The 141,974-nt window shown below is 50.2% G+C and overlaps 3 protein-coding genes across 8 annotated transcripts; 2 read left to right on the forward strand and 1 right to left on the reverse strand.

Moving 5' to 3' along the window:
- Window positions 1-6,204: 6,204 nt before the first annotated feature.
- PSMC1 (proteasome 26S subunit, ATPase 1) lies at window positions 6,205-22,072 on the forward strand. Its single transcript, XM_045822141.1, has 11 exons — window positions 6,205-6,275; window positions 13,830-13,883; window positions 14,472-14,568; window positions 16,330-16,454; window positions 16,665-16,850; window positions 17,009-17,137; window positions 18,215-18,311; window positions 19,434-19,623; window positions 20,069-20,220; window positions 20,836-20,990; window positions 21,741-22,072. Exons 1-11 carry the CDS (start codon window positions 6,273-6,275, stop codon window positions 21,873-21,875), a joined length of 1,323 nt encoding a protein of 440 aa, XP_045678097.1. The 5' UTR covers window positions 6,205-6,272; the 3' UTR covers window positions 21,876-22,072.
- Window positions 17,147-58,398, reverse strand: NRDE2 (NRDE-2, necessary for RNA interference, domain containing). 6 transcript variants are annotated; one of them, XR_006783740.1, is made up of 16 exons: window positions 58,262-58,398; window positions 53,355-53,463; window positions 51,701-51,937; window positions 48,933-49,082; window positions 42,495-42,945; window positions 41,250-41,655; window positions 39,486-39,619; window positions 36,906-37,026; window positions 33,470-33,645; window positions 31,295-31,681; window positions 29,631-30,565; window positions 28,869-29,007; window positions 24,225-24,296; window positions 23,520-23,712; window positions 21,453-21,600; window positions 17,147-18,080 (listed from the first exon to the last, which is right to left on the reverse strand). XR_006783740.1 is itself a non-coding variant. In XM_045822139.1 (14 exons), the coding sequence occupies exons 1-14, from the start codon at window positions 58,323-58,325 to the stop codon at window positions 23,587-23,589; spliced, it is 3,507 nt and encodes a 1,168-aa protein (XP_045678095.1). In that variant the 5' UTR covers window positions 58,326-58,398; the 3' UTR covers window positions 22,206-23,586. The 6 variants fall into 6 exon arrangements, 2 of the variants coding, with proteins under 2 accessions (XP_045678095.1, XP_045678096.1); XR_006783741.1 differs by lacking the exon at window positions 21,453-21,600; XR_006783739.1 differs by lacking the exon at window positions 17,147-18,080 and having other exon boundaries at window positions 20,997-21,600.
- Window positions 58,399-100,816: 42,418 nt separating this feature from the next.
- Window positions 100,817-108,863, forward strand: CALM1 (calmodulin 1). Its single transcript, XM_045822176.1, has 6 exons — window positions 100,817-101,134; window positions 103,902-103,932; window positions 104,864-105,007; window positions 107,123-107,229; window positions 107,631-107,766; window positions 107,931-108,863. The coding sequence occupies exons 1-6, from the start codon at window positions 101,132-101,134 to the stop codon at window positions 107,957-107,959; spliced, it is 450 nt and encodes a 149-aa protein (XP_045678132.1). The 5' UTR covers window positions 100,817-101,131; the 3' UTR covers window positions 107,960-108,863.
- Window positions 108,864-141,974: the final 33,111 nt, after the last annotated feature.

Below are 141,974 nucleotides of genomic sequence, written 5' to 3' on the forward strand. Positions count from 1 at the left end.
GAGTTGCTCATCACCAGGGCTCTGGAATCCCAGGGGCTCTGCCTCCCTGCTGTGCAGCCTTGGGCAACTTACTTAACCTCTCTGGGTTAGTTTCCTAAAGCTGTTGGAACAAATTGCCACAAAACGAGTGTCTTTTTAAAAATATATATATTTTATTGATTATGCTATTACAGTTGTCCCATTCTCCCCCTTTATTCCCCTCCGCCCTGCACCCCCTCCCACCTGTGTCCCCCCTCCCCCCAGTTCATGTCCATGGGTCACAAATATAAGTTCCTTGGCTTCTACATTTCCCACTCTGTTCTTAACCTCCCCCTTCTATTTTGAGCCTACTATTTATGCTTCTTACTCCCTGTACCTTCCCCCCATTCTCTGCCTCCCCCTCCTTGCTGATAACCCTCCATGTGATCTCCATTTCTGTGATTCTGTTCCTGTTCTAGTTGTTAGCTTAGTTTGTTTTCGTTTTTTAGGTTCGGTTGTTGATGGTTGTGAGTATTTTGTTATTTTACTGTTCATAGTTTTTGATCTCCTTTTCCTTAGGTAAGTCCCTTTAACTGAGTGCCTTGCAACAACAGAAATTTATTCTCCCACAGTTCTGGGGGCTAGAACTGCTGTTTTTATTACGATGCCAGTCATCCTGGATTAAGGGCCCATCCTGTTCACACATTAGTTCCAGTATTGACCCACCCAACGTAACCAATCACATCTGCAATGACCCCGCTTTTAAATCCCTAAATAAGGTCACAGTCTGAGGTGCTGGGAGGGACATGAATTGGGGGAGGGGGATTCTGTGCAAACACCAGTACACTCTCTACCCCGTGTTTTTCTCTCTCATCTGTAAGACGGTGTCAGTGGCAGCTTCTGTATTTTGAGCTGTTAGGAGGATTGGATACGACCAGTGGCTGGAAAGCGCTGGGGAGAGCGCCTGGCACACCAGAAGTGCTTAGCAAACACATCAGGCCCCCAAATAACGTCACTTTGTTCAACGTCGTTCCGTTATAACGCTGACAAGAAAAAAAAAGATTCCGGGGGTGGGGGCCACGGTCAGCGTGGCTGCGCACTGTCCCCAAGTCCACGTGCGTTCTCTCTGCAGCCTCCCGTGTCCTCCCACAGGCCGCAGGTGTGCCCGGAGGTGAACGCGCGCATCTGCTGTGCCCGCCTGCACGGGCGAGGGAGTGTGCGCGTGCACAGGCCTGCGCACATCCTGCGGGGCGGGGCGGGGCGGGGCGTCCTGTCCCGGGTGCGTAAGGTCCGGCGCCCTGAGCTTCCAGGACGGGCTCCGACCCCTCACGACCCTGAGCTAAAGCGAGGCTGGAAAACCATTATCTTATTTGTGTGTACTCATCTTTCTGAAATGTACATGGATCTTACATTTATTTCAGTGTCTAATATGAAAAGGGTTTGGGGTCTTTATTTCGAAGTTTGGGTGATGTTTGGTGACCAGAAATATGTCACAAGAATTTGACCCTCACTCATATCCACTAGCCAATGGTGAAGTCCGTGTTGTTTTGCGGCATTTTGCTTAACGTCACGGTTTCCGAGAACCTGTCGACAACATTAAATGAGGACTTACTGTAGAAACTGTCACTGCTGTCACCATCACTGTCCCCATACCACAGTTGAAGAAATGAGACAAAATTGGTTGTCACCCTATACATGGCAGAGCCAGGTTCTCTAGTTCCTGAGCCCATGTGCATGCATACAGCAGGTGCTCAATAAGTGCTCCAGGACAACACCCTGAAACCCAGTGGGCCTACCCCCAGCCACACAGCCCCGAACCCCTCAGCTGGGCGGAGAAGGAGCCCGAGTCCTGTGACCGGCAGGACCTTGCTCACCGCCCCCCGGCAAGCCGGCTCTCTGTCTCTCAGCCATCTCACACCAGCAACGACCCCCCGCTCAGGGCTGACACACCTGGGGAATGATGCTCACTATTAATACTGGAACTGGGTCCCCATCAATTAGCCCATTGCTGCTGGCGGCTGCTTGGCTGGGATCTTGCTGGCAGCTGGCTTTTCAGCTGCGCCAAGGCCACGGGGACTTGCTGCCTGCTGCGTCTCCCCAGGGAGCTCGCTCTGCAGAGCAGGCTTTGCAGAGACAGAGAAAACCGTGTTTTGACATTTGGTGAACGCTCCTGTTAACAAATTGCAGGTAATCTTACCTCTGCGAGGGCTTCCCCGGGCACACGGCTGATTCCTCCTGGGAGCTGCGAGAAGCCCATGGGTTGAACGAGCCTGCACTCACTGCTGGGTGGCTGCGCTGGCCTGATGTTCAAGTTCAGGCAGACCGTGATGGCTTCTCAGATGCTGAGCTGCTTGCACCTGTCCCTCCAAGATCTCGGTTCCATTTTCTAGGAAGTCCCTTACATTTCCCCCATACACAACCCATTGAACCAGTCACAGGGCCCAGGACAGATACAAAACAGATACGGCTGCTACTCTAAAAGCTTCCAAGCCCAAAAAGAGGATGAGAGATACACAATCTCCCTAACTGAGTCAGCGGATGAACCGGCCTTACTAAGAACGGAGGGCAGGAGCATGGCCCTTAGGGGGATCGGGAAAAGCTTTGTTGACAGGAGGCATTTGGGTGGGTTTTGGAGGTTAAGTAGGAGTTCGGTGACTAGTGGCAGAGTGAGAAGTATGAGTAAGGGCCGGGAGGTGGGAACCCCAGGGCGTGGACAAGAACCCAGAGCAAGCGCAGTCTGGCTAAAGGCCGGGTGTTATGGGAGAAGCGGCTGGAGAGATGATAAGTAACAATAATTCCCTCTGAGGAGTGGGGCAAAAGTAGTTTATAGTTGAGTATATGAAACACAGAGTTTATTCTTGTATTATTGTTTATTAATTATTGCATTATTTTCCATATGCACAACCGTACACCTACTTCTGCCCCGCCCTGTATACAGGTCCTGGAGAGCCTGCCAGCAAGCTCCTGGGAGTCCCGGCTCTACAACCCGACAGACGACTCAGAAGCCTGGTGTGGGCTAGTATGCATGTTCTCATTTAAAACCTAACCTTACAGGAAGGAAACTGAGGCTCAGAGAGGTCAAGTGATTTGCTCAAGGTCACGCAACTACCACTACTCTTAATAAGTCCCAGAGAGAAGGATGAGGAGACACGGCCATGGCCAGGATCAGGTGGGAGGGTCAGGGAGCAGGCGTCCTGGGTGGACGGTGTTGTGGGAGAGGGAAAACCTTTCTTCTACCCTCTTAGGTGCGCTGACTGGGGACATGAGATTTAAGCTGACAAGTGACATGTTAACAGGAGAAAAAGGGGTTTTTTTTTAATATGCATGTGGAGTTTACAAAAGAAACCGGTAGTTCCATAAATGGCTCAGGTTAGAGGGGTTTTTTTTTTAATACACCTAACTTATCAGGGAAACAGGAGCGGGAGAAAAGACTTCTTAGGGAAGAACTAATTGGTGGTGACAGAAAAGACAAACAGATTTTTAGCCCCAGCGGAAGGAAGGTAAGACAGTTTGTGATGTTTGTCTAGGCAGCTCGAGCAGGCTGTCCATGTCCTTCAGAGCCATAGCCCCCCCACCCCGCCCCGAGAGGGAGCTGCGGGTCTGCTCCCCGCCAGCCTCTCTGGCGGGATGCCGCCCAGCGAGGGATTCACGGCATCCCTGTGTCCCAGAGGCTGCTGCTAAGTCAGAGAAGAGGAGCTCCCAGGAGGACTCTTTCTGCATCTGTTGAACCTCAAATGCTTTCAGCTTAAAATAACCTTCTTACCAACCCCAGGGTTCTGAGCGAGTCTCTACAGTGTTTAAGTGGAGGAAGCCACCCAGAGATGTCTCCAAGTGGAGGTCACGGGGTCCCCAGGAGCTGGCCGGGTCACTGAACACCGGGGTGGGAAGTTGCAGAAGGTAAACACCAGGGTGCCTCCCAGCGCTAGACCCCTGTGGACTTTTTTGAGACAAAAGGGCAGTGAAAATAGAGGCTGGGAACCAGAGTGTGTCAGACACGAGTGCCTCTCAGGTGTGTGCTCTCAGGCAGGTCGTTGAACGTCTCTGGGCCCCAATTTCTCGTCTTCAAAACGAGGGCAACACAGTAAACTCGACGCACTGTTGTGGGCCCTCCGAGCCCGTGTCTGCGGAGTTAGTGGGCACTCAGCGGGTGGAGTGGGATCGAAGTTTCTAGCTGTAGTTGTCTTTGAGGATCGCGTGCGAGCAGAAACGAGGCGGGGAGGGATCCCCGGTGACTAGGGATCCCAGGGCAGTGGGGTGCTCCGGTTCCAGCCCCGACAGGGCCTCTGACAGGGCCAGTGTCTCTCCTGAGCGGGTGGGCTGGCCAGGTGCAGCCCGGACAGGGTGGGTGGCCACAGAGATGCCAGTAAGTAGATTCCACCAGGCTTCCCAGGTGAAGGGCTCAAGGGCCGCAGTAAGAAAGAAGGGAGTGTCAAAGCTTTTTGGGAGCCAAGGAGCAGGGACCGCTCCACAAGGAACTTCTGAGTGGGTCACCGCGCAGTATTTGGGTGTGTGGCTCCCTCTGCTGGTAAGTGTCTGAACTGCATGCACCTACCAATCCCACGGAGCTAAAGCTGGGGATTACTTCTGGTGGCAGATGTTCCAACTTCAAGTCGTTTTACGGGAATGCTTCATTTAAAAAATTAGTTAACAAACTTGTGTCGTGCTTATGACATGCCAGGCACTGCTGTAACTTCTTTACAACTATTATAGTTCCGTGAGTGGGGTCTCTCAGTACACCCGATTTGCAGAGGGGGAAACTGATGCCTGGGGCCACACACCGACTACTACATTTCCACTACAAGGTGCCCGGCAGGAAGACACTTGAAAATCCTACCGAATGCGGATGTTTCATTGTGTGGGGCCATCGGGCTCACAGGTGTCCTCATCCATCCTACGCCCAAATGCCCGTCACATCCCTCATGTCATGACGACCCAAAGCTGCCCCTCCCCTTTCCTCAGGGTCCCATCAGGGTTGGCACCACCCCTGGGACACCGGCTCCACCCCTCTTTTCTAAGGCAGAAAGATTGGGTCCATGACTCTGTCAGTTCCTGTGCCCCTCTGGTTAGGGAAATCCAAGAAACTGGCTAAATGTAGGTAAAACATAGGAGAGCGGGGAAGTTAAGTCTATTTACACAATGAATCGCTAAGAGAAAGCAGGGAGGCAGGCAGAACAACGGTTTGGGCATGTGGCACTTGGGGAGGTTGAAAGTTGCAAGAGGGAACTTGCACATGCAGCTGTCAGCTGGGGATCGAGCACTGAGAAAGTCAGCCGTCGGGAGAAGAAACGTGCACATTTCGCTCTGTATTAAGAAAGCACCTCTTCGTGCACATCCTTCAGAACGCAAATCTTCTTAAGTTTCAATGGCTAGGCTGTGTTTCTTTGAATGTGACGCCTAGACATAGCCTTCACCTTTCTTGGGCGTCGTCTTGCCCCTCACCCGCATCAGGTCAAGTGTCCTGCAGGTGCCAAATCTGTTAGCGAAGGTCAGAGGTGCCAAGGCTTTCTATTACAGTATTTTGCTGATGGCGTCTTTTGTACCTGGTGTGTGTCTATGAGTAAAATATTTTTAGTGAACTAGATGCAACAACTAAAATGCCTACATTAATCTGGAACAGAAAAAAAAATCCATCTCTGCAGTTCAGCAAGATGCAGTATTTTGTGCACCCGCTATGGAAGTTTCCAGAGGCCAAAGGGATGCTTCCTATCTTCCCGAAGTCCTGGTGGGTGTGGCAAATGAGGAACGGTACCAACTAGATGCAAGATGAGGACTTAAGACATTTGGCATCATCATAAGCCACAAGTCATCGGGAAGAAAAAAAAACAGATTTGGGTAACTCGTTAGACAAAGGAATACTCTCAGGTGAGCTGGTTAATGCCAGCGATCAAATAATAACTTAAATGTTGATGCAGAAGTATAAGTCAACCGCACAGTTCCGAATGTCATTTCAGTTCTTGGAGCAATAAATAAGGAAAACTCTTCCCAGTTATGGTTTTTGCATGCTAAAGTATTCTATATCTTCACAATTACCCTCATTCTCTGACAGTTGAGGTTATTGTCTTAAGTCGTTGACGGCAGTCTAGTTGCCGCGGTTTAGAAAATTTTTCTCAAGTAAAATATTTACAAAGTTCACATATTAATCAGATACCATTGAGCCAACGCGCCCCACGCCCGCAGGAAGCGCGGGAGCGCGCGCCGTCCGTGCAGGGTTTGGCTCCTCCCGGCCTCCGTAGCGGCCCTCGGCGGTTTCCGCTCCTGATAGGTGGCTGTGCGAATGCACTTCCGGCAGCGGCGGCTACAGCAGCCGAGTCAAAATGGTGAGTGACTAAGGGCTTTGGCTGGTGGTCGGGGTGTGACGGGGTTCGAGCGCCCCGAAACGGGGGGACGAGGTGGCTGCCCGAGGCACTCGGCCCACCCGCTTCCCCGCCGGCCGGGTCTCCTCGGGGAACGGAGGCCCCAGGAGACGGCGTTCAGGTGTACTGCGGGCCGTGGCCGACCGGAGGGCCTTGTTCGGGGGGGCCCGGGGCCGGGGCCGGGGCCGGCGCAGAGGCTGCCCCGAGCGGACCCGTGGGGCCTCGGGGCGAGTCAGGTCGTCTGGCTTTGCGCCTCCGCCGACCGGGGCTCTGCTGAGTCCCCGGCGCGGGTTGTTTTAGCGGGAGCCGCCTCACCTGGGACCAACTCTTTTCTGTCTGAGCCGCAGGTGGAGGAATGTGCGACCCGCGGGAGGGATTCGTTCGAGCTGAGCCGGGGGGAGCGGGACATTTGAAGGAGGCCTTGGAGACTGACGCTTTTAGAACCGGTGCAAGTCCGAGAGGAAGATCCGGTGGTGCATTAGTAATAATAAAAACGGCTGGCGTTTATTCTTTAATTCACTAAGCAGGGGTTTCTTGAGCACCTGCCTTTTGGAGGATGGGGGCAGCAGACTCTGTTGTAGGCACTGAGGGTGTAGGCGTTGAGCATGATCCAGGGTGTCTGCCTTAGTGGAGCTTAGGTTCTAGATGAGGCAGCCAAAAATAGAGAAAGAATGTGATGTCGGAGTGAGAGAGATGGAGTGGCTTTGGCTATATGGCTGTTGTGTAGAAAAGCATGGCATGCACAGCGATCAGACAAGAAAAAGAAATAAAAGCTATCCAAATCGGAAAGGAGGAAACAAAACTGTCACTGTTTGCAGATGACATGATAGTGTACATAGAAAATCCTATGGACTCCACCAAAAAACTGCTTGACCTAATAAATGAATTTGGCAAAACAGCGGGATACAAAGTCAATATCCAGAAATCAAAGGCATTTCTGTACACCAACAGCAGAAGCAGAAATTAAGGGAAAAAATCCCATTTGAAATAGCAAAAAGAAAAATGAAATACCTAGGAATAAACCTAACCGAAGAGGTAAAAGACCTGTATTCAGAAAACTACATAACACTCAGAAAAGAAATCAAGGAAGACACAAACAAATGGAAACATATACCGTGTTCATGGATTGGAAGAATTAATATCATCAAAATGTCCATACTACTCAAAGCAATTTACACATTCAATGCAATTCCTATTAAAGTACCAATGGTTTATTTCACAGACATAGAACAAACACTTCAAAAATTTAAATGGAACCATAAATGACCCCAAATAGCTGCTGCAATTTTGAGAAAGAAGAGTAAAGTAGGAGGGATCACAATACCTGATACTATTCTGCATTACAAGGCCACTGTAATCAAAACAGCCTGGTACTGGCATAAAAACAGGCACATGGACCAATGGAACAGAACAGAGAGCCCAGAAATAGACCCAAGTCTCTACGGTCAATTAATATTTGACAAAGGAGGCAGCAACATAAAATGGAGTAAAAATAGCCTCTTCAACAAATGGTGTTGGGAGAACTGGACAGCTACGTGCAAAAAAATGATACTTGAGCACCAAGTTACACCTTATACAAAAATAAATCCAAGGTGGATAAAAGACTTAAATATACAATGATTAAAAAATAATAATAATAAAAAGACTTAAATATAAACCATGACACCATTAAAGTCCTAGAGGAGAACGTAGGTAGGAAAATCTCAGGTATTTCACACAAACTTTTTTACTGACATGTCCCCTAGAGCAAGGGACATAAAGGAAAGAATAAACAAATGAGACCTCATCAAAATAAAAAGCTTCTGCATAGCTGAAGAAAACAGTATCAAAATAAAAAGAGAACCAACTGTATGGGAAAACATATTTGCCAATGATACCTCGGACAAGGGTTTAATCTCCAAAATACATAAAGAACTTACACAACTCCACTCTAAGAAGACAAGCAACCCAATTAAAAAATGGGCAAAGGACTTGAACAGACACTTCTCCAAGGAGGACATACAGAAGATCCAAAGACACATGAAACGATGTTCGATATCGCTAGCTATCAGAGAGATGCAAATTAAAACCACAATGAGATACCGCTGCACACCGGTCAGAATGGCCATCATAAACAAAGCAACAAACAACAAGTGCTGGAGAGGTTGTGGAGAAAAGGGGACCCTAGTGCACTGCTGGTGGGAATGCAGACTGGTGCAGCCACTATGGAAAGCAGTATGGAATTTTCTCAGAAAACTCAAAATGGATCTGCCTTTTGACCCAGCAATTCCACTGCTGGGATTATACCCTAAGAACCCTGAAACATCAATCCAAAAGAACCTATGCATCCCAATGTTCACAGCAGCACAATTTACAATAGTTAGATGCTGGAAGCAACCAAGATGCCCATCAGTAAATGAATGGATCAAAAAACTATGGTACGTTTACACAATGGAATTCTATGCAGCAGAAAGAAAAAAGGAGCTCCTACCCTTTGCGACAGCATGGATGGAGCTGGAAAGCATTATGCTGAGTGAAATAAGCCAGGCAGTGAAAGACAAATACCGTATGATCTCACCTTTAACAGGAACCTAAACAACAAAACAAGCAAAATATAACCAAAGACACAGAAATAGAGGACAGGCTGACAGTGACCAGAGGAGAGAGGGAAGGGAATTTCAGGGGAGAATGGGAAGGGTTTACAGGAACAGATTTAAAGGACACATGGACAAAAGCTAGGGGGAGGGTGGTAATGGGAGGGAAGTGGGGAGGGTTGGGTGGGTGGGCTGGAATGGGAGTAAAAGGGAGAAAACTGTACTTGAACAATGATTAAAAAATAAAATTTTTTAAAAAGCGTGGCATGGGGAGGGTGGCTCGGTGGAGGGGAGGTTTGAACGCAGCTGAATACAGTGAGACAGTAGCCCGTGCCCGTATCTCCCGTATCTGAAGGAGAGGGGACTGCTTGGCCCGTGTGGTCCATGGCAAGGCCTGGCAACGTAGCCTCATAGGTGATGTAAGGACTTTGGTTGGGGGGATATGCTAAGCACATGCCAGGCACTTTTTCCAGCATTTTATCATTATTCCTCACAGCAGTCCCTTGAGGTCATTTTGATCCTGACTTGGTCAAGGAGGAAACGGAGACACCGCGGGCGGCTGTGTCAGAACACAAGCCCTGTCGGTCTTTCCTAGAGCCTTTGCTGTGCTGGACTTGGAGGGCCACGTCCTGGAGAGACACACAGATACTGGTGGCCAGTGGACATGCATGTGATTCCTGGCTACGTCTCTGACACACTTTGTGACAATGTGCATTCCTCCTCTGGGCCTTAAGTGTTCTGTGTAAATTAGAGGTGACGATTGTGCCAACCTTACAGTGCCTGTAAGACTGAAGATGTTACCCTGAGAACGTTCAGCACATTGCTTGGCATGTAGTCTGGGCTCAGTAATGGGTATATTTGTTCAGTGAGCTGAGAAACGTCATGTAAGGTGCCCCAGACCTAAAGAAGTTTGGGATCTGTTCAGGAAAACACCCTCGGGTGGGGTGAGCGAGACTGAAAGGCTCACGAGAAAGTTCATCTGAAAAGGAGATGAGCCTGCAGCCGGTTGGCAAGGGCCGGGACGCTGAGCTAAAGTGATTGGACGTCACACCGTTAATGCTAGGGCGCAGGTGAAGGTTTTTAAGGAGAATTAAAGGATCGGCTGTTTGTTTCAGAAGGAGGTAGTTGCACTGGTGGGGGGAGAAACTGGACGTGGGAATCTCACTTGGGAGGCTGAGTCCAAATGAGATACGGTGGCCTGGACGGAAACAGAGGTCAGGGACAGACGAGAGAGGGAGTGCGCGCGCACGGGTATGTGCTGGAGCAGAGTGGGCTTGTTTCGGCGGCCAGATTTGTGACCAGACCGACAAAATCCTGGGGCTGGCACTTCTTACTCACCGACAGCACTCTCTCGGCGAGCAGTTACCGTGAGTCGTGTGTAAGTGCTGAGTGGTTTCTGTGTGTTACTTCATTTCCGGCAGCAGATAGGAGCTAGTGTCATCCGTGCTCTCCAGTTAAGGACACCAAGGCTCAGGCAGGTGACCCCACTTACCGAGGCCGCCTAGCCTGTTAGTGGTGGGACCGGAATTCAAACCTGGATGCAGCTAAGGCCATACATAGGCTTGTAGCTCCTCACCTAGCAAGTGGGAGTAATGAGCTGGACCTTGAAGGACTGTGTGGAGTCGGTGATGGTGCAGGAGCGAGTCTAGTACCGACTCGGGCACAAAGTGAGCACCCCGCAAGCAGAGCTGCCCCAGCCAACAGCAGGTTTCCTAGGAGTTGTAAGTAATTGTTAAAGACCTATAATTTGGACAGCCTGTTGCTGTCTGGTTCCCAAAATTTCTCAGAGCCCTTAGTTACCTGCAGGATAAATCAGTTTTAAGAAGCCAGCATGTGGGGACGTGCATGTGACTTTGACTCTTGTAGGAGACCATGACGTGGTAGTTCTGTCTTGCTAGAGGGGCCTGTGTAGGGGTGGTTTGAGGGGTCAGAGAAGGCTCCCAGCCAGGTGAGTTCACTGTTACTTGTTTAAACTGCTGTCATTTCTGAGATATTGCTCAGTGGTAAGCTTTGCCCTGTAGCCAAAAGGTTTTTTAAAATCAGAAATCCCACTGAGGCTTATTATTGATGCACTTAAGTTATTTTTCAGTACATTTTATCGATTATGCTATTACAGTTTTTCCAATTTCCCCCCATTTATTCCCTCTGTCCTGCACCCCCCAACCCTCCAGCCTCTCCCGCCCTTAGTTCATGTCTATGGGTCATACATGTAAGTTCTTTGACTTCCCTGTTTCCTATACCATTCTAAACCTCTCCCTATTTTATGCCTACCAATTATACTTCTACCCCCCATTCTCCCCCCCGCCCCAAACCCTCCATGTGATTTCCATTTCTCTAGTTCTGTTCCTGTTCTAGTTGTTTGCTTAGGGTTTTTTTTTTTCTTTTCTTTTCTTTCTAAGTTCAGTTGTTGATAGTTGTCAGTTTGTTGTCATTTTACTGTTTTTAGTTTTTGATCTTCTTTTTCTTAGATAAGTCCCTTTAACATTTCATATAATAAGGGCTCGGTGATGATGAATTCCTTTAACTTGACCTTATCTGGGAAGCACTTTATCTGCCCTCCCATTCTAAATGATAGCTTTGCTGGATAGAGTAATCTTGGATGTAGGTCCTTGCCTTTCATGACTTGGAATACTTCTTTCCAGCCCTTTCTTGCCTGTAAGGTTTCTTTTGAGAAATTAGCTGATAGTCTTATGGCAACTCCTTTGTAGGTAACTCACTCCTTTTCTCTTGATTTTAAGATTCCTTATTTGTAATCTTGGGTGATTTAATTATGATGTGTCTTGGTGTGTGCTTCTTTGGGACTCTCTGGGCTGCCTGGACTTTCTGGATTTGCCAGATTGGGGGAATTCTCCTTCATTATGTTTTCAAATAAGTTTTCAGTTTCTTGCTGTTGTACTTCTTCTGGCACCCCTATGATTTGGATATTGGAATGTTTAAAGTTGTCCCAAGGTTCCTAAGCCTCTCCTCTTTTTTTTTTTTTTTTTTTTGAATTCCTGTTTCTTCATTCTGTTCTGGTTGGATGTTTATTTCTTCCTTTTGCTCCAGATCGTTGATTTGAGTCCTAGTTTCCTTCCCTTCACTGTTGGTTCCCTGTATATTTTGCTTTATTTCACTTTGGGTAGCCTTCATTGTTACTTCATTTTGCGATGGAGCTCAGTCAGTTCTGTGAGCATCCTGATTACTAGTTTTGAACTCTGCATCTGATAGGATGGCTCTCTCCTCATCACTTAGCTCTTTTGCTGGCGTTTTGATCTGTTCTTTCATTTGGGCCATATTTCTTTGTCTTGGTGTGCCTGTTATGTTGGGGAGGGGGGCTTAGGTATTCACCAGGGAGAGGCAACCCTCTTTGCTGCTTCGTTGTGCTGTCGGTCTGGGGAATGCTTCTTTTAACTCCTTGGCTGTTGGAGTTCCTTGCGGTTTGATTTTCTGGCACTTCTGGTGGTTTATTGTTTTTAGATTGGTAGTCATCTTCCTTTTGGTTGTGCGAGGAAGCGAAGAGTTTCTGCCTCCATCCTGACTGGAACTCCAATGCACTTAAGTTCTTGATACCGTAAGGTGACTTGGCTTTTCGGGTGAGGAGAGGGGAGAAGACCTACCCGAGAGCCCCAGGCTTTACGGATGGTAGTGAAGCGATCACCTGCTGGTAGTGACCGCGGAACGCTGTGATGGCTCGTCAACACGTGAGAAAAACATACACAGAGACAACCAAGTCCTGTGGGGAAGTAGGAACAGAATGGCCACTCTCTCTGATGAAGAGAGTGCCACCTTCCCCCTCCAGAGAGGCTTTTTATTGGTTTTGTTTGCATAGGGATTCAGGTAAAAGCTCATTAAACATTGCTGGGAAGTAAGGATCAAACAATAGATAACAAAGAAGACTGAGGGCCTATTCTGAGTCAGGATCAAAGAGCTGTAAAACTTTGAGGAACAAACTTACTTCTTCCTTGGACCCTTCTCATTCAACTGAGAGCATTCTAAACAAAGCAGGTTTCACAGGAGTATACATATTCTTTCTTAGGCCTGATCACCCAGGAAACCCGCCCTTTCCAGCACAGGGCTGCACCACCCTCTGTCATTGTTTCAGGCTTAGGTGGAGTAAGGAAAGTAAGGCAGCCAAGGGATAAGGAGACTTTCTCCCAGACAATGAGGACTCAGGCTATATCACAGCAGAGGAGCCAGGGTCCATCACCCCCTTTTGCTGTAGCTCCCAAAGTCCTTTCTTGGGGGCCTCCCATGTGATCGTGCCTGTCTTAGGTCGTTCCCCCCTTGGGGAATCTTACCCATCATTGGCTAACTAATCAAGCTTTGGGGTTCAGTTATGAATGAAGCAGCAGAGGCAGTGCTCCTGTCAGGGAGATAAACTTTTGTCTCCTTGCTGGCTTACGGTCCAGGGCCACTCCCTCAGCCTTAGCCTAGGCAGGGGTTATAGCTTCTGATACCAGGCAGAGCAGTTCCCAACATGGTAGGTGTGTAACTAGCTGTTGAAAGGAGTCTCCGGGATCCTAGTAAGGAGTAAATAATTGAATAAGTCATTGTTGAAAAGGGAAAATGATTTGGCTTTCATGGCCTAATTTCACAAATACACTCTTGGTGGCCTCAGGTAGTTTTAGATGAAAGAACGCCAAACTCTGTAACTTCCCTTCAAGAAGTGGGGAGGGTTTAGAATCTTCGCCTCATTATGATACATTAATCATTTCTGTTTGTTGATGGAGTTGTCCTTGGTTTAAGATGCAGTCAGTTACAAGGTGTGCCATTGAGCACTAACAGCTTTTCAGGGAAAAAAAATTCTGCCAGGCTAAATGTGTTCGTGGACTCCAAGTACATCTTGGGCTCAGAAACGTTCCAGTGAGGGGGACATTCTAGTGTCTTGGAATCTCAGGAAAATAAGGGCGATATTCAAGTGATCAATTCTGGACTTACACCTCTTCCCACCTGCCCCCACCCCCAGGGTCAAAGTCAGAGTGGCGGTCACGGTCCTGGAGGCGGCAAGAAGGATGACAAGGTAAATCAAGAGCCAGAGGTATTCCTGATGTGAGCGAATGTGGTGGATGTCACAGATCTCAGCTGGGTTCTCTGGGACTCGTGAATCTTAAAATGCAAAATAAATGATGCTGTAGTTATTTAACCAGCCTGGCCACAGAGATAGTCAGTACCTTTTACATGGTTTTAAAAAAATTATTGACCTGTCAAATAGGTATTTTTTAATTCATTATTTTAAATGAGTAAAAGTAATTTAGACATTCAGAAGTGTTGAAATAAACTGCTTGCAACTTTAGTGTTTAATATCCTGAGATGTGAAAAATTGTCTCAAATTATAGCAGCACACACTTTTGGCATTTAAGTCTGAATCTAACCTCTCTATTCTTTATTAAAAAATTTATCATTGTATATTATAAAAAGAAAAATTAATTACATTCACATTAAAACTGCAGGAGTGTAAAACTTAGTTTTTTTAAGACAGTTTTTAATAGCATCCTAAAAGATAAGGAAGGCTGTCTCATCTGGAAATGGACAGCAGTCCTGCAGAAGTAAGCCTGTGTTTTAATGTGACTCTGCGCCTGTTTTCCCCCTGCTGTTCTGAAAACTCAAGGACAAGAAAAAGAAGTATGAACCTCCCGTACCAACCAGAGTGGGGAAGAAGAAGAAGAAAACCAAGGGGCCCGATGCTGCCAGCAAACTGCCACTGGGTAACGACATGGCTCTCCCTTGCTGTCTCTGACCCCCAGGGGAAGCAGCTGTGCGCTGCAGTTAGAGGTCCAGGTGCAGGCCGAAACGGGGGGTGTGGCGGAAGCTCTAGCTCCGTGACTGTGCTCTGTCTGACTCTCAGTGCAGCGTTCCTCTAGGTGGGAATCAAAGCTATACTTTGGTTTTAACAGTCGCACTTTAAGAAGCTTTAACCAGTTCATCTAATGTATTAAAAGTACAGTTTTAGATTAGAAAACTCAGGCTGAGCTTGAGTAACTTAGAAATGTATTTATTTCACATCATGTGGTATTGGAATTCACATCATGTGGTGCCTGGACATAAAATTTTTCATCAGCTTCCTATTGAACGTAGAATAAAACTCAAACCAGGTGAGCCGGCCCAGCCCACATGGCCATCCTCAGCCCCACCACGCCCTCTGCTGGTTATTCACATGGCCCTGTGCTCTTCGCCTCTTCCGCACGGTGGGCCTTGCGCTGTGCTTCCAAATACTCTTCCCGTCCTCCCCATTCCGCCTGCCTGCTTCCCACCCCTTGGGCTTCAGCTCAAGTACCTCGCCCGCCACTATCTAAACAAGTCCCTTCCTGCATAGATGAAATAATTTTTTACATACTGCTTGGTTAAGAAAGGAGTCAGACAGTAAAAAATGTGCCATCAATCTACTGTAATGAATCAGTGTGGTATTAAAAAGAATAAATCAGGTCACTGGAAGTCCAAAAACAAAGTCAAGTTACACCGATAATTAATATATGGTAAAGCTGATGTTTTAGTTCTGTGGAAAGAGGATGGGTTATTTAATATAAATGGCTGGCATCCTTTATTTACTACGGAAAGAAAATGAAAATAGATCCTTTGCTTTTTACCAGGTGGATTATAGCTATACATCTGAAAATAAGTAATGAAAATTCAGGAATAAATTCATCAACCTTAGGGGAGGAGAGACCTTTTGAAGAAGTCAAGAAACCCAACACCATAAAAGAAAAGATTGACATGGTTATGTATATAAATTTTAAAATTCCACCCTGGCTGGTGTGGCTCAGTGGATTGAGCGGCTGGCCTGTGAACCAATGGGTCGCCGGTTCAATTCCCAGTCAGAGCACATGCCTGGGTTGTGGGCCAGGTCCCCAATAGGGGGTGTGTGAGAGGCAACTGCACATTGGCGTTTCTCTCCCTCCCTTTCTTCCTCTCTTCCCCTCTCTCTAAAAATAAGTAAATCTTTTTTTTAAAAAAGTTAAAATTCCTGTAGAGTGCAAGAAGTCAAGTCAAAAGAAACAGCCCAAGAGTGTGGGAAAAAATGTTTGCTGCATGTTAATATCCCTAACATTTCATAGTCCTATAGATGGAATGTGTGTTACAGCTAGTGTGCAACAAGGTGTACTGGCCAAACAGCATGTGTACACATTTTTATTAGCACTGTGGGAAATAAGCCAAAACAAATTATTTTTTGGGTCTATGATTTTTTTATTATATGTACACACACACTACTCAGTATATTCATTACATGTTAGTTGTTTGGTCACAGACCTCATCCCCATTTCTATAGGCTGGCTTGTAACTGCTGAAATCCTGACCCTTCTGCATTTAGGCACCTGCTTAATTAGTGTCACCAAACTGAACTGTTCAGAGTCTGTCCAACTAAGCTTATTTTGTCTTAACTTCTTTTTCTTAAGAACAAACTGAATTAATTGCCGACTTCGAGCTTCAAGGATAATAAAACTTCAGGTGTTTTTTTTTTTTAATTACAGTGACACCTCACACTCAGTGCCGGTTAAAATTACTGAAGCTAGAGAGAATTAAAGACTATCTTCTCATGGAGGAAGAATTCATTAGAAATCAGGAACAAATGAAGCCTTTAGAAGAAAAGCAAGAGGTAAACTGAGAAATTACTGTAACTTCCCTTTTTACAAACTGAATTCTACTTAACCCTAAACTGTCTGTGAGTGAGTGATACTCAGCAGGTGAACCTTTCAGACTTTAGTGAATCATGATTTGAACTGCCTTTTAAAAGCACCAGCTCCACTGTAAATCCGGTGAACTCCCCACATCACCTGCTTTTCCTTCTCGGCACCTTCTTCCGCAGGAGGAGAGGTCGAAGGTGGACGACCTGAGGGGGACCCCAATGTCGGTGGGAACCTTGGAAGAGATCATCGATGACAATCACGCCATCGTGTCTACATCCGTGGGCTCAGAACACTACGTCAGCATCCTTTCCTTTGTGGACAAAGACCTGCTGGAGCCAGGCTGCTCCGTCCTGCTCAACCACAAGGTGAGATGAGGCTCGGAGAAAGCTGGCTTTCCTTAGACCCGTTGCCTGTCCTGTGGAAGGAGAGCTTCCCCAAACAAACTCTGTGATCAGCGTTGCTTTGTTGTAACGAACCGTGTGACCCGCACCTCCCTACAGCAAAGCGTAATGTTCCCTGTTAGGTGCATGCCGTGATAGGGGTGCTGATGGACGACACGGACCCGCTGGTCACGGTGATGAAGGTGGAAAAGGCCCCGCAGGAGACATACGCCGACATCGGGGGGCTGGACAACCAGATCCAGGAAATTAAGGTATTTCTGGGAACCGGTGCTGGGTTTAGACTGCGGGTTTCTTGCTGCTGTCCCCCTTAAAGCAGCTCTTTGGAGCTCTTCCGCGTGTTTTGTTTTCTTTACTGATCAGACCAGTAACTCGGAGCCTGCCAGCCATGGTGTCTCCTGTCTGTGAGCCCTGAGTTAGGTCGTAGAATAGCAGTACGTTCTGTGTTGCAGTGGAACCTCGGTTCTCAAACTTAATTTGTTCCACAAACTGTTGGGGAAGCAATTTGTTCGAAAACCCAGTCTCCTTTGTCTCCCGAGAGACACATGACTGATCGTACAGGTGTCAGCGCGGCCTGGAGTCTGCTAAGACGACCAGGACGTTTTTTCTGTGAGCAGCTTGGCCAAGAACGGAGTTGTTCGAGAGCCAAGACATGTGAGGACCGAGGTGCAGTTCTCGAAGCAGCTACAGCGCAGTGCTGCTCACGGGGAACGTTTGGTGGTTCCCGAGTGGATGCGTGGTGTTCCCGTCGCACTGACCCAGCAGTGACATGTGGGGGGAGGGGAGTGGCTCACGTTGACACAGTGGTGGGGTCTGGAACCTACTCCTGGCCCCGGGGACGTGACCATTCAGGGTGGCCATGGGCCAGTCCTTTGCAGGTTCTTTCATCTGTAGAGAAGGCAGAGCTGTCACAGATCTGCCCTGGTGACCTCTCAACAGCTGGGCAGTGGCCTGGGTGGTGACAACCACCAGAGAATCTTGCCAGCTCCTGTCTGTAGATCAGTCTGGAAAGGGTGAATTTTAGCTTTTCTAAGATCCATTTGCTGAAGAAGTGCTTGAAGGCTGTTTAAGGCCGACTTCTAACAGAGGGCGCGGGAAATGGGGTGCTGTTAAGGAGAGGGGGTGGGTGTGGGGCGCTCCAGCAAGACAGGTCCTCTTCAGATGTCCTTGCTGCTGGTGACGTCAAGCACATCGTCTCTGAGGAGAGTGAGTGAAGTTTTTGTTTATTTCTTTTGCAAGTAAGGCATACTCATGATGCCAGCCCGTGGACCTGGCGGTGATTTCAGTAAGCAAGCAAGCCTTCCGTGTTTACTTGGTGTTTGTTTCTGTAGGAATCTGTGGAACTTCCTCTCACGCATCCTGAATATTACGAAGAGATGGGTATAAAGCCCCCTAAGGGGGTCATTCTCTACGGCCCCCCTGGCACAGGTATGTGTGCTGCGCATTTGACGCTTCCCAGGCCCTCGGCCCATCTCTTGAACGGCAGCGTTAGAGTTACAGTCACCTGTTGAGTGAGGGTGCCACCCGTCCTCGGTTTACAGCAGGGTGCTCTGAGGAGCATTTTGGGGTTTTTGAGTAAGCATCTTCTCTGGAAACACCTATTACATAAAAATGTATCTGTGTAAGAGATGGACTAGGAGGCCCTGACTGGCTTGCTCAGTCGCTTAGAGCATCGTTTGGATATGCCAGGGTTGTGGGTTCAAGCCCAGGTCAGGGCATATGAAAGAAACAACCAATGAGTGTATAAATGAGTGGGACACAAAGCAGTGTTTCTCTCTCTCAAAAAAAAAAAAAAAAATGCACCATGAAACTTAAACTTGAAATTGTAGATTGTACAGGGTTAATGTGGTGAAAACGGTCGTGTGGATTGCAGCAAACACAGGTGGGCTTTCCTCCCAAAATACCTACCTGCTCCGTGCAAAACATTTACGATTCCCAACACCTCTTATACGCCAGCATACTAGATGTCTGTTATAAAACATAACACCTTCAAATATATGAGTAATATGAGTCTGTTAAAAATAGTTTATAAGAAAAAATAAAACTTTGGCACGTGGGAATCACCTTGGGAGCTTTAAAACATAACAGTGGCTGGCCCGTCCCTGAGATTATCTGGAGTCTCTGCGCACCAAAGCCATGGTGCAGAACCACGGTTTAAAGATGCCCCGTGCTGTTCAGCTGAGGTTTCTGCTCCTGGTCTGTTGGTACTAAGTACAATACTGGACACACAAATGCATGAGGGTAAAGATAGATAGATAGATACTGGGTTCACAGTGCCATAAACTCACCTGTGTGAGTGTGTGTCCAGGACTCAGCAGCTCGTTGGTGTGTAAACTAGAGGTCACTTGATTGATTTGAACCCAGGTACCCACAGGGGTCTGTGCTGGGGGTCACCCGCACCGGAGGGCGGGAGGGCCTGGGAGGGCAGCATGTGAAGGCGCCTGAGTGTATCTGCCCATTTTTAATGTCCATTTACGGGGTAATGACAGTGTGTAAGTTAAAACACCACTTGAAGTTTTTTGCCCCTTTGTCTTTCTCCATCTGAAATAGGTAAAACCTTACTAGCCAAAGCAGTAGCAAACCAGACCTCGGCCACTTTCCTGAGAGTGGTGGGCTCCGAACTTATCCAGAAGTACCTAGGCGACGGGCCCAAGCTGGTCCGGGAGCTGTTTCGCGTTGCTGAAGAACACGCACCGTCCATCGTGTTCATCGATGAAATCGATGCCATCGGGACTAAGAGGTAGACTTTGTTTTACCGGCGTTGTCCCGCAGAGGCGAAACCGTGCCGCTCCTCCCGGACAGCGAGTGGCCGCCGGGCAGTCCCTACCAGACGGGGCTCCCTGCGGACGCGCCGCTCTGCTCTCCCCAGTGCGGGGTGGCTGTGCGTCTGGAGGTCGGTCACTCGGTGACCGTTCCTGGAGCCCCGCTCTGAGCCAGCACCATCTAGACCCTGCGGACGTAGTACCCGTGGGGAGCTCAGGTTGGGTGGCACCACACTCGAGTCAGAGGGAGTGATGCAACTCTGGGCGTGGAGACTGCCACCGAGAAAAGGACGAGCCGCGTGACCCGGCTGTTGAGGAGGACAGGACAGGCGGGCTGAGACGGGGGTGTTGGGGTGTTTGATTGCAGTTCCTTTCAGCAGGAGATCAGTTGCACCTTCGTTCCTTCTCTTTTCTTTTCCAAAGATACGACTCAAATTCCGGAGGTGAGAGAGAGATTCAGCGAACGATGCTGGAACTGTTGAACCAGTTGGATGGATTTGACTCACGAGGGGACGTGAAAGTTATCATGGCCACAAACCGAATAGAAACTCTGGATCCGGCACTTATCAGACCAGGTCAGGTTTGCTTTTGTTTCATCATGGAGAGTCAGAGAGTGTGTGTGTGTGTGTGCGTGCGTGCACGCGCACAGGTTTCTTAAGTGTGCTCTGGGGGATTATAAAATGATACACGTGAAGGCAAACACTGCACTGAAATTTAGAATAACTTAAAACCGTGTCCTCTTAAGAGTGTAGGTAAGAGCATGGTATCGTCTGCCCAGCGTGGCTCTTTAAATTCCCATCTATCACGATGTTTTCTTTTCCACATACTCCCTTTTACGCCTCAAGAACTTTCTTCCTGAAGAAATAATTCATACGATAGTTTTTTCATTTTTATAGTCATTTAGCCCCAAAGCAGCAGCAGCTAGTTTGTTTGCTCTCTTCCATCCTCATGCACTAAACACACCGTTCAGGAACCGCTCCTCACACTCATTTCTGAAGGTGGGAGCGAGGATTTCTTTTAAACAGATGAATTCAAACACAGAAACTTGCCAGCTACAGAGATGAGTGCACTTTGTAAGGTTTGGACCTCCTTCCCGGAGGACAGTGAGGCTGTGTGCGCGCGGCCCAGGCCCCAGGCCCCTCCCTGAGCGGGCAGAGCCGGGGCTGCCCCTGAACGCTTTGCACCCGCAGGCCGCATTGACCGGAAGATCGAGTTCCCCCTGCCCGACGAGAAGACCAAGAAGCGCATCTTTCAGATCCACACGAGCAGGATGACGCTGGCTGACGACGTGACGCTGGATGACCTGATCATGGCGAAAGATGACCTCTCTGGGGCCGACATCAAGGTGAGAGCCTGGCCCACGGCACCTGCACTGACCCGAGTGTCCTTGGTGTCCATTGAGCTAAATAAGTGTCTCCTCTTCTTAAAACAATTTAATTTTGCACCTACTTTTTTTACTTTGAAAATTAAAATTCTTAAGCCTTCAGAAAAGTTGCGACAATTGTAAACAGCTATACACTCATCATTTCAATTTATGAAATGTTAGCATTTTACCCATTTGCTTTGTTTTTCTTTTTCGCTGAACCATTCGACATGGCCTATGGCCACAACCAAATAGATCCTTCAGTGCCAGGACTGGGTATTTATCACATCATGTTGCATGGGTTCTGTTTTGTTTTACTTTTTGGCAAGTAATTATGGAAAAGATACATATAATAAACAATAGTATACTGAGACTTACAGTATTTAACCAGAATACATATTCTCTTATAACTGTAGGTAAATGAAGTGGACATAATACTGTTACCTCTAAATTCCTGGGCATAGTTTCATCTGTTTCTCAGAAACATCGCCCCCGGAAGTGGAGCTGCCAGGCCACATGGCTGGCTGGCCCCTGGGCCCTACTGCCCGGCCGGTCCTCTTCTTTAACCACCTGGTCGGAGCCACCTCAGACCCTTTGAGAAAATAATGAGGGTGCTAACACATTATTTAAAATCTGGAGAGTCATACCTTATTACAAAATAGCTCTCTCTGAATTGTCAGAAGAAAAATTAAAAAGTATTTCACTTTCTGAACATGCTGTTCTTTCTTATAGGCAATCTGTACAGAAGCTGGTCTCATGGCCTTGAGGGAACGCAGAATGAAAGTGACGAATGAAGACTTCAAAAAATCTAAAGAAAATGTTCTCTATAAAAAACAGGAAGGCACCCCTGAGGGGCTCTATCTCTAGCAAACTACAGTTACCCTCAAGACGATGGTTGGCAGTGCCAAGCCCTCGGAGGGAGGCGGCCGGGGAGGGTGCCCAGGGGCACCCACTCCAACTGATGTCCTAGCAACACGTCCTGTACACTGTGCGCACCTCCCGGAGCACCTGTGTCGGGGCCTGTGGTCCAGTGCCCCCTTCCCAATAAAGCGAGCTCTTTCTCATCCTGCGTCTGGGGCCTCACTCAGCAGCACCCGTAGGTGGCTTGGGTGATCACAGGAGTGCAGACTTAAAAGCCTGCTGCCCCCACGTCATGCCCCCAGAGCTGGGTGGTGCCGTCCATCAGCAGCTGATGGGCAACAAGTGGTCATAGCCGCTCACCAGCCATCTCTGGTAACACTTAAGCAACAGAGGCTGCGTTCACGAAGCTGTGAACTGCGGAGGGAATGGAGCTTTCCTTTCTGGAAGGTCTGTGGGTTCCTGGGGCAGGAAAGTAGTAGTGGTAAGAAACGGGGATTTCCTAAAAGAAATCTCAAAAGGTCAGGGGTGAACAATCTCTTATCAGTCCTGCCTTTGTCCCCACTGGGTTCAGAAACCTCACCCTTAAGATCCTCTGAAAGTGCCAGAGCTTCTCCCTCTTTTCTCTCGATTCTTGCACTTCCCCTTCCGAGCAGTTCAGGCTTGAAGCCATTAAGTGGGCAGCGGGTGTCTGCGAGGCTGGCCAGCTTCCTGTGGGCTGCCTCCCCCCCAGCCTCACAGCCGTCTGCCTCTAGCCGAAACCCTGCTCCGCGGCACTGGCTTTTCTCGATGAGTTTTGCCAAGAAATTTTTCTTCCAGTCTAGAGATCGTGATTTTTAAAGACCGGCAAGAAGCTGGACAGCCCTCAAAAATCCAAACAAGGACGTGGCCAGCTGGGGCCTGTGCCTCAAGCAGTGCTGGCGCCCAGCACAGGACAGCCTGCTGTCGGTGCGCCCCCGGGCAGGGGCGGGTCTGGGGGAAGGCACCGGCAGCGCAGCTCAGGGCTGCTCGTTTCTGCAGGCAGGGCGCTCCGCACTGCCAGGCCCACCAGGGCCGGGGTCCTGCCCGAACGCCGACTCTGACTCTGCAGAGCTGGCTGAGCCCGTGTATGGACAGGCTCCCGGGTGAGGCCGCTGGTCCACAGGTGGGGGCATCGCCGAGTCAGACTCGGGGAGCAACACGGAACTGTAGATACACTCGTTGCAGGCCAGGTTTTACCGACTCCCCAGGGCTCTAGTCTGAAAGGGCGGGCAGAGTCTGCTCCTGCTAACCAGCCCCGGGGGAGAAGGTCCTGGCGTTGAGTAACCGGGCCTTATCAGGACTGCAAAACCCGGAAGACTAGGCAAGGACCACCACGGGGGCCAAGTGAGCGGGTCCCCCTCCCTGCGGGGGGCTGGCGCTGGCCAGGTACAGGACGAGCAGAACAAAGGACACGCACCAAGCACAATAGGTTTAGTTCATCGAGCGACCCGATTCTCGTCTGTGCACATCCATACGCAAGTTCACATATACAATATGTAACAGGAGAGCTCTGTGTCACTTGCACACGTAAAAACTGTGCGACAGGTGAGACCGACCACCCAGACACAGACCCAGAAAGAGACCTGAACGAGATCCACTGACACGCAGGTGTCCCCATCACCTCGGGCTCACCCTGGCTCCCTCGGGCAGGCGACGTGGCCTGGGACGTGTGGCCCCCGCCCCCGGGGTGGGGGGGTCTCTAGTCCTCCAGCAGGAGCTCCAGCTCCTCCAGCGGCAGGCGCACCCGGAGCTCCTTCTCCGTCATCAGGTCCAGGACCTCCTGCATCTCGTCGGGGAAGTACTCCACGGCGTCCATGTACAGCACCTAGGGCCGGGGGAGCCGCCGCCTGGTCAGCCAGCCACTTGCCGTCCTGGCAAGCCTGGCCCCCGCTGTCCCTCCACAGCGCGCGTGCCCCTCCGCTGTCCGGACCCGCCCGGCAGCCCCTGGGCACCCTTCAGGGAGGGCTGCGCTCAAGGGCACAGGGAAGGGAGTCGACGCGGAGCGGGACCAGAGGTTGCTGGCAGGCACTGCGGTCCCCTCCAGCCTGGTTTCTGAAGACCTGACCTGGGCTCTGCAGGGCCGACTCGGGACACTGGGCCCAGTGCTCGCGGCCTCTGGGTGGGACTCTGGGCGAGGGCCGGGAAGCCCGCGGCCCGCAGCACCAGTCCCCAGAAACACGCCCGTCAGCACAGGCTCCGCAGGGCGCAGTGCCACGAGAGAGGCCCGGGGGGCGCCCCGTCTGCGCCAACACGGGTGCAGGCCAGGCACACTGGGTGCGCCGACCCTTGGAGGGGAGGTCCTTGGGGACTGGGGATGGCGGGATCTTTAGAACTTACCTTCGCCCAAGGACAGTTCTGGAGCGCCTTGTAGAAGACACCTTTGCTCCTTTCCTTGTTTCCCAAGGACACCTGAGGGGAGGGGGGTGAAGATGACTGAAACAGGCAGGCTCAGGCTAGAGACGGCCCCGCACGGCCCCACACAGGGCTCCTTGGACGCAGACAGCCGGCCTGGGGGCGTCCTCACAGTGGCCGCTGGGCGTCTGCGCACCACGTGACACCACCGGGGCCACTGCCGTGGGGGGTCGGCGCCCTCCACCGAAAGGACCAGGGAGCTGACCGTCAGCACTGCCGACTGGCCTCCCTCCCTCCTCCTGCGCCCCTCGCGCCTCTCAGTGCTGACAGTGCCCGGAAGGGGGCCGCGTGCGGGCGCGTGTGAGAGCTGAGGCTGGTGACAACTCTGCACAGAGAAAGCGTCTGTTCCAACACCTGCCGTTTTCCGAAAACTAGCAGAGTTTTCAGTGAACTCTAAGGACTGCCGAATTCGTACACTGAGGGCAGCTCTCCGTCAGGAAGCTCCGTGTGACCGTGTGCAAAGATACTCGGCAGATTCTCTCTGGGGGTGAAAAAAATCCTGGGCCTCAACCCACAGACACCCACCCTCCTTCGACACCCACTGTGGGAGCCGGAGCTGCATGCGGCACCCCCGCGGGGGCCTCTCCCATGTCCCAGGGAGGGCTGCGTCCCTCGGCGGTCCGCCAGGCGCTCGGCCCACCTGGGCAGCCCCCCCGCCCCGGCGGGCGGTGTCTGCGGCTGTCAGTGGGCACAAGGCAAGCTCACGGAGCCGAGTTCCATTCAAGGACTCTGCACGCGCCCGTCCTCTAGCCTCCCCGCTCCCCCAGGAGAACCTTCGAGGGGACACGGGTCTCTCGCTGCCAGGTGGCTGGTGCTCGGCGCCCAGCGTGGCGCCACGGAGGGCTGCTGACCGCCCTCCCAGAAACCCCGGCGACAGCACGTACAGACGCCGCCTATGCCTCAGGAGCTCTGCCTACCCAGGCCAGCCTTCCTTCTCCTTCCCCAGGTTAACTCCCACGGCCCCACAGCCCCCAGCACCTTCACTCTGGGCCGTGACCAGCCCCTCTGACCAGCCTACTTCAGGCAAGGCTCCGCCGTCCCCGCCTCCTCCAAGTGCCCCTGACACAGAGCCGGCCTCGGGGCCGGGGGACTGCTGTCCCCACGCCCTGCATGAGCCTTGGCCGCACAGAGGCCGGACCTCCGAATTCCCACCCCGGGAGCCAGGGCGCTGTCCTCCCTTCGCACGACAACATACTTCACTGTCCTCGCCTAAACACGGACCAGACTGAAGACTTTCTCCCCGTTTCCGGACGAAGAAAGGAGGGCGGCGCTGCCGTGCACCCCCCACCACTGTGTCGTGCAGAGGACCCCGGAACCAGGGTGAGGCTGCCCTCCGCGACGACCGGGGGGCGGCCAGGAGACACCGTGCCGGCGCAGGAAGGAGGGTTCCAGGCCGGTGCCAGCCCGCCGGTCTTCTCCATTCAGACTCCGCACCTGAGTCACGGCCTGGGCGTCTCTTCCCTCTCAGTACGGCAGGGCCCCGAACGAGAAGTTCACGAGCTCCACCCCGGCCCTCTCTGGCCCCCTTCCACCCCTTCCAAGTTCTGTCGTCTTAGCAAACCCCCACTCTCCGAAAAACCCTAAGTTGGGGCTAAAATCTAACAGTGGGCGACTCCCCTGCGCCTGGGGACCCCTTGGGGTCGGGACTGGGTAAGAACGTGTCTCCCCAGGCAGACCAGGACGTCTCGGGGCACCGACGGGGACCAGGCACAGAACTGGAGTCACAGCTGCCCAACGGGCAGAGCTGCTGGTTCCGGTCCCCGCCCACAGAAGCCTCCAGCGCCGCCAACGACGGTCTCCAGGACTAAGCCTCGCACACACCACACGAAGGACTCGGCCAACGAGACCCCCCACCCAGGACCGACGACACGAGTGCACGGCACAAGCAGTGAGTGAGCCAGCTGCCCAGACCTGAGCCGGGCTGCAACCCCCTCCCATCGCGGGCGGGTGGGTGGGGGCCGGGCGGGGCCTGGGGCGAGGGACGAGGCAGGTGCAGCGGGAGCTGCCCGCCCGCCCACCCCCGACGTCAGCATGCGTGTCGCAGTGCTCGGCTCCGAGAAGCTGTCGGGGGCTGCGGATCAGGGGCCGCGGCACTTCTGCTCCTCCTCATCTGTGCGCTGCCTCCGCACGGGGGGGGGCTGCTGGTTCCCCCAGCTGGTGCCGACTGTGGCTCTCTTCATCAGGCGTAAACAAGTCTGAGTGACTGTCAGCCTATACAGTTCTCTTAAAAAGTCATGTGACAAAGCTGGTATCAAACTCTCCCCAAACGATGCATTTCTAGAACACTTTACCGGAGTACCCCTCAGGGCAGGCTGACCCTCTCCACTGAAAAGGGACACTGAAGAGGGCTCTTCCCCTCCCGCCGGCTCTTGTACGTGGTGGCCTTTCAATACATTCTCCCTGCTGCCAGCAGCCAACCAAGAGGGAAGAAATCACACCAGAGAAAATAAAACCTAGTGACTCCGAGTTAGGAAGGCCTCCGTCCCCTTCCCATGTATTAAGACTTCTCTCATCAGGCCCATGGAATCAGCTAACTGGTTTATACACTTGTGTTTACCTCCTTATTGTGTAGGCAGATGACCAAACTGAAGAGCTCTAATTATCTTGAAAATAACTGTAATTTTAGCCAAAACAACAAAAATAGTTTGCCTGCAACTGTTAGTGAGTATGGAGAAAGTCCCCCTCAGGAAAAAAAAAAGGCTTTAAACTAAGTTCCAACCTTAGTGGAAAATTTTAACTGTCCAAGTCCTTTTCTCCCCCACACTCTCCACGACCGACAGCAAGTTTTAATTGCTTCGCTTTTGCTGGGGGGTGAAAAACATGCAGATGTGCCTGCACATGCGTGAACAGGCAGGGAAGCGTGCACGTATGCACGCCGGAAGGCACGGACGCGTGAGCACACACACCGGGGACCCCCTCCCCGGGCCTCGCCCGTTCTCGAGGCCGCACGGCTCTCTGCTTCCCCCTCCCGGCGCTCACAGCCAACACCTTGCGTTTCGGCCCGATTTGGTTTTCTCTCCGTGTTTATCAAAGATTCAGGAACTCGCCGAGATGCCTTGGGGGCTGCCGGGGAAGTCACAGCTCTGATTAACCTTTGCTCCACTGCCAAACTTCCCCGCGTGCCCAGTCTTTTCTTCCAAGTCCACAAGCACTTTGCTGTCTACGATCCAACCACACCTGGCTGGGCAGGTTCTCAGTAAAAACACTGCAAGTGTGCGCCTCACCTGGTCTGTCTCTGCTTACGTGAGATGGAGAAATGAAACCGGAGAAGTCTCATGCTCTCCCCTTTCCAACCTGAAGGTCTTTTATCTGCTTAGAAAGACGCACAGAACATCAGCGCTGGAAATGTTAGAGAGCATCTAATCTCCCCTTCACTGGGAGGCCCAGTGACGGGAGCAGAGATTCAACGGGAACCCCATCCCCCGATGGCCGCCCGTGCCGCCACCTCCGACCGACAGGCCACGAGTGCGCCACGAGCACCACGCCAGCACGTGGACTTCTGGAGGCTCCCATTTCACACAAGGGAGTCAAGACAAAAAGTCTGAGCTTTAGGGTCTAAAGAATAAATGTTCAAAACACACAGACTGTCGCAGTAATCCGTCCTGATGCCAGCGTCTGCCCCGGCCGTGCCATCTGTCCTGGGGGTGCCGACGAGCTGCTGGCCCGAGACCGGGCGTCCCCGCCCTGCGCCCGGGCCTGTCAGAGGTCAGGGGTCTAAGAAGCAGGGGAGGCCCGCCCCCGTCCTCGCCCCCAACTTTCTCTTCTACATCTCTTCACACCTGCTGGGCCACGTCCACTGGGAGTGTTCCGATACTTGACTGACTTGTGAGAATTTATCCCGTGGAAGTACTCGGAGCTGTCCGCGAGGTTTATGCGTGAGGCAGACCGCCACTGACTTCTGAAGGGATGACACTGACTGGTGGTCTCTCAGACATGACAATGAGCAGCCTTCAGCCAACACGACACTCGAGTGGCCCAGGCGGCTGTTCCTAAGGAAGCACGCAGTGCGGCTGTGGCCGAGGTGTCACAGCCAACGAGGCCCCTCCCACCGCCCGGCCTCTCACAGAGGCGGAGCCTTCAGCCTGCACACGCACGTGAGCAGAACCAAATGGTGTCTCACCCACCGCATGCAGCCACCGTGTCCTTTTAAGCGAAAACAAAGTTGCTTTGGAAATGCCTAATTTAAAAACCACGATCTAGACAGATCTTGTCTTTGAATAACAGATCAGGGCCTGGGAACTCATGAGCAGAATGGCCAAGAATTGAAGTCTCTTTCAAACGAAAGCTCTTAGACCATTTCCAAGTTGTCAGCTCAACGAAGTCAACTCAGACACACCCACGTCGACACCGAGCCGCCCAGCAACTACCCCTCCCCGTCATCCCACCCAGTCCCTGCCCCTTTCCAAGTCCCAGGAGACCTGACGTCACCCGTCACCCACCCCGGAAAAGGTGTGAGGGTGCAGGAAGCGCCCCCACCCCCGCCAGCTTGCCCGCGCAGTGGCTGCTGGACACCCGCACTTCCTCACTCAGGGTTCTGCACACGCACAACAACTCTACATATTTTCTTACCAAAAAATTCAAATACATCCTCCACAGCAAGGGGCACTGGCTGCCGTGGTCACTCCGGGTCGCGTTCTCAAACAGGGCTCTGATCCGGTGCGTCAGGCCGGTCTCGGGAATTGTGGCATGCACCTCTCTGCCATCTACCCTGCAAGACAAAGGCTCATGTGACTCCGAGGCAAGTCTGCCACGCCAGCGTCGCAGGGGCAGACGTGCGTGAGTGGTAGCGGGCGTCAGTCTCAGCTGGCTCAGAGCACGTCGGGCAGGGCTGTCCCTCGGGTCCGCGGGTGCTGGGGGTGCAGAGCGAGGACACCGTGTGGCTCCTCCGAAGCCGGTGAGTCTGCCTGCGAGTCACACGCCAAGCCCCTGCTTCCCGGGCGCCTGTCAGAGAGGTAAAGTGCCTTGTCCGAGGTCACAGGGCCAGTAAACGGAAGAGCTGGGGTTGAGCCCAGAGTCCAGCTCCAGAGCCTGTGCTCCTACGCATTATGCTTCCACTACGGCATCTGAGACTCCTGAAGGCCCGAGGGTCGCCACCCACGCACTGTAAGCAACACTCGGACCCCGCAGGCACAGCCCTGGAGGACAGCCACAGAGCCTCCAGCACGAGCCGCGCTACGCGCAGGTCCTGCATTCCTCTCCCGACGCGCCCCTCTGCCAAACCCGGAACACCCACACGGGTGTGGGTGTGCCAGGCACGGGCCCATGTGCACTCCCGTGCTCCTGAGGCTTCCCAGAGGCTGCGGACATGCGAACGAGGCGATCTGTGATTACCTCTGAACCGTCTCCACCAGCCTTTTCCTCATTTTCTCAGCTTCAATTGCAAACAGCCACGGCTCCAAGGGTTCTGCACTCCTGGCGACTGCGTCGAAGAACCTTCTGGTCCTACTGGCATTGTGGGACTGGCTCTGAATCTGCACATACGACCTCCAGAGCACCTGGTTGCCAGGATACAACTTCAGGGCCTCCGAGAGCGCCTGCCGCAGGGGCGCCAGCGGGTAGACGCTGACTCTCATGTGGAACCGGAGCAGGCTCGTGTGCATCAGCGTGGCGGCCTCGAGGGCACTGCTCACGCTCCCAGCGCCGGCGCCGGCCTCCGGGCCTGGGCCTTCCGGGGAAACGGAGCCCTTCAGCTTTGCAAACACCTGCTCGTATATCCGCACAGCGGCGTCGATCCCCACAGTCAAATACTGGAAGAGCATGAAGCACTTAACCACACTGACGAGGCGGTTAAGGGAATCGGGGGCAGGTGGGTCGGACACGCCGTCCTCACCCCAACAGTCCTGCAGCGCCCGTTCGTAGGCCTTCCGAGCTTTCAGAACGTGAATGGCTGGGACCTGCCCGGCGTAGGGCCCATAGGGACTGCTCTCGGCCAGCCTGGTCAGTATGTGAAGAGCCCGGGCCGTGGCGGCCCCTCTCAGGTCCGCTGCCAGCTCCAGCTCCAGCTCCAGCTCGGCGTAGAGCAGACTGAGCTCACAGACCTCGCGGTCCCTCAGCTCTCCGCTCCCTGCTATGCTCAGTGCCGTATCAAACACTTTCCTGGCGTCCTCTGTGTTGCCCAGCAACCACTCCAGATGTGCATACTGCTTCCAGAGGCAAAAGTTGTTGCGGTTTTCTGGCTCCTTCAGGAGATTCTTGGCTAGTTTTTTGCAGTTCTTTCCTTGTGACTTCAATCTCTTCTTGTTTTTAGTGTGAAGACACCAAACGACCTGGAGATAAAGAAAAGAATGACTCCACGTGCCCTGTGTATTGAAAGCAGCCCCGCTGAGCTGAGAAAGCCGCACAATGCCTCCTTCCCTTGTCACGTGTTTGGTTAAGCACTGGGGCTCTCTGAGCCGGGAGACAAATCAGGGTTTTACCGAGGCCACGGGAACCCCAAAATGAACCCCGGTTTTCATCCGAAACCTCTACAAACAAGGCTTCAATACTCTAAATGTTCTCGAAGAAGAAAACCACCCAGTTACATCAGACACCACCATTTTAATAACACAACCTGGGGTAAGGAATCTGGAGTGCAAGTGTCAGAACTCTGGGTGCTAAGATTAAATTCCACCTGTGGCCAGCAGAGGGCAGAAGAGTCCATCCTCGGCAAATTTCTAGCAGACTTACAGATAGAAAGAGCAGGGTACCAGCTTATTCTATTTTAATAAGCCCCTAAATCCTCTACCCTTGCTTAAGCTTGGCTCTTAACACTAGCAGTTCATGTAATCACAGGAATCTGGTAACACAAGAGCCAACACAAGAAACAGCTTGTGTTCCTCCTCAGTGCCTGTGGCTCCTCAGAAGGGGCTGCCACACGCCAGGTGCCTCTGGGGTCCCTGAGGAAGGAGGTGCCGTGGCCCAGGACCCCGGAGAACACCAAGCGCCGGCGACTCCGTTCGTGCACACGGACACGAGAGGGAGTCCGCACACGGGCAGGAGGCAGCTGGAGTTATTACCTTTGCGATCTCGTACCGTAACCAGGAGAAGCAGAGCCGAGACCGCTCCCCGCCGGAGAACAGCGGCAGCACCAGGTGGAAGATGTTGCGGATGAACTCCTCGCCCTCTCGGTCGTGGCCTCTGGTCCAGCGCCGGCAGCCCAACCGGTCCGTGCGGCCGACACAGCTCACGCCGGAAAATGAAAGGTTGAGAAAAGTCAGTGGCTTTTCGTCATGAAGTCCGTGATCGAAGATGCTGTTCTCGTCCATGGCCAGGTAAAGGCAGGAGGCAGGAGGGGTGAAGCCAGAAGGCACGCCCAGGAACTGCAGAAAGGCCTCGATCAGCTGGAACCGCAGATCTTGGCTGCAGAGTCGGATCAGAGACTGTCCGATATCGTCAAACAACACCTGCAAGGAAGACGAGATGACGTGACCTGTTCGGAGCTGCTTATTTTATTTATTTACTGAAGCAAACAAACAAAAATGCCTTCACGATTTTCTCCATAATTATTTTTATATGAATGTATGACTCAACATTATCCAATTTTAAACAGACAGGAGCTAGGTTTTCTGCAAGATGCAGAAAAGCCAGGCCTGGCCAGGCAGCTCCGGGGGCTGCAGGGCGAGTGTGGGGAACCCCGAGACGCCGTCAGCACGCTCACACTGCTGGGGGTCCTCGGAAGGAGGGGGCCGGTGAGCTGGCTGAAGCCAACAATTTTCAAAGTGTCCCGCAGAACTCACAGGAAGTCCAGAATCATACTCACTTCTGAGAGCACACGCAATTGCTTTGTAGTTACAAGTGCAAATTTTTTTAACATAGAGACAAGAACTTTATTATGTTGTGCTCTCTTTGCACAAAATTGCTCCAGGAAATGAAAAATATGCCCAGAAACAGAGAAGTAGCAGCAAGGTGAGAAGGAACTACAGGAGCAAGGGACCGTGTTAAAAGCACTTCTAAGCGCCTAACACTAACTGTGGGCACTCGCAGCGCTTTCGGGTAATGACTTTAAAATGTAAGTCATGGAAGCTACCCTTTGTCTCAGAGTCTGCTCATCTGATTGGTCTTTGTGGCTCCCAGCAAAGAGGGACTACCTGGGAGTCAACTAATCAAAACCATCAATTAACCAGAAACCTTCTCCAGGCTCTGAGTAGAGAAAAAGCTAAGTGACAGGACACTGCTCGCGGCAGCCGTCTGCTCCAGAAATGCGCTCCAGGGAACCGCCAAGACTCTGAGCCTTGGGAATGGACTGCTGGAAGGGTGGCGGACTCTGAAACCCCTGGGTGCTGCAGCAAGACCCCAGTCCTCCCTGAGCACTCCAGCTTCAGGCAGGAAGGGGAGCTTCCACCAGACTCGCCTCCTCCCTCCCAGCACCGGTGACTCAGCAGGGGAACACAGGCAGCCGTCTCCACCCTGGAGGCACGGAGCACGCGGGGAGGCTCACAGACGACAAACCGGGCAGAGCCGACAAGCCTGGCGGCAGTGAGCCCCCTAGGCCCATACCCACACCACACTGCATGCCAGGCGACACAATCCTTATCTTGTGAAACTAACTGGGTCAACTCCAGGCATCAAAACAGAACCTTTTCACTTATTTTAATGAAAACGTCCAGAGCTGCTGCACTAGCGTAGCAGGGACTGAGTCACACAGCGACAGTAAGACAAGCCATGGAAGTGAAAGGCCCAGTGCCACGGGCTGCAAGTGCTCGTCCCTTCTCCAGGAGACGGGCTGTCCACGCGCTGTCCCCGGGCGGCCTCCACACCCAGCCCCTCCCGTCTTCCGGAGCCAAACCTGTCTGCCCCACTTCTGGAGCTGCGAGAGCGGGGAGGGGAAGGTGGACACGGCTGAAGAGTGCAGGACGGCAACTCTGCCTTCAGACCCGAGCCCTCCAGCTTCCGTGTGAAGAGTAACTGAACAGCCTGAAGTCAATCACCACAGGGGTGACCCTGAGTGTCCCCCCAGAAGCCAGGAGCAGGAACTGTATCTGGTCGAGCGCCTCCACGCTCCCACGCACCGGCAGCCAATCAAACTCTCCCCTGGTTCCCAGTGAAAGGGACGCTCCCACAGGCAGGCAGGAGCCAGGCCAGCATCGCCCAGGCCAGGCAGGTGCCCAGAGAGCCCAGCGGCCTCCTTCTGGGCACGGAGCCCCCGTGGGGGTGGGGCTGCACGGCTGGCGCCCCTCCCAGGGCGCACTTGCCTGTCTCTCTGGGTCCTCGCAGTCGTCCTCGGTTTGCTTCTTGGTCTTGTCCGGGCGCCACGGCCGCCAGTGCCTCCGGTCGCGGGCCCGCTCCGCCGCCAGCCAGATCTGCCACCTGGGCAGAGTCCTATCTCCGATTTCCTGGTCGTCCTCTTCCGGGTCGTCGTCGTCCTCGTCTAGACAAGAACAAAACCTCCAGCTCGCCATCGACGCCCCCCCAACCTGGAGTCCCCCGACTGGCGGTGGGACAGCGAACACACCGCCGGGGCAGGGACCCGCACGGAGGCTCCTCCGAGAAAGGAGCGTAGAGCCACCGTGATCCACAGCGCCCCCTCTGGTCCGCACCCCGAGGTGTGAACGCAGGCGCTCGTTCCACCACGTTCGCAGCCGCCGGGCGGTGAGGCGGCCCGGTGTCGCCGACCGGTGACTGGACACACACCACGGGACACCCACCGACAGTGCACCACTATCCAGCCTTCAACAGGAAGGAGACGCTGGCGCCAGCACACACTGGGTGACCCTGGAAGTGAAATAAGCCCGCTGAAAACCAACGGGTACCTGCAACTCCCCTTCCACGGGTGGGACAAAACCACGCAGCGTCAGACGCCGCGGAGGGCGTGCGGGACCCGCGAGGTCGGAGCAACCTCGGCAGGCTGCCCCAGTGCCGTCCCTGGCCAGACCCTGCGCCGCGGTGCTGCCTCGGGGGGAGGAGGGGGGACCCTGTGTACCTCCTTCCAACTTCTTGTCAATCTGTAAGCATTTCAAAGTAAACCACTAACAAAACATCCACAGAGTTTAAATAAGTGATAGGTGTACTAGCATTTTTAACCCACTGTTCTATCTTAACACTCCTCTGAATTTCTCAAAGAAAACTGAAGTTTAATTATCACCTTCCTCTAGTAATCTACATTTAAAGTAATCTTTAATCACGCTGAAAAATTCTTAGCGTTAGAGAAGTTACTCCAGTGCGTCCTGTGTCGGACCTAGACCCCTGAGTGTATCACACTAGAAATTTAAAAGACTGCGTGGTGTGAAACCGACACGCGTACAATTACAGACTAACGGGAAGTGACCCGGTACGAGAAGAAACAAGCTGCAACGTTAACGAGAAACACCCGGAATCCATGATAAGCCCCAGCTCTCTAAGTGCCACCCTCGTGAGGAAGGACATGAGAACTCACAAACGAAAGCGGCAACCAACCAGTTCTCTGGACACAAGGAACTGGCAACTTCCTTCAGATCCTGGCGTTCTGGAGGCCCCCCACCACGTCCGGTGCAAAGACACACAGCACATTCAGGAGGCTCTGTGATGGGAACGTCTGGGAAGCCGGCAGGGGCTACACGCAGCATCACACGTCCCTAACGTGACACTGAACACCAAGGCTGCGGTCCCCGCGTCGCCTCGCTGCGAAAGCCAACCCCGCCCCCACGAGGAGCGCCCGCCCGTGGGACCTCTGCGCCCTCGTCAGAGATGCTGTGCTGACTCAGCCTCTGGGCGCCGCCGAGGGCACTCCACACACCCACAGGAAGGTCCAACGTGGGGCCTGCAGGACGTGAGCACCGTGCACTCTGAGAGCCTCACTCACTCACAAACACGAAGACCCTGAAGACAGACAGCCACGCGGAGTCGGCCACGCCGGGACAGCAGAGGCACTACCACGAAGACCCGCTCGTCCTGGGCCTTTCGTGCGGCGAGCAGACGCAGCAGCCGAAGTGCCACGCTCCCCACTCTGCCCGCAGGTGCGGGCCCCCGACACGTGGACCCGCCGGGGAGCCCAAACCGCAGCTCCGGGTCCTGGAGGCGGAGCTCCCTCACAGCCCACGGAGGCCCGGCCATCCCTGGACAGCGCCGCCCAGAGTGCGGTCCCCGACACCGCAAGGGCCCAGGCCAAGCGGTGACAGACGTGCCACCAGCCCAGAGCTGCGCACGGCCACACGGACCACAGCCGCCCCAGTTGCCACGTCTCGGATGAAGGAGTGAGGCCTGGCAAGGTGACAGCCCTGGGGCGAGAGCCTGGGTGAGGGGCCAGTCTCCCGAGTGCCCACCCCCACCCCACCCCCGCACTGTCGATGAAACCGGGCGAGGGCCGCAATTCAGACTAGCACAGTTGCGCTGGCCGACGCGCAGCCCTGAGCCTGTGGCCCTGGGGCCCTGGAAGGCGGCAAGGCCGGTCTGAACTCAAGACGTGCTACTCATGCAAAATACACACCAAATTCCAAAGAGTTCATGTGAAAAAAAAAGCAAAATACCTCATGCCCTGGCTGGTGTAGCTCCGTGGGATTGAGCTCGGGCTGCGAACCAAAGTGTCGCAGGTTCGAGTCCCAGTCAGGGCACATGCCTGGGTTGCAGGCCATGACCCCCAGCAACCGCACATTGATGTTTCTCTCTCTCTCTCTCCCTCCCTTCCCTCTCTAAAAAAATAAATAAATAAAATCTTAAAAAAAAAAAGAAGTGCCCATTGCCTTCATTAAAAAAAAAAAGCAAGCCCTGGCTGGCGTAGCTCAGTGGATTGAGCGCGGGCTGGGAACCAAAGTATCCCATGTTCGATTCCCACCACGGTACATTCCTGGGTTGCAGGCCATGACCCCCAGCAACCGCACACTGATGTTTCTCTCTCTCTCTCTCTCCCTCTCCCCCTCCCTCCCTTCCCTCTCTAAAAATAAATAAATAAAAATCTTTAAAAAAAAGCGCAAAATACCTCATTAGTTCAATACTGATTAGATGCTGAAATACTGTTTTGATATGCTAGATCAAACAAAATAATTATCAAAATTAACTTCACCTGTTTTCTTTCTGCTTGTTTAATGTGGCTACTAGAAAGTGTGAGGGCACCCATGTGCCTGAATTATCTCTCTCTCAGGCAGTGCTGATGGAAAAGGGTAAATGCTGGCTAATCATTATTCTATAGTAGTCCTTAAAAAGCAACTGTTTTTCAAAGGATCTGGACGTTGCCGACAAAAGTAAACGGGGATGGGGTGGGAGGGTTAGTGACAAGATCAGTTCTTCAGGATCAGCCTATACGAGGAAAAATAAAATGTTTCTTCCGGGAAAAACTCAAACCCCCAAAGCATCACGCACTGAGAATGGGGGGTGGGCTGCTTCCAAGGTTCTCGCAGGGGCGTCCAGCCTTGTGGCGTCTCTGGGCCACACTGGAAGAAGAGTTGTCGTCTTGGGCCACACTGTGACATGTAATCACAAGAAAACCTTATGCTGTTTTGAGCTGGGCTGCACGCACAGCATCCTGGGCCGCAGGGGGCCCCTAAAGGGAAGGGAGCGGTTTGTTTTCCCGGGACACCCACTCAGCGCGCCTTCAGCATTTCAACGTCTGTGCGGTATCCTCCAGCTGCCGATAAAGGGCTCACGTGCACGAACAGAAACTCACGAGAACGTAAAGACAAACCCCGGAAGAACGCACAGGCACGCGAGGCGCCTTACCTGGGGAGATGACCACCCAGCCGCCCCGCTCCTGCTGGTGCATCCAGGCTCTCCAGCCACGGGCGCCCTTCTCCCCGGCCCGGGGCTCTCCACTGTCCCAGAAGGGCTCGAAGAATTCTACCTGTTCGGATTTAAAACGCAAAGGTCACCCTCCTCGCACAAAACCGTGAGTCACCGGGCAAAGCGCTGACCGGCAGAGGCGGGGCTCATTCCGGAAACCTCGCCTGTCATCGGTCCCTGCGGTTGATCCACACACAACACACACCCCAAAGAGGAAAATGTAATTCCTCGTGTGGGGGGCAGCCTCCACGGCAGCCCCCGTCCCTCTCCTCCTGCCTCGGGGGACTCCCACCCGTGAGTGTGGGCTGGACCTAGACTAAGTCCAAGGAGTGACAGGATGACACTCCGGGCCTGGGTCACCAAGCCTGGCCCGGGTCAGGGAGAAGGGCAGGAGGAGGGTGGCTCCCTCTGCAGGCCCGGCAGGCCAGCCTCACAGGGAGCAGGGGCACAGCCAGGCCCCCGCTCCTGAAGGCCTGTGGCTGTCAAGACCTTTTCAGGGGGAGGGGCCGAAGGTTTCAACAGGACAGACCCTGAGGCCTTGAGGACACGGCCACATCTCAGCTAACTGTCCCCGACACCGGGCACGGTGCCCTGCACCTGGCAGGGACACTGTAAGTGCCTGCTGGCACAGCACTACAGACGGCCGGCACCCCGCGAACAAAGAGGCCTGCGTGGGAGAGCCTGGCCTCCCTCGCTCACCGGCACGCCCCCAGCTCTGCGGTCTGCGGTCCCGTGCCGTGGCAACAAACAATCCCACATGGAACAGAAGGTGAACAGGGCAAGGAACAGGAAAGGGATCACGTTATCAGCCAACAATGGGGACTTTAAAGGAGAGCCAATAACTTGCTCAATGAGCGCTTTTGTAAGCAGCCTCTCGAGAGGATGAGCAGGCTTCCGGCGGGCACACCAAGGGCAAGGGCCGCAGGATTACCCAGCCCGGGCCCCGGGGAGAGCTACGCACGCCAGGGGCAAGACAGCGCCTGGGAGAAGCTTGGAGGGCGGCGCCAGCATCCCGGCCTGGGCCCTGGCTGCTGAGCGCTCGGCAGCCTCCTCGGGGAGGGAGGGGGCCTGGGGAGACCACACTCCCTCTTTACGGGGTTTGCTCTCCCAAGAGGGACAGAAGAAAGCACACTCAAGAAAAAGGTGAGTGTGTTTTAAAAAAGTGTGACATACGGTTAAAACCAATTTACTCCACAGACCAGCAATACCAGACTGTCTGCTTGTGGTAACAACGTCTCTTAGTCACGAAGATACAAAAAGTCCTTAGAAATAGACAACTATTTCTGAGTTGTCATGTAAATACTTTGCAATTGCATGTGCTGCTAGTATTTCAAACCTCAAGAACGGGGATCAGCCCTCCTGACCTGTCAGAGGCGTGGTTCTCCATGCTCCCCAGTCCTGGGCCGTGCCCTCCGCCCGCCTCCGAGAGCAACTGCTCTCATCACAGACAACGAACGTCAGCAGAGCCGAGCACATTCACATTGACCCTGACCCTGACCCAGACCCCCAACCACACACCGCGTGCTCTGCAGAGCTGGCTGAGGGTCACTTCTGTAGCACAGTGTACTCTTAAGGTAGTAAAATATGTCTTAAAATAACTGCTATCTGGCTTGTCACACTAATCATCAGCTACACTGATAGTCTTTAACACAATTTTGTCTGGGAAAAAATAAAAATGATGATAAAGTCATAACAGGCAGTGCACAAAAATTATACAATATGGAGACCTTAGCCTCTCAAGACGGCCTTCAAAAGATCTCCATGAATTCAGACATCCTGTCCATCTCCCACCAGACCCTCTGTGCAGGACAGGAAATGGAGTTTTGTTAGGTGGGAAAAGGGTAAAGAAGGCTTTCTTATGTGAACAGCTCTATGGGAAGGTTTATCTCCACTGCTTCACATCCCAAGTATTGGCAATGTTCACTTGTCATGGGAATGGTTGGCCCCACCCCCCGTCAGGGCCGGTGTGGACAAAGTGCCAGCGTGGAGTTCCATCTGCCCCCCAGCAGAGCCCCGAGGCAGCAGGAGGGTTCATGGGGGAGTGGCACAAGACCCACATTAGGAAGGGGGGCAGGGTACCACAGGGGTTAAAAGGCGTGGCCAGGGTTTCCCTGACCAGTGGGCATAGCCGGCATTTTAACAAGGGCCATAAGGAAGGAGAAGAGGGGGCGTGAGTGAGTCTCTCTGTTTGCGGGGAGGGTCTTCTTTCACCTCCCCACGTTTCACTCCTTTCGTTGTGGGGTTTTCCTTGCATTGCTAGAATCCTTCTGAGAAACAGCCCTCAGCAGGTCTGATACAAAGGAAAACATGCTGTTTTAAAAACACTACCACCACCTCCCATGAGCCTTACCTCCCCACAAAAGAGAGAGAAGCAGGGAGGGGGGAGAGGAAGGGAGGAGGGGGGAGGGGAGGGGGAGGAGGAGGAGGGGGAGAAGGATGGGGGGAGGAAGAGGAGGAGGGGGAGAGGAGGGGGAGGGGAGGCGGAGGAGGGACGGCAAGGGGAGGAGAGCAGAGCCGCACCTGTCCTTTGGTGGGCAGGCCTTTCACGCTGTCGGGCTTGAAGAAGGTGAAGTCGACCATGGCCTGGAACAGAGAGACGGCCTTCTCGGCGTGGCCGGCCTGGCGCAGGAAGTGGCACTGCTGCAGGAAGAGCGCTGGAGGCAGGCAGACACGGGGACTCGGGTTAGTGCCCGGCGGGGAAGGACGGCACTGCGAAGACGCAGCAGAACAGAACACCTCCCTGAAGTGAGCTACTGTCCCACCTTCACAGCTGTAACTCCCACACGGCCTGGTTTACGAGGACCCACAACAGCACTGTGGTCACAGTGCACTTAACCTAAGTTTTATATGAAACCATCACAGAACACAAATAGGAACAATAAAAACTTAAAAACTATACATACATAAACATAAGGCAAGAGGTTGGTCTAAATATTCATCACCAAAAACTCAAGGCTTTCTTGTATCATCACAAGAAAAATTCTAGGAAAAGGACGGCGCCGGCAGATTTTTTTAAATCAGAAAGCCAAGATCGGTATTCTGTTGACCACTAGACGGCGCTGTTCGCCAGCCACCTCCATCCTGTGCTCAGAGCTGGCCGTACGCCCGTGCGGGTTCCGTATTTGGAAACCCCAGTTTGCCTGAACTGTGGAACAGCTCCAGCCGCCACAGAACGAACAGCTTCGTGCCGTGTGCCCCAGAAATAACACGGAGCTGTCATGTATCTCACATGACACCAAATACAAGGCTCTTTATGTCGGGGGGGTGGGGGGAGAACTCGCGTTACTTCCAGAGCAAGGTGTTCTCATCTCTAGAAGTTCGCTGTGACGGCAGGGCTTCCACCAAAGGCCCGCCGACGCTGAGCTCGGCCGCCTTGCATCCCCTCAGGCGACGTGCGCGAAGCGCTGTGACACGGTGTCGCACTGCGGGCATCGAGGGAGGAACTGGGGCTCACACGAGAGACGGAACCGCCCAAGGGTGTGCCAAAACCAAGGAGGGCGAGCCCGGGGTTCAAGCCCAGGGTGGTGCTCTCCAGCTCCTGCACCACGTGCTGCCTCCGGTATCTCACGACTGCACAGAGTCAGCGCTCTAGGCTCCTCCGGGACGCACCAGAAATGCTAACAGTACAGTGTCGACGGCCGACATGTCTACGCAGCCATTTCTAGTCAGTCAGGGCGCCCCACGAGCATCACTGCCTGAACCCCGAGAAGTGGACAAGGGCAGCAGCACAGGCATCGCCATGGACAAGGCCATCGGCAGCCCGAGGTCCAGAGCCGACTGTGCCGCCCTGGTCAGCGAGGAGACAAGCGGGCACTTCTCGGCAGTGGTACCGCCCCCACTCGAGGCCCCCAGTGCCCCCGCCAGCACCCCTGAGGGGTCTGGAGCCGGAGGATCTGCTATGGCCAAGAGGAGTCGCAATAGCTTTTTTCTTGATTAACCCATTTTATCAACTTGTTGATCAGGTTTATCAACTTAAGAGTTTTCTAAAATAAGCCAAAATAAATGTTCATTTTCAGCTACAGTCAAAAGTATAATTCCTGCTCTGGCTGGTGTGGCTCAGTGGACTGAGCACCGGCCAGCGAATCCAAAGGTTGCTGGTCTGATTCCCAGCCAGGGCACATGCCTGGGTTGAGTCCCCATTAGGGGGCGCGTGAGAGGTAACCACACATTGATGTTTCTCTCCCTCTCTTTCTCCCTCCCTTCCCCTCTAAGAATAGATAAAATCTTAAAAACAAAAATGTGAATTTCCTCCCACATACATGGATCTGGTCGCCGTCTCCTTACCAAACATGGCCTCCTCGGTGCCAGGCAGCTCCGGGTGAGACAAGATGCTGCCGTCCTTGACGGCCGACAAAGTGCTCAGGCATTTTCCATACAGACTGTGAATTTTTGAGACCGAAAAGGTGCTGAACTGGCTCTGGCAGAACAGAAGGTATCTCTGCCAAAGGGCGGTGTTGTTGGGGTGCAGAAAGATCAGCTTCTGCCACTCCTTGACCAGCGTGGGGGGCTCCCAGAACTCGGCGCAGAGCTTCAGCTTGGCCAGCTTCAGGTCCACGCTGCTCTGGTTGCTCTCGATGGCTCGCTCCAGAATGGCCAGCTTCTTCTCCAGAATGAGCTTCAGGGACCTCTTCCGCTTCTCCTGCCCCCCTTCCTCCAGGGCATACAGGCCAGGGCTCTTCATGACCTCGTCCTCAACGAGAAAGAGAGCCACTGAGAAATGCAAAGGGAACGGGGCATCCTCTGATTCTGCCCCATCAAGTACCGACAGGCCCCGAAGGGCATCTCGCCTCTCCAAATGAACTGCTTTCAGACTTTCGTGAAGGTCTTGTTTGTCTCAGTTTCTTCTAACGGAAACTCAGTTCCTCGAGTGCCTGCGTCACTGAGCAAACTGGACCTTGTGTTTACCTGCCTGTCCGCTCTCTGTCATTTAGCACTTAGACTTATGGATCAACAACTAGCATGCAACGCCTCCAAACACTTTCCTGCAGAGTCAACTTTACCATTAAAACAGTCAAATGTGGGCACATTTATATAGTTGTGTGAGTGGCTCAAAACACTAAGTGGAACTCGGGGAATGCATACATCTTGGAAAGGGAGCTCACAGCTGTAACTAGGAAACTCGGCGAGCAGTGCCCACCCCCCCCACTGCCCCATGCACTCCGAGTGCTGGGGCTGCACCCCGAATGCCTCCCCCTGCACAGGGACCACCTGCTCTCCTTTCCAGATTCCGCCCAACTGTCCCCTTCGCCCGGAAGCCCTCCCCTGCTACTCTCTACGGCAAGTCACCCCCGTCCATGCCCAGATTATGCACTAAAGCCTCTACCACCCCGGACCGCACACGCTCCTCACACGTCAGTCCTCCCAGCACTCTGGGGAAGCCCAGGGCAGGGGCTATGCTCTAGTAACTTCTACGTGCCCAGTGCCTGGGTTCCTCGCAGGGAGGAGCGCGAAAAGACCAGCACAGTGTATCGCTTCGCCCACAGTGAGGACTGCCACGCTAAGTGAGAGAAGTGCGACAGGGACACTTACCTGAAAAGCAACGAATGCCATCCACAGCTGAACGTCCCGAGGATTCTCCCGCACCCTCCTGTTAAACTCCTCCACCTTGGCCTTGAGAAGCGCGTCCTCGCGGTCTGGCTCTACGCCTGGCTGCTTTGACTCCTGCTCTGAGGGACCCTGTCCTTGCAGCCACTGCGTGGTGGACTGATCGTAAATCCCCAGAGGGTTCAGCCAGGTTGCCACGGGAGGGGCCACGTCGTCCGAGCCCTGCACCGGGATGAAGGGCGCTGGCTCGGACGCGAGAGGCTGGCTCTGGCTGCTGACGGCAACTCCGTCGGCGTTCAGCAGCGCCACGCTCTTCCTCGTGAAGTAGCGCTCGACACGCCTGTGTGCGTGCTTCTTGGCCGCGGGGGCCCCCTCCCAGGATATGCGCTGCTTCTTCGGGTTGATGCCCAGGCAGGAGTCTCCTTTCCTCTTGTACCTGGGGTTTGGGGAAGAGAAAAAAACCACTGAGGGAATCTGCACACTGGCTCCGAACGAGGGAAAGCTCATCAGACTCAAAGGCTCGTCGCACAAGGTAACGGCATGTCTTCGAATTCGCCGCGCCTTCAAACTGTTTCTGTTCAGAGAAACGTGAGGATTGGCAGCTAACTCTTTCTGCCCCTTTGACTTACTCTTCTAACACTTACAGGCCTCGTTAGCCCCTCATGAATTTAAGGTCATGCCTGGCGTCTAGATCTTGGTGATTTATATTTTCCTGGCGCTTCAGAGTTCAAGTACTGTCACCTGCGTGACGTCATCTGACCATCACAATCGCACGTGACGGGCAAGGCGGATGTCACCGTCCCCCTTCACGCTGCGCCTGAAGCAGGGCGCCGAGGCCGCGGGCGACACCGGGTCGGCCGTGTCCCCGGCACTGTCCTGTGTCCCCACTTACAACAGAGATAACATGTAGGTCTGAGGTTCTTTTTTTAATCCTGAAACAAAGTGTGTCAAACAAAATTACATCCGGCTATTTTCTGCTCCAGGGGAAAGAGGCTGGGTTCTAGATGCTTTTATGGAACGTGTAGGCGTCCCCGGAGCTACAAACACATGACTGCTGGGTATCTGCACAAAAGCTCGGGAAAACTGTGCTCTCTTCCGTATGTATGTTATATAAACAACCCAATTTAAAACTGGGCAGAAGATCTGAGCAGAACTCACAAAAGAAGACATGAATGGCCAACAAACACAGGAAGAAGTGTCCAACATCATCAGTCATCAAGGAAATGCGAATTAAAGCCACAAAGAGACACCACACACCCACCCAAACAGCCAGAATTAAAAGGCCGACGCCGCCACATGTTGGTGAGCGATCTGTGGCGTCACCGGGACTCCCATCTGCTGCCGACGGGAAGATAAACTGGCACAGTCACTTTGGGGAAAGGTCTGGCAGTTTCTTTTAAAAATAAACTTATTCTCGGCCGGTGTGGCTCAGGGGTTTGGGTTTGCCCCGCAGAGTGAAAGGCCGCTGGTCTGACTCCAGGTCGGGGCACGTGTCTGGGCCGCAGGCCGGGTCTCCGCTCTCCGGTCGGGGGCTCCGGTTGGCAGCGTGTGAGAGGCAACTGACCCATGCTCTCCCGCGCATCACTGCTTCTCTCCCTCCCTTGCTCCCTCCCTTCCCCAGTCTCTAAAATAAATAAATAAAACTTTAAAAAGAAATTATAACTAAACGCAGACCTAGCCTGTGGCCCATAGAATTCCTGTGGCCCAGCAATTCTAAGCCTTAGGTATGCACCCAGGAAAAAGGGAACCAGGTGCCCACACGCAGACCCGGCACAAAGGTTCTCCGTGGCTGCGCTCCGCACAGCCCAGCACGACCAACCGGACAGGGCCCGGGCGCCCACCCGCCGGCAGAGGGTGGGAAACAGGCAGCGCGAGCACCGCGGCACGGAGGAAGCTCGGACGCGTCGCGCTGAGTGCAGGGAGCCAGACACAGAGCGTCCCCACTGTGTGATCCTGTCTCTGCGACGTTCCAGAACAGACAAAACCGACGGACAGTGGGAAAGGTGGGGTGTGGGCTGGCAGGAAAGGAGGAGGAAACTTTCGGGGTCACATTTCGGGGTCCAACATTTTCACAGAAGTCGGGGTTACCCGGGTGTATGCCTGTCAAAACTCAGCGAACAAAGATTTGCATACTACAATATATGTAAATTTTAAATCAAAAGAAAAAATGAAACGAATCTTGCACTCTAGTTAATGATATCCATGTTAAAGTATTTAGGGGGTAGTTTATTGATGTCAGCAATTTACTCTGAAATACATAAAAAAGTAAGATGGGTTTCCCTGGCCGGGTAGCTCAGTTGGTTAGAGCATTGCCCCATACACCAAGGTTGCTGGTTTGATCCCTGGTCAGGGCACGCACAAGAATCAACCAGCAAATGCATACATAGGTGGAACAACAAATCAATGTTTCTCTCTCCCCCCCCCGCCTCTCTCTCTCTCTAAAATCAATAAATAAAAATTTTTAAAAATAAAGGTCGATGAACGAACAGACGCATGATAAGGCAAGTACAGTAAAATGGCAGAATGCAGGGGGTGGCGCATCAGTGCTCCCTGTGAAAGTCTCTCAGCTTAGGCTGCGTTTCTTAAAATTCTCGTCATAAAGTGCCGTGGGGAGGAAAGGGAGGCAGAGACCTGCTGCCTCCTTCAGCCACTCCCAGGGAACTCTGCCTCCACCCCCAGCGGCCCACCCACCCCCACCCCGGGAATGAGCCCACACCTCCTCTGCTTCCCCACCTCCGACAGGACAGGCACCTGGGAAGCTCTCTGCCCGCTGTGCCTCCCCTCCGCCCCTCCGCCCCTGTGCATGCAGTGGGCTCCACCTCGGGGGACAGGGTCCCACGCACCCACGAGCTGTCCCTCACACCCTCTCTCTCCACCCTCTCCTCCAGGCCGTTGATGCGTCAGACACAGGGTAACCGAGGGGAGGAGACACACTGGTGCTGCAACAGCTCCAAATACGCCTCCCGTTCCCTGCGGAGCCAATTTTAAGTAAGAAAACTAGTTTTGCTCTCCTTAATTACTATTTTATTTTCACTAAAAATGAACGGTATTTTAGATATTCATATAATCTCTAAAAAAATATTTACTGAGTTTTCTGAATTTAAAACTGCATTTTGTAGAACTGATTTTAACAGCTTCATTCCATAACAAATTAGATGAAAATGATAAAGGAGAAGAAAGAATATTACTGATCCATATTATTATCTACCTTCGGAGATAATGTGTATGTATAGATTTATACAAATATACACACGTTCTATATTAAAACAGCTGATACACAGCTTCAGGCTCTCCTCCCTATACTTAGGCATTTCCCCACACCATTAGTCTTCAAAAATGTAATATTCATTGGCTTCGAACTGGTCCACTGGAGTGGTGTGCCACAACGTATTTGACAACTTCCCTGTTGCTGTTGGACACGTAGATCGTGGCCAGTTCATCATTTATCATAGAGTCTCAGGAACTGGACAGGACCTAAGGTAAAATTTAATTCAATATTCCCCAAAATGGAGGCACTTCTGTAAAATCCTTGTCCAGTATAATCAGCTAATCTTCACTTGAATGATGCCAGAGGGAGGAACCCCCACTCTGGAGGTTGAATAAATGACATCACATGGATATTTAATTTAAATAAATTCAGCTATAGGCACTTGGCCACCAAAAAAAAAAAAAAAAGAAAAGAAGGAAGGAAGTGGGGGGCAGGAGGGAAGAGAAGAGAAAAATCAAGGAAGGAAAAGAAAAGAAAACAAAGAAGAAAGAGAGTAGAGAGGAAGAGGGCACAGGAGAGGTCACATTCAAGCCCAGCACTCACACACACAGCACTGCCCTGAGCCGGCCCAGTGGTCCTGACCCCACAGGGAGCCTGTCCCAACCCCACAGTGGGCAGGGCGGGCACCGACGTGCCTCCCCCTCAGTGACAGCGATGTCAACACGCACACGCCCCTCACAGAGACAGACTGCCTGGGCCCAAATCCAACGCCAACAATGACTCGCTGGGCGACCTCGATCCAGTTATTTAAAACACACACACACACACACACACACACACATCTGTGCCTCGGTCTCCTCGTCTGCAAAATGGGGATGATAAATGGTTCCTGGGTCACAGACTTGCTGGGATGATCAAAAAAGTTCATATACGTGAAGTCCTTCTCCATACAGTAAGAGGCAGGTAAGTTTAAACTATTACTGTTTTACAAAACCTGGCTCCTAAACGTAAGCCAAGCATTCCATCGGGTGGACAGGCAAAGACACCGCAATCCATGACCTTCGCTGGCAGTGCACCCGTCCTGAAGAACTTTCCAAAGGCGATTCTGACTCTCTCCGTCAGGGACTTCAGAACCCACGCTCTGTTTTCCACGGCATCCAGCCCAGCCGCACCGCTGCTGGGACGCCCGCACTGTCGGCCCTGCTTCTGCACCAGGCCACGCCGGACCTCCCGGCACTCCGCCCTGGCCGTGCCTTCCCGCCACACGGAACACTGCCCGCGCGGCCCAGCTCCCGGCACAACGGCCCGGTCCGCACGCGCCGGGGCCGGCCGAGTCGTCCACCCACGCCCCTCTCAGTGCTCTCGGTCTGTCCGTGTCCCTCTCGGGGTGTAGAAACTCGGTGCCTGGCACAACACTCCCACCGTCTGCTGACCAGCTCGAGTGCCGTGGGAGCCCCGCCTCCCCAGCCCTGGGCACTGACAGCTGCCCGGCTGCGAGTCCAGGCAAGACTCCCCTCCGGAGCACTTCCCTAAGTCACCGAGAAACCGCACCAACGCCCTCAGCCCCCGGCAGACGGGGGTATCTCCGCAGTTCAGATGCATGGAGGTGTCGCTAACCACTCTCCTCCTGCGGTCTGGGCCACTCGCGAGCAGAGGCTCAGGAGGCACTGACTGTCAGGATGTTTTCCTTTGTCCAACTATTTCTAAATCATAACCCTCCATATCTGCACACTAATTTCTAACTCCACGTCAAATGTTTCTGACATTTGAGTGTCAGGCACAGCCAGAGTTACAATCCCCAATTTACACACGAAGAAACAGGGGTTCAGACGGCTTTTACGTGACTTGCCTTGGATTATGTTACTGGTAAATGGCGAAGTCAGAATGAGAGCCAGTCCTCGGTTTCCCAGTCTAGAAAACGCCCAGCCATATAACCTGCCTCGTCTGTGGACGGCGGAAGAACAGGAGAAGGCAGAGGAACACAGGTTCAAATCTCAACTCTGCTGCTGACCGGTGCCTGGCCTTGAGAGGTCACTGACCCTCCCTGAGGTTCCTTCCCCACACCCCTGACATGAGAGTGCTCTCCGCCCCACGGAGAGCCAGGAGGAGGAGGCAGGCCGCCGTGAGAGAGAGTTCGGGACCGAGGCGCACCCCCTGTGCCGCACACACTCTGTGCCCCACCCGCGTCTGCTGGCCTCCCCAGTGTTCCTGGGTTCCCGCCACATCTGTGGCATTATCACGTAGTGGCGTGGAAAACCAAACAAGGTTTTAGAGAGTACTAAAATAATTTTTAAATATAAAATGCATGTTAAATATGGTCATCATTTACTCTCAGCCATGAGGTTTGTTAGGGAGGATACAGATACATGAAAAATAACTAAGATAAACTCACCATGAAGACATTTTTAGCTGGAACTGCTTACGTGGTGAGATGTCGTGAGCAGAACCTGCCTCAAGTCTGACGCTGCAGCAAAGCGGAGGAACTGAAAGTTGTTTGGGAAGGGACTTAGCCTGCAAAGAACGACGTGGCTCTGCCGGCCCCCCCCCCCGCCGACCCTGCGGGCCATGATTCCCAGCCCTCACCGCTGACCGCTGGTGTGAGCCGTCCGGGGTGGAGACCACGCGCTGCTGGTCTCACGCCCCCGGCAGTGTCGGTCTCGCCAGCGGTGAGTGCCTGGCAGGGCTGAGGGGGTGTTCGAACACTCTGACTGGCAGAGCAGAGGAGAAAAGCTTACACTCGTTACCGAAGCAAACACCCTCACCTACTCTTCTGACTATCTGGTGATGCACGCTGAAAATGCGGTGAAAACGTCATTACCGTTTAATGTCATGATTCAAATGGCACACGTGCGGGGGGCGGACAAATAAAAGGCTTTTGCAACTTTTTAAAATGGCACCTAGATTAGATCAGACGGTTTTCAGATAGTCTGCCACAATCACTGGAAGATATTCTTAGGTTGGCTCATTCAGCAAGTACTTGCTGAACACCTACTGCACCAGGCACTCTTCCAAGCACCACGGATACACACAATTCATCCGGCCTGGACCCTGATCTCAAGGGTTAAATTTTCCCGTTAGGATGTGAAATGGATAAAAGCCCAACAGAATCCACGGGGGTGGGCGTGGCCAGGAGCAGGAGGCCGCGCTGAGGGTGCTCAGGAGAAGGAAGTCACGTCCCAGCAGCGGGAAGCCGGGGAAGGTGTCGGGACGGATACCTTGCTATGTCTCCTCGGTACAGGGATTTATATTCCCAGTTCGCAGGGTCTGGCTTCTTGTCTGTTCTGAAGGTGTCTTCCGTCAGGGCCTGGATGTCCTCAAGCCAGACGCAGCGATGTCCGGGGTCCGCGGCAGCACTGGTTTCCTGACTGCGGGGCAAGAGAGGGTGAGGAGGAGGGAGGAGGGAGAGGCACGTACAGACCTTCCGGTCACACGGCCCACGAGGGCCGAGACGCGGAGGTCGGGCGTTTCACACTCCGCGCAGCAAGAAGGGAGCCGAGGACAGCAGCGCGTGCGTGCCCCACGGAGGGGAGGACGCCTGCTCCAAAAACACCCTTAAAATACAACGCAGAGACCATGGCCACCAAGCGGCACCTTACCAAAAACAAAGTCGTCTCAGAAATTAACCTGAGGAATACACAGGTGCTCCTTTTCAAGTATTCCATTTAAATTCTTGTAATCTGAATTTCAAACATATTTGTACAGCTTTTTTTTTAATTTACAAAAGAAAGGAAAAGGGCTGCTCTCCCTTCACCTCGTTTGAAAAGTGCTCAGGGTACTGATTCCAACTGAAAACTCAACAATGGCAGCAGCAAAGCCACAGCTGTGACCAGTTCAACCTCAGATGCCACTCGGGCCCGGTCTAAGCCTCGTTCTTCTAGTCTGGGCGTGCCGGCCTCCTGCATAAAGGGCAGAGAGAGGCCGCCGCGAGACCAGGCCCTGGTCTGCTCCTCTGAGCCAGCCTGTGAGTTGGCAGACTCTCAGCTCAGACACAAGTGGAACCACGTCCCTCGGAGCCACAGGAGAGGGGGGAAGGATTTCTAGGTACGGGACACCGTCCCTCCTCCAGGGAAAATCACTTCACAATGCTGCTGACACAGACACTGCCCGAGGGGTCACAGCAGTCATTATCTGTTGTTCCTGCTGCCTTTTACTTCTGCCCAGGCAGAAATAAAGATTCTGGAAGCCTCTAAGTCATTCTTGGCTGGGAATATAAGAGAACGGTATTTCAGGGACACCAAGTAGCAATTCAGTAACTATCTGAGTGCCACATCTCAGGTTAAAAATGTGTGGTGATGTTAACACATTCCCCTCCAGAACAAATGTGGAGGAGTTTCTGTCGATGAAAACTATCGGGGCGATGAAGGCGGGAGAGAGAGTGACGCATTCCAGAAAGCCAACTGAGGGTGGGAAAAAAAAAAGGAAGGGCCAGCTGCAGACCACCCCCGGGGCGTCAACAGGCCCTCCTCCCGCCCCTGTGGAGTGCTGAGGTCAGGACGCAGCACGTGGCGGGGCTGTGCACAGGGAGGGGCCTGCCCCTGAGGGTGAGGAAGAAGTCATCCCAGGACACAAAGGTGGATGGGAAGCTATAGCCTCTGGGGACATTTCACCGAAAATGTCACATGGAGAGCTTGAGTGTGATATTGTTTTGTTAAGGAATTATATGCTTATGATTTTGTAATTAAAAACAGGGGCATTCCTGTGCCAGACATGTATTCATTCATTCACATAACGGAAATGTATTCAGGACGTGTTACTATGCGTCAGCCCTGTGCCAAGGCTGGGGCATGCCATGGCCGGTAAGGGGGCGTGGTCCCTGCCCACATAAATTCAGTTAAATTTAGACCTTTCGCTTGGCCGCTTTATTCTTCCTCTAGAGCAAGTCTGGGTTACAGCTGTGGCACCTGAGACGCACAGAGGGCTAAACAAGCCTGGACCCCCAGAGGCTGGCAGTGTCCTCCCACATGGGGCAGACAACGGCAGGACCCTGGGAGACTGCGGTGTTGCCTTCTCTCGTGGAGACTCCCCGGGCCAAGCTCCAAAGGTGCTCCCACACACAGCATCCCTGCCATCAGCGGGGCATCCAAGCACCCAAAAGCAAATCATCCCTCAAGAATCGAGAAAATCTTAATAACACTAACTTTCTCAGTATGCTTTGGACAGGTGCTAAACTATTCTCTCTTCTAGACTGTATGAGCAAAGAAAAAAAGTTACGTGAGGAATAGTTCAAGTATTCTCACCACATACGGACTGTCCCAGCCCGGGGCAAAGTGCCTCCCTGAGCAGGAGGGTGTCAGCCTAGGCAGAGAGGGGGCGCTGTCACCGAGCACCTACGCTGTGGCCGTTCTGCAGAACGACCTGAACAGTGTGCTCAAGGTAGACACACCTGTGCAACAAATGGAGAAATGAAGGCCCCAAGGAAGGGAGAAACTGTGGTCCCGAGCTATTTTATACCTTCAACACAGCGTCCAAACAAACGTGAAGGAAGAAAAGGACAAAAGCAACGACTATGGTAAGGGCTACAGTTAACCTTCCCCAGGGAGTGGGGGAGGGGAGGGCTGGTAATGGGAATGACTGAAAGGAAGACACTTCACTGTAAAGAGAAGACATTTCTCCTCCTTATAAGCGTGGAAGCCAAGGGCCCCTCCCAGCAAACTAGCCCCTACACCCAAGGGCGGCACGTCTGCCACCTTTCGAAACTCCCGAAGACTTTCCGTCCAAATCAGACTTCAACACATTCACTGCTGTGCCCAGTTAACATTTCTCAAACAAAATCATGGCCCCGATTTGTTGAAGTTCTTTTTTTTCAGGCTGACCAAGTGACAGAGCTCCACTTTTCCCCAGCTGTACTGAGGTACTTACTGACTCCGTTTTGACTGAGTTACACAATCACGTGAGTGTGTAACTTGCGGCAGTAAGTTTGGGGGGGGGGGGGACTGAAGACCCACTGTAAAGCACCACGGGCACCAGGGGGCGGAGAACGTACCTCGGCTTCTCTGATGCTTTCCTGCCGTCTCCGGTGCCCCTGGAAGGCCTGTCCCGGACAGAGCCAGCGTCCGACTCAGACGCACTGCTGCTGCCCGACTGCCCACGTCTTCCCCTGCTTTTCCCGCGGTGCTGATGCTTCCTCTTCTTCTTCTTCTCTTTCTTCTTCTTTCTGCTGGTTTGTCTGCGCTTTTTGTTCGCGTCACTTTCGTCTGAAGGGTCTGATTTCAGAGGACTCCTGTTTGAAAAAATCACATTAGAATTGGGGAAAATGTTATGGAAATAAGTAATCAAACAAATACACGAGAATACAAAAGGAAATTCTAAAAATGCTCACACAGACTTTAGCTTCTAAACCTAGACTTTCATATACATACATTTTTAAATCAAAGTAATCTACAGTTACTTTATCAACGATAGTATTTTTTAAAACAACATTATAAAAGGTTTATTTTCAGTCCTACATATTACACCAGCATGTTCTTAATGCTTAAAAAAAAAAAAAGCTTTAATTCCAGTCCTTGCTTTTACCGGCTACATGAGCTCGTCATCATTACTGAAATGCCCACAGACCACTCCCTCCCACGCATTAACTGTTCCCGACTTCCGAAGGCTCCTTCTGCTCTGAGAGTCCCTGGCTTCCTGGGGCCCGTTCATCACGGTAACAGACCATCTAGTCCGTAGTGGCGGCGAGAGAGCACACTTCTCAGTTCAAGGGTCTACAGCAAAGTTCTTTCAGAGCTGGGTGGAAGTGTGTCCCGTTCTGCTTCTCCCCAAGTTTTCGTGAGATTTTATCACGTGTTACAGGTCGGGGTCCAGAACGAGCCACCCCGAGGTGTGTCTCAGGGGTACGCAGGTTACTTGGAGCTAAAGGCAATTCTAGCTTCTGCTCAAGAGAAAGTTCTCCCCTCTCCCTAAACTGCCTAGAAGAATCTGAATGAGAGGCCGCGCCCATGAGAGATGATCACAGATAACGTCTTCTGACACATCTGTAGGGCGGGGCAAACTTGTGTTTACGAACTGTTTGCCCCTCCAGTCACCTGCAGTGGCCTTCCGAAGCCCCCAAGGGGCCTCACCTGCCCCCTCACTCAGGACAGCCTCTATGCCTCCATCCCTCCTCCCCCCTCTGAACCGCTCACATACGCGGGGTCTCCAGATCCTTCCCATATGCGGGGTTCCCATGCACACGATATTAAATTTGATTTCCTCTTATCAATCTGTCTCCTACTGATTTATTATTTGGCCAGCCAGAAAGAACCAGAGGCGGGAAAGGGGAATGTTTCCCTTCCCCACATTATATTACACAAGCTCCTCCTATTTTTACGAATGTGTTGGAACTATCTGAATTCCATGTTTATCAATACTCTAGAGGTTACTAATGAGGCCAGTAAAGTTACTTAAGAACCACAACAACGCCATTTCCCTGACGGCCTAATTACCGGCAGTAAGTGTGTCACGCAGCTGCCGTTGCAATGCAAAGGGGACGAAAGACTGATTGGTAAGGGTGATGTAAGGGAAAAGAGGCAAAGGTCACCTCATTACTTTAAGAGTTTACTGAGCTCATTTGTCACGGGATTTTCTGAGAAGCACCGTTCGAGCTGAGCCACAGACGGTGCACTGACAAAGGGGAAAGCCCCCTCTATCAAAAACACTACCTGGTCCGCGGCGCCCCTTCAGAAACAAGCACTGTGGCCTCTTCAGTTTGTCGACTCAGAGTCGTCACGGTCCCGACACAAAAGCTTGGGTTGCTCAGCCAGTCTAATTCTGCACGTGCAAAAGAGAGAGAAGATCAATGAAGTAAGCTCAAAACGGCTTCTGAAGCAGGAAATCCATCTTAGCGGCTGGCATCCTAACTCGCAGCCAATGTCAGCCAAACGTTCACGACGGCCCACAGGGGCCAAAGGGCATCCATGGAACTTTTATTTCACAGGGCACGGGGCTTTCACGCACTCCAACACACTTAAGACTGCAGTCCTCTGTGGCATCAGGCTGGGGCCTAAGCAAAAGCCACGTAACAAGTGTGGCCTAAAAGGCACCAGTGCTCTGGGCAGTCCGTCCATACTCTAATGAGCACGAAAGCTTCGAAGCACCAGGTTTTAATGACCCCAAATTTGATGTAGGCAATTCCAAAAAGTTAAAAATCAAACCATGCATAAGAGCCTACCATGCTTAAAATTATTACAGAAGATTAATACTTTTCTTTAAAAGAATATTCCCATGTTCTACCTTAGTTAGGTAACTTAACATAAACCATTCCTTATAACCAACAATACTCCTCTTTGAAAAAAAACACAAGGTGTCAACTTTTCTAACGAATGCTAAAATTATACAAGATGTTAACAATGACATCTGCAGCTGCTGAGATTAAATGTCTGAAAAACTTTTTTGCTCCTTATCCATTAATCTCTAACTCTCTCGTATGAACTATTTCTAAATCACTCATTTTCTGACTTTCGGGGGTCTTAGCTACGAAGGAAAGGAGAAGAGCATGGGACCGTGGCAGCAAGGGTTAATTCGTCCTGTTTTGCTTTAGGATGGGTGGCCAGAGCACATCATATGCTGAGGAGAAAGAATCCATGAAATGGTCACAGTTAGAAGAGAAGGGCCCTGGCTGGTGTGGCTTAGTGGACTGACAGCCTGAAAGGTCGCCGGTTCGATTCCCAGTCAGGACACATGCCTGAGCTGCAGGCCAGGTCCCCAGTTGGGGGCATACGAGAGGCAACTGATCGATGTTTCTCTCTCTCTCCCTCCTTTCTCCTCTCTCCAAAAGTAATTAAATAAAATCTTACAGAGTCAGAAAAAGGTAATTAGATTTTTTTAACAGTTGTACTGGGACATACTTTATATACCATAAGGTTCAACCGTATAAAGTGTGTAATTCACAAGTTGTTAGAGTACTTAGAATATGGTACAATACCACCACAAAATAACTTTAGAACATTCTCATCATCCCCAAAACCCCTATACCTATTAGCAGGCTCTCTCCATCACTTGCCCCCTACTCTCCGACCCCGACTCCCAGCCCTAGGCAACCACTAATATTTTTTCTCTACAGATTTGCCTATTTGGGGCATTTAACATAAACAAGATCATACAATATATGGTCTTTTGTAACGGGCTCCTTTCACTTGATGTTTTCGGCATTCATCCGTGCTTTGGCATGTACTTTATTCCTTTTTATTGCTGAATCGTATTTCATGGATGATGCCACATTTTATCCATTCATCAGTTGATGGATAGTTGGGTAGTTTCCACTGTGAGGCTCTTATGAATAACACTGCTATGAACATTCATGTGCTCGTTTTTATACAAACATACGTCTTCATTTCTCTTGGGTAAGCATCGGGAGCAGAACTGCTGGGTGCCGGCAGCGTTCTGGCAGTTCTGCTGGACTATTTTGCAGACTGGCTGTACCATTTTACACTCAATGAACAATGTGTGAGGACTCCAGTTTCTCCACATCCTTGCCAACATGTTCATGTCTGTCTTTTTTGTTATAGTCATTTGAGTGGGAGTGGTGTATTTCCTCATTGCAGTTCTGACTTCCATTTCCCTGGTGACTACAGAGGTTGAACAACTTTTCAGGTGTTTATTGGCCATTCATACTAGAGGAGAAATAGCTATTCAAATCTTCTGCCTATTTCCTAATTGGACTGTCTTTTAATCACTGAGTTGTAAGAGTTCTTTATATAGTCTATATGCTAGTTGCTGATGACGGGTACTTGATTTTATTCACTGCTTCACCCCTAGAAGTGGAATCAGTGTCTGGCATACATTAGTAGAAGTTTAAAAAGCACAGGAAAAAGGAAAAGAGAAGGATTCTACTTTACAAAGTGCCCACAACAGGTACTATAAAAATAGGCCAAGCACCAGGTTCCGCACTCTGCATCCTTGTGTCTTTTAATCCTCGCAGCAACCCTCTCCAGGAGGAACCATGATCTCTCCTGCACAGGAGAGGAAACTACGGCTCACGGGGATTAGGTAATGTGTAAGGTCATACCCAGTAAGGGTTAAACAGCTCTTCACACCATCTTTCTTCTACTGTCTCTTTTTTCCTTCTGAGGTTGGTTCCCTTCCCTCGGGCTTAATTCCTGGCAAGAGGCATGTGAAAACAGTTCCTGTTGCTCTCTGAAATCACAATTATTTCCACAATAATTGGATTCTAGAATGAACAAAGGAAAAGTGGGGGAAGATGAAACAATATGCAAGGAGAGATGCTCCCAAATAATTCTAGTACCGTTTTACATAAAGATTCTAGATGGTGATGACAGCTTGGAGGAAAGATAAAGTAATACAAATGTCAAAAAAAAAACAAACAAACAAAGTATGTGATCTCCCAAAATCTTTCAGAAGGTACATTAAAGGGTTTTGAGGATGCAGTTAAGGCTTTGCCATAAGGGAGCTCGGGGGTGGGAGAGTAGTTTATAAAAAACTAAAACTGATGGATCTTAACATCACTAAGGGAGAGAAAACTGGACAGCGGGTCCTCCTGATCTGATTCAATATCAAGGGCAGAACACTCCCAATGAGGTACTTTCAACTAAAAAAAAATCATGCCTGAGTCTTATTAGCTCTCTAGATCTAATTACTAGTTTACAGGAAACACTGGGATAGAGAAGCATATTAAATGACACCATGAGGATTTGGTAGGAAGTGTGTATAGAACAAATGACCCAGTTTCCACAACAAATAAATCACAGGGGTAAATGGAGGGGAGGAAGACACTTTTATATTTAAAAGAGACCCAAGAGACATACCCACGAAATACAGTGTTGGATCTTTTTGGATCCTGACTTGGACAAACCAACTGTAAAAGGCCATTTTTGAGACAAGTTGGGAAATCTGAACATTGACAATTAGATGCCATTAAAGAATTACAGTTAATTTCATTGTGAGTAATAATGTTGTGTTTAAATTTTTTAAAATACAGCACTTCACAAACAGCACTTTTACAAACTCTACCCTGATCCTGGGTACCCAGGTGTCCAATAAATCCTGGTTACGATACATGACAAGAGCAACTCTCTCTTACAAATCTGCCACGTCACCCTTCCAAAATAGAAGGATAAAGCCTTGGCCTGGTGTTCGAGTCACCAGCCTCCCTAACCACCAGTCCCAGCCGTATTTCCCAAGGCTCCTCTTCAGGCCTCTTGACGTCCAGACACACTGGATTCTCCGCAGTTCTCTACCCTGGTCTCCTTCCCTTCCTGCACGCCTCTGAAGGCCCTGCCACTATCTCTGCCTATCCAGCTCCTACGCTGTCGAAGACCCATCCCTAAGGGGAGTTCCCGTAGAAAGCCTTCCAGGGGTGTACAACCTGCAGCCCAGGATGGCTGTGAACTCGGCCCAACACAAAACCATAAATCTACTTAAAACATGATGAGATTTTTTTGTGTGTGAATACATGTCACAATGTACTTAATGTGGAGCCCAAGACAACTCTTCTTCTTCCAGGGTGGCCCAGAGAAGCCAAAAGGTGGGGCACCCCTGCCGTATGCGAACCGCCCATGGAAGTCATTATGCCCGTAGTTCACCGACGACATCTCTAACATCCTCCTTTGTCCTGTTATTTCTGTGTTAAGTACCTACTATTGGTCTGCACGTTCAGCAAATATTTATCAAATACCTGCATTCTGGGCCCCTGCAAGGGGCTAAGCATGCTACGGTGACTAGACACTGTCCTTGACCACATGGAGAATACAGTTACTAAAGGATGACCAAAATTACACTGTGTAAGAAATTCATTACAATTATGGTAACTGCTACAAAAAATAGGTGGAGCTACCTGAGAGGATGTAAGGGAGGTCTCGGACACAACTGGGCTCTGCCACATAAGTGCATGACTTAGAATCACCTTAAATTGCAATTCACTACAGGTATACCTCCTCTGATTGAGCTTTGCTTTATTGTGCTTCACAGGTACTGAGTTTTTTACAAACGCAAGACCCCCCACCAGCAACAAGACTACAAGTCCCCTAACTGCGGTGGTCTGGAACCAAACCCTCAACATCTATGAGGTATGCCTATCTGTCCCTTAACGTTTAATACAAACCCGGGGACTTTGAAGGCTTAAGTAAAATATGTCATGCCATCACCTGACACACGGTAGGGTCTCAATAAATAAATGTTAGTTCTCATTCCCAGCAGCTGTGCCTCTACGGAGAGAAACTGAACGGGCTTGGGTCCTTAATTCCCCTAACTCTAGGCCTGCCTAAAGATTTGAACCCAATAAACATTCAGAAATAAGTAAAACAGGAAGGAGGGCATTTGCGTTTGCACCCAGAAGAACACCCAGCGTTTGCGCCAGGAGTCTACTTGAGGTGAAGTAGCTGAGGCTCATAGAAAAAATGCTTTGGGGGATCTCCTAGGTCTTCGTCACTCCGTAATACAACTCCAAAAAAGCTGGGGTGAGGACAGGGGCCCTTCCCAGAAGCCTTTGCAGCGCCGCGGAGAACTCTGGGACACAATTGGATAAACATCCAAAGCGAGGGCCGACACCTGGGGCCGAGAAACTGCGCCTTGAGCCCGCCGAGTGCCTTCTTCATCCCTTTTGTGTGCTTACCTTTCCTGGAGCTCCCGCTATCGGGAGCCTCACTAACACCCGCAAAGGCCGGGAACAGCGCCATGATCACAGGCCGCACCTCCCTTCCCCTCTACATAAATGGCGCCGGCGAACGGACGACAGTAGTGCGACCTTCGTGGTCGCGGTGCACTCTGGGAAGTGTGTTTTTCCGGGTCCTCAAACCGGCTGGCCCGGGAACCGGCGGGGCGGGGCGGGGTGGGGCGGGGAGGGGAGGGGGAGGGGCGGGGAGGGGAGGGGGAGGGGCGGGGCGGGGCGGGGAGGGGGAGGGGCGGGAGGGGGAGGGGAGGGCAGGGGAGGGGGAGGGCAGGGGGAGGGCAGGGAAGTGAGGGGAGGGCAGAGGAGGGGCGGGGGAGGATCAAGGGAGGATCAAGGGAGGATCACTTCCCAGTCGTTGATACCTGCGGGTTTCTGAGAGAACCGGGAAAGATGGAGATTGAGGAATGGAATTGTTCAGAGCAGGACTTGTTAGGAACCTGGGATTTCCAATCCCACCGCTGAACTCATACCATCACTTACTGACTGGGTTAATTTAATGAAACTCTCCAAGCTCTCGTTTCCTCGTCTGCATGACGGTTATAAGATTGAACGAGCTTATAGTTTAGGGGCTTACGGGCATGGCGCCTGGCCCGTGGAAAGCACTTAATAAAAGTGAGTTGTGATTGCCATGTAGGATACCCAAATTTCAGTGAGTTTACCATTTTAAATATAGGAACAACAAAAAAAGATTGCAAGTTCCAATCAAGTCTTTGCTGGTTAGGAAATATGTTTACTGGCCTATGAAGGATTCTAAACTAAAAAATAATAATAATAAATAATAATCAAGCCTGCTAGAAATATAGGGGATAAAAAAAACAATTTAAAGACTTCATACCACCTAGAAGCAATCAGCCAAATCCAGAATATGGGAGATTATTAAAAAAAAAAAAAAAAGTTTCTTCAACAAATCAATGGCATAATGGGGCAGAAGATTGCAAGGCATGAAAAGAATTTGGCGGCCAAATGCAATACAGTATATGGTCTCATTATGATTCTGATTGGACAGATTGTAAAAAGGTCTTTTTTGGGACAAATGGAGAAATAAGTGAGCAGAGTATTCAATGACATCAAGTAATTCTTAATTCTGTTAGATGAACTAATGGCAATAAAGTTACTTTTTAAAGTTCTTATATATTAGAAATGCATACTGTAGTATTTGCAGGTGGAAAAAATAAATGAAAAGACATTTTTTGAATCCCTGGGAGTTCAGAGATCTTTAGAGTTAGATAGGGATTTCTTAGAATAAACTAAATATGGTTTCAAATTACAATTTGGCTTTACATGTGGCTTGACTAAAGAAAGAGAATGCAGCACTCAATCACTTTTAAGTATTTCTGTTCTTTGTGGCGGAGATTACTCATGGAAATTGGTAGATTGCTATTCTGGCACCTACCCCCTTTAGCCTGCATCTCTCACAGATCTCGATCGCCTCTGAGTGCTGACAAGAGTGAGTATTTTCTCTGAAACTGGAAGAAGAAAAGTCATGTGAAGGAAAAGGGGGAAAGGAAAAAATTGAACAGTAGAGATGTATGAAAAGGGGCTTTGTTTTAGTAGCAGAGGAGTTGGATGAGACATGATGTACAGTCTTGATCTCAGTAGACTAAGCAGCTGGACTGGCCAGGAAGAATGAAAAAGAGGTAGGCATGAGCAAGGGCTGAAAACTATAGAAAAAAGGGCCCTTAAGTGATGTCATAGAGAGTACAATGCGAATGAAAGGATTGCCAAGACGCAGTTAGACACAAGGTAAGTTAGGTGCTCAGGACTTGTTTTTTGGCAAAATAGCACCTACATGATTCCCGTTTACTTTTGCAGAAGGATATTATAGAAAAAAAGAAAGGTAGTGAATGCCTTTTGTTTTGCTTGATTAGCACCCTGTTTTCTGAATTTACAAGGTGGTCGTATGAGTACAGTGCGGCCTCCCTGTCCCCGCCCCATCTGGTTGGTTGGTCGGGGTAAGTATGCGACTCAATGTGGCCACGTTTTCAGGTGGTAGGTGCACGACCCAGCTTTGACCCAAACCAGACCAAGAGATCTTCTCTTCTAGGCATTTTGGAACTATGACTGAGAAACAGAAGCTTGTATGTCTTCGTGCGTCTGGGCTGCAAGATGTAATAACAGCCCAGGAGCTGGTGGAGGAGCCGCAGAAACCTGCCTGTGGAAGGAGAAGGACGAAAGCAGATGTCGGTTGGAGAAGAGGGTCCCAGAAATTTTGGAACTCTAATTTTAGTTGCCCCTGGAGCCTCATTCCTATGTGTGGATTCTGGGAACCAGCCCAATGTCCTTAGGATGCATTCCCCATTTCAGTTAAACAGATTCAAGTTGACTTTTTGTCGTTTACAACCAGGGGACCCAAGTCACACAGAATGACAAAGTGAATGAACGGGTAAGTGACACCATTTCCACACTCAAGGTCACAATCCCAGCCTCTGGAGGTATTCCAACTAGTTTCAGTGATGAGTGAGACTTCTCAACTGGTCTACTCAGAACATGTAAAAGCAAACTCCTTTCATCTTAAGAAGGAAAGAATCCTCACTAACTCAGGCCAACTGGAGAAACTGGTCTATCAACACATTCAGTCTCGAGGAATTTTCTGGTAATTTCTCTGAAGTAATAGAAAGAAAACGTGCCTTTGGAAATCAGGGATACCAGCAAGAAAAGAAAAGAGCCCTAACCACTTCATTGGTAAGATCTGCATTCCCCGGCCCCAACCTTTTTTTTTCTTTTCTTTTCTTTTTTTTTTTTTTTTGAGTTGGGTAATGAGAGTAGGAATAGCTCAGGTTGGAAATGCCTTCATATGTGGACACAGCCCCAAGCAATAGTTCTTAAGTCACAGCTAAACTAGCCTATTTATATGCCTGATCCCAATTCACATATTCAAGAATCTGCCTGAAATAGGTAAGGATTTGAGAAATTGCACAGAAATGAATGTCAGCAACAATCATTAATGGTGTTACCACTTCGCATCTTTAAAATCTCACCTAAGTGAGGCTCCTCCTCGCCTAAGTGCACTCTCCTCACTTGGGTGTACTCTCCTCTAAGGAGGGTTGTGTGGTCAGCTGAGGGCATTTTTAAGAGCCTTGGATAAAAGCAATTTTAACCAGAGTTTTAAAAGGTTAAGTGAATTTTCTTAAGCTTACCCTTAGATTAACACTTCTTCCCCAAAAGCCCTGAAAGTATTCTCAGCTTTTGTTGTGATTAGACCTCTTCCAGAAAGGGATACATGCTTTCTGTTATGTTGCTAATAAAAGAGACCAATGAAACAATGTAAATCTTTTCTATTTTTATAATTTTTTATTAAGCAAATCATTAAATCCCCACTATCCACAGTGCCTTTCTCTGACTAGGAAAGTGACATTTTGAGAACTGATTTGATCTCAGTCTCCATGTGAAAACTCCTTTGTCTGGTTGACTTTTGTCTTTCTGGCAATTCTCCTGGCTGTGGTCACATGTCTTGTAAGTGTGGGGCAGGAGTGGCTGGTTCGTTTCCTCCCCCTTCATTCCCATCTGCACCTCTCTTTTCACTGCCTCCTCTCATAGCCAAAAAAAGCAAAAGTGTGAATTTTTTTCACCTGTAAATTTCCAGTTGCAGGTGCAAGTATCTAAGATAAATTGATTTTACCTGTGCCTGCCTATTTACGAACACAGGAACTATCCTCTCCTTTCATTTTAGGCATGCAATACATGCTTGATACAGAAAAAGCTCTAAACACAGGAAAGTATATAAAGATGGGCAATGATCACCCAATTCCCATCACACATAGACAAATACTATTTTGAGTGTCTCCATGCAGGCCTTTTCTTTCTTTCTTTTATGCTTTTCAGGTGTCTTAGTTTATGAGTACCTTTTTTCATCATAGTTATGACTCTTTCTTCCTAATATAATAATACATAAGCATCTCTCGGTTTTAGTACAGATTTCATAAACATGTTGGATGTATAACACTTCATCTGACGGCTGGGATCATGATATTCTTAACCATCCTTTATTTCTAGGTATTTAGCAAACCTTCCTTGCGTCATCTCATCAGTGTTATCCATGAGTTCTCCAAATGGGAATGGCCAGGCGGGTCCGCCAGCCACAAGGTCTTCAATGGGCGTTTCGCTCATCCGCCAGTAGCCGAGAGGTTTCTAATGATGAGCTGCCACTCTGCCCTAGTGTGAGGCATGAGGTGCTGAAAAGGGCAGCCAAGGAGGGTAAAGGGACACTTTCTTAAAAAAAAAACAAGTGTAACTTCAAATAATAAAGACGAAGCTCCACAAAACACCTATTCAGTAAAGAAAGTCACTCCACCGCGTGCCAACAGCACATGCAGAAAACGCAGCAAAGAACTGTGACCCGAAGACGTCGGTGCAGAGACCATCTGTAAATGAACAAAGCGCACGCCCAGCCCCGGGGAGGTGGGTGTTCAGGGCCTGGGAGGGCGCCGCAGAGGCGGAGCTGCTCACCTGTGTCTGGACCAACGAGGAGGGATTCACCGGACAGGCCAAGAAGAAAACCAATGTAGACAGAGGAAAGAGCTGGTGCGGGATGGCAGGGTCGTTCGAGGACGCTCAGTGGGGGTAGGGAGGAGGGGGAGGAGGATGGGGCGAGTCTGGGAAGACTGGCTGGGGTAGTCAGGGCGTCGGCCCTGATGCCCTGTGTTCTACGGTGAGGAACTTGTCTGCTCCCTGTCCCTGGTTCCTCTTCAGAGGTAAACACTAAATCCGAGGGATTTCCTGAGTGATTCTTTGTTATTCGTGGTGGGTCCCTGGCCACACCTGAGTTCATGCTGACCGTTTGACCCAGGATGTGGGCTGCCCAAGGACGGTGCGATTGGAAGATTGGAAGATAGGGGCTTTGAGCCAGCTGACCTCTGGGGTTGGGGGCAGGGGAGTGGAAGTTGAGTTCAACCACACCTACATAATGAAACTTCAATGAAACTCGAGACACCGAGGCTCCAGTGAGATTCCGGTCAGTGACGGCATTAGTGCCGGGGAGGGTGGTGCATCCTGATTCCAGGAGGAAAGTGCACTGAGGCTCCACAGTCAGGATGCCCCCAGGCCTCGCCCGGTGAGTCTCTTCTTGTGCCTGGTCCTGATTTGTATCCTTTAGGATCCAACTATCATTGTTAAGCATGCCACTTTCCTGAGAGTCCATACCCTAGGTGGCTGAGGGAACCCTTGAATTTGTACCCAGTTGGTGAGAAGTGTGGGTAGTCCTGGGACCCCCGAACTTGTGGCTAGCATCTGAAGTGAGAGCAGTCTCATTAAGAACAGTGCCCTTGACCTTTAAGTCTGTGCTAACTCCAGATGCTTTGGATGGGAATCATGTGGCAGTTATCGCACCATTCTAAGGAGTTCAGGTCTTATTTTGAAGGATTCTCAAGTACGGGAATATCAACTGTTTGTGAATTAGAAAAATCACTCTGCGGCAGCATAAAGAACAGATTAAACAGAAAGAACACGAAGGAGGATGTGTTATGGACTGCTGAAAATCAGGCGGGAGCAACAAACCAGGCCAACGGGCAGCATCCGGGCATGAGGATGAATTGCCAAAAATCGCTGAAGTATGTGTGTGAAGTGTCAGATCAAAGAGCAGCACCCCCAGGGGTCGGATCCGCCAGGGTGTGTCCGGCCTGCGGTGGGACATGGACAGCAGTTTATTGGAAACATCACTTCTAATTATGCGAAAGCCAAAGATTTACATCTAAAAAAAGGACTAACAAGATACATGTTCCTTTTGAGTCTTTGGGGAGAGTTTAAAGATACAGAATAACACATCACTCCTGTCCCCCGTTTAACATGTATTAACATTTTCTTCTTGTTCCTTAATTTATATTGTTTATGTTTATTTTTTTAATCATAAACCAATGCCTCTCATGGTGGAGGGCGGTGGTAATTTTTTTCTCCAGGGGACATTTGGCAATGTGTGGGAATGTTTTGGTTGTCGGAACTGGGGAGCGGTACTAATCTAATGGGCAGAAGATCTAACGGGGTACTAATCTAAAGGGGATGCTGCTCAACATCCTACAGGATAGAGGACACCCCAACAAAGAATCATCTGGCCCAAAATGGCAAGAGTGCTAAGGCTGAAAAACCCTGAGTGAAATAAGAGAAATGTAATATTACAGATAAAATTGAAGTCCCTGTATACCCCTCCCCAAACCCAAACTCACTTCCCATCTACCCTCTCCCCAAAGGGAATCACTGTCAGAAATTAAGTATATGGTCAGATTTTTTTGGTGGGTGTTTCCAATTTATTTTTGTGCTGAGTTCCTAGGGTTCAACCCTTTGAAATGTTTAGTTAATTCTCAGTGGAAGTGCTTCTATGGGAGTGAAAGCACCCGAAACATGCACCACTGTTGCCGTGAAAAAAATACAATTGTAAAGGCACTGCCTTTCTAAAAAATATTTTATTCACTTATTTTTAGAGAGAGGGGAAGGGAAGGAGAGAGGGAAAGAAATACCAGTGCATGGTTGTGTCTTGCATGCTCCCCACCAGAGACCCGGCACACAGCCCAGGAACATGCCCTGACTGGGAATCGAACCAGCAACCCTCTGATTTGCAGGCCTGTGCTCAATCCACTGAGCTACACCAGCCAGAGCAAGTTGCTGCCTTTTAAGTCCTCTCCTCACACAAGTGTGCTTGCACAAACACACTCCCCCCACCATCCATCCCCTTAACCACTCTCAGTCAGCGATGGCCCCTTTTTTTTTTAAGATTTTATTTATTTATTTTTAGAGAGGGAAGGGAGGGAGAAAGAGAGAGAGAGAGAAATATCAATGTGTGGTTGCTGGGGGTCATGGCCTGCAACCCAGGCATGTGCTCTGACTGGGAATCGAACCTGTGATGCTTTGGTTCACAGCCCGAGCTCAATCCATTGAGCTACACCAGCCAGGGCGCCCCTTTCTCAAGGTAGGCTGGGTTCGCACCCAAGAAAGGGAGAGGAAATTCAACTCGCCTTCATTCACTGTGGCAGAAAATAAAACCATGAAACCATTTATTCCAGAAATAAGATTAGACTACAGGGCTAGACATATTTCAGCCCCGACCAAAACAGAATACAACAAACATTCCCTCCTTCCTTCAGTCTCCTTAGATACTGCCGCCCAGAGTCCATCCTATACGATCCTGTGGTTGAGTCTTCAACAGAGCAGAGTAAGAGTTTAATAACATCTATTGGCATAGGGTCACCAAAGGTAGGCTTATTAAGCAAGGATGGCCTAATTCAAACCTCAGTTTTATAAATAGATGTTTGTTAATAAAAAATATATCAGAATTTTGGTTAATTAACCCAAGAATTTGGGGTTAATACTGAAATGAGGCTTCAATGCAAAAAAAAATTTTTTTTAATCTACTGAAATAAGTGAAAGTAACCAAAAGAGATGAGAACAAAATATAGCTCTCTATTTTTTATTTTAAAAAAAAGCACAAATATTTTTCAACTGCATGCTAAATACTATCCTCCACACTGGTGATAAAATATTGTCTCTGGTGAGGGAAATTTCATTTAAGATGCCTTCAAGGATCTCATCATCCAAAATGGGAAACACACACATTAGCAGATAATGTGCGTAAGATGATGTGGTGGGACCATGGAAGGGACGTTTGTCAGCATAATCGCAGCAGAGGTGAAATGAAAGACTCAGTCGGCAATAGCAACACCCTTTTTATCTCGCCCAAAATGTGGTTTATAACCACGCAATAAGAGCTGAGAATACCATTTAAACACTCAAGTAAACTTGCCCTACCAGATTTAAAATATATTGCTATAATAATCCATAGTAATTTGAATGGTATGACACCGGTTTAAAACAAGGCAGACATAATAATACTGAATAGAGAGCACAGAAACAGAATGTAGTCTACCTTAAGTATGGTATTTCAAATCAGTGCAGAGGTAGTAATGATCTTGAAATACATTTTAATTCAGAGGAAAATTTTATTATTTCCCTAGTTCTCCTTAATACCAAATAAATTCTAGTTGGATCAAAGATTAAATATTTTTAAAACACATGCAAAAATTAGAAGAAATATGGGCAAATAAGATCTTTCTAAATATGACACCAAAGCTAGAAATACTAAAAAGAATATGTTGATAGATTTTACTAGATTATAATTTAAAACTTCCACACTTCAAAAAGCTATCAAAGATAAATATAGCCCTGGCTGGTGTAGCTCAGTGGATTGAGCTCGGGCTACAAACCAAAGAGTCGCAGGTTCGATTCCCAGTCGGGGCACACGCCTGGGTTGCAGGCCACGGCCCCCAGCAACCGCACATTGATGTTTCTCTCTCTCTCTCTTTCTCCCTCCCTTCCCTCTCTAAATAAATAAATAAATAAAATCTTTTTAAAAAGACAAATATAAAAAGTGAAACAATTTTTTAGAGACTGTATCATCTGAATTAATAGCCTTAAAACATGTAAAGAGCTCTCAAAAAATGAACAAGAACAAGATGACTCTCCTCCACAGAAATGGGAATGTGAAGTGAAAATGCAATTCACAAGCCAAGATACGCAAATAATAATGTGGAAAGAGATTGTTCTTGTTACTAGTCAAAGAAATGTAAATTTCATCACAATAAATGACAGTGAAGATTTAAAAGACTAAAAATCCAGTAGGTACAGAAACAGACATTATACACTGATGGAGGGAAGATACCTAGGTAGAAATCCTCTGAATGGGAATTTAGTAACGCGTGTAACAAAGTCAAAGGAGAAGAAAAATAAAGGTAGGTGGAGGGGAAGAGGAGGAGGTACAGGGAAGACCTTTGAACTGGCAAGTCCTTTTCTAAGAATTCACTTTGAATAGGCATCTGTTGTGTTTATAATGGTGTGCTAGTCTGCTAGGGATGACTAAACAAAAAAAACTGCAGCTGGGTGACTTACACAACAGACATTTATTTCTCCTCAGTTCTGGAGGCTAGAATTCCGAGATCAAGGTGTCAGCAGGGTTAGTTTTGGGGGTCACCTTTCTTCCTGGCTTGCAGGCAGCTGTCTGCTCCCTGTGTCCTCACGTGGCCTTTGTTCTGGTGTCTCATCCTCTTCATGCAGAGATACCAGTCAGACCGGATTGAAGCCTCACCCTCGTGACCTCATTTAACCTTAACTGCCTCTTTCAGGCCCTGTCTCCAGACACAGTCATGCTGAGGGCTTCAACTTATGAATTTTGGGGGAACGAAACTGAGTCTTCAACAAATAGTGAAAAATTAGAAACAACCTAAAGGTGCATCCAGGGAAATATCACGCAGCCTTAAAAGTAATGACGTTGATTTCTATTTGTTAATATGGAAAGCTGCCATAATACATGACATGTTTCTTAAAAGTTTTAAAACAGGACCACGTTTTAGGGGAGAAGTAGGACCATGTTTTGGGGAAAAGTAGGTATGTATATTTGGAAAATAAAGTTTATGCACCCCAAAGTAAACAAGGAAATATCTGGGCAGTGGAGCTGTAGGAAATATATGCGTTCGAATTGATGTTGCAATGCATCATGTGTAATGAATATTCTGACCTTTACAATAGAGGAGAAAGAAGTTATTTACAAAAGGACAGTTCAGTCCTAAATTCACTTCTTCCAGGTTTATTTAAATAAAGTTCAATTTCTGACTACTAATTTTTTTTTCGCATAATAATTGCAAACGATGAGCCAAAGTGGCTCTTCAGGGTGCGCTGGCAAAGAGGCCACTGAGGTGCCGGCGGGTCATGGCCTTGAGTGGAAGTGAGTCAGTCACGCGGGGGAGCTGTAAACTGTATAAATACTGATTATCCAGTAGGATTTACGGGTGCGCTTGCTTCATGGACACTCGGCAATCATTCTGCTGATTTGACCATTCTAGCCTGTCAAGCTAGATAATTTAAGCCAAAAGGCCTTGTTAGAGTAGACAAACACAAAAATATATACTGATGTATTTCAGAGACAATAAATTATTTTTTTAGCACCTCAGAATCGCATGCTCAATTTCAACACCAACCAAATGGAATTCCTCGGACAAACCCATTTCACAACTAGGAAAAACCAATGCAACAGGGTATGTTGGTTTAGCACCTGATTGGTTTACGGTTTACCAACTAATCCAGTCCCCAGAGTGACAACTCTTTGCTTTTAGTGAAAACTCATCTCAATTTGCCACTTAGTTTGACTTAGTTTTTATATTTAAAAAAATCAAGATTCAAGTCAGGTCCCTCCGATTCAAAGACCTCAGCGACGAAATGTCACACGGTGGGGACAGTCACTCAGACTCAGCATCATTTGTGAGGCTCATGTCCTAGGCGGGACTCCATCACGCAGCTCGATTCGCCCAAAACGAGAAACGCCTCTCTCCCTGGGGGACAGAAAAGTGGCATCAAGGACAGATGTCCTCTCCTGACCTGTCGCCGTTGCCCAATGCTGGGCTCACTGATTCACCAGAACAAGTGAAAGCGTGATGTCTTTCGACCTCTCTGGAAATTATCAGGCAGCTGATTGCAACTTTTCACAACCCTTCAGCGTGTGAGTCACATAATCGAGGAGGGATTCTGCAGAATATGTCGATAATGGCTTCCTCTGACATTCCAGTTAATTACCACTATTGACTCTTTAATACTTAAAAAATACATGATGCTTAATTTGTTCGTGAATCGGTGGTTGAATACATGCCAGTGTATATATTAAATTACATTAATGTTTAATATCTTTTTTGAGCAGTCAAACATGCATTAAAAATTAAAATAAAACTAATTCCCACTTCCCCATTCTTACCCTGTAGGTAATGTTATTTTGCACTGTGCTATATAGTGTTCTACAAATTGATGTTCGGTGCTTTGAATTAATGAACTTTGTGATTTGTTTACTGCCTGGGGTGTTATCCATTACTTTTTCAATTACTGTAAAACTTTATACATCAAGGCATGAGACCCTAAGCAATCAGATGAACAGTGCTAGGGAGAATTTCTTTTAAATGGGATCATGTAATAAAGACAGAAGACTAAATTAGCATCTCTGATATGCCAGCCAGAGACACGGCTTCATGTCGGTGGGCTTGCAAGCACCTTCCAGAAGCGAACCTTTCAGAAGCAGAATGCTCAGGAAAACCTTGGTCCCCTGCCCTCGAGTAACTGCAGAGGCGTGGCAAACCATCCCCCACAGTGCTTAAAAACGAGACTCTCTAGGATCCAGGGTAACAGCAAGAGGCAGCTGAGATTTTGAAAGTACTGATACGTCACGTTGTTATGCTTTGCACTAAGCTGTAAATGTGTCCGTGTGTTTGATTTCTTTTCCTATTTCTCTCAGTGAGCACTGACATGGTTCCCAGCCCTGCCCTGGGCTCTGAGGGCTCGGGGAACAGAACACAGTGATGACATTCCCCCATGGGGTTTTTTTTTTGTTGTCATCGACGTTTAATCTCCTGAGAACCCTGTGTCATCCCCAGCGGGAGCACCCCATGGGGAACACCAGCCCTGCTGGAAAAGTGGCAGAGAGGCGAGGCCCAGGCAAGGAAAGGTTAGAGGAGGCCTCACTGAACTGCTCCCCCAACCCCCCAAGAGTGAGAAGGGCGGTGGGGGTGAGGAAAAGCCGTTGGCAAGGTGACAGAGGCAGCAGTGGGCTCAGTGGGAGTCCGGGTTCCCCACCGGCCAAGCGAGCAGAGGGCTTAAAGGCACAAGCCCACGGCCGCCCAGCCTCCCTCCAGCCGGCTCACCTCACTCCGCCCTGGGACCCTCCACCTGCAGGTACCTCAGAGGTGCTGACGCGAAGGGAATCTTTCCGTCGGACTCCAGGGAGTTACTAATCCAGGGTAAGGATGGAGGCAGGAAGGAAAGACCTCTCACCTCCACAGAACAGTTAGTCCTGACGACAACCTGCTGCATGACTGGTCCCCAGAGGCTGGGGAGCCCGTGGCTGCTCTGGCTGGGACCAGAGCACGCAGAGCACCAGAAGGAGGCTGTGCTTGAGACCAGGGGGTAGCAGGGTGACTAACAAGCATGTATTCGTCCTTTGCAAAGTCATACAGAATACCCATCGCACAAGGGAATTTCAATTAGGCACAATGCCTAATTTTAGGCATTTTATTTCCTTATCAAAAATATAATAGAACCTCAGGTTTCTAGAATTGTCCTAATTAGTCTGTTCTGGCATATTGTAGTTGGCCAATCTGTGCTCACCCCTGTAGTCATCCTCAGTCAGAATCGGTCCCCCCCCCCACCCCGTTGTGCTGTGGCCTCCTCGGTCCCAGGGATGCGCCCACTCCCCTCGTCTGCCACAGAAGCATCTTTCTGGCCTGACCCCTCCCTTCTTGTTTCCCAGCCTGTTCAGGGACCCTTGGGCCTGGTGCTCAGGCTGGCTTCTCTGGGTCTTACCCCTGTCTTCCTGCTTCCTCCTTATCCTAAGCCCATTCCTTGTCTGAGGCTTGTATACGCGCCTCTAGGAGCCCCTCCCCCAGGACAGGTCCCCACAAGCCAACCCCAGTTCCTGCGACTCAGCAGACCAAGGTGTTTCTGGGTAGTCTGCTTTTTCAGAGCCAAGGAGAAAAATGTTCTTTTGCTTCAACACTTCAGAAGTCCTCGCAGGTTGTTGTCTGGCCCTTCCCCGATGAAGGAGGGGAGATGCGGACCTCGGGGGTCCTCATTGCGAACGTCAGTGAAGGCCACACACAGTGGTGACTCAGCCGGCAATGCGGTTCATCGGGCTAACGGGGCCAGACCCTGCAGCCCTCGGCCTGAGTCCCTCTTTTGTCATTCGATGTTTTCTGATCAAGGGCAAGGACTAGAAAAATAAGTGAGCCACAGTGTCCCAGCAGTTGCACGTTCTGGGGAGCGGAGGTCTTTCAGGTCTGCGATGCCGTAACCATCTGAATGGGCCCCAGAAGCTATACAGCCCCTGGGCAGTAACGATTACTCAGGGCCTCGGAAACTGCCTCAGTTATGTTGCTCAATAAATCACACTGCCCAGAAACACCCTGATAAGTCAGGGATATTCTCTGCTTGTTTTCAGGTTATCTTTGTTTTCTTATCATTTGCATTGTATTTTTTTCCATTACCATTTAGTCCCCTTATACCCTCCTCCCCACCCCAAGGCCCACCCCTGCAATCACCACATTGTTGTCCGTGTCCGAGAGCCCTTTTTCCTTTTTGCTCAAGCCCTCTGCCCCCTGACCTCCCCCACCCTTAGCTGTCATCCTGCTCTCCATCTCAGGTTATCTTTAGAACCTGGCTGCAGGGACCCGATTGTCGCGAACAGGATGTGGGTTCTGAGAGAGTCAGGACTAGTGCTCAGTTGCGAGGTGGTTTGTGGCTACTGGGTCTTCAGTCCCAGCCCGGACCCACGCAGGGCCTTTCATGGCCTGTCCAGTGACCACCAGACCCTTTGGGAAGGTGGCAACCGCCTAGAAGGGAGGATTCGGGAACATGCCCCACCTCAGTCTCTGGACTAGGGGTGTCGCCTTGGCCCCAGTTGGAAGACCTGGTGAATTCCCAAAGTGGAACGTCAGAATGGGGATTTCTTGTATACAGGGGGCAGCAGCCTGGATGTTTTAGGAAGTAACCATGCCATTTCCCTTCTCTCTTCTGAGAGCGCAGTCTGCTTCCACACACTGGCTCCCCAGAGATCAATCTCCAAAACGCCCCCACGGAGCACAGGTTACTGGGCGAGAGAGGCTGCTGCTTCAGCCGCCAGCTCCGGGGGAGGCGTGCAGAGCACCTGGAACCACACCACAGAGCAGGCTACGTTCACTCGCGCCACTTCCTCTGCATCACAGGCGCCGCGAAGACGAAGTTCAAGAGTTTGGCCATCTTGATCTATCTGTTCATCTTAAGCTTATTTCATTCAATAGCTATCATTGTTAACGGCCAGCTTCTATCCTGATCTTAATCCTTAAAAATGACTGGTGTTTAATTTTTAAGCTTCATAATAAATATGAATGAATACTTTACTCAGGAATTCACCTAGTGGCTATTTTTTCTATGTACGGTGTTTGCAACAGCAATCCCAAACTCTTGTAGGAGTACTACCTGCATTGTTAGGCCTCCATTATTTATATGAAGAAATACTTGATTGCTTTCCACTTGTTTTGTTAACCCAGGGGGCTCATTCCTTCTCAAAATGTAAACTCTTGCAGTGGAATCGAATGACTCAGATCTCCCCATCCGGCCGTGCGTCCAGGTCTCCCCTCACAGCCCCAGACTCCTGTCCGGCTGCCAAAAGCACATTTCCGTGTGTCCACAAGTCCTGTTCTGTGAAACGAAACCTGTCCCCTTCTTTCCCAAACGACTTCCTTTTCCAAGTCTCCTGTTGACTTCTATCAGCTACACTGTATGAATATTCCTAATCCCTTTCGGGGATCCTGAATCCATTTACTTCAATACCCACTGGAACCCATACCCCCCAATTCTATCTAACACTGGGTACATGTGAGTATTTTTCTGGGGAGAAGATCCCCAATGTTCATTCTATCCCTCCACGACCCTCTCCTCTCCCAAAAGGATCAAAATGGACTGTCATTTTAATCAATACCATCATTATGCTCTCCTTGCAATATTCAGACAGCCCCTTGGCTGGTCCCATTGCCTCCAGCCTCCTTCCAATCCACCCTGTACACACTGATGCCACGCCGCGGTTTCACCAACCAAACACAAGTTCTAGTGGCTTCTGTTTCCTCACACACCTCCCCGTCTGAAGCGTCCGCAGAAGCCTGGCAGCGGCTCTCTGTCGGCTGCTCGCGCCTACCTGGAACACATCCCCTGCCCTTCACCCCACACTTCAGGGCCCAGCTAAAGAAGCCTTCCAGACTAGGACCGACCCAGCCAGAGTTTGGTTTCAGCAGACAGAGTATCCACCTGAGTGGGGATGTGGACCTGGAGGGCTACAGGGCAGAAAATGTGGACCTGAGAGCTGTCTGCACAGAGTTTTAAATCTTGAACAAAAAGACAAGCTCTCCAAAGTTTCAATCCTGAGAATGAAAAGAGCTCTCCAAGGGAAATAAAAGCAGAAAGCAGCCAAGGGCTTATCCTCAATGCTACCGGCACTCCGGCGCCTGGCCCCAGTGCTCAGCAAAGAGCGCCACTCCAGGGCTCACAGAACGGACGTGGGTGTGATCGCACATCGAAAACAAAACGTGTCCGATGGGTAGTGCGGTGCGTTGCAGAGGGTCGGATTTGCCTGCAAGATATTTGGAACAAAATGCTGTGTAAAAAATAAGTGAATTATTCCCTTAGTCCTTGCATCAAAAATCGCTATTTATAAAAGCATTATAGTTGATAAGCAGTTTAGAGCAGTGCACTAAAGATGAAACGACATCCCTAACAGGCGCTCATTAAATACACATCTCTCTGTTAACATTTTTCATAGATATGATCGTGAAGTAAATCTAAAACGGAGAGAAAGAAAATACACTTTGAATTAATGATTGGTAAATAATCATCTCAGGCATTTATTTGCTTAATTGCTGTTACTTATGCAACTACGCCAGGCATAATTATTTAGGACAGAATTCATGTCTCCTAAACAACACATTCAAACCGATACTGCTGGTCCCTAAGTAGTAACTGTGTCTGCAGTCAAGTTAGGTGTTTAATATTATGAGTCAACGCTAATATAAAACTTAAAGTTGAGGAGAGAACAAAAAACAGGGGCTGGCACCCAGCTACGCAACCACGCTATGGTCTGTTATTTTGGTAGGCAACTGAGTTGCCAAATTAACTGTTACTGGGGTGGAAGACCAAGCAGGAAGCTTGTGGCTGGGCACCAGCAAAGCTCACCAACACGACATTCTTGCAATGCTTCACCTTCCGCATTTGCAGGGGGTAACAGGTCATATCAACGCCCAGCAACGTTGGTCACCTGCACCAGGTCTCAGCCTCTAGGCGCACAGTGACCGCGGTGCCAAGCCTCTACCTGACCATCCGCCGCCTTGCAAACCAGCAGCCATTTTTGTGTAAGTTTCCCCCAGGGCTCAACCCTGCCCTTTGGACCTCCATGCACAGGAGCCCTTTAAAAACCTTTCAGTTAAGCTTCTAAGAGCCCCTGAAACCCTCATCCGCTGGCCGGCTGCCTGCAGCATTCCTCCAGCATTCGGACCATACAGCCCAGGGTTTCCCCAAACCGAGCAGAGAGTTTCCAAGGAGGAGAGCCCTCAACAATAACTGCCCTTCTCACTTGACACGTGACGAAACAGTGGCCTGGGAAACCCAAGAGCTGGCCCGACACTGGGTGGCTGGTTATGGCATGGCTGGGCCTGAACCCTGATCTCCTCCCCCCAGAGTGGGCCCCACTGTATCCCAGGTACAGCTGTTAGAGACTTGCAGATACCAATCAAAGCAGAGCAGGCTTTCCAGGAGGTGAACGCAGGGTCCTCTAGAAGTCCCGAGCAGCATCTGGGGCTTTGGAGTACGGTTAGAAACTCGTTGCTTCAATTTACTGTAATTTTTTTCCTTTTACAGATTGACTCCTGTCCTTGCCAAGCCCTTCCTGTGGATTTCCTCTGGGAAACGTCTCCTTTGACACCACTTGACCTTGTTACCCAGCTGTGGGCGTGGGGATTCCTGTCCCCTAGGCTCCCTTGTAAATGCGGTGAGCGCTGGCGAAGAATGGGAGGAAAAGGCTGGAGATTCCCAGGTTTTACCATGCAGCCAGCGGCCAAGTCCTTGGCCTGAAACCAGCCCGGGGTGCCCACGCTTTCTTCAGGAAAAGCTTGGGGGTGGCTTCTTCCTACCTTGGCTCAGGAAAGCCCCTCAAAGAAAAAGGCGGGGGGGGGGGGTCCCTTCAGCTGATAAACTTTTGGGAGTCCCTGTCCTGCCTTGTTTCCACCAGTCAGAGCTCCCTCGGCCCTTTCCGCCTTCCTCACTGGTTCAGGCAGATGGCCCAATGTGTCAGCAAAAGAAGCAGGGATGAGAGGCTGAGCTGTCTCATTTAAGGAGCTGCAATTCCTCCCAGAGAAGATTCCCCGTTCGTGCAGACACCAGGGCTGACAGCTTTGATAACATTTTCCTGCAGGCAGGTAGCTGTTCCAGAAGCCAAGCTAATAGGATTCCCGGTTTCTGAAGGGCTTTTGGAACAAGCGATTTTCAAGCAGTCAGTGTTGCGTGTTCGATGAACTTTCCACGCCGGGTCAGTTCCTGCCTCTGCAGCTCCTCATGGCAGGCCAGGTGTGGGTTCTTGGACGGGGCACTTTGGACCGACAGGGGCATTTTTCTTCCATGCTCCTTTGTGTGAAGAGGGGACCTGAGCAAATCATGCTTGGAGATTTTGTCATGAGCTTACACCAAGTCATCCTAATTTTCACCTGCTCTGGCAGTTGGTATTAAATTACATCAGCCAGCCCTGGCTGGTGTGGCTCAGTGGAGTGAGTGCCAGCTTGCGAACCAAAGGGCTGACGGTTCGATTCCCAGTCAGGGCACTATGCCTGGGTTGTGGGCCAGGTTCCCCAGTGTGGGCCATGCAAGAGGCAACCACACATGGATGTTTCTCTCCCTCCCTTCCCCTCTGTCTAAAAATAAATAAATAAAATATTTTTAAAAATAAATAAATTACATCAATCGACCAACCTTTCTAGAAATAGCAAGGTAAATCCCTTTCCCAGGCATGGTATCCCAGGGACTCCCTCCATGCGACCCACTTATGAAGGAAAGTTAAGGAAAAAAATTAACTTTGAAGACTTTTTAGTTGAGTTTCCTAGCAAGATTACCACTTGTTTCAGACTGTAGATAATGATGTTGCAACAAAGTTCTCTATTTGATAAGAAAAAGCCTTTTTGATTGCTTATTAACATTTGACCCCTATCAGTTGGTTTGACAATTAACAGAGTTTAACATGCACCTCGCCAGCCTGTTGGGACAATAGTGTCTTTTATGGAGAAGTCATTTGAGGTATTTGTGCTGTTGTTGTTATTGTTGTTATGGCTACGTAAACATTCCCACCCCCTGCATTGCCGTCCCCTGGTTAGCCAAACCACGGTTCTGAACAGGTCCCTATTGTTCTCTTTGTGTCTCTGAGTTGGCCTGCCCTGGCACCTGGCCAGCAGCTGCAGAAAATGCAACATTTTGTGATTGGGAGAAGGCTGGGCCTCATTTGAGTCTTAACATCTCAAGAAGATACAGTGCTGCTTTCAAAGTAGATGCTAGCCCTGAGTCACTGAGAGTCAAGAGAGGCTGCACTAACTATACAGACTGTGGATTTGGAGACTATTTCTTTCTCCACTCTGTTGAAAGATGAGTGACATGCAACAGTGTAAGCTTAAGGAGTACAACGTGATGATTTGCTATTGTGAAATGTTTACCCCAGTGAAGTTAACACCTCCAGTTCCTCACGTAATTCCCATTTGTGTGTGTGGCGGGGGGGGGGGGAGCAATTTCCAAATATATGACAGAGTATAGTCGCCATGCTGTGCATGAACTTCAGAAATATCACACTAATTTACACTTAGATATTCGTGGTCCTTTGTATTTCCCCTTTTATAGATTGCTTAATCAAGACCTTCACCCATTTTCCTATTGGAGAGTTTGTCTTTTTCTTATTTACTAGTAAGAATTCCTCGTACGTTTGTATACAGGATGTTATACAGGCATATGATATATTTTAAAATATATTAAATAGCCCTGGCTGGTGTGGCTCAGTGGATTGAGTGCCAGCCTGCAAATCAAAGGGTCACTGGTTCAATTCCCAGTCAGGGCACGTGCCTGGGTTGCAGGCCAGGTCCCCAATAGGGGGGCGCACTAAAGGCAACCAAACATTGATATTTCTCTCCCTCTCTTTCTCCCTCCCTTCCCTACTCTCTAAAAATAAAAAAATAAATATATATATATTAAATATATTTTCTCAGATGGTTGTTCACCTTAAATTTGCTTATATGGGATTTGCTTGCCATTGGAAAGTTCTTGTAATTTTCTTTTAGTCAAATTAATTTATTCTGTTCTGTGGTTTCTCCCATCCAAGTACTAACCAGGCCTGACCCTGCTTAGCTTCCGAGATCAGAGGCGATCAGGCATGTTCAGGGTGGTGGGGCCGCAGACCATTTTGCAGTTTCTGACTTTGGTGTCACGCTCAGAAAGAGCAAGACCACTCCTAGTGGGGCAATACAATACAGGGTGGGGCAAGAGTAGGTGTACAGTCATGAGGACCCAAATCAGAGTTTATTCTTGTATTATCATTTATTAACTGTTGCATTCTTTCCTGTGCGGACAACTGTAAACCCACTTTGGCCCCACCCTGTATATAAATATTCGCCAACAGTTTTTTCTAGCATACTCCAATTCCATTTCACACAGCTAAATTCTCCCTTTATCTGAAATCTCATGCTGACGTATGATGTGGGGTAGAAATCAAACTTTCTTTAGCTGCTTGTGGAGTGCCCTGTGCCTGGTCTAGTGCATGAGATGTCAGAGCTCTGGCAGTATCTGCTGACGGCACGAGAGGAAGCGGTATGGGAGCGAATGTTGGAGACGAGACTGGAGGTGAAGACCCGAAAAGAAAGCAGGCTGGGAGATGGTTGCACGTGATTGAATCTCCAGAAGGGCCCCCACATACCTCTGCTGCCTGCTGACTCTATCGTTCCCTCAGAAAAGTTTGAAATGCACATATCCCTGAGAGAGAGAAGACAGTAACCTAAGTGTGCATTAGCATATTAATAACTCATCCTTTCCAGAAAGTAAGCTTTGGGAGAGGGTGGATTGTGGAGAAGACTAAGTCAAGACTTCTGAGAATGGGAGCTGTGGCCTGAAGCCCACAGAGGACAGTGGGAACCGGGGTGAATGGTATAAACTAGGTCATAGTCTTATCAAGGGTCAGTTTACCATGGGTCAGAGACAAACCTCCGGGTTACTGCTATCCTGGGTGGATAAGCCGCCTCCCGGGGAAACCTAACACGGCACTTCACCAACACGTGACAGGCACTGGCAGCCAGGGGACGATAGTGTCTCCCTTCCACTAGGCGCGTGTTGGGGAGCGGTGAGGGGATGTGCAGTTGGTACCCACCCAACAGGGCAGACTCCTGCCCTTCGGCATGATCACAAGGTTGTGATCACAAGGTTCTTCTGCTGGAATTAAAATGGAAAAATCTTCACCACTGACCAACACCCAGGTCTTACAAGGTACATGACACCGCACGTGGCCAGTTACCAATGCACAGTCATCTTTCGGAGGAGATCAAACTTCAGAACCCAACAGTGACAGAAAATGATCCGTGCATTCTGTTAAAAAGGACTTGCTGGAGATCAGCGGAAATAGAAGAGACACTTAAAGTGGCAATTGCTTTTATAAAGCACTTTTAGGACTATAGGAGTTCAATTTTTTTTTATCTTCTACTGTCAACATACCTTTAATGATGACAAAATGGGAAAGAGGTTTTTCTCCACTGCCCCAAATCAGGATGTATTTCCAGAATAATTATTAAACACCCCCCAAAGGCCTCCCATTCATACTCTCCAAAATTGCTAAGGTTGATTTAACAAAGGATTAGTTTAAACTTGCTAAAATCTTAGACTTTTGAATCAGAAGGGATCTCTGAGTACATGTCTGATTCAACTTCCCTCCCAGTAAAAAAAAATATATATTCTACAAAATCCCCGATGGTGGCCTAAACTCATACTTGAATTTTCACAGAAACATCTATCCAGTTTGCTTCTTTTTTTATTCACTTTATTCCATTATTAGGCAAATCTGCTGAATGAGCTTTAAAAATCTTTTTTGTGATCTATTTCACATTTGCTTTATGCGTATGTCATGAGAACTGATGAGACAGCTGGTACTATGACCCCTACTTCACAGGTGAGGAAAGACAGGCCAGAGGGGTCGAGGAACTTGCTCAAATTCACACAGGTGATGAGTGACAGTATCAGAAGTTGAACTCAAATCTATGAGATGTTTAAGCCCTTATTCTTTCTTTTATTTCTGTTTTGTAGTTTCTTACTGTGCTTTGAAGAATAAATGTTGAATTTGCTTTTAACAGGGCTCTGGAAAACCAGTTGCCGCAACTTAAATTTTCACTGGGACCTTATTCTTCCAAAAGTAATTGCCTAAAGAAAAATATCGTGATTACATAGTTAAGTGAAAGGCACAGAAGGGGCAATGATTTTGCTTTTGGATTTATGGCCCCTGAGATATTCCAGTGGCAGAACTAAAAGTAAACTAAACTTTGAAATTTAATAGACAGCGATACACTAATGTTTCAACATGTATTGGGTAGCCAAAAAGTCCACATGGCTTTTTTCCTTAACATAAAAGGCACATTTTTCATTTTTACCAATAACTTTATTGACTTGTATATTTTTAGGATGTCAGCTATCTCCTGTATGGTAGAACGTTGATTGTTCTCAATGTCTCGATTTGACTGCTGTCAGCTTCAACTGGTCACCCGACTGTGGAGCATCATCCAGTGAGAAATCTCCAGTGCGACACTTCACAAACCACTTTTGACACATTCAATCAGTGACAGTGCATTCTCCATGTACTGCACAAATCCTCTTTTGCATTTCAGTTGCATTTTTACCTTTCTTGAAAAAATAAAGCATAATATGCTGAAAGTGTTGCACATTTTCTTCCATCTTCAACATTAAAACAGCTATACAAAAATCCACCAATGTTGATACTTTTTTTTTCATTCACACTGATATGCAGCTGTCACAATACGAGCTAACAAAATTGTTTCGAATGAAGTTAAAGACAACTAAGCGTTACTAGAACCATCTTACGAAAAAAAAAAAACAACAAATGAACTTTTTGGCCAACCCAATAAATTACACATTTGCATTCCTTCCTCCAAACCAGGTTTCAGCATTAGGATTATCTCAAACTTAACTTTTTTCCCAGTGAAATTTGAAACTCACAAAACACTTGTGAGGTACCTTCCCTATAGTGATTATTGTGAATCATTCCATTTCTATAAAAAACATGGTTAGCACCTGGAACAGTCATTTAATTTTATTATGAAAGCATATTTCAAGAGTAAAAGCGAATGTAGATGGTTTAGAAATTTTGAAACATGAACAAACTGGAAGCAAAAACCAAAAGCTTTCTTCAAATATGTTTTAAGTAAACTGTTAGAGTCAGACTACAAAAGGATACTTTTAATTTTGACCAGAATTTTCAAGCATGTTAAATGTTTGTAAAAAATCTTAAAATGCAGGGTCTGGGACATATAACACCCCTTTTATTACAAAATCATAAGCATGTAATTCTGTAACATAACACTATCACACTCAAGCACACCATAGGACATTTTAGGTGCAGTGTTCAAATTGCTGTCCATCTCATGAGAGACATTCACACCCCCTACCAGCCACTCTCAAGCGAGCCTTACTCCTGCTGGACCAAAATAAACAGAAAAATGTGGAGGTCATAGTTTTCTGATTAGGCTCGATGTGGAAATACTACTTTATGCTGTTTTGAGTCAATAATAATAACTTAGTCAAACTGAGATAAAATTCTAAAGAGAGGGGATTTAATAATTAAATCATAAGATGATCAGAAAATCATTAACCTCTTAGGGAGGCCGCAGGAAGAAGGTAATCTCATCCAACGTCTCTATTGAACAAAAGAGGGAGCCCTGAGAAGCTGAATTGTTTGGAAAGAAGTACCCTACAGTTAGTTCTCTAGGATGGGTAAGGTGATGTTTGTGGTTTGGCTGTAAGGATCCACACTGGAGAAAATTGGTAGTTAGAGCAACTGCTCGCCCTGTTAGCCACGCCCCAGTGCAAACACGAAAACAGACTGAAAACGAGTGGCGAAGGGAATTTAAAAAGCTTCATGAAATCAGCAGCCTTAAACAGACTTACCATGTTTGTCCTAGATAAAATTTCAGTCTGCCCATCAAACGCAATCCTGAGAATGCTTCAGTGCCTCAAATTATATTAGTGGGAAGGGAGGCAAAACAATTCTACTTGGATCTGCAAATTCCATCATTCACTTTAGAATCGGAGTCTTTTCCCCTTCATCTTTTATGTGCAAAATTTTAAAGTTATAATTTTGAAAGAGTTGAAAAATGTTCCCCACTGTCTAACCTCCCTCATGCTCATTGCGAACAAAAGCTCTGTGTTTGGGATCCTGCATGTAACAAAAGATAAACGCTACAGCGCCTCAGCAGGGGATGGAAGGAGTGAATCCCACACATTCTGGTTGCAATGGGAAACCATCTATCCTCGTCCTTTTCCAGCGATGTAAAAAGAAAAGAGGAAGACTGCTCTATTTCACAATCATGCGTGAGTAGCTGGTCACAGCTTCCATAAAACATGCACGCCAGCCCTCGCGTGCAATCACTGCAAAGAACCGTTCTCTTGTTCCAAACCATTTCAAAAGCAAAGGAATGAAACCGAGCCTAGGAAATTTATTCAGTGGGGTCAATAAACAATTAAAATTGGCACAGTTTACTTGGATTCTTTCCTAGAGAGTTAAAATTAAGAATTACCCAAGAATACACATTTCAGAACACTGTGTAAACTCCTTTGGACATAAGGTGCAGATTCACGAGCAGGTGTTCTCTTGGTCTGTGCAGAAGCCGTCTCCCGGCACTAACAGAGGCAACTGCCCCGCATTCTGGCAGTACCATTTGGGATCCATAAGATGGCAGACCTAGATTGACAGTGGGAAGTACACAAGTGCTTTCCACAAAATTGGTAGTATTCTAGGGATTTGAATAGATGATGGGTTCAGTGTGGCTTATTTTAATATTTTGCTCAATCATTTACATTTACTACACTATTTTGTAGGTATCAAAGTCACATAATAAGTCTTTTAAAAGAACATAATATAATATTTTCCTTTTAAAAGCTACATTGTAAAACAGAAGCTTCCCTTCTTTCACTGAACTCCTTTTTCTCTCCATCAGTTTTGATGGTTATTGATTCAGGTGTTCAACATGTATTTAGCAACTACTATATGTCAGACATGGTTGTATTGAGGGCACGAGCAAATATAAATGGAACAAAACCCAGCATAAATAAAAGCACAGTCTCTGTCCTCATGCAGGTTATGCTCAGGTTAGTTGTGAGCATGGAGCTACAATTCTCTGCAATCCTGTTACCTCTGTGGGTGCCTTGCCCATGGAAGAACCTCAGTAATGCTCCCTAATGATTCTGATAGTGTTCGTACTGCCTACAGATCTTTCTTTATGGGTAGAAGAGGGGTTCTTTACATTGTAATCAGCTCCTTTTAGCATTTAAAATAGACTTCATCCAGCAATAAAGACATCTGTCATACTTGATTCCTAAAAGCCACCTAGAATCTCATTTTTTTTGTGAATCTGGACCACTTTGTTTGACTGAAATGATCATTGCAACAAGTTTCCGGGTAGAGGCAAGGAGTTGCAGCTGTCTATAACTGTTGCTTCGTGTTCAGTTATCCCATCATTAATTATTCACTGATAGAGGAAGTTCTCAAATGACAACTCCCCCCTCCCGCCCCCTGCCGCACCCTTTCCTGTGCAGGTTTTACACAAATTCCCAGACCTCGGGCTCCAGATGGGAGGGTTCCATCTTAACCAGGCTTTCTGCAACGCAATTTAGCAAACTGCTGTTAATTAGGAAGAGCAGCACACGGGAAGAAATACAAAGGAAACTGTGATAAACTGCTATGAAAATTATGCAATCGCTACTCCTTCTCTTTGATGAAAATATGTTTTCAAGATAATAAGCATTGATTGAAACATCAATTGTACCAAATCATGAGAAAATGTTCTATGAAAATCTCATTCGTGTACTCCAGTTCAGACTTGAATTTAATTCTGTGTTGTGGGTAGCACAATATTTTAAAAATGAGACTAGCCCTTTCCAAGACTAGGTTTACTGATATGGCATATCATGATTTGAAAAATGCCCGTATCGGTGATTACTCAGAACTCTTACCTTAAAGAAAAAACAATGCTGAGACGTGTTTTTCCTTTCAAATTCTAGTAGCAGAAAGATAGGCAATTTTTGCTTTAAAGTCTTATTAAATTGTTAAAAAATACGACAAACAGTTTAAGTAAGGAAACGGTTCCCTTAGTGCTAAATGGTTGATCAACTACATACAAATGTCTATGTGTACTGATCTATGCGTAGGTCACATAAGATTATACAGTGATAAACACTGAATACATCACACTAAAGAGGATCTTTTGGATTTTTAAAAAAAATTGTTTTGGTTTTGAGGGGCTCGGAGAGTATAGACTGTATGACAGGCGTTGCATAATTACTCTAGTATGTATATTTCTGGGAGGTTTCTCTGGCTTTTATCAGACCCTCAAAGGTGTTGCTTATCCCCCCCAAATGGCTAAGAACCACAACTCCAAGAGGGAGTACTCAGCACTCACATTCTGAGGTCCCTGCTACATAGAATTAATTCAATAAATATCGTTGGATGAGTACTTTTTCTAGAATATCCCTGAACTGCTGATGCTGTCATCAGAGATAAGTGTTGAGGAGAAAAGAAAAACCAGAAACAAAAAAGGAAAAATGACAAATCAAGACTGACTACTGTATGAAGGACAATGGTACAGGTGGTAGGAAATCTTTTTTATGGAATTTGTTTTTAAGGAACTTATGACCTAGTCAGAATGATAAAAGACACACAGAAAGATGTAAGAATATTAGAAAAGGGAAAAAGGTAGTCAATGCATCATGAAGTGCATACTAGAATTGTTTAAAGTGAAAGCCTTTCCTAGGTTTAAAAGGGTTTTGACGTGTACATTTTTTAATTTTTCTGTCTGCAATCAGGAAAAGACCAAAAGTATAAAAAAAATAGAAGGAATTGGAATAAACGAGCCCCGCCCCCGCCCCCGCCCCCACTCCTACTATATAGTGCTCAGTTATGGGGAAGAGAGTACCAAGGGGAATGCCGTGCAACCCAGCTGTTCCCGCACAGCACACTCGCTAGCTCTTCCTCCTTTTGGCTACATTTTTGGGGGGTGGGGGGGGCAGGGGGAGGAAGGGAGAATATGGAGGCTGCTGACTTTGACCACAGCATAAGAAAATCACTCCTCTGGTGCCCTGAAACCCATTAAACATCTTTAAACAGGGACTAGGCCAGGAAAGGTCTCTCACCAGAAGCAAGTGCCTGGAAAACTCAGGTCCACACTTGGGAAGCACCCCCAACAGGAACACTTGGAAGCGTTGACCTGGCACACCCCCAAACCAGTGCTGTTGCCACTGCCTCCTGCGAGGTTTCTGAGGAGTCCCAGTAGAAGGCCAAGTCCAACTGGTACCCTCTTCTCATTTTGGTATTACGAGTTTTTGTAAGGTGAGGTAGAACTGTTTGCTTACTGGTGTCTTATTTGCTATAGAAAAATATGTCGGAGAGACATGATGAGACCAGTATTGGAGGGTACGGTCCAGGAATTGAGCTCGACCACGGTGATAATTGTGGCTTTTTCATCCTTCGCCTCTTGGAGAGGTACAATTTCTTGGACCTTCTCGAATCCCACTGCTAAAACTTTCTGATTATAGCTCATTTGTGGACCAACTACTGCAGACAGTAAGTGGGTTCAACTTCCAGGTCTGTCTCCATGGGTAAACCCGCTAAGTTATTTATTCATCCACTCGAAGCTTCGCTTTGCTTCATTGTGAAAGAACAGGGTGTTTGTGCACAATGAATGAGATATCGTAAATACAGACACTGCAAGGCACTCCGTAAGTGCTCAGTAAATATTAACCATTATTCTTACTGTTATTGCCTCCATCGGTCTCCCTGTCCATTCTCTCTCTCTCTATGAAAATTCGCCTCCCACTTTGCTGCCACATAATTATTCTTGCATCACCTTTGTAAGTCTCTTCTCAAAACTCCTCAGTGGATTCCACGCAGACAGGGTAAGTCTTATCTTCTTGCCTGGCACGCACGGCCATTCTCCACCTAGCCTTACCCAGCCTGACCCCAGCCCGGTCTCTCCCTTAATAACAGACTGAACTCCTCCTTCCCCAGCATGCCCTGCTCTTCTCAGCTTCCCTGCCTGGTTCCTGGTGTCCCCTCTGCGTAGAATGCCTTCCCTATGTCCATCTGTATGAGTTGCCGACCCTCCAAGCCAGCCAGACGCCACCAACTCCACAAAGCTTTCTCTTATCCCTCTAGCAGAGTGAGTTTTCCCCTCTGCATTCCTGAAATGCTTGTCATTTCTTCTACCTTGAAAAACTGCTACTTAGGTTCACATCCTCTCCCAACTGAAATTATTAAGTTCTTCAAAAACCGAGGTCCACATGTTTCATTTTAGATCCCTGTAGCCCATCATACAGGGCCACACTCACAAAAGGTACTTGACAAATATTTATGGAGTGATCAAATATCCTTAATAAAAGTAGAATGTGGTCACAGAAGGGGGTGAAGTGAAGTGCAAAGGGAGTCCAGCGGAGGAAGAGATCATTTTGGCTGACTTTGCACTTGAAGAAAGTCTTTAAGGACATTAAAACTTTTTGGACCAAGATCTAGGCCAAGAAAGCAATGTGAATAAAGAATGGGAGGGGAAAAGCAGAGATTTACGAACAATTTATACAGCTGAAATTTAGGAGATGGGAAGGGTACTAGGCTGCTAGGAATAAAAATCCAGATTATGGAGGGCCCTGCAGGAACCCCTAAGAAATCCGGATTTAAACCTCGAGGCCAGGGGAAGCCAGGGGAGGTCTGAGCAGGGAACATCGCCAGGAGCACGCTTTAGAAAAACTCTCCGTCTCTGGGCAGGCGATGGAACTAGGGATGGGAGACCATACAGACTTTGGCCACAGCCGGGAAAACAGCGACTAGGTTTCAAACTAGGATGGTGGCGGCGGGATTGTAAAGGTGAAAGAATGTAAAAGGGACACAGTGGGAAGAAAACCGAAATAGGGCAGCAGAGGGGCAGGGGCTCTCAAGGTGGACTCTATGGAAAGTTCGGGGGGGCCCGTGAACTTGGACAGAGAAGTAGAACATCTTTATTTTCACTTGAAGTGAACTGTGGTGTACCTTGTTCCACTAGGAATGTGGGCAACGAGTCACGGCGGCACGAGGCCTCATCAGCCTGCCCAAGGGGGCCGTGGTGTCACGGAGAACCTCTGCACGCTGAAGTGACTAACAGTGCGGCAAAGCCTTGACCGGAGATAAAAATTAGAATTTAAAGAGAAAATTTTACACAGACACACACATATTTTAAAAAACAACCATGTGTGGGGACTGAGGGAGGGAAGAACAATATAGATGGGTGAAATGATCACTTTGACTTTGGCTGTGCTGAGTTTCGGGTGTCAGCCACACTTTCCTGAGACAAAGGCATCCCTTTTCTTGTGTCTAGCAACCCCCAGCTGCAGGGACCCCTAATCCCCTGCAGACAGCAAGAAGCTTCGCTTCCCCTTCAGTTCTCCCCCCAGCTTGTGGCACTGAAAACAGCCCAAGGCTGACCGACCGTCCTGGTTTGCCTTGGACACGGGCGTTGGAGTGTTAAAACCAGGGAAGTCCGAGATAAACTGTGGTAAGCTAGTGACCCCAAGAGCCCCCAAATGTGGCGATGTAGCCCTGGCTGGGGTGGCTTAGTCTGTTGAATCATCGGGGCCATGGAAAAAAAGTTCACAGGTTCGATCCCCAGTCAGGGTACATATATCCAGGCTGTAGTTTCATCCTCCCTGTCCAGGAGGGTATGAGAAGGCAACCAATTGGTTTCTCTCTCACATTGATATTTCTCTCTCTCTCTCTCTCTCTCTCTCCTCCTCCTCTTCCTCTCGTTCTAAAAGCAATAAAAAAAATGTCCTCTGGTGAGGATAAAAAAAAAGCCTGACAATATATGCTAATAAGACTATGTTAATATTATACCTTCCATTAAGAAAAGACTATGCCACCTAAGGTTTATTTTGGATCTGAGTTTGTCCATCTGTTCTTCCTGCAAAGTAGAAAATCTTGCAGGAAAATCTTCCTCTCACAAGGTCAGACAATTACGGGGCACTCGGTAAACGCTTCAGTAACCAAACATCATGAGGTCGACAGCTCTGCAATTTACAGTGCTGGCACGTTCACGTCTCATGCAATCGGCACAAGAACTCTGTGCGGTAGGCCCGGTTCTCTTCGCACTGCAGAAGAAACCTAGGCTCTGGAAAATTCAGTCCTTCGCTCTGTCTACCTCACACAGCAAGCAAAGTGGCCGGCTCCTACACTGCAGCTGCCCAAGGACACTGAATTACTGTGTGTTCCACAGATGCTCCAGTGGTTGTTGCTATATGGAGATTATGCAAAATTGCAATATTCTTTCTTTTGCAGTGTCCATGAACTCAGTGCTCAAACACTGTACTGCTAAACAACAAGAGGGGAGTTGTTAGTTTTAGGGTGCCAGTGATGGTTTACCTATGGGAAAAGGCAATAAAAGGCAAGAATTAAATAATTAGGTAAGAGTAGCAATAACTTACAAATCAAAAAGGGAGACAAATGGTACAAAGACTGTACTCCCATATCCAGCATCTAATCAGAAAATCTACACAAGGCAGTGAATGCGCCTGTATTAAAATGGACAGTCCACGTGTGCCTGGACTGATCAGTCAGGAATCTTGGACAGGGATGGCAACGATGAAAGCCGGGATGCATAAAGCAGGGTAGCCAATTACTACTAAAGACTTCATAAATCAGAGAGGTCTGGCCTTGCTGGGTTTATCGGCCAGAAATTCACCAACTACCTCTCCCCGTTGCCATGGCAACACCCGACTACCTCTCCCTGTAGCCAAGGCAGCACCAGAATTCACCTTTGGTTATCCACAAGCCCCCGAATTTGCACCTACGCAGTTCAAATAAAACCAACAAGTGCATCGCCTCCCGCCAGAGCAAGACAATCAGGGATTTCCCCGTTTCCCCCATCTCTAACTCACCCAGGGAACATATTAATTCCCCGCCCCCCAAACCCCTTAAGGGAGGGTGAGTCCTGAACAATGACCACTTCTGATACACTGAAAGATAAAAGGTTTTCTCTCTGGCGGGGGTGGACATCAGAGACTAATGAAAACCGGAGGCGCACACAAACATAAGTTGCCTAAAAAGGCAAATGAGCTGATATGATCAAAAAAATTTTTTTTCAGCCAGCATCTCGTAGCACGTCTGTCAGGCAAGCTCAGTTTTGCCCCTGCAGGCCACTGTTTCTGGAGCGATAAGCAGTTTCCAAGACGGCTGTTTGATGTACAGTTCTGAAAAACAAAAACGCATTCCGCTCGGGTGGGACGGCGCCCAGCCAGGGCAAGAACCATGACGTATTCGGGAGAGCGTCCCATGGTTGCTTTCCAGCTTGAGCAAGATGCCCCGGGAGCAAATCTCGCTTTTTGCTTCTACAATGTAAGAGGAATCAAATCGCCCTCCCCCGCGCACGCCGAGAGGTCGCAAACCAAGCGGTTTTATTGAAGCGGCAGCTAAAATTCTTGTTAGACCCTCTGCTCCCAGGGTGGCCACGAGGAGCTCCCAGCCGCCAGCCCTGGAATTCTATCCCCCGACCATACCCCTGGGACCCGAGCAAGAAAAAACAAAACAACCCACCGCAAAGTAAAAAGGGGGGAAAAAAAACAAACAAAACTTCTGTCGCACAGCCTTTATTCCACTGCTTAAAGAGCGTGGAAACCCGCTCCGCGGCCGCGGAAGTCCCCGCTGCCACTAGTAAAGATGGCTGCCATAGGCGGAGCCGCTCCCTCCCCGTAAGGCCGCCGGCTGCCCCCCCAGCCACGACCACTCACGCGGAGCCCTCCACGCCCGCCGCGGTTTGACGCATTGCAGGTGCGGAGCGACCAATCAGAAGGCTCAAGCCTTTCCGGCCAACCACTGCAGGGGCGTACTGGCCTATCAGAGCGTCCTAGTCGAACTGAACGGGGAAAGCAGCCTCAGCAGCGCCAACTAAGCATTCGGCTGCACCTCTCGGTTTGCAGCGTGTGCCGCGAGAACTGCCGTGTGCTCCTCCGCCGGGAGATATAGTACCCTCGCCCGCGCCCCGCCCAGCCTGTCCGCGCACGCTTGAAAAGCCTAGGCGCGAAGCTGGCTTATTTTCTCCCGCTGGGAGACACTCAAGGCGGGTAGTTACTTGAGAGACAAAGCTAAATTCATTTGCCGTGACCCTCCGAGGAGCGATCGCAAACAATCCTCGCTCTGCCCCCCAGCTCAAAGAGGCCGCGATGTTTGCCGTTCATGCAGCACGGTTTGGGAAAACAGTTGCCGCCGGAGAAATCAGAAAACCCTCGCTTATCTCGAAACCGGGATTCAAACTGCAATGGAGCCGACCCTTCCAGTTTACGAGCTCAGGCCCAGGCGCCCGAGAGCACCTTTGTGGGCACTTCTGTTTGAGAAGGGCCCGTTTCCATCCCTCCCCGCGCCCCCGGCGGTTTTCTTACCTCGCTGGGCTAGAGCTTTCAGCTCAGGGTGCACAGGAGGACCGGCCAAGGGCCAAGGGACGGAGGAGCCTGAAAGCTGCTGGTTAGCTCCTTGGTAGACCGAGGGGAAGCTCGTCTGCCCCTTCCCCATGGAAAGCCCCTTGTTACCTCTCTGCAAAAGGCCCAGCTAGATAATAAAGATTTAGCGAAATAACTTCAACAATGAGCCAAATCTGGTACCCTCGCCTGTCTAGGGCTAGAAGATATCGCTAAGCACTGATTGTACAGTGAAAACTCCGAGACTCAGGAAGGTCAATGGACACACCTACAGTCACATAGCAGTTTAGCTGCAGAGCACAGCGTGGAACGTCACCCAAGCCTGTGTGCTTCTACTATAGTAACACCCCACCTTCTGGAGATGTCATTGTGGTTGTGATGTGACTCAGACTTTTGGGGAACTTTATTGCGTAACTGAAGGAAGGTATGGGAACATCATTTTCCATGGTGTCCTACAAAGTAGCAGAGAAGAAATGTTATTTGGTTATTCTTGCTGCTACAACAAACCAGCCAAGAACACTTAAATCTTGTGGATTTCCTAGAACTGCCATTGAATTTAATATGCTCTATCTGTGATTTTGACGCAATAGGGCTTGGATAATCTAATTTTTTTGTCGTTGAACTGTATTCACATCCTGTTTCTAAGATCGTGTTATTAATGTTCTTTCCTGAGGTTTTACAACCAGTAGTGGAGACTGCTCTCTACCCATGTAAAGGCTGTTCTTTGATCTAAGGCCATAGTTGCTGGTTGCCATGTATTGCTGCTTCTTAAACTTTTACTAAAAACCTTGTTCAAAAGCTGTGGTTTTCTTTCTGTAGGCGGCTAGTAGTCATCCCCAAAGAGGTTTGCCAAGTGATCAAATATCTGAACTTCCAAAAGAGCGTCTCACCATAAAAATACCTACCCCAAGAGACAGTACATCATATTTCTTTCGCCACGTATAAGGTATAGGAAATATGTACCCTGTCTTCTTTGTATCGATCAGATGGTGACCTGAGAAAAGAGATCTGACTGTGCCCCTTACAAAGGGGGAATTCTTGGGTAAATCCCACTGGACTCGGAACCTCTGCTTTCAGTTGTGTAGACTGAGAAGATTGGATTAGATGATTTCCAGATTTTCTTCCAGCTCTCATATTTGGTTCTGCTATGAAGAATTTGGACTAAAACTTAATTGTGTCATTATATTCAGGCTTACCTGCTTCTGCTTGTAGTGCTTTAGGTCTTAGAGTTACCTTCATATTTATGTTCATGTTCAATCTTCACAATCATTCTACAGGGAGAGTCCCCATTTACCAAGAAGTTAGGTTTGCCAAAAAGTTTGCTCCTGGTTTCTGTGAAATGTGAATCGGTGTGCCACCAAATAATCTTCCAGGATTATTGCTTCAATCCTAGTACATTACGCAATGTGTTGCTTTTTTGGAGGTCAGCAAATTAGCTCACTAAATTGTGAGCTCCTTAAGGACAGGTCCTATCCAATTTATCCTTATATTCTCAGTGATTAGTGAATTTCAGTTTACATTCCAAGAACTCAGTAGAGGTTTCTTGAAGGACTGGACAAATAATAATTAGGACAGTGGTAGAAGATTGGATGTAAAAGGGTGTTTTTTTGTGTGTGTTCTAATCAATACATACTGAAAGTCTACAATACAGAAGTATTTTTTTTTCAACACTACAATTTTTTTCTCTTTGTCTCTACTTTTTATTTTAATTTAAGGAAATATCATCATTATGGGACATTAATAATGTCTTCTTCAATAGCAGGGCTTATCTCCAAGCTTTCCTTTGTATGCGTTCTATTACATTCTTTGAAGAATACAAAGATTTAGAAGAAAATGATTTTAAAAAATCTGACAGACAAAATTGCTCACTTTTCCCTTCTATTGTTGCTTTTCTGGTTTTTGTAAAGAGATAATGTCCTCTGCCTAGCTTTTGATCCTTATTTTTTCTGTAGTTTTTTAGAAGTAAATGTCAGGATTGATCAGTCAGTTCGAGTAGGCATGGCCTAGTGTGTTCTAAGTATTTCAATCGAGTGTCATTCAACAAAGTAGGAATTCTATAATGATCTTAATTTTTACAATTTATAAAAAGATGTTGCTCATGAGTCAAGTCTCCTATGACCATAGCTCTATTTATATCCTCATCTCCAGGGGTCTCCTGGTTACTAGGGAATTCTGTACAAGTTCCTTACAAAATTCACAAGCAAAGTATTTTGCATCAGAAAATTCTAAATCTGGGAGGAACCAGAGAGAGTCCATCTGCTCTACCTTTTTGATTTTTTTAAGTGAGTTCTAAGAAGTGACTAGTTAGGGACAGAGCAGGCTTTAGAATTACATTAGACTGTACTTTCCTTTGACCTTTGAATACATTTTAATCAAAGATTAATCTTAATAAGGGGAGCAGAGAGATACTATCATCCATGAGGCCTCTGAGAGACCATGGAAAATCTCGGAACGAGTTTTGCTTTGGACTTTGTTATTTCATTTAGGGTTTGGCTGTCTTGAATTGTTCTCTGTGTGAGGCCTTATCTGTACAGTTGTTTAAAATCTTTGACCTTCATTTAAACTGCTGACCCTTTCTTGTTGTTGAGTCTTATCATAGTTCCTTTACTCATGTCTTCTTAATCCTAACAGTGTTTCTGTTTCTCATCCCCAAAAGGCCGTGTTTTGAGATGGGTAACGAACAAATAAAAAGGAATGCATCTATCCAATTGTCATTCTTTTCTAGGAGCCTAAAGTATTTTTTAGAGTATTGCAAAGTGCTAATGAAGAATAACCATGGTGCTATCTTCATTTCTCATTATGCAACTTTTAGGTTGTTTCCTTAAAAAACTGGCTCTCTTCTCCCGCTGATTAAAACAAATATGGACTGGACTTGTTTAGCGATGGTGTTCTTTCACAAAAAGAAAACCTTGTTCCCTGGCTCTCACAGCACCTAACCCCCTAATCCCACTGGCTGTCCAGCTGACATTCACAAGCAAAATGCGCTCAGAAAATAGGAACGGCTTGGTGGGAGCTATGGTAGAACCACACAAACTACAGGCTGAGAGAGATGCTCCAACCTCAAAGCATCACAAAATACAAAGTTTGCACAGGGACAAGGTGCTGAACAGCTCTCATCGGTTCTCCACCTTTTGTTAGGATTTGAAAGTAGAAATGCCTGTATTAGAACCACTGTGTCAACAGGCCATTTAAAATATGGCTTATGTACTTTGCCACCATTCAGTTTTGAGGTCTTTTCCTACGTTTCAAATTTTGCATGAAACAGGTGCATCTACGACACACCGTGCAGCAGGGAAGAGCTAGAGCCGTGAAATAGGAAACCGTCGTTAAGTTCCCTGAGTCGCACATCTCTTAACTTAGGCTGCCGTAGAAGAGGGCCACGCAGCATTCCGTCAGAGCGGTGAAGGGAGTGCGGCTGCGCAGGGCTGGCTCCCCGGGCAGCAGCCTGTGGGCAACTCTGGATGATGGGCTGGTCTTCACCTGGACTCTTCCCACTGCCCACAGGTCGTCCTCCCACCTCACCTTGTGACTGGTTCTGGATCGACTTCTAATCTGACTTTTCGTCAATTCAGTTGACTAATACATTAAATATTAGAAACAGCTACCACTTATGTTTCTTTAGGGCTCTATTGTTGAGAAACTAATTTGACTTTCTTTCCCTCTCATGTAACCCTCAGGCAAGTCCTTGAGGTATATTATTACTATAATACGATGTATCATTTTACAAATGAGACAGCTGAGTCTGTGTGGCTAAGTGGCCAAGGAAGCAGCCTTCTGACCTAGCAAATGATTTCCCACAATATTGCAAAAGAGGTTTCTTAAGTAACTGTTTTCAAAACAATAAAAATGAAAAAGCCTTGAGTGACGTTCCCTTGAAATAAGACAAAATTTCTGTCTATCCTCGTGGTTTATGGAGGAGAAGGGGAGATGCAAGGGGCATGCCAATACTCAACTGTACAACTGGAGAGTTTTCTGAAGGCAAATATCTTCAGTGACCCAGAGAATCCAATCATCCTGCTGTGAGGCCTAGAGTTAATTTATTAACCAAGGACTCGGGCCTTTACTTGGAATGAGTAAAACTCAAGAAGCATCTTCACTGGACTTAGAAATAGACCCAGTTTTTCTGTTCAAGTACAACTTGCCCTTGGCCTTGGCCATGTTTTCTCCATTACAGGAAGCAGGGAATGAACTCAGTTCTGTAAAAATAGGGAGAAAATTGCTGAAGCAGGAAGGTTCAGGCCAGGCGCAGGCTTGTTCAGGGCCGTACAGGGTCTGGGTCAGGACCCGAACAGGAACGGTCCGGCGTGTTCCGGAGGTTTGGCTTGCCACCAGATCCAGGGAGACTGGCTTCAGGAGTTGGTTCAGCATTAAGGAAAAGAGCTTTCTTTTCCTGTTTTCTCTACTTTGGAAAATCCACATCTCATATCTCCTCCAGTCCCAGGAGTAAACGGAGCTCAACGCCTAATCAATTAAACGATCGTTTGGTTATTTATCAACTCAGCTACTATACTGAGTTCAAAGAGTATAAGATGGCAGCTGCTTCTGCTATCTGGTTGAGGAGGTAAGGTACATGGAAACATATCAAGCAGAAACGGATAAGAGAGGTAGGAATTTGGGAGAGCAGAAGTTCACAGGGAACTGTGGTAATCAGGAATGTTTGAAAGATGTAGCATGTAAACTGGGCCTGAAGAAACTTAGGATTGATTGATTGATTCTAACAATAGCATTTTTAATTTTTTTGTTGATTTTTAGAGAGACGAGGGAGAGAGGGAGAGAGAGAGAGACATCGATTTGTTGTTCCACACACTTATGTATACCTCGGCTGTTTCTTGTATGTGCCCTGACCCAAGATTGAACCTGTGACCTTAGCATGTTGGGACAACACTCTCACTAACTGGGCTACCCAGCCAGGGCAAAACCCATAAGATTTAGAGAAGCAGTGAAGATTAGGACAGACATCTGGGTACTGGGAACAGTACGGACAAGGCAATGAGTTGGAAGGGCACGACGTGTATGCAGGGGACAGAGAGTAAACGGATTTATAATAGAGTTCCTATTTATGGAATAATAGAAAAAATGTTGAAAAGGTAGATGAACAGACTGTTGCAGAGCTTTGGGTGCTAGTCAAGAGGACTTAGCCTTTTTTCTCCTGTGGGCGTTGGGGAGCAAATGAAGGCTTTTGAACAGGGAAGTGACATGATTAAACTAATCTGGTGGCTGTGTCTTGAATGGATCAGAAGAGGACAAACTCATTGGGATGAATACAGAATCGTTGATGTGGAATTAAAAAATTGAGGGTCCTCGTGATTCTTGATCCCAGCCAACATGGTTATGCTGTCCAACAGAATTTTTGTGACAATGGAAATGTGGTCTGCTGTCCAATACGGTAATCACTAGCCACGTGGGCCTACTGAGTATTTGAAATGTGACGAGTGAAATTGAGGAATTAAACTTTTTATTTTAATTTTCATTTAAATAGCTGCACATGGCCAGTGGCTACTGTCTTGGAGAGCGTGGCTCCGGAAAGGAGGACAAAGGTTTCTCATTATGAATTAAAACCAAACCACACAGTTCCCAAATGAAACCTTCCCTCTGTTGGACGTGGTGGGGCCCACTCTTGGGTATCACCCACAATCAACATCAGTTTATCTGATTTACCTCTGTGGTCCCGTTTTCTGCGTAGTAAGACCGCAGTGAAAGTGTCAATTTGTGCCAATAACTGGCTCTGCTCTTCAGGCAAACGGAGTCGTCCCCAAACCTGCCATTCCAGTTTCCCACTGTGGCCACATGTCCGTCAACGGAATAGCTGTTAAATCATCCGTAAGCTGCTCAATGCCTGTTGTTGCACGGGTGCCTGAGACCCGCTCTCCGGTTTGCCCCCACGCTAGCACATCTAGTAGAAATGAGAAGTGCTGGTTACTGTACTTTGCTGACAAATGCTACTTTTGCACTGGATTTTTGGGTTAATGGGGAAATGGTGATTCAAGAACTCCCTAAAACAATATAATTTAGTGAACACATTACTCAGTAGGTCAGCTGTGTTATTTTAAAAATCTGCTTGAATTTAGTGTCAACAACTAAAGCACAAAAACTATGATCTTATCCCACTGGGCATTTAAAATCGGAATCCACATACTTGGCCCCTAAGGCTGTATAGCCACTGGCTGCTTGTGACTTAAGAGCTCAGTGTGTCGGAGCACAGAGCTCAAGTCATGGGTCCAGTCTCATTAATGGCCCATTATTTTGCTCTGTGCTCTATCCCTGACCCCTTGCTGTGTTGCATATTCATGGCCTTGGTCACAAGGGTGGACCAGGCCAGAGAGGGACTAGTGCAAATCCATCACCACAGCTACTAGCAAAACAAGCACAAGCTCTGTGCATGGAGGGCAGGAGGTGTCCTCTACTACACAAAGGAAAGCATTTAGAAAAAGAAGAAAGAACTGGGCACACAGACAAGGTGAATGATGCTGTTTGAAAAGATCACACTTCGCACCATGACTTTAGACCATTCACTAAATACATTGATGAACACTGCAAGCTGGAACCCGTAGCAGGACACGCAGTCTGGTTATGATTCCCTTAATATGATAGGGCACTAATAGGCACCCTATGAGCTAAAACTGATCATGTTTTTTTTTTCATAGTATGAATTCATGGTCTCACGTTTGTTATGTTCTGATGGTAACATATGTTCAAATTTAAATGTAATGTTAGAATTCTCACTCCAATCTTTACCTGTAGGAGTCATGCATACATGATAATAGCAAAAAAAAAAAAAAAAGATAATAGCAACATTTTAGATGGAAAAATAATGAGGTATTTTGCTGTTGATAGAGTTAGTAAGGCTTTTATAATAACCTTGTGTATGATTGAAAGAAATGTAAATCCACACATAAACTGCAAGCGTCTGTTCAGGCTGTTGGAGCTGACTAGTGAGGTAGGGAATCCGAAGGGTGATAATTTTCAAGGTGCTGCTGGACTGTGGGGCCGAGAGAAAGGAGCGGGGGATGGTGAGGCCTCATCTGCAAAATTAACAATGTCCTTCGCCTAGGAAGCGTCACAAAGTCAATGTTTTGCTTGAGTTTTCTTTCACAAAAACTCTTACTCCTTGTGTGCAAGACAGAGCTATAACTGCACGTCTATGATCTTACTTTAATCTTAAACCATTGGGTAAGAAGTATCTCTTTAAAGTCAAATTTTAATCTGTCTGTTCCCCAAAGGAAAAATTAAATTTAAAATAAATGATATTACATAATACGAAATAGAGCGTGATTCTTATGTGCGTGGTCCTCTGAGCTAAATTTTGGGGCTCCATCACTTACATGAGGCAAGTCACTGGGCGTCTCAGTGCCTCGGTGTCCATGTGAGCGTGACGGTGGGCCCGCCTCACAGGACGGGAGGGATGGAATCGCGCAGGTAACACAGCGCCTGGCCATAGCTAGTGCTCGGCAAGTGTTATTTTCATCTTTAACCTATTCCACTTCTCCTCTACACCTTCAATATATGTATGTTCATGAGCACGCACATGTATATGACACACGTGACATCTGTGTATTTTATACTCATATACGTTATAATCGTAGGCTCAGGGTTTTACAGCTGGAAGGAGTTTATAGATTAAATTCCACCTTCTGGCTTTACCCATGAGTATGTATAATGATTGCATGTGTATTCTTTCTGTCAGACTCAGTGAGTTGGAGTGGTCTGGTTAGTAACAGAAACGATACTCAAACCTGAGATTCTTGGCTTGGACTACATTCTTTCTACTCCTGTTCCATTCAACATTATTTTATTTAAGTAACAATAATAGCTGTTTTCTCTCAATATCATGACATGTCAATAGACTTGGTTCTCAGTAAATTATGGTATCACCATAATGGGACTTATTTTCCTGATTGCGGATCGCTTCATAAATTAGGAAGTTTATTCACTTCCAGGACGCTAAAGCAGTCCCCCCATTTCTGTAGGTAGTATGTTCCAAGACCCCCAGCAGACTCGTGAAGCCACAGATAATACCGAACGTATATATACTACATTTTCTCCTGTGTATACACATCATTTCACATAAAGGAGGCACTTCACAGCTTCTCTTTGGCATATCTGAATTGCCAGCATCACTACTGTTGCACTTTGGGGCCATTATTCAGTAAAATAAGGGCTGCTTGCACACAGAGACTGATAACGCCACAGTCTCTGATAACCCAGACAGCTACCGAGTGACTAACCTACAGCGTGGAGACGCTGGACAAAAGGATGACTCACATCCCAGGCAGGACAGAGAAGGACTCTGAAGCTAAATTTCACGCTGCTCGAACTGGTGGGCAATTTCATACAAATAGTTTATTTCTGGAATTTTGTATTTAATATTTTGGGGCTGCAGTTCACTATGAGTGATTGAAACCTCAGAAAATGAAGGGTAGACAAGGGGGTGCCCATTGTACAGCTGACCCTTGAACAACACAGGGATCGAGGGTGCTGGCCTCCTGGGAAGCTGAAAATCCGAGTATAACTTTGTATGCACCCAAAACCCAAGTTGCCCCTTGGAATCCATGGGGGATTGGTTCGAGGGCTTTCTGCAGCCCTGCGGACTCCAAAACCCAAGGACGTTCACGTCACCCGTGTGAAAACGGCGCAGGTGGAGGCATGTAGCTGGTTGGCCCTCCGCTTCCGTGGACGGCAACAGCGCAGGTACCTACAGGAAAAAAAAACCCACATCTGAGCCGGCCCACGCAGTTCCGACTGTGCCCTGTGCTGGCCGAGGGTCGCCTGTATGTGACTTTAATGAAAACCCTGTGGTCCTCTACGAAGTCAGAAGACTCTGCTTCGTGAAGTAGGCACATCCTGCACAGCGTATGTTTACAAACTTCAGTAGTATGGAATCTAAGATTAGAGCCCTGGACAAGGGCTCAGGCTCTATTTTCATTCTCCAGCCTGACTCATGGTAAGATCTTGGGCAAGTCACTTGACGTTCTTATGTTTCTGTGTGTCAACGTGGCCATGAAATGGAATAAAGTATGACCTCATTAGAAACCCAATAGACTTGAAGGCTAAAATGTGATTTTAAAAATTTATGTATTTATTTAGAGAGGGAGAGGAAGGGGGTGCGGAGTGAGGTGGGGAGAGAGAGAGAAAAAAGAGAGGGAGAGATATTTGTTGTTCCCTTTACTTATGCATTCATTGGTTGTTTCTTGTATGTGCCCTGACTGGGGATCAAACTAGCAACCTTGACGTACTGGGACGAAGTTCTAACCAGCTGAGATACCCTGCCAGGGCCTAAGAGGTGATTTGCTCCATTAAAAAAAATTACCGTAAGATAACTCTAGGTGGTAAATACGAAGAATCAGAATAATGAATTTGACTGTAACAAGTAAAATGATCCGGAAATGAAGTTTTTAGCAAATACAGTCATGGAAAATTATTTGGGTGAAATAGGTTAAATGACAGAGGGAGAAATACTATTTCAGAGAATGCCTGGTTTTCAAAACCATAGACTGGAGCAATTTAACCACAATAATGATAAGGAATGAAAGAATATTAGAAACTAATGAATCCTTAATAACTGAACACATTTCATTTCTAGGCTATTATTTCCCCCTACTTACACAATGTATTCCGTGAGGAACCTGACAAAAGAAACAAATGCCTTTAAAAATGAAGCAGTTTTAATGATGTGCTTGGCCATTTACACTGTAACTCACTGGATTATTTCACACCCTTTAAACTGACTTTGTATTAGTCCCCTTTCCTCTATCTTCCTATTTCCAACGCTCCCATTAATACATACGCTTTATTCCTATTTCGGGTTGGCCTCCATGAGCACAGACTGGTGGTGATGATGATGATGGTGATTTGCGAGCTGAATAATGTCTCTCTAATCTGCAGGGGGAAGAGTCACCGGCTCGCCGCTGCAGCCTCCAGTGAACGGCAGGTGCACCCTTTCTGCGGCATTCTGGGCGGAACGCAAAAGTAAGAGCTCCAAAGGTGATTGTCTCAGGTCCCCCCAGAAGTCCCGCGGCATCTGCGGTGTGCCTGAATACTTCCCATTCTTCTCAAACGTCTTTCTGCAGACTTTGTCTGAGCCAGAAACAAACACTACCAACCAAGGCCCTGTCTAGCAGAGCTTGTCAATCACACGCTTTGCCACAGTCTCTGAAAGAGTAAGCAAATGATAATTTGCAACCGTTGCCCAGGCCCTGTACACAAAAGATGAAATTGTGTTCTGCCTTGGCAAGAAAAGAAACTGCAGCGTTTTCCTTTTGTCAAGGTCGCTGCTTTCTTTTTACAAGTTTGAGGCTGCAAATCAATAGCTGGAATTGTCCTTTTTTTTTTCTAGTTTACAGGGAAAAAAAGGGAAAACATTAGTAAATTTAAAGATTAAAATGCTACTTAAAAATAAGTATTATCAAGATTGTAGGTTAAAATATGGTCTAGCTCCATAGTAGACTCAATTAGCTGTGTTCCAACTATAATCTGAGGGATTCTAAGTATTTGCTCTTTTTTTTTGTTTCTCTGGGTGTGTGAAGAAATATCTGATCCTTCTCAGAACCAGGAAAATCAGGAAAAAAATAATCAAAAGCATTGGTTTTAAGGTCTATAGAAGATGTACAGGTACATTAATTGAAGTCGGGATGAATAATAGTATTTTCCATAGGAAAAAGAGAACAAAACGGTAGGGGAGTGATATCATTCAGGCATACAAAAAAAAAATCACTGGAAACGTAAAAACATTAAAATAAGAGTGGCTAAGCATGTGAACATGACAGATTTAGTAATTGAGCATATTTGTCTCAGATATTGTTTCAGATTTTGAGAAGGAAGCCGTCCAACTAATTTCTTGCACGAGGCAAACTGCTTTGCCGCTTCCAGACCCATGTGCCCGGCGGTGTGCGGTCCATTCCTCCGTCCAGTCCCCAACTCCCCGCGGCAGCCCCAGCCCCGGACTCGGTGCCCCGGCGGCGCGGCAGGAGATGTGAGCCGGAGGGGCGGCGTGCTCACAGGTGGGGTGGGGTGGGGTTGGGGCGGGGGGCCGGCGGCTTGTGGTGCCCAGGCCACCTCAGGTCGGGAACTGTAAAAAGCGCTCTGTCCTGGCCCCGGCCCGGATTGACGCCGCCCCCGAAACTCGGCACCTCCACCACGCTGGGCGTGAGGGTCCCGGGCTCCCGCCCTCGGTGGCCGACTCGCGGGGGGCGGCGGGAGGCCGGGCGCGCCGGGGGGCGGGGCCAAGCGGGCGAGGCCCGGCCTTCGCAGCGCCGCTCTGAGCGAGACAGCCGTTCAGAGCGAGTCGCCCGCGGCTGCGGCGGAGGGATACGGAGCGCCGTATATATTTCACAGAGCGCAGGGTCGCACTTCGGCATTTGTGCTGGGAGTCTCGCGGACGCGGCGCCGTTACTCGCAGTCGGGCGGCGGCGCAGCGGAGGGAGCAGCAGCAGCGGCACAGCGCTCAGCGCACACCGCGCCTCAGCAGCGGTAGCAGCAGCAGCGGAGGCAGACCCGCGGTCACAGCCCGTAGGCTGGTGCAGCCACTCTCGATCCCTCTGCTCTTCCTCTCTTCGCACCATGGTAGGTTGGGAATGGCAAATGCCGGCGTAGCAGCTGCCTGCCCATTTCTTAACAAATTTTTAGTTCAGCCCGGGTTTTTTTTCTTTTTTTTTTTTTTTGCGGAATTTCTTTTTTTGGTGGGTTCCTCCCCCCCTTTCCGGGTATTACGCAGCAGTTGCGGTTAAAAAGGATACATTTCGGATTTGCATCTCCTTTTCGTCGGCCAGGGATCCTCTAAATTTTGGCCTCCCAGGGGCTCTTGCAGCAGTAGCACCGGGGCTTCCGCATCCACCCCCCCTCCCCCAGCCCCGCACCACTGCATCCAGCGCGCCGCACCCGGGCTGCCCGCAGCGCCGCATCTCGGCTGGGGCCCCGGGGGGCGGGGGAGCCGGGGCGGTGCCGGGCTCTAGCCCCCTCCACCTCGCTGCCTTTCCCTAGGGTCGGGGATGGCGGGTCCGGAGGGCAGGGGAGAATGAATGGGCCGGAGCGGGCGGGTGGCGCACATTGCTCCGGCCGGGAGGTGGGGGGCGCCGTCACTGTTGACCCCTTCCCCCCGCCTCCCAGTCGACCCCGCCGTCTCTCAGCGGTTATTCCCGCCTCCCTCCCGGGGGGCGCGGCGCGGGCGTGGGCTGGGAAGGAAGGAGCCGGGGAAGGGTGGGGTGGGGGCAGGAAGGCGAGGGGTGGGGGGCGGAGGGCGGAAGCGGCGGGCAGGCCGCCCTGCGCCCGGGCGGGGCCCTGCGGTGTGGCTGGGACTCGTGTCTCTCCGTTTCTCACCTCTGCAGCCCCCAACCCCCCACCCAGGGCGGCAATGAAGGCGTGCCGGAGCCTCGGTACACCCGGAGGCCCTTTCCCGCGGGAGGCGCTGGGTTGGCGCTAATTGGGGCGGGAGGGGGGCGGGGGAGGAGGGAGCTGGCGCGCGGCTCGGTTTCCATTAGAGACGCAAAGTTTCTGCTCCGGGAGGAGACGACGCCGCGGCGGGCTCGCCGCCTGGGGGAGCTGAAGCGGGTGGGAGGCGCGGGGCGGGCTTGGCCCGCGCTGGCCGTGAGGTTCCGGAGTGGGAGAGGGAGATCGCACTGGCTGGTGAGGGGCGGCTCCCCCACCCCCACCCTGGGACTGTCCCTTTGCACCTCGTCTGCCCTTAAGGCCGCACCCCAGCCCGCCCCCTCGTTCGGCGTTTCCCCACTCGGCGCCACTTCCAGTCTGCAGGGAGATGCCCTCCACGTTTCCGCTTTCTCTGTAGCTTCTAGATTGCCAGATGCGCCTGTGCGCCTCGCTGAGTGTGTTGCCCGCAGCCCCCTTCCTCCCTGGGCAGGGCTGACATCACCCACAGCGTTTTCTGGCTTGGATGGGTGGGAAGATGGCCCGCTTGAAGATTCAGAGCACCCTTGCCCCTAAGGCCAACGCCATTAGGCTTTTTTTTTTTTTTTTTTGCTACAGGAAGGCTGATGCTCTCAATAAACCCTCTAACACGATAGTTTTGCCGCGTGGTGGGACTCTTCTTCCCAGTAAGGGTGACAGCTTATCTTTTGAGGTGTGGCAGCGCTTCCTGTTGTACAAGACAGAGGTTGCTCTGGCGTTACATAAATCATCGTGTCTCATTTGATACAAAGAAAACCTACTTGGCAATTACTGGGGTAGAAAGAAAGGCAGGCGCAGTCCTAATACGAAAAAAAAAAGTTTTTCAATATATTGGAACACCATTCCTATTTGTGGAAGTTTTCATTTAAGAGAATAAATGCCGTCAGCTTTCTATCAGGACTTATTTTGTAACTGGCTTCATTAGGTGCCCTTCATTAAAATAAAAATACATATTAGCTTTCCCTGAGATCTTGAATTCCCCTGGCTGGAGGCACAGGTTCGGTGTTTCGGTGAGAATTAGCTCCCTGGCCATTACCGCCTCTAGTCGAGTGTTTATTGTGAACAGCTCTTAGGTCATCTTTAAGGTGGGTAAATATCCTGCAGCAAAGTTCCACCTCTCCAGAAGAGATGGGGCATAGTCTCATAATTGTGTAGTTTTTGGTGGACTTAATATTTGCAGTTTTCTAACAGCCCACTTATGGGACGTTCCGTTTTTTTCCTTTGGCTTCTGAGTCAGGATAATTTAACAGAAGGCATTAGCCTTTGTAAATGGTAGACTCACAAATAACCGCCTAATTTAAATGATTGAAAGCACTTATTACATGGAAATGAAGTTAGTGGGGTAACTCATTGCGGTATATTTATTTTTTCCACTTAATTGTATCTCATAAAATGGATATAAAAGCCTGTTAATCCAACCCAATGCGGTTATGTAACGCCAATTTGGAGATTTGGAGCGCTCGCAGCAATGCGCAAGGTGTGCTAAAAGCCTGCCCCTGGACGAGATCCGGGCTGCGGTGACAGCAACGTCAGGCTGGGTCCCTTCTTGGAAGGAAGCGGGGACTGCGGAGCCCTGGGAGCAGTAGGTGGCGCTCTTCTTTGTCAGGGCCTGCTGCTGCAGCCTGTGCTGTGGGACCCTTTGCCACTAGAGGTGCCATTTTTCAAATTATGAACTGACCCTTCCTAGTTAGACCTCCGCGCACACAGCAGTGGGCCCAGAAAAGAAAACTCAAAGGCAGTTGTTGTCACTTGCTTGTCATTCTTTGTTTTTAAAGTAGCCTGAAGAGTTTCTAAATGACAGTGCTAAAGTTTTCCGCTAATAATATTTTAGATATTGATGAAAGGTCACTATTAAAAGTGTAACTGGAGCTAACAGTGTCGATCTCGGAGTGTCGTAGATTGAATTATAACCTTTTCTTTCTCCACGTAGGCTGATCAGCTGACCGAAGAACAGATTGCTGGTAAGTCGATGACTTGAGGAAGTCTCCAGTAGACCAGAACTAGGCACCAGTCAGTTTTGGTGACTCCTCTGTCCCCTCTTTCCTATAATCTGAACAGTTTTCCTAAGACTGTACAAATGACAACAAGCAGAAATATTTAGGTCAGGTGTTAATCCTTGCCAGTGTTTTGGCAATAACGTGAAAGGAAGTGGAATTAGGAGACTATCCATTTGTTACATGCTGGAGTAGCCAACTGTTTCACAGCGTGCAAGGTTTTGCATATAATGCAGTTGCACTGAGTCTGACTCCCGAAATGTAGTTTAGACTTTTTATGCCACAGGTCTTTTAGTAATCCACCATGAAACATTGTGCTTGCTATTCTGAAATCCATGGGAATGGATGAAAACGAGTGCTAAAACCATTATAATAATTACAAAGGGAGTTGTGTTAGTTTAGGTTGTAATAATCCCTAGAGAACTTTTTTGAGATGGTTTTGAAACCAGAAATGCCTTTGGCATTCGAGTAATTCCGAATGGCATGTAGAAAGGACACACGGGTTACCTGGGAATGTCCATCTTAGTAGCCGTCATGCCGCTATGAAACCAGGCATTCTTGTGGCAGTAGAAATTGAACAGGAAGAGACTGGGAACACATGGACCAATCTTGTCATTTTAGACTTAGGACTAACTTAAACATGTTCAAACTTAGCCTTCTTTAAAACCGAGACTATTTTGGTTTTATGGAGCTGGGTCACAGGAGCAGCGTTTGCTTTGTGGACTGCTGTAGGAAGGCCAGCCCAGCAGGACCATCGGGGTCTTTATTTCAGTAGATAAAGATTGGGCGGCTTCTGGTAATTCGCACACCTGGGACAGCGGCTTTGGCAAGCCCCAGGGAAGGGTGTATTGTGGCTGGGTAAAGACATTCATTCTAAGAGGTAAACTTTTGTTTTCAGAATTCAAGGAAGCTTTCTCCCTGTTTGACAAAGATGGCGATGGCACCATCACAACAAAGGAACTTGGCACTGTCATGAGGTCACTGGGTCAGAACCCAACAGAAGCTGAATTGCAGGATATGATCAACGAAGTAGATGCTGACGGTAAGGGCTTTAGAACTCTGAATGAGCACCCGTGCTGTGTAATTCAAGTTCAGACATGTTACGAGACGGTCTTTCAGGTCCCCAGAGCAAAACAGATGTGCAGAGATCCGTTCTGTGGTTGCCTTACGGCTGTTGACAGTTCAAATAGAAGGCTGGGGGCCCGCCTTTTGCCCTGCTCACCGTCTAGAATATTTCCTGGATCGGATCACTGTGGTGGTGTTCGCTCCCTGCCGTGGCCTACAGCTCAGTCTTGATCTATCAGCTGGCCCATGAGTCTGTGGGGAAGCGAAAAGTAAACAGCCATAGACCTTTTTAAAAAGCTTATTGTCTCTTAGAGAAGAGAAGAAAAGCCCCCAAGTGGTGTGAATGAAGAGCATTCTTAGATACTAACATAGAATCCGATACAGTGTGAGCGGCGGATGTGTTTATTGAAGAGAATTTTGAAGCTCACGTGAGCCTTGGAGGCGGAGGGCCTGGGGGCTGTAGGGAATGGGTCTGCCGAACCTAACAGGAGAGGGTGTGTGAGGCGTGGAGCAGGAAGGAACAGGCAGTAAACCCGGTCACCAGTCAGCCGTCTGCTCTTCTGGACTCGAGATTAGTGGACAGTAGACTTTTTATTGCTCGCTTGCGTCAGTAGAGTTGAGGGGACATTCCCCCCCCGCCAAATATGTATTTTTGGAAACCATGTATATTTCCTAGTAAATGTACTATATACCATTGTACAGAACATAGTACATTTTTAAAAGGTGAGCTAAGAATAAAGACTTTGGACCAAGACTGTTGTTTTAGATGATTGATTTGATAATAATCATTAAAAAAATAGAGTTTCATAGGTGATAAAGTTGAGTTATACTTGTCTGGTTACCTATATTTAGAAGCAGGGGTTTTGGTTAAACTCTCTAACAATGGTTGCAGTCCATTCAAACTACTACTAAAGACCGTTTTCATCCTTGATATTGTTTTGGAAAAAGAGATTGTAGTTCTCTTTAGTTGCTAAGGTGATCAGCTGTCTGGGAACATGGGGTGTCTCTTTCCTAGTTTGTGTAGACACTGGGCTTGGGGACTGGCAGAGTGTATTTGGTGCCCCAAGATTGTATGGAACAAGGTGGGGAAGGGGGAGTCCCGGGTGACAGCGTTTAGTATTCATAGTGAATAAAAACACGATAATGCCTAAAGACATACATTTCTGCTTGGCTGTGGGCATGTCAAATAAGTAATGCTGATTGTCACATGACAATCAGTCCTTTTTGGAGGCCAAAGGAACTTGAAGGGATCTCTGAATTACTGTTTTGATTTAAAGGTACCGGTGAAAATGAGTACCTTAACCTAAACTCTTGTCTTCTAATTTAACTTTATTTCCCTTTAATTCACATGACGTTGTTAATTGCGTGGTTTGTCTTTGGCGTGTTCGTCTAACTCAGTTTTAGAGGAGGAGTTGTTTGGGATACTGGCCACAGAACAGATTCCTCCGACACGGTTTCCTCACGTTAATGATCTGAGCCGTGAGAACACTTCTGAGTTTTGTCCTTAATGGGAAATAAAGATACGGAGCAAGGAGAAACGATTAGGTCACTTACCATAGGGTGGCTGAGAAATGCCCCCTGGAGCAGACATTCTAACAGTTCATGGTCCGTGGCATAATAAAGTCAGTTTGTGCCCCTCCTGATCGTTTTCATCCCCGGGGGCCCAACTCTAGGCCTCGACCAGCACCACTAGCCAGTCTGAGTGGATCCCTCTGATCGCCCTAACTCGGAGTGGGGGCGAGCGAGGGGAGATGACCTGGAATGCTTCCCTAGGGAGGGGAAGATGCAGCCTGCAGTCCTGTGTGCCCGTTCCCCTGCACTGTGCAGCCCCCTTTGGTCGTCAAGGGTTTGTGCAGCACTGTCCCTCGCGTCATCACAGGCACTGATTAGTTTGAGTCACGTGAGTCATGTGAAATTGCCCTGTGAAGTTCCTCAGTAGTTTAGACCAACAAAGGGTGCACCCTAATGAAAAAAATTTGCCACTTTGTCCTAGCAAGCACTTACTATTCTATAAAGTGGTTCTAAAATTATTACTGCCGAGGAGTATCGCTGGAGCACTTATTTTACAGAGCTTTTTGTTTTTTAATTTGAGGTAATGGCACCATTGACTTCCCGGAGTTCTTGACTATGATGGCTAGAAAAATGAAAGACACAGACAGCGAAGAAGAAATCCGTGAGGCATTCCGAGTCTTCGACAAGGTGAGCCCGGATCTGCATTGCAGATGGTGTTTGAGCACTGCCGTGTGCCTGTCGGCTCTGAAAGCTTCAGCAGCCTTTGTACTGAGAACACCTACCTAACCCAACTGCCGAGCCTCTGAAATCTCACTTTCCAATATCCCAACTTAAGCAATAACCTTACCGAGTAAGGGCAAGCATAGTAACAGAAAATTTGAGCCAAGTTTCTTGCTACTTTCAATTGCTCTTAGCTTTTAAAAAGCTGCAGTGTATTCTGCCTGTGAGGACTGGGTGTCTGTGGTGGGTAGAGGTGGGGACTGGAGCCCTGAGGGCGCAGAGTTGGCAGTAACTTGAGAGGGCGGAATTAGTCAGGGACCTTCTGTCTCGATAAGCCCCTCGTAGTAACAGTTGCCGAATGTTTACAGGATGGCAACGGTTACATCAGCGCGGCAGAGCTACGCCACGTCATGACAAACCTAGGAGAGAAACTAACAGACGAAGAGGTAGATGAAATGATCAGAGAAGCAGACATCGATGGAGACGGACAAGTCAACTATGAAGGTAAAACCCGACGTTTCTGCCGCTCGGTGTTTAGTAGTGTCCCCTTGACTGTCTCAACGAGTGAATCACCTCGCTAGACGGTCACCGCTGTTGTGTCATGCAGAGATGTGTTCCCAGCGCTGCTCTTGAAGATGACTGAAAGCTATGATTATTTGTCTTTTCAGAATTCGTACAGATGATGACTGCAAAATGAAGACCTACTTTCAACTTTTCCCCCCTCTAGAAGAATCAAATTGAATCTTTTACTTACCTCTTGCAAAAAAAAAATCATTTACTCATTCTGTTTCTATATAGCAAAACTGAATGTCAAAAGTACCTTCTGTCCACACACACACAAAATCTGCATGTATTGGTTGGTGGTCCTGTCCCCTAAAGATCAAGCTACACATCAGTTTTACAATATAAATACTTGTACTACCTTAACGATAAGGAAGCACTTAGTGGACCCCTTGCAGTTCCATTTGCTAATGATTAATACACCGTTTGGGCTGGCCAGTTTTTCATGCATGCGGCTTGACAATTGAGCACAGTCAGGCATTTGTATTAAAAACGAAAAACGAAAAAACAAATTCAATACCTATTCAAATGGGTTCTAGTTCCGTTTGTTAGTACAAATTGTTATTGTAGTAGCTGGTTTACTGAAAGCAGACACATTTCAAATTGGTTTACCTCAGGATGTGTGTAGAAAAATGAGTGAAGGATAAGCTGTCCAGACGTAGCCCCACTAGCAGGACGGTCCTCTCGTACTTCCGTGTGCCCCGATCCTCGGTGACAGTGACACGTCTTGGTGGCGTGCCCACGTGTGTTGGTTTAGCGTTGTCTGCATTATACTAGAGTGAGGTGGGTGTCAGCCTGTCACCATTCAACACAAATTAAAAAAAACAAAAAACAAAACCTAAGCAAGGGAGCATCTTTGGACTCTCTGTTTTTAAAACCTTCTGAACCGTGACTTGGAGCCAGCAGAGGTAGGCTGTGGCTGTGGACTTCAGCACAACCGTCAACATTGCTGTTCGAGAAATTACAATTTACGTCCATTCCAAGTTGTAAATGCTAGTCTTTTTATTTTTTTTTTCCAATAAAAAGACCATTAACTTAAAGTGGTGTTAAATGCTTTGTAAAGCTGAGATCTGAGCGGGGACAAGGCAGTTGGAGGGGAGGCCGGTGCACCTGTAACTGCCCCAGCCCAGCATTGGGTTTCCCTCCCAGCATCCCGGCACCGACCTCTGAGCCTGAGACCTTGCCGAAAACCAAGCAAATACCGACTGCTTTGTCATGTTTATGGACATGTAGGTCTATTGTATTTTCACTGGGGGGAGGGGGGCAGTGAATCACGGTAACTTAATGATTCTTCAGGCAGTAGAACTCTTAAGGAAAAAAAAACCACTTTCAAGCATGTATTTAGGGGTTCTCAATTGTGCTGCTGATTACCTGTTTTATGTAACTACTTGAGACCATCTGTGCAAGAGACATGATTTAGTGTGTCTGTAATTCAATCCTCGCTGTGTGTGGTAGAAGCAGTAGTCACTTTTCTAAGCCAGTCTCTTCATGCCTAAAAAGACACTACCAGTCACCTTTGATTCACGACTTTTGAATTATGATTATATCTACCTTATCCTTTTTTTTTTTTAAGTTGACTTTGCTTTCTTTTCCCCCCAAGTAGAGCTAATGGTAGCCCTCAGCTTGAAAGTAAAACACCACCTGAGAAGGATTTTTGTGTCTAATTATAAACCTGTAACCAAACCTGATGCTGGTACTGGTCTTTGCAGTGGGACTGGTCTGCTTCACAAAAGCCCCTTTAAAGGCATGTCGCATTTAGTGCAGAACTCTGAAATGCAGGCTGGATGTGCATTTTCCAGGGTGTTAACTGGCTGTATCTTATTAGCAAGGAGATCTGGGTTTTTGAGTGTGTGGGAGGTTTTAATTTGCCAGGGAACAGTGGCAGGCTGCTAGCGAGGCAGCGAGAAGCTCTTGGCAGCCAAATGGGTGCATTCAGGGCTGATTTATAGAGACCCTTGGCTTCCCCCTCTCCTACTCCCTGTCTTTCTGGCATTTTGCAGCTTGTTAGATTTCCTGCCAGAGGGGCGGGTCAGAGCAGTGGAGAGGAGCCTGCCCGTCTGCCTCTGTGGCTGGTCCTTAGACTCTGGTTGGTAGGAGAGGTCGACCTCGTGAGCTAGGTTCGCCTTTCCTGAGTTCCTGCATCTGGAAGGAACCCCTAAGGATACCTTGGGGGTTCTGGTGAGATAGGAGGGCAGAGGGCTCCTGGTTTGAACAAGTTACCGGCCTGGATGTGTCTTGCATGGAGGTCCGGCAGCCTGACTGTTGACCCAGTTTCAAGTCTGGTAGATGACCTCGTGGTAGTTTGAAAGAGGGGTTGGGGTGACTTGCTGAAAACTTCGCCTTCTATCTTACCCTTTCAACCAAGTCTTTTTCTAGAAGCGGGTGGACTCCATGTTAGTGGTCCCACAGTCTCTCCCAAAGGACTGCCTTTGAAACCGGGTTCCGACGTGGCCAGAGTCCTACGTGGGAACCAGAAACTTCCCTCCAGGGAACACCGAGTCCCCCGTTTGGCGCAGAGGTGCGGCCGAGCCCCTGGTAGCCCTTTTCCTCTGGCATTGGAGGGGACAGCCAGCCCAGGAGGTTAGCGGTTCGCAGTTGCGTGCGTTTGAGAAAGGAAGTAGCTGAGTGTCGTGGCAGTACTTTCTAAGTTGGTTAGCCCCTTCCTGTAAACTCGAGCCCCTACTTCTAACTGCTCTATAAATATACATATATATTTATATATATATAAAGTGACTAGTTTAACTGGCATCCCGCTTGAGCCTGAGACTTGCCATAAAAACCGCTGAGTACTTGGCACACACTTTCATAGTTTCGTTCTCCATCTGTTCGGGGTGGGTGTGGAGCGAAGGCAAATGTATCCTGGTATTTCGGATGGGCTTTTACTGCGCTGTTGCCAAGGAAGGCTTTTTCTGATCTTTTGACAAATGAATTTTTGCACACTTTAATTGATGTCTTTCAGCAACTTAAAACACATGGGAAATTAGCTACTGTACATATTTTTATATTCTCTTTCTAAATGCATGTCTGACTGTACTTGTAACCACATCATGACGAGGGGCTGCCCCGCAGGCCGAGCCCGGCCGCGGCCCGGGCCCGGCGGAGCAGCAGCAAACCGTCGGCCCCTCTGCGGACTGGGAGCTCCTTCCTAAACCAAGAATGTAAATTTGGTCCATCGACTTCTTCATTCACTCGATTATTTTAAACATTTGAATTAACTCTTGTATATCTGAAATAATCCTTTTACTGTATATCCTAAATTGATCCTTTTGGCAGTGACTAGATTTCCACGAATGTGTCTTAATCTATCCCTCCAGCTGGCGATGACTATTTTCTTTCTCTACCCCCTGGAAGTTGTCTGGTAGGAGACACGTTGCTGTCTGACCCCTTGGAGTGAGAAGGTCACTGGCATGGGTGGAGCGTGTGTTCTTTCTCCAGATCTATTACAATGTTCATTAAACACGTCTGTAGCAAAGATTGGTGGTAGTTCTTTTGTTAACCGAAGTTACCCTTCACCGTGGCGATTTGCAAAGGAGATGTACTTGAACGTTTCTGTAAATCTTGAGATAAACTGTTTGGAGATTTTACCACCTCTCTGATGGGGGACCAACTCTATGGAAATTGTAAATAAGTTTTATTTATAAACCTGGCACTGTATTCAATAAACATTTCTGCAGCCTTTCATCTCTAACTGCGAACTGTGTAGGTTTTTAGCTTGCATAGCTTGCAATCCCTTTGCTCAGTGAACAAGATAACCCCCGCGCGCGGATGTCATCCCACCTAGCTGCAGCTCGGTTGGTGAGGGGCCAGAAATACCACAGACACAGCCTGCTGCAGCCTTACTCTAATTTGAAGTAGTTTGTATAACTGACATTTTAACATTAGTCTCCTGGCCTCCTCATGTATTCAGGCTTGCTTGATGCAGAAAGTGCACACCATAAAAAGATTGATTTTCCTTGAACCTCAGTGTGAATCCAAATCTCTTGAGGAATTGTGTAAAGAAAGAAATACACTTTAAGAAGAAGATGGGACTTGAAGTTACCTGAGCATGTACACCTGCCATCCCAGGAGTAGGGTCCCCGAGGGGAGTGGTGTGGGTTACAACTCCTTCCAGGACCTTGACGTTGCCGCCTTCCCCTTCCCCCGTGCTATTCCAGACCCAGCTTCCCGAGCAGGAAAGGCCACCTTCTGGCTGCCACCCATGGCCAGAAGGGACTTTTCTTGGCTGCCTGTCCCGTGTCCTTTCCCACTCTTGCACAGAAGCAGGGAGCGGGCTGAAAAGAAGGAAAAATCACAGGGTAATAAGCCCTGGTTTGGCCGTAACGCTGGAGACATCTCCACGTTTAAACATAGCCCCCTTCTATCCCGGAGCTGGGACTACAGGGATGTGGGCCCCACCACGGGGACAGGCCTGGCACCTACTTCTTGTTCTGTCCCTCTGTAGCCACGGTCCCTTACCTTCTTTGGGTCTCACGTTCCCCCTTGGTAGAAGGAAATTATTGGACGAGGTCTCCCTTTTACCTGTGCCTTTCTAGGATTCCGACCAAACTTGGTGTTGAAATGGAAATTGCAGCCTCAAGGGTGGGAGGCAAAATAGCGTGGGAGTACCATATGCTCTGAGATGACAAATGGGATTTTTAAAGTCCCAGCAGCTCCGTGTCGGGGGTGGAGTGGAGGGTAAGCTTGCTATTAAGACTGATGCAGTGCCGGAACGTGGGTCAGAGAAACCGATCATGAAGTGACTTCCACCCTCCTCCCAGGACGGAAATAGGAAGCTACCACTCGGCCTGTAAGCGATTTAGTTCAAGGGACAACGTCATCGGGTTTGAAAAAAACACAGACATTTCCGATTTGAGCTGCACTTCTTTGGGCACCGGGGGCTGGAGCACCCAGTGACTCAGGATGCCTTAGAAGGAAATAAAACTTAGAAGTTTTTTATAGCCGGGTGCATCTCCTCTCCCACTGCCCTCAACCCTCCTCCCGGTGGAGTGGGAGGGGCTCACTCACTCTCCACGCCCCATGGGAAAGCTGGCTAGGCCCAGGAGCTGGCTGGCTTCCCCATTTCGTGGCTGACAGTCCCTGCACTTGGGTTTAAAAAAAAGATGGCAGTTTTCCTCCTAAGAATTATTTATGTTCTGCCTCTGTGTCCGCAACCTTTGGAGTGAGCGTGTATTTACACATTCAGAGAGTATTTCAAATGTCACATTTTAAAGTTTTCATAAGGATGAAAGGGAAGATCCAAGTCTCCTCTAGTCAGATTTCTTAGTTTGATGCAACATAATTTTTTTTCTGCCTGCTTATAAGCATGTACCGTTTGCTTTTAAACTAATTTTCTTTCCCTTTTTGACTCTTAATATATCCTTTAAGTTGTGATTTCTTGTTACTATAAAATATGAATTTCCCCTCCATGCAAACTGGTACAAGAATCAAGATCTGAGACAATGGGTTATTTGTAAGAAATAGAAAATAAGTGAAAAAGTAATTATAAAATGATAACATCTTAGTTCAAAAGTCACACTCCCAGTGCGAATATTCATATCTGGTGACTCTCAGACTTTTGGGGGTATTTCCTGTGACCATAAGTTTGTTACCTTAATAGACAGCCCAGTCCCATTTTTACAAAAGTGTTTTTTCTGATTATTGAAAAATGTGTATTATATAAAATTTGTGATATCAAATAACCCCAGTACGCTACAGAACATAGTTAATGCTTTGAATTTCCTTCCAGAATTTTTTCTCACCGTGTGGATGCGGAGATATAGCTGACAAAATTGCAATCTGTGTGTACAATTTTAAAAAATCAAGCATAATATTCCTGACTATATATATATATATATACAAGTATATATTATATATACATAATATAGGTATTACAATCTTTTTGTTCATTATACTTTTTTCTTGATACAATTCATGTACTATAAAATTCACCCTTTAAAAATGGACTGTTCATGGTTTTTGACATACCCACAAGGTCGTGTAACCATTAACACCAGCTAATGTTAGAACATGTTCATCCCCCCATAAAGAAACCCTGTACTCGTTAGCAGTCCCTCCCCATTCTCCCCTTCCTCCGCCCCCGGGAACCACTAATCTATTTTCTGCCTATGAATTCGCCTATTCTGGACATATATAAATAGAATCATGTATTCATAATCTTTTTTTTTTTTTTACTTTTTATGTTGAGCATCTCCATAATCTTAAATTCTTGGAGGACCTAGCTATACCAATACAGCATAATTTAGTTATTCCTCTGATAGAGGCCATTGGGCACATTCCATTTCGAGCAATTCTAAGTGTGAAAACATTGGTAATAAGTTGCAGCCTGCTTCCTTTCAGCTCCCACCGCCGATTCTTCCTGCTCACGATCCTCCTGTCTCCGTCTTACAAGGACCCATCTAGATTATATTGGGCCCATCTGGACAACCCAGGACGCTCTTTCTTCCTCGAGATCTTTTGCTTAATCACATTGGCAAAGTTTCTTTTTGCCAAGTAAGGGAACCTGTTCAACACATTCCAGGAATCGGGGGTGATCGTCTTTGGGGGGCGATCGTCTTTGGGGGGCGGGGTTATTAGTCTGTCTGCCACAGCCTGTGATTGGCTTACCTTGGATCAGGTGTTCACCTCTGGGCCAATCAACCACCGTTAGGAAGCTGGGCTCCTTTATGCTTTCAGGGCAACTCCGGTGGGAACCCCGTGGGAACCCCTCGGGGGGGCGGTTGTCCAACCCAGCGCTGCACGAAGGCGATGAAAGCCTCTCACTTCAGGGGCATTGCTATCCCCTCGTCCCCCAAACTATAAAATGGGCTCATCCATGATCCCGTCCTTCCCCCTTGTGCATTACCAATTATATTTGTTTAACCAACAACTAGGTCTAAACTCCTGACTCACGGTCACTCATACAGTCTTTGCAGCAGCCCCATGGAATCGTTGTCATCATCAGTTCCATTTTCGAGAAGGGAACCCGCAGCCCACAGAAGCTCCAACACTCGCCCAAGCTCCCACAGCCAGGAAGCTGGGAGCCAGGATTTGAACCCAGGAAATCCGGCTCCAGCTGCAATGCTCTTAATCACCCTGCAGAGCCACTAAATCCTTGCCCTTATTTTGCCAATTGAGCCTTTACCAAATGCCGTATTTCTTCCCCACGCCATCTCACCTCGTCCTTGAGATAGCTGGAATTGGAGACAGTCCAGACAGCGTGCCCCATCAGATGTCCCTGATCCCTCTCTGGCTTGACTGCCACTGCCTCCTCACTGGACTGCCTGCCTCTGGCGTGTCCCCCTCGGACCTACATACAATACAAATCTGTCACAACCCTGAATTAAGGGCTCCTTCCCTATGGTCCCGGGAGGGGGGTGGGAGGGGGGGAAAGTCCAGCCTCATTAGCACGCACCTCAACGGCTTCCAGGAGCTGCCCTGTCCGCCTCTGTGGCTGCTTTCCCTGAAACCCAGTGTGCTCATGCGTTTGCTCACATACAGCACCCCCCTCCCCGAGTCACTGGTGAGTTCCTTGAGCGCAAAGACTCTCTTACTCATGTCTGAATCCACAGGGCCTGGCATGTGGAGAGGGCCATACTCAGACAATGTGTAAGGGGTCAACTTCCACATGGCCGGCGGGCTCCAGTGGATGGCCACCAGGCTCCGTCCTCGTCTGCGTTCCTGTGCTCCGCTCTGCCGGAGATGTAACAACCTGCATGACGTAATCAGGGTGTGCGACTTTCGGGCTGGCCAGGGGGCTCCCAGGAATTTAAGAGGCAGTTATGTAACACCACAGGCTGAGGTTCCCAAGGTACCTGCGCATGTACAGCGTGTGTGTGTGGGGGCAGTATTTAGGGTCACCACTGTGGGAATTTTAGAGATTCAGTGAGGGACTCAAGGCTAGGGAGGGGTCAGGGTTGAGTCCAGAATTCGAACTCCCATCTCCGACGCCCTTTCTGTACTCCAGTACGGCCTCCTCCGCGGCCTCTCTTTCTCTTGGATTTTGTCACCTGGGACCATGAGGAGTGTGTCTCACAGCATCCTTCTTGGCTCAGGCTGTTCCCTCAACTCTGGGATGGCTGGCTCCTCCTTAGCCTTTGGGTCTCTGCTTAGGTGTTTCCCCCTCAAGAGGCCCTCCCTGACCACCCTCGACAAGACGCCCACCCACGAGCCCCTACCACAGTGCCTACGTTTGGCTGCTTCTCATCGGCATCATGGTGTTGCTCCCTGGTCTACTGTTTGTAGACAAGGGGACCAGATTGATCTGGTTCACCAAGGTGTCCCCAGCCTCCAGCGCCAGGCCTGGATGTCGGAAGTCCTCAAGAAATAAATATTTGTCGAGCGGGTGAAAGACATGCCACTGGGGCAGTGGAAGGTGACACAGGACAGAAGTGCCAAACGGCAGAGGTGGTGTAGGGAACTGTTTGCGTGTCGTGGAAATGTAGCTCAGCCCTCATGTGGAAAACCAGTGGGAAGCGAGTGGCACACAGGACCACGCCCGAGGAGAGGTTTTCCCGTGGGGAATCAGGCCCGCATTGCCCCTAGACTGCTAGGAGACTTGCTTTTGCTAAAACTCCCTCACCCTGAATTGAGGCAGCAAGGGCTTACTGCATCTTCCTAAAATCCGAGCTAAACCTCCCAAGTATGGAGAGTGACCGGTTCAACCACTTTTCCCCTTGGTCTGCAACATCCTTCTCTTTGAAGTAATTAGCAACATCCTTTCCTTTGTTGTCTGTAAAAGGCAGTCAGTCCCCTGCAGTGAACCTGAGCATGGTAAATGAGGACCACCCTCCATGTAATGCACACAGAAGCAATGAAAGCCTGTCCAGGCAGGCACCGAGAGCTCTGGCCCTCTCGCCCTCCCTCTCTGACTCAGAGAGCGGCCATGCCGTCCCCTTTGCTCCACAGGACTTCTGTAGTCCGTGTGCATGTGTTCACGAGCAGCCACAACACACACGGATCCTGCAGGCCAGGGTCCGCCACAAGGTGGGCCGCACTGGGGATGCTCCTGTCCCAGTGGGGGTGTGAGCTCCTGGGGAGGTTGGCAAGCCCAAGGCAGGGAACAGCCCTGGGGGGACCGGTTCTGGCCAAAGGGCCAAGGCGGGGACTCGGACCCCAGGGTCCAGGGGGCTTTAATGTAACATCCTCCTGGCATCGTAATGTGTTCATTCGTGTAGGGCTTGGCGCGTAGTACGGCTCAGAGCATTGTAGCTGGGCTTTAAATATGTGTACTGCACTATAACTGCCCACTTCCCCTTTGTTTTATTTTAATTGTGTAAAATTCACATAATGCAAAATTAACCATTTCAAAGTACACAATTCAACGGTATTTAATACGCTCACTGTGTTGTTGTATAACTACCACCTCCATCCAGCTCCAAAGCATTTTTACCACCAGAGAAAACCCCGTTCCCTGAATGCACTAAGCATTCACTCCCCATCACCCTCCTCCCAGCCCCTGGCAACCACCAATCTGGGTTCTGTCTCCGTGGATTTATTGATTCTGGATACTTCATATCAAGAGACTCATATAATAGGTGATCCATTATTGTGTCTGGCTTCTTTCATTTAGCGTCAGGTTCTCAAGATTCATCTGCCCTGCCTGTATCTCTGCTTTGTTTTGTTTTATGGCTGAATGATATCCTGTGGTACGGTAGGCCACGATTTTCTCATTCATTCCTCAGTTGATGGACATTTGGGTGGTCTCCTTGTTTTGGTCAGTGACTCATGTATGTTAGCAGGTCCTTCAGTGATCTGAGAAAGTGCTACCCCAGGTTGTGTGATGCACATATTGCAAGTGAAAGACACAGCTGTGCCTTGAGGTCCCTGTCGGGGTGGTCTTTGGGGACGGTGCTAAGCCCAGTGCTTGGCCTTGGGGTACCTGTATTTGAGTCCTGGCTCTGCCACGTGGGCTCCCTGGCCCTCACCCACTGAATGGAGCCCACCACCCTCGTGCTGGCCCCTCACCGGTGTGCTGGGGGTCTCCTGCGACTGCAAGAAGCCTTGTGAGCTGAGAAGCTTAGTGAGCTTAGAGAGGAAGCCGGTGCTGCTGGTTCCCAGACTCACTCGGAGCAGCTAGCCCCTGGGCCTAGTGTGACCCAGACTGCGTGGGTCTGCGCCCTGGCTCCTCGATTTTCTGGCTGAGCGATGTAGGCAGGGGGTCAGCTTCTCTGAGCTTCTTTCCCCACCGGGGCCCCGGGGCTCCTGAGTCTAGCTGGGCTGGAAACTTGGTTCACCTGCCCTTAAGCTTCAGACTCTGTCCTTTGAAATAATGAAAGGGCACGTCTTTTATCAAATTGCTGTGGAAAGGTGAGCTACAGACTCTCCGTGAAACGGAGCCATGTGAGCTCACAGGTACAAACTTTCACACAGTCACTCACAGCAGAACAAGGCAATCCTCAAGACAGCGATCATCCAAGGCCTAGGGCCACCCGTGACTCAACCAACCGAACGCTCCGGTCTCTCTGGAGCAGGGTCAGGAGTTAACCCTTGAGCTGGGGGGTCACGGGGAGGTCCCAGGAGTCCAGGTAGGGGCTGGGGCAACAAGAGGGCAATCAGGTGGTTGAGGCAGTGGTTTTTACCAGCAGGTAAGGGCGTTTTAAAGTATGTTAAGTCATTTTAAGTAGGGCCGTGATGCTATTAGGTGTGCCTCAGGTGAATGTCCACGTTGCACACCTGTGAACACTCACTTACCCATCGGCACATACAAGGGTGCACGTGCGTGTGTGTGCACACACACACGCACACACCCTGCCCGACACCAGACTTCCTGACCTCCTGCAGTGAGTTTTCCTCGAGTGAGGCCGGAGCTGGCTGACTTGGGCGGCACTCTGCCAGCTTGCTGACCTTCCCTCGGCTCCGGCTGGAGAAGCTTCAGGGAAAAACCCACTCACATCCTGAACCCTCACCTGCCCCAGCGCGGCCTGCAGGCCTCCCGGCCTGGGTGGCACGGCAGGCGGCCGAGGCTCCGCCCCGCTCTCTCCTCCTGCCAAACACGTTTGCAGGGAGGAAAACGCACCCCGGGCAGGGTTTCTCCAGAGTCCTCCTTGGCAAGAGGCCTGTGGGATGGGCCGAGGCTGGCTTTCTAACACTTGGAGCTGGGAAGGAGCTCTGGGTCCAGACTCCACTGAGCAGGTGGAGAGCCTGGTCCCCAGCGGGGGAGGAGGACCCACCAGAGTCACACACGGGGAGGAGGGTGGTAAGACTGGGGCAGAAGCCAGGCCCCGGATGCCTGGGCGGCACCTTCTACCCCAGCAAGTCAGGTGACTGGACAACCCCACTCAGATTACCTCCTGGGCGGGGCCCCCACGGGGGAAATCATCCACTTGGCCCAGTGTTCTGTTCAAGCTCGGCCCCCTGGCCGCTGTGGAGGCCTGCCTTCCGTCGGCTCCCAGCAGAACTTGCCCCTCCTGTGGCCCAGTCTCCCAGTTTCGAGAATCAGGTGGGCCCCGCCTGATGGGCCAGCTGACGGCCAGGCTGGAACATGGTGAGCAAGAAGGAGGCTCTCCCCCAGAGCAGGCTCCACTGCGGGCCCTGGGGCTGAGGTCCGAGAACCAGCTGAGCCCAGACACAGGGAGGCCTGGCTGTCAGGAGGAGGAGCCCAAGACGGCCCTCCTGAAGCCCAGGCAGTGGTGGGGGAGGTGTTTGCGCATTGGGATAGGCACCCCAGGAAGGCCTAGGCTGGCTAATCCCTGTGCCCACTCCCCTCCCCGGACGCAGCCTGATGCCTGCAGCCTGCAGGGGGTCAACCTGGGCTTCTAGTGTGCACGCAGTCTTCTCGGGCCTTGATGGGCCCTGACCTTGCACGGGGCGGGGCTGGTTCTGGCTGCAGCCTTCCTACCGATCAGTGATGGAATCTCAGGGTGGCAGCTCCCCACCACTGTGGCTGCAGCTTGACCCTTCCCAGGCCAGGACTCAGGGACTTTGATCAAACCTACTTGGGAAGCTCCGCAGAACAGTCTTGGCCTCTTTAGAAAATGGAAGAGAACAAAGCAACGAACTTACCAGTTACCATGGAAACCATCCAAAATGTAAAAGACTAAGACAACAGTTTAATATCTCAAAAACCCTTTTGTTGTTGGTTTTTTTTCTCTCTCTTAAACACACACACACTCACATACAAATCCCATTGTACCACATTAGTCTGATGAGATAGGAGACCAGGATGAGAAGAGGATTCAGGATTGGCATGGAGTCCCCAGAACTCGTTTCAGGGGTTTAAATTAAAGCACGAATAAATATTTGAAGTGCCAAAGATCTAAATCCTCTGGCTTCACTACGGATGAGAAAAGGTAAAAGCTTTTTGCAGGATTAAAAGGGAGAGACGTGAGGGCAAGGGAGGGAGGCTGATGGAGCCCGCGGGGCAGCTGGGGCCTGGGGAAGCCTGGGGACCCCTGTGCCCTGCAGAACCCCATCTCTCCAACGGACCCAGCCGTCACTCCAGCCCCACCTGTCCAAGCGCCCCAGCCCCCACCACCCCTGCAGGGCCTGAGCGGTGAGGTCCCAGAACAAGGCGTCCCCAGCACTGAGTGCGGCCAGTGTGGGTGAGCAAGGACTGAGCTAATGATCTATTTAACGGGAGCCATGGGACCACTGTCCGAATGCTCGGTCCACTCCTGTGAGCGCACAGGTCTTGCCTCCCACTGTGTCCCACTAAGTGACACACCGTTGCCCTGGTGGGCCCCTTGCTGCAGCTCCCCGCTGCTGGCTGGGTGAGTTGGTGGCACAGACTCGCTGCTCTCTCCTTCCGGAACCTTTCCTTGAGTGTCCACAGGAGACCACCATCCCTGAGTCTCGATCACGTGGTTTGTGTAGCTCTAATCTCACCTCCAGTTCCACGAGGGAGGCCTCTCTGGTCACGGAGCCCAGGGCGACCCCTGTATCCTTACAACCCGGCCAGTGTTCTTCGACTGTGGACCCCGCAGGCACCGGGTGGCTGCGGCCCCTGAGCAGCCAGAGGCGGGCCACCCTCGCCCTGATGGCGTCCAAGCCCAGAGGCCTTGCCGAAGGGCTGTGTCCCCCAGATGAATGACATAAATTCATGGAAATGTTTTCACAAGGGCGTTTTTCCTCTACTGGGCTGCACTTCCTTGAAAAACACAGACTCGGAGGTAAACAGTCTTTGGTGCTGCGAGGGAGCAAATGCAGGCTTCCTTCCACGTCCCCCAACCTGACAGTTTTGCTTCCTTCCTCCCCGCACGGTCCCAGGCTCCCCGGGGAGGGCCGAGCTCTGAGGACGGAGTGGGGCCCACAGAGACACAGCGCGGAGACACCTGCAGCTCCGGGCGCCTCTGTCTCCCCATCACGGAGCGTGCTGGGCCACCGGGGCTCTGCCCTCCGCACTCTCCCCGCCCCCGCTCCCGTCAGACTGGCCCCACGCCCTCCACGAAGCAGAAGCGGGTCGCGCCGGAGAGGAGGGGTGTTGTTGAGTTCAAGTGCAGGCTCAGTCCTAGTGGAAAAAATGATTCGTGGGCTTCAACTGTGCTTTCTTCTTACTTCCAGACCCTGGAATTTGCTTGTAAACAACACATTGTCAGCTTGATTTTCAGCTTCTTGAAATTAAACACGCTGTTAAAAATGGTTTGCGTGAACTTCCCTAATTGCAGAGGGCAAAATGAGAGGAATTACAGTCTGTTTGTTTATGCTTGGTGTTCTGTACCTGCAAAATGCATCGAAATGCGTTTCATTTTTTGTCTGAGGTTTTTTTCTCCCTAACATCCTGGGTGGGGGGGACACATCCTTCCAGTGATTTCTGGGTAGAGACTGGAGGCCAAGGGTGGTGGAATGACCTGCCCTCAGCCACCTGCCAATCAGAGACTGACTTGATGGGTCGGCACTGGTACTGGTTGCAGTTATTGTGTGTGTGTGTGTTTCGTTGTTGTTCTTATTGGTTGCAATTCTTCACTCCGCACTGCTGCTGTAACACACCCACAACCTTGCCAGCGCATTACAGAGGCAGAGCAGATGTCCCCGTGCCACAGACCTTGAGGCTGATCATGTGACTGGCTTTGAGCAATGACAAAGCAGTAGAAGTGACAGAGATGAGTGTGCCAGTTCTCAGCTTAGGCCATGAGAAACTGTGCATATGTCCACTTGTCCTTCTGTCCTTCTGCTATCTCCAGAGGAAATTTTCCCCTGGTTGCTTCTGCTCCTGGGTCCTAGGCCCCACAGTGGGCATATGGGGGGCAGAGTTGCCCCTGTTGACTCACAGACCTCTGAGTGAATAAATGATGGCTGTTGTAATTCCCTGAGTTTGGGGTGATTTGTTACATAGCATTTCATGGCAATAGCTGGCTGATACAAGTACTAAGTAGAGATTCTGCAGACAGTAGGTGGTTAATAAATGGCACCGTCTCTCTGGCATGTTGATTTTCTACAAATATACTGAGCATTTCTATTGTTACCAGGCACAGTGATATGGTGATGGGGATACCAATACTAACAAAAATTAATACAATAATAAGAGTAACTAACATTTATTAAGCATGTACTAGGTTCCAGGTATCAAGCTCAGCTCTTTATATCTATCACCTTATTTAACTTTTCCATCAATCCTACAAAGAAAATGAGGAAATTAAGCCTCTGAGAGTGGGAGTGACCTGCTCCAGATCGCAGGGCTGAGAAGACCGAGCCCCTGTCCTCAGGAAGCACGCAGTCTGGCGGAAAAGGACACGTTAATGGAACTCACGTGCACACCTACACCTGCCCGTGTGACTGGACTCCTGATCAGTATGTCCAAGTTTGGATTCTGTGGTTAGGCAGCAAAAGGGCAGACCTCCAGGTCTGGCAGGAGAATCTGCCTTGCTCCCCTCTGCGGTCTTGGAGCCGGAGGTGGTTAGGAAGTCAGGGATGGCGTCGCAGGGAGGTGAACATGCCAGGACCCCGACACATGTGTAGGGCAGCCCTGCTTTGGGAGGTATAAAAGCTGGAAAGTGGTTTTCTGAGGCCCTGGACCCAGCTCTTCCACGGGCATGTGGTGTGGCCTTGAGTCCACCCCTGGCCCCCTTTGGGTCTCAGTCTGCTCACCAGTACAGTGGGCTGGGGGATGTGGTTGGGTGGTCTGTCTGGGGGCTGTCATTTCAGAGATGCGGGAGCCTTGGGTGATGCGTGGGTCACCAGCCAGCAGTGATCACGGAACGCTGTGGATGGTTCGTCGAAACGTGAGAAAAACATACACAGAGACAACCTGGTCCTGTGGGGGAATAGGAACAGCAGGGCCACTCCTCACGTGGGGAGCACCCTGGCCACCCTCTCTCCTGGAGGGCGCCGCTTGGCCACCCTCCCTGGTGGGGAGAGCCTGCGTTCCCCCTCCGGAGAGGCTTTTTATTGGTTTCATTTGAATAAGAATTCAGGTAAAGCTCATTACTCATTGCTAGGAAGTAAGGATCAAACAATAGATAACATGGAACTCTGCGGGCCTATTTTGAGTCAGGGTCAAAGAGCTGTAAAACTTTAAAGAACAAACTTACTTCTTCCTTGGACCCTTCTCATTCAACTGAGAGCATTCTAAACAAAGCAGGTTTCACAGGATTTTACATATTCTTTCTTAGGCCTGATCACCCGGGGAATCCGCCCTTTCCAGCACAGGGCTACACCACCCTGTCATTGTTTCAGGCTTAGGTGGAACAAGGGAAGTAAGGCAACCAAGAGATAAGGAGATTTTCTCCCAGATGATGAGAACTCAGGCTATGTCAAAGCCGAGGAGCGAGGGTCCATCACCCCCTTTTGCTGTAGCTCCCAAAGTCCTTCTTTTGGGGGCCTCCCACGTGATCATGCCTGTCTTAGATCATTCCCCCCTTGGGGAATCTTACCCGTCTTTGGCTAACTGACCAAGCTTTGGGGTTCAGTTATGAATGAAGCAGCAGAAGCAGCCCTCCTGCCAGGGAGATAAGCTTTTGTCTCCTTGCTGGCTTACGGTCCAAGGCCACTCCCTCAGCCTTAGCCTTGGTGGGAGTTACAGCTTCTGATACCAGGCAGGGCGGTTCCCAACACTTGGGTTCCTGCTTTGGAAGGCAAGTGTCTTCCTCATTCTTAGGTCTTGTCACCTGCAAGTGGAGAAGGGCATGGGGTGCGGTGGGTGGGGGAGGGTGGACATATCCTTTCAGAGACTGTGTTAAAAGCAGGCAGAGCAGTTGGATACTGTGATGTTTACTGTGGCCATTTCTCCTGGACACTGAGCTATAGAGCAGGATTCTAGCAAATGGTGTGTGTGTGTGTGTGTGTGTGTGTGTGTGTGTGTGTGTTTTGCAAGGGCTGTGGTCTTCTAGGGTTGGGTTTAACTCTTCCAATGGAAGCATCCCACCAAACAACAGCTACCATTCATTGGGCAACTATTACGAGCCAGGTGCCTGCATTAATCTCAACCAACCCTCCCAATAGCCCTGCGAGGGGAGTGCTAGGATTCCTGCACTTGACAAAGAAGAAAACTGAGCCCCTTGAGGGGCCGACTCTGGTGCTCTCCCTTGCTCAGGAGTATCTGCTCTTCGCTTTCCTTTTGGGAGAAAATGTTTCTCGTGGCTGTGTTATCCGGGGCAAGTTCTGAACGACTCTGAGCCTCAGTTCCCTTATCTACAAAATGGGCATAAGGAGCCCTTCCTTACACGTTTGTGGTGAGAATCATGTTGAGTCATGTAAATGTCTCGGGTATAGAAGACTCTTGATAAAGGTAATCATTTTATTAATGCATAATAATCATGTATGCACTTGAAATAAGTTAAAGTCCTTCTCTCCAGAAGCAATAATTCTAACTCCATCTTTTCCCAAACTTTTTTATTCTATTTTCACTATTAGTCACGTTGCTCAATTTGATTTAAACCACAGAATCACAGACCATCAAATCACCCACTGTCCACCAGTCTGGTTGGTTTTACTCTCGTTTTGGGGGGAGTTTAACCAGAGAACACTTCTTTCTAGCTAAACCCTGTGGGGAAGCGCAATGAATAAAACACGGAAGAGCAGGGTTGTCTCGGCTGAGGCTGGAGCGGTGGGTGGTTCAGGGCCCAGAGTCCTGTCTGATGGGGGTCTCTTCTCCCCACACTGGGAAACTCTTAGTGTCTCTGAGAACCCTTGCCCAGTGCTCTCCAAATGGCTGTCACGACCCCCAGCTGTCCTGAAATCAGTGACTGAGTGCATTGCACAGAGTCGGGGGAGCGCTGGTTTGGGCGTTTTCTTTCCATCACGTAAGCACCTATGTGTTTACTAGGCTGTGATGTAAAACTCCACTTCTCCCTGTGAGTTGCCATCAAAAAGTTGGAAAGCTGCCCTGACTGGCGTGGCTCAGTTGGTTGGGCGTTGTCCTGTGAGGCGCCGGTTCGGCCCCAGCCAGGGCACACGCCTGGGCTGCGGGTTTGGTCCCTGGGTAGGTTGTGCACAAGAGGCAACCAATCGATGTTTCTCTATCACATCGATGTTTCTGTCCCTTCCTTTCTCCCTCCTCCCCCGCCCCCTTACAAATAAATAAATAAAAAACGACTGCCGTTTCCTTCAATCCTCTCATTTCACATCTGGGGAACCTAGGCCACAGGACGGGCTAGTTAACAGCTGCTTGGCACCAGACGGAGTGCTGGAGATGAGCCGTCATTTCGTCCCCACCACCCGTGTTGGTGACAAGGACAGTAATCCCATCCCCAACTCGAGGTGAGGAGACTGAGGCACAGAGAGGGTGAGCTCCAGGGCAGCAGGGCGCACAGGCAGAAAGGCGGAGCCCTATTCAGACCCAGGCCTGTGGCCCGCACGCCTGCATGTGGATGGCGAGTAAGGAGGGTTCATTGGAAGCCCAAGGCTGGAGGGGGAGGTCAGACCAAGGAAGAAGGGATGTTGCACTTGGCCTGCCTGATGGCCGTGAAGGGCCAGTAGCGAGTGGGCTGAGCTCAGAGGAAGGGGAGTTCCAGGTGGCGGATGGGGGCTGGGTCCCCAGGCTGGAGCAGGGGGTAGCCTAGCTGCTGCCCCCCGCCCCACCCCCTGCACCCTCGGTCCCACTACAGAAACTTTGGGAAGGCAGGTGAGTGGGGGCGACCCTGTTGGAGGACAACCTGGAACCACTTTTATACTGAGATTCCACAGGCACCTTTGTGCCATGCAAACGTCACACACCGTGCAATCAATCCTGCTTGAGTCGCCCTGTATGAGGCAGTGGGCCCGCTGCAAAGCAGATTCTGATTTTCGTTTTTCTTTTCCACATGCATTTTCCAAACACATTATCTCGTCTAACGGCTCCAGGCCTTCTCTGTGTCTCTTTTTGTCTTTTCCTCCTCTCCACCTCTCTGACATTCTTCCCTCCTTTTTTGTGTTAACAGGAACAGGGCTGGCTGCTCTGGACTCACAGCAGCTGCCCCCTTACTAACTGGCCCAGCAGGCCCAGCAGGCCAGAAATCGCAGGGAAGAGGCCTTCTCCTGCCGTTTTCCTTCTCCTCCCCCTGTTAGCAGAGCGCAGGAGAGCAGCCGTTAGCGCCTGGCTGCTCCTTGGGAAGCATTAACACCGCGCTGGCAGCCAATGGCGGCTGTTGGAGCCTCAGTGGTCTGCTCTGGGACACCACCCGATTCCAGACACCCAACATACCCACAATGGACAGGGCATGGTCTCCCTGGGACCTTAATACTAACACACAAAACAATTTTCCTTAGCATTCACAGGATCTTCCCAGCGGCTCTGTGAGGGGGGCCCATACTGTCCCCATTCTACGGATGGGGAAACTGAGGGCGTGAGCCGGAAGGGAAGCGCCTCACCAGAGGTCACACAGCCGGTTCAGAGCACAGTCAAGATTCAAACCCAGGTGTGTCGACCCTAAACCCCGATGTTCCTTCCCCGAGGCCTGTCGAGATGGAAGCTTAAGGAAAACGTCAGAGAGAACAAGAGGAACAGGATGCAGGATGCTCAGATGATCTTCTTTCCTCTCCTTCTCCAGGCGGCAGCGAGGAGACCCCCCTCCTCATGAGGGAGAGTTGTATCCTTCCCAAAGGCTCCGCCCCCTGTGTGGTGAAGGTTCCCCGAGGCAGGAGGGAGGGGAGCAAGCTGTCAGTGGCTGCGATTGTGGGCTCTGGAGAGAGCTGGAGCTCCGAGCCAGAGAGATGGCCCAGCTGCACGCAGCCGTTATTACCACTTTGTCGCCCCAGGACTTCTAATAAAGGCTTGATTAAGGGTTTCAGTCTGCTCTGGTTGGGCAAAGGGGAACTCAGGAGAACTGAGGAGGGATGGTGAAGGGGGGAGTGGGGAGGCTGCACCCCACTGCAGGGCATGGCGGTGGCACGGTGGCCAGGGAGGACACCCCGGGAGGGCCGGAGAGGCCCTCAGCAACTGGAGGCACCCTCCCCACACAGAGACTCCCCCCGTACTGTCAGCTTGAGTACCCAGCTCTGCCGAGCTCCGGAGCTTTGTCAGCGCATCCGGCTTGTCCCTGGCACAACATCCCGCCTGGTGGCTGAATGAGTGCATCCCCCTGGGGCCAGCTTCACAGGCCTGTGGCCCGGCAGCTGCACAGGACACCGTGCTTGGCTTGGTTTCATTCTCTGCTGTAGCAGCGTGGCATCTCAAGATTTTTGAGCAAGGGGCCCTGTGGTGCGCATTGTAAACTGTGCAGCCAGCGCTGTCTGTCCATATCGCCCTGGGGAGTGTACTCACTTTGCACGGTCATGCCTGATCTACAGAGGTGCACACTGAGGCAGGCAGAGGCAAAAGGACTTGCACCAAGTTGGCACGCCTGTAAGTTCAGTGCAAGACACCAGCACAGGCCTCCACTGCATGGAGTCCGTTTCTCGGGGCGTTGGCCCCGCAGCCGCGGCGGGGCCTGGCAGTGGACACTAGAGCGCCCTTTCCTTCCAGCTCTCAGAGGGCAGGGATCTGGAGCATCTCGCAGTCCTTGGAAAAACTTCCCGTGTTTGACGAGGCAGTGAAAATGGCCTTCGGTCCGCCCACTCTGTTTCTTTCTTATTCTGGAACATGAGTAACGGGGAAATGGGGGAGAAACAAAGAAGATGAACAAATGTCAGGGCAAGTCAATTACACTTCCTCGTCAGCCTGGCTGCGGTGAGGATGCAGGCAAATGCCGGGGGAGCGCAGCACCGCGCCGCCCCCCCCTCCCCCCGGGCCTGCCCCCCTGGTCTGGGGCCTCTGGATGGCTGTGTCCACGGATCGCAGACCGACACTGAAAATCAAACCTCGGAGCAAGCTGGTCCCCATCACCTAACACAAAGGGAGGCCGAGGCATCTCAGTGATGGCTGATTACTGGCCTTGGGAGCAGGGCTTTGTGTAAAGTTCCCAGCTGCCCCAAACCGGAGGAGATTTATTCCAAGGGGAGTGAGGGCGGTGCCTGCAGAGGGGAGGGGGAGACGGTTCCTCCTGCAAGCTTGTAAGGCCTGAGCCAGAATCTTAGATGCACCTGCAGCAGGCCCAGCGCTCTCCCGGGCTCGGTGTTTATTCCTTTGCAGAAGGGCCCTCAGAGGGTTTATGTGATCCCAGGGCGGGCGTGTGCGGGTTCTTCACAAAAATAATAAAGTCCCCTGCTATTCCCGAGACTGAGCACTTCTGAGGAAAGTCGTGGGTGGGAGGAAATTGCAAACATTTTTTCTTCGGGCTGTGATGGAGGGGTGTTGGAACAGGTCCCGAAGGAGCAAAAATGTCCTGTTGGCTCTTAATCCTGAGGTGTCTGGATTCACACACAACACTCGAGCAGCGCCAGGTAAGCAGGGAGCCTCAGGTTCCAGGTGAGCATGGGTCTCGGAGCTGGAAGGCCTGTGAGGGGAGGAGAAAAAGGAGAGGCGGCGATGCCTGTGCCTTCTTGGGCCTCAGTTTACCGTTCTGAAACATGGGCCCCGAGTGGTGGGACGAGAATGGTCCCTTCTAGCTTGAACATGCTGGATGATGAACCTAGAGAAAAGGGACAGGCAGGAAGAAGGTATTCATGAGCCCTAATAGGTGCACACACTTTTCAGCGTATGAGCCTCTTTAAAAATATTGTCCATTTCTTCTCCTTTATCATCATAGTGGTCCTATGGAAGAGGACAGAACAAATGTAACGTGTCATGAATAGTTGTAATTGCAATCCCTGTAAAGCAGAGTCTGTGTAACAAACAGCCCGGGTGGAGACAGAGCGAATGGCAGAAGGAGCCGGCGACCCTGGGCTTGCCCCGTCCGCACCCCCGCCCACCTCCCACCGCGCTCATTGCTCTGCTTTTATGAAGATCGCGTCCACTTCTGGTTCAGTGTTGCCACGGGGTAGGCACCCCTCGGTAATGAAGGGCAGCCTTGCCTGTTTCTGCACTGTGTCCAAATGGGCTCACACTGCGTGTTATTTGTGTCAGCTTCTTGTACTCAAAATCGTAACTGTAACCTCCGTTTCTTCCACGTGAACCAGTGGAGCCTCGGAGAAGTTGCGACATGTCAAGGTCACATAACTAGACGCGGCGAAGCTGGGCAGGAAGCCACACCTGCTGGTGCCGCTACCCACAGCAACCCGATGGAGTTGGTGACTCCCGTTTCCAGCAAGGCGACAGAGTAGGTGGCCTGAGGACAGGAGAGAAGGCTCTTGTGGCTGAGCCGAGGTCACAGGCCCCAGAGAAAGAGCATCTATGCCCTGGGCTCCTGGGATGGGGTCCCGGCCCTGGGACAACGGAGGAGAGAGAATTCCCTCAAGGAAATAGGGGTGCAGTTGGAGGGGGTGGGTGCTGGACAGCCACCTCCCCCACCTGTGTTCTCGTTCATCTTTTCCTAAGTACAGAACAATCATTTTTAATTTCTCCTGCTTCGTTTCATAATGTATGAGTTAGAACGAGGTTTCAAAATAACGCCCGGAGGATCAGTGGTCCATCCTCATCTCTTGGTTGGGCAGGGAGCACACTAAGCTGATGAGATGTTGTTTTTCTGAACTCCTTTGAGGACGCCTAGAATGTTCTCCTCACGGGCGCTTGCTCCGGAGGCCGACACAAACGTGATGTGAAGTCACAGCATTGGACAGCAGCTGGCACCTGAAGAACTAACTTTCCCAGCCCCTGCCTGGGGAATTGTTCTTTCGGGGTACCCTCCACCTCTCCTGGTCCCCTCAGCTTCATGCCAGAGACTTGCCAGAGTGGAACCGTTTCCAACGGCGGCATGACATGGCTTTCTCCTGTCGACGGAAGTGGGGCTTTGGGCGAGCCCCAGCATACAGGGAGGCTCTGGGGTTCGGAAGACTGTAGCAGCTGGGACCAGGCTTCGGGGAAGTGGGGATCCTTGGCAGCAGAGGGGAGATGGTGAGACCAGAGAAACGAACAGCTGAAGAAACTGGGCTGGTGGAGGCTCAGGGCAGGGGGCCGAGGGCAGGGCCCCCCACAGGGCAGCTTAGAAATCCCAGTGCACACTTCCGGCTGTAGAGTGGCTCACGGCGTGCAATGTGCGGTATGGGGGCTGGAGTCCAGAACGTCGGGATACTCGTGTGTGATGGCAGATGAACGCTAGACTTATTGTGGGGATCACTTCATAAGATGCACACATGTTGTACACCTGCAGCTGACATAATATTGTTACTGCAACTGAAATTAAAAATAAGTTTAAAAAAATCACAGTGCAGGGGTCGCAGGGGGCAGGGTGGCAGGAAGAAGGGACGGTCACAGCCCCTGGCCTGAGGCAGGCCCTCTGGGTTGAGTGTGACTGCTCCCTTGGCCCCTTCCAGGAGGGCACAGAGCTCTCCCCGGGACCCCCCAGCCTCGGGCAGAGAGGCGAGGCCTGGGCGGGAGCCGGAACCCTCCAACATGGGGGCACCGCTCTGAGCACGCCCAGGAGCTGAATCAGTGGAGCCTCACCGGACCCCACCCATCTTATTGGCATTCCATCAATTTATCCTAAAAGAGAACATCACAGTTTTCCTTTGACAGATGGGGAAACTGAGGCACAGTGAGGTTAAATGACATGCTGATAGCCTTCCAGTGGCAGAACCAGGATTTGAACCCCAGTGTCTGACTTATTTTATTTTATTTTACTTTTACATTTCAAAAAGAGGAGGGTGGGACTGGGAGACATCTACCACCCTTCCCCGTTCCACCGTTAGAATAGCCGGTCGTCTCTGCTCCTGGCTTGATTACGGAGTCTGGGGTCACGCAGGGCAAGAGAACCAGCCTCGGGAAAAGCAAGCGGGTTTGTAAAAGATGAGCCTGTCAGTCTAACCTGATTTCCTTCCTGGAGATCATGAGGTTGCGAGAGCCCAGCCGGCCGGCCGGGAACACATCCTGCCCTGCGGTTGTGGCAAGTGGCCAGGAGCCCGGGGCCCTGGGAGCCCCTCCGAGCTGAGTGTCTCTGCGGACTAATCGCGCTCAGCTGGTGCGGGCAAGCTGGCTTTCCCGCTCCCCACCACCTGCCCACCACCCCAGTCCTGGGTTGTCGTGAAGTGGGGTTCGCCTCCGCGGAGCTGGGAAGCCAACGCTTCCCCAGGCCTGACTTAACTCCGGTGCCTGCCCACACGGAATTGCAGAGATGAGCCACACAGGATGATGGCACTTCACGGCGGCCTGGCCGTCGCTGGAAACGAACCAGGCGCCGCGGTCAGAGGGAAGAGCGGGCCGCAGCTCTGGGGTGAAGCTCTGAGTGGCAGAACCAGGGAGCTGCCGCGGCCCTTGGAGCCCTCCGCCCTCCTCCACCACCCCGTCCCTGGGCAGGGGATGGACTGAGAGACATGGAGTAACTTGCCCAAGTTCACGCAGCAAGTGATGGTGGAGGTAAGATTCCAGCGGAATTCCTCCAGGCCAATCCGGGGATCGGCCCGCTGAAGCTTGCTGCCTCCTCACCCGGCCTGGCTCAGGAAGCCATACACTCGGCCGACAGGGGCTCGGCACCCAGAAGGCCCCACCCGCAATGCCAACAAACCTGAAAATGAACTTGTTCCACTCTCTGAGGGAGCCTCCTGCTTTCAACAGCACCCGCTTTCTCTGAGTTCTCGGGGCTCCTCTGGGCAGAAGCACAGGCCCCGGAGCAGGAGGCCGGCGGCATACCCACGTCTCCCCAGGCCAGGAGGGTCACAGCCAATCGTGGGCCTCAGCTTGTCTCCTGGGGCGAGCTCCGCACTCGGCCTGCCCCAGGTTCCTGCTGCCACGATGCAGCAAGCCAATGTGCCCTGCACGTGAGAGTCCATTTACACTTTGTCGCAACCCTATGAGGCTGAAACATTATTGCGCCATGGCGTTTTACCAGGGAGGAAACGGAGGCACAGCGCAGCTGAGTACCCTGCTGGTCTGGCTAGGCACAGCTAGTAAGTGGGAAAGCCAGGCCTGCAAACCCAGGCAGCCCAGTTCCCAAGTCCATGCACTCGGGCCGCCCCTCCCTTCCGTCTGTGGCCGTGGCCCTGAGCACTGGGGTTCAGAAGCCACCCTGGCCCATTCCAGGAGGCCCCGGCCCATCAGTCACCACGCCCTGGCCCAAGGGCTGGGCCCAGCAGACTCTCCGGGCATTTGACTTTCAGACTGAATGACAAAGAGGCCCCGAGTCATCGTCACCGTGGTACCCCCAAAACTCACGTCTGACTGAGTTCTCCGGAACTGCCTTTGTTCCTCCAGCTTTCTCTCACCGCTGGGAGCAGCCCAGTTTCCTCCCGATAAACGGCTTCCCGGCTGCTCGTTAGCCAGAACAGGGTTCTACGCTTCAAGGACCCTGTGGGTGCCACCATCACAGACATGATTTTCTTTTCACTTCATACACATTCAATAGGCACCAAACACATGCCCACACAGGCCTGGATTCAGTGTGAGCTCCGCTGTTTATTCGCTGTTGTGAGCCAGAGGAAGGGACTTTAATTCTGATCTAACCCTTGCCCCTCCCATCTGAAGCACGAGGATGTTACCTTGCACTGCAACTACACGGTCGATCCAGGGAGAGGAAAAAGCAGGTGTAAAGAACTGGAGGTGAGCGAGTGTTCGTCTTTGACCACAGTGGCAGGTGCATCGATGCCCCCCACCGTGCGTCCCGCCTCCCTGTGCCCACGCTCTTTGCTAGGTGACTTTGCAGTGCCCTCCTACTGTGGGTGGGAGGTACTTCCTGCCCCTTCCCTCAGCCCTGTGCTTCAGCCAGTGGGATGAGAGCCGGTGTGGCTCAGGCAGACACTTGGATGGGGTTTGCAGAGCTGAGTTTGCTTTCGAGTGTTACTCCCACTGCCTTCAGACGGGCGTGCCCAGGCTAGCCCACGGGTCCCGGGAGGAGGCTGAGGGACCCGTGGAGCAGAGCTGTCCCCGCCTGAGCCCAGCCTGGACCAGCTGCTCCCCAGGCAACGGCAGACTCATCAGGTGGCCCAGCTGAGGCCCACACAGGCAGCCAGGCTCAGCCTGGACTGGCCCACCCCTTCCTGACTCACGAACCTGTGGGAAATAACAAACGATTGTCATCTCAAGCCACCGGGATTTGGGATATTTTGTTATGTAGCAATAACGAGCGGATACGTAAGCTGGTCCCCAGAAGTGGGGTGCCGCCATAACAGAACAAACCATGTACAGAACTGGTTTGGGGAGCTGGGCGCTGAGAATGAGTAAACTACCAGGGAAAGCTAGAAAAAGAGTAAGGAGGCTGCTGCTGGAGCCTGGGAAAACGGTGACTCCTTCCCGCCCGCCGCGCTGAACTAACTGTTTAAACCCTTGTCTGTAGTATCTTGGGAAATAAAAGTTTATCTAATGAACTCTCGGACTTGGACAAAGAGATTTCCCCAGGCCAAATACTGGAAGAGACAGAGATTGTTGGAAACAATGTAAACAGACCTCGCTGAAGCCTCATGACAACTTGTAGGATAATCATCGTTTTCATCCCCATCCTGCAGGAAATGGAAAAGATAAGGAAACTGAGGCTCCAAAGAGCCTGAATGCCTGACCAAAGGTCACACAGCCAGGAAGTCAGGGAGCCAGGCCAGGCCCAGGCCCCTGCGTGGGTCTTCACCCCAAGCCTTTAGTTCCTCTTCTGCCTGGCGCCGCCTTCTGAGCACCAGCCGCGTTCCCAGCAGCTGCAACGCCAGGCACCAGGCACGGTTCTAAGGCTGTCTGATCCCGCTCTCGCCCTCTTCGGCACGGAGCCCCACTCCTCGCGCTGCACACTCATTATATTTGCAGCCAGGATTTCGCAGGCTTGGGGTTGGAGGGATCCCACATACTAGGAAGGGTTGGGGGCAGGACACAGCGCCGCCTCAGAAATAGAAGAAACAGAAGCAAGAATAGAAACCCGGAGGGTGGGGGTGGGCAGCAGAGCATCGTCGGGCCCAGCCTGCGACCCTCCTCTCCAAGTCACGATGCCGCCTGAAGCCCTGGCGGGGCGCCTGGTGCTGGCAAGGCTCTGGGAGAAGAGCCCGGTGGCGGGCACGAAGGGACGTGCTGCGGGAGACCGCCCTCCAGGAGCCTCCCGCTGCCTGTGGGCTCTGCAGACTTCTCCAGGGAAGGCCCCGATGGCCCGGTTGGGCATTTCCTCACAGGCCTCCACTGGGGAGAGGCAAGAGGGAGCGAGGGGAGCCGACACGATGAGAGGCAGCTGCACGGACTGGAGGGCAGTGGGCATGTGTGATTCTCTGTTAGCCAGGCTGTGGGTGTCGATGGGGACAAAAGCTCACGAGCAGGCGCTGGGCCCGCAGGGAGCCCCACCAGACAATGCGGGGAGGGAGTCACCGCCTGGGTCTGCATCAGGCTGGGAAAAACAGGGCAGGAGACAGGAAGCTGCCACTGTCAGGCCTGCGGCCGCCCTGAAGCAGACATCCACCAGCGGCCACCCTCTCTTCTAGCCACGCTGGGAGCGGGGGTTACAGAGGCTCAGAGAAAGGAACCGCGTTGCCCAAGGTCACACAGGTACATCGGGGGTGGGTGTGTCTCAGACAGTGTCCTGCTGCCTCGGAGGAGGGCGGGCCGCTCAGGACGCCCAAAACTTCCACACCAGGCTGGCCTCTCAGCTCGCAGCCCCACCTGCCGTCATTCCTGGCTTTGAGGTGTGGCGGGGACTCCAGCACAGCTCATGGGCTCTGGACCTTGTGCCTAGCAGGGATGGCAGCTGGGTAAATCACCCCACAAACTTGGGGGCCGACTTGCGGGCTTTAAGACAGGCACCAAAAAAATGTCAGGAGGCAAAGAGAAGTGGAGTAGATGGGGACGGGGACATTCAAGCAAAGCTTCAAACAACTATACTAAGCCGGGCCTGGAAGAACAGGAAATAGGCCTGTAGGCGGAGAGAAGAACAACCGAGATGGCATTCGCCACCGACGGCACTGACGGGCCCCAGCGCGTGGCCTCCCTGTGTCCATGCTCTTTGCAGTGAGACCTTGTAGCTCCTTCCACCCCCAAACCCGAGATGCCCTTGGTACTTGCTTTGGCCAGTAGAATGCAGTAGAAGTGCGCCCGTCCTCAGCCCAGGCCCTGAGGGGCCTTTCGTGCTGCGACTCACTCTCTCGGACCCTGCCTGTGTCAGTGGGAGGAGCCTGGGCCAGCCTCTTGGAGGACGAGGACGAGACACCGTGTGCAGCAGAGGCGAGTCACCCGGTCGTCCCAGCTGGGGCCCTGGCACGTGGGACAGCCCAGTCCACGGCTCCCCTGCCAGCTGACTGCAGACACAGCCGTGCGAGTGAGACCGGCCCAGATCCGAGCCGCCCCTGCCGCCCCACAGACACAGAGGCCGAAGAAAGGCACACCCTGACGCCATTAGGTTTTGTGGGGTTTTGTGGTGTGTTATGCAGCATTCTTGTGACACTGGAGAGCCCATACGGTGCTCAGTGAAGGCAGAGAGGACAAAAAGGCAAAGACTCAGGAAGCACGTGGGGATGGGGAAGTGCCCAGAACTTCCGCTTGGAAGGAGGACGCAAGCTTGAAGCCTTCACGCCTCCTGAAGTCTCCACGGCAGGCTGACCTGGGCCGCTGGTGAACGGCGGGTTAAGCCAGCGTGGGATCACCCGGTTGACGGGCCACCAGTCTGACCGCTCTCCGATGATGAGCTGGTGGCTGGACATCTGCCAGGTTCACGGGCAAACAGGCCTGCCTGGTGGGATGTTTCCCCCGCCTGCTTTTTTCCTGTTTGCCAGTGGCCCGGCTTTTGAGAGTCCTATCAAAAGGCTGCCTCCATGTTCCTGGTGGAGCCTGGTGGAAGGTTCTCTCACGGGATGGTGTGTTCCTGATGCTGAGTGAGAACTTCTAGAAACCCCTGGAACCTGCACCTCAGCTCTGCCCACCGGTGGCCTCAGGCACCTCACTCACGTCCTCTGTTATGGACTGAATGTTTGCGCTTCCCCCCCCCCCCGCCCCAAGTTCCTGTGTTGGGATCCTAAACCCCAGTGTGACAGTGTCAGGAGGAGGGGCCTTTGGGGGACAACTGAGTCGTGAGGATGGAAACCCAATGAATGGGATTAGGGCCCTTACAAAAGACGCCCCACAGAGCTTTCTCACCCTCTCTGCCACGTGAGATCACAAGAATCTGACCGTGCTGGCGCCCTGACTTCAGACTTCCAGCCTCCGGAACTGAGAATGAACTGTCCTGTGTGTACAAGCCGCCTGGTTGGTGGTGTTCTCTCACAGCAGCCTGAGCAGACCAGGATACTTTTTGTGGGTTCATTGTGTCCTTGGCCATACGGGTGTGGTCACCTCCACCATTGTAGTTGTTGGGCAGGCAGACCTCACAGCTGACTTGGATGACACAGGAAGGTGGCGCCAGGACCACCAAGGCTGGAGTGCCTTAGACGTGCACCCACCTCGGCCAGGGTCTCCAGTACTGGAGCTGAAAGAAACCCTTGAAACGTTGTAGTCTATCCCCTTACTGTGGGAATATGGAGCCTGGAGCCCAGAGAGAGCAGAGAGCAAAGAGCAAGTTCACGGCTGGACTCTGAGCGGAAGCCCAGGCCAGTGGTCCCTTCACACCGCCCAGCACGGCCTTACCTCCCCTGTAAACCTCCCTTCCCCTGCCACAGCCAAGCGCCTCCTCCCTCCCTCCTGCTCCCTTCTGAGGGTCAGGGGAGTGGAGCCACACACAAGGCCGGCTGGCATCGTGACTGGGAGGGTGGTGCGCTGCTCCGCGCCGTCTCAGGACCCCCAGTGCCCTCCCCCATAACTACACTCATCAGTCTTTCTCCTCCGTCCTCTGTATCTGGTCTCTCCTCACTAACTCCCACTTCCGTCTCGGAGCTGCTCGTGAGGCCTGGGGTGGGGGAGCAGACGACCCTCAGAGAAGAAAGAAGCCGTTAAGGAGGGGGATAGGGTCCTTCCTTCTCCCTCCCACTCTCTAGCTCTAGATAAGTGGTCCCCCTCCCCTCTCCCCCCTTCCAGCCTGCCCTGGCCCTTCCCTGACCGTTTGTGGAGGAGTGCCCTGGTCAGCGAGTCCACACCACAGTGGCAGGGGGAGAGCTGCAGGCAGGGGAGAGCCTGAGCTGGGAGTCTGGAGAGCCAGCCCCAGTCCTGGCCCTGACCTCGGCGAGAAGGTCCCCTCCAGGCTCAGTGACTTCCTGTGTTGGGGGAGGGACGGGAGTCTAGGGCAGCTCCGTGACCCTGCCCTGGTCCTCAGCCTCCGGCTGTGGTGCGTTAGCCCCTGAAGACGTGCATCTGACAAAAGAAGGAGGCTGCTTGTGCAAGGTCCGCCCACGTGCCCGGAGGCCTTGGCACCTGCCTGTATGGGCGTGTGCTCCAGGAACTCGAGGGAGGCCCAGAGAGACTCCAAGACCATGCCCATGCCCCCCAGCTGGCGAGGCTGGATTGGAACCCAGGTCGAAGGCCCTGCGAGGGTGCTCTGTGCACACCCACCCCTGGCAAAAGCACAAGTACAAGGTGGGCTAGTTCAGACCCAGGCTGGAGGGCCAGGGCCAGAGTTCTGGGAAGGGCGGGGCTGGCAGGCCCTACTAACTCTCTGCCCCGGAAGTGCATGTGGGTGGGGGAAGTGGGTGGTCCTGGGCCTCTGCCCTGTTCCCCGGGAGAGCGAAGATAGGATCCTTCTGCCTGACTCTGTGGCTGCAGTTGGAAGTGGGTTTACGAGGCAGAGTCTCCCCTCCCCCCTTCCCCACCCAGCAGGCCCCCTATCCAGGGTTCCCACTGCTGCACCCCATGCCCAGGTTGGAGCCCACCCCTCAGTCGGGGTCACTCGGGGGCCACCTGTGTGAGCTAAAGAGCACTGGAGTGGAGCAGCCCCGAGGCAGGTCCCGGCTTTCTGCCACTTCTCTGCGCCTCCGTTTCCTCTCCTGTCAGCTGGGGCATAAGGAGAGTAATTACCTCGCGGGGCTGGAGGAGGGGCAGGGCCCTTGCTCCTGGCCACCGGTTGGGATTTAAGGGGCAGAGGACAAGGGAGCAGGGAAGGCCTTGAGGGTCTCCCCACGAGGGTCCTAATACCCATGCCTCACTCCCCTCTTCAGGGATGTAAAAAGCTGCTTTGGTCCAACTCCCCCAGTCCCCTCCCCTGGGGCCATTTGAATGATTTTTTTTTCCTTTCAAAAAGCAAGTGATTTCCAAGGCAAAGCCAGGTTCTGGGCAGCTCTGGGCAGCAGGTCGTGCATTTTGGACTGAGACCTGTAATTCACCATATGTCCCCAGCAGGTCCTAAGTATCCGAATCTCATGCTTTATTTCTACTGAGCCCAGCCCCCTCCTCCACCCCCCACTCCCGCCCCCCCCGCACTCTCAGCTTAGCCCTCCTTCCTCCTGGCACCCAGCTGTCTCCTGGGCTGGCTGGGCTGGTGCCCAGGTCCCCTCCTAACTCTCCTGGGATTTGCAGGCCCGAGACGCAAAGACGCTTGCGCTGCCCCAAGAGGTGATGGAGTTGGGGTGTTTAGAACCCACTCCCGGCGTTCCCCCAAGAGCTCTGGGCTCGGTAAAGGCAGCAGCGAGCAGCTGCCAGTCCCCTGGTCTGCTCAGGGTGGGACCAGGGCTCCCGACTCAGACCTCAGCCCCCGAATTCCCTCCCAACCCCCCCACTTATGAACACTTCTGCGGAAAAACCTCCCGCGGCGAGAAGGCACAGCCCCAGAGCAGGTTCTGGAGGGTCAGGAAAGACAGCCAATGACGGTGGAGCTAGAGCATTACATCATTACCGTGGGCTCCCATTGGTTGGCAACACAGTCTCCCTGGCCCCGCATCCCTACCTTGACGATGGGCCTCTCTGCGCCTTGGCTCCCAAAACTCGGGTGCCAGGTTTGCAGAGAAGGCACCTGTGGGGCAGAGCGCGGGGCCAGAGGGAGCCGGAGGTCCAGGCTCAGCCACGACTTAGAGGAGAGGCGCGGTGTTGCCAGGCATCAGCTTCCTTACGTGCCAGAGGAGAGGGTCCTGCTCTACATCCTCCCCCACTGCCTCCACTTTACAGAGCTCCCGGGGACCGCTCTGCGTCGGTTCCTCCAGCGCCACACATTCACTCATTTGAATGTCCTCCCGGCAAGGCCGCCAGCCCTGGGGGGCAGGGGTCTTGTTTGGCTTGCTCTCCTTTTTGTCCAAAGCGCCTGGCAGGATGTGAACATGCACAATAATGGGTAGCGTTAGCTGAGTGTTTTCAAAAGGGAGATGCTGTGCTAAGCCCTACATATTATTCTATTCATATTGTAAAACATTAACTCCCGTGGAGGCTGGGTGAGGAGAACTGGTGAGCACGAAAGACAGGATTCGCACCCAGGCCGGTGGGCTGCAGAGCTCTGAGTTTGTGGCCTCGGGAATGAATAGCCAGCCCTCACCGTTGTGCCTGGCTCTGGCTCACCAGCCTGACGGGCAGTCTTTGGCAGGAGCCTTCCCCCCGGACGAGTTTGCCAGGGCCAGACGGCTCTGCTGAACCGTTGTCAGCAGGCCTGGGTGGTGATAGGGAAAGCTTGCTCAGATTTAAGGAGTTTGGTCCTTGAGAGGTCACCCAGAATTTCAGTTTTTCTGCCACCCTGGGGATGGTGGCTCCTACATCAGAGTGAGCTGGCTCATGTCAGGTCAGCTGTGGCATCTGTGGCTGGCACATCGCTGCCCCTTCTCTTGGCCGGCCTGCCCGCACCCCGCCCCCCCCCGCCCCCCCGTCTCTCTTGGCTCTAGTTAGAGGTCTGCACAGATTCTCGGACGGATCTTGAGAAAACTGTGCCTGCTCTCTGGGCCTTGGGGTCCCCTAACCTGCCTCAGGAAAGGGTGGGATGGATAACCCCATGCCCAGGAAACCTGTGGGCTCAACCTGTACCCTCCTTTCAAGCTCTCGGGCATCCATGCCTGTGCCCCACCGTTTAGGACCCCAGGGTGGGGGCGAGGGGTCGCTATCCCAGTGGGACCAGGGAGAGGGTGCAGATGTCTATGTGCTTTATAGGACCAATGCCTCTCATCTTAGGGACGCTTCTATGGGGTCAAACGTTTAGTACCTTAGAACATGAATTTCGGACCCATTTCCCACTATTTCTTGGTGGGTGTTGCCTAGTGGAATAGAAAGAGATCCAGCTCTGAGGGTGATCTTGAGACAGGGCCACTGGCTTGCTCAGTGTGGCACTGGCAGGCTCACCGGGGGCCCCAGGGAGAAGTTTCTGGTAGACAGATTTCTTCTTTTTTTTTTTAAACAGGTTTTTTTTAAAAAGATTTTATTTATTTATTTTTTTAGAGAGGGAAGAGAGGGAGATAGAGAGAGAGAGAAACATCAATGTGCAGTTGCTGGGGGTTATGGCCTACAACCCAGGCATGTACCCTGGCTGGGAATCGAACCTGCAACACTTTGGTTCTCAGCCCACGCTCAATCCACTGAGCTACGCCAGCCAGGGCTGACAGATTTCAACTGTGCATAAAGAAGAGCGTTGAAGCTGCCCAGAATGAGCAGTCTTGTGACAGTGAGCTCCCTGTCTCCAGAGGCATGCAAGCAGATCATTTTCACTCATGCGTCCAAACTGACCTATGCGAGGCGCTGTGCTGGGTGCTGGGGGTACAGAGGAGAATGAAGCCCAGTGGGGAAACAGGCACTTTAACAGATAGCTGCAACACCGTCTACGAGTGTGAGCTCAGTAGGAGCGAGTGTCTGCGTCTGAGGCTCCTGAGAGTCTGAAGGCTGCTTTGAGGATGAGGATGCAGCCCTTTGTCGAACCTTAAAGCAGACCATAACTTTACCAGGAAGACAGGGGCTAATGAGAGGGCCAGCATTCATTCATTTATTCATTCATTCATATTATATTTTCTAAACTATATATAGAAGGGTATGTTGCGGAGGAAATGCAAGTATCAGCCCTGGCTGTTGTGGCTCAATGGATTGAGCACTGGCCTGAGAACGTAAGGGTCATGGGTTCGATTCCCGGGCACATGCCTGGGTTATGGACCAGGTCTTGGTTGGGGGCATGCAGGAGGCAACTGATTCGTGTATCTCTCACACACTGATATTTCTCTCCCTTTCTTCCTCCCTTCCTTCCCCTCTCTCTACAAGCAAATAAATAAAATCTTTAAAAAAAATAAATGCAATATCAGGGGAGGATAGGACTGGGGACTTTTAAAAATTTAGATTGGCTTTCACCATGGGTGGTCAGAATTCATCTCCATGTAGAGACAGATGCGTCTGAGGGGACACTTTCCCAGCTCCCTGGAGCTTCGGTGGGGGGGGGGGGCCTGGGCCTCCCTCTTCTTGGCAGGCCTGCCTTTTGGGTGCCGCCGCGCTGCGCGCCAGCCCCATCCAGCGTCTGAGCTGCTCCAGAAGGATGTGATGGAGGAGGCACTGGGAGCTGGGTATCCTAGCAACCTCGGAGGCTGGTATCTGCAGGGCTAGGCCCGAGCTCAATTCTCCTTCTAATTCCCCAGCTTTCCATTAATAGTGTGCCTCCGGCAGGGCTGGGGGGTGGGGAGAAGAGAGAACAGGTGGGCAGGAAGCATAGCATCCAGCTCCATCACTCTCTCTCAAACAGCACAGCCAGGAATGGGGGGAATAGGAGGACAAGGGGAGTCCTTTAACTGAGTATGCCGCCTGTCACCAAGGCCAATTTACAGCCATTCAGAATACAGTGAAGCTAGGCAGCGATCCTCCATGACAACTAACATCATAAAATGACAGACAGCTGGAAACGCTGTTCTTTCTCATGGAAGACCATGGCACCTCGGAAGTATTCCTGCCAAAATCGAACCTGAATCTTACTGAGCCTCTGCAGGTGGGTAACTCTCAGTGGCAGGGACGCGGCCAGATTTTGTCTGTAGGGAAAGCACCACAGGTTCCCTCAACAAAAGATTGCAAGAAAAAAGAATAAGAGGAAAAAGAAACCCAAATGAAACAGAAGGGGAACGTATAAGTTAACAGAGAAGCTCAAGAGAAATATCAG

This window comes from Phyllostomus hastatus, unplaced genomic scaffold, assembly GCF_019186645.2.
Source record: "Phyllostomus hastatus isolate PE091 unplaced genomic scaffold, TTU_PhHast_1.1 phas_scaffold_501, whole genome shotgun sequence".
In the NCBI taxonomy this organism is placed as follows: Eukaryota; Metazoa; Chordata; class Mammalia; order Chiroptera; family Phyllostomidae; genus Phyllostomus; species Phyllostomus hastatus.

Excerpts from the sequence above, each read along its gene's own strand:
- NRDE2 (XM_045822139.1), bottom strand. The coding sequence starts at position 58,325 with ATGGCGCTGTTCCCGGCCTTTGCGGGTGTTAGTGAGGCTCCCGATAGC. Across the intron at positions 42,946-48,932 it reads TACCGAGGAGACATAGCAAG|GTACAAGAGGAAAGGAGACT; the intron begins GTATCCGTCCCG and ends CCCAAACCCCAG. Across the intron at positions 33,646-36,905 it reads CTGGGTGGTCATCTCCCCAG|ACGAGGACGACGACGACCCG; the intron begins GTAAGGCGCCTC and ends GTTCTTGTCTAG.
- CALM1 (XM_045822176.1), top strand. Across the intron at positions 103,933-104,863 it reads GACCGAAGAACAGATTGCTG|AATTCAAGGAAGCTTTCTCC; the intron begins GTAAGTCGATGA and ends TTTTGTTTTCAG. Across the intron at positions 107,230-107,630 it reads CATTCCGAGTCTTCGACAAG|GATGGCAACGGTTACATCAG; the intron begins GTGAGCCCGGAT and ends GAATGTTTACAG.
- PSMC1 (XM_045822141.1), top strand. Across the intron at positions 13,884-14,471 it reads GCGGCAAGAAGGATGACAAG|GACAAGAAAAAGAAGTATGA; the intron begins GTAAATCAAGAG and ends TGAAAACTCAAG. Across the intron at positions 20,991-21,740 it reads TCTCTGGGGCCGACATCAAG|GCAATCTGTACAGAAGCTGG; the intron begins GTGAGAGCCTGG and ends TCTTTCTTATAG.